The sequence below is a fragment of the Equus quagga genome, chromosome 14, assembly GCF_021613505.1.
Source record: "Equus quagga isolate Etosha38 chromosome 14, UCLA_HA_Equagga_1.0, whole genome shotgun sequence".
In the NCBI taxonomy this organism is placed as follows: domain Eukaryota; kingdom Metazoa; phylum Chordata; class Mammalia; order Perissodactyla; family Equidae; genus Equus; species Equus quagga.
Window position 1 is genome coordinate 74638005 of NC_060280.1, and position 144179 is coordinate 74782183.

General features: G+C 42.6%; 2 protein-coding genes and 1 long non-coding RNA gene across 6 annotated transcripts; 1 reads left to right on the plus strand and 2 right to left on the minus strand.

Moving 5' to 3' along the window:
- The first annotated feature begins 8127 nt into the window (after positions 1 to 8127).
- Positions 8128 to 18261, plus strand: VSIG10L2 (V-set and immunoglobulin domain containing 10 like 2). Its single transcript, XM_046638271.1, has 12 exons — positions 8128 to 8194; positions 9784 to 10134; positions 10408 to 10683; positions 12339 to 12614; positions 13182 to 13430; positions 14123 to 14383; positions 15713 to 16003; positions 16451 to 16747; positions 17437 to 17559; positions 17842 to 17866; positions 17972 to 18024; positions 18164 to 18261. The coding sequence occupies exons 1-12, from the start codon at positions 8128 to 8130 to the stop codon at positions 18259 to 18261; spliced, it is 2367 nt and encodes a 788-aa protein (XP_046494227.1).
- Positions 18262 to 19467: 1206 nt separating this feature from the next.
- Positions 19468 to 114425, minus strand: CDON (cell adhesion associated, oncogene regulated). Of its 4 annotated transcripts, none has more exons than XM_046685449.1 (20): positions 114310 to 114425; positions 78002 to 78138; positions 76173 to 76445; positions 74752 to 74898; positions 73726 to 73869; positions 72472 to 72759; positions 70906 to 71175; positions 64795 to 65148; positions 59765 to 60054; positions 58181 to 58355; positions 56024 to 56152; positions 52298 to 52501; positions 50398 to 50579; positions 49026 to 49131; positions 44363 to 44485; positions 41101 to 41322; positions 38793 to 39073; positions 36041 to 36120; positions 23800 to 24074; positions 19468 to 23199 (listed from the first exon to the last, which is right to left on the minus strand). In XM_046685449.1, the coding sequence occupies exons 2-20, from the start codon at positions 78075 to 78077 to the stop codon at positions 23036 to 23038; spliced, it is 3783 nt and encodes a 1260-aa protein (XP_046541405.1). In that variant the 5' UTR covers positions 78078 to 78138; positions 114310 to 114425; the 3' UTR covers positions 19468 to 23035. The 4 variants fall into 4 exon arrangements, with proteins under 4 accessions (XP_046541405.1, XP_046541401.1, XP_046541404.1 ...); XM_046685445.1 differs by lacking the exon at positions 114310 to 114425 and adding an exon at positions 113544 to 113810; XM_046685448.1 differs by lacking the exon at positions 114310 to 114425 and adding an exon at positions 111674 to 111899.
- LOC124252188 (uncharacterized) lies at positions 24103 to 28967 on the minus strand. The gene is made up of 3 exons (XR_006891933.1): positions 28775 to 28967; positions 25742 to 25773; positions 24103 to 25655 (listed from the first exon to the last, which is right to left on the minus strand). It is a non-coding gene; the product is annotated as an uncharacterized LOC124252188 (long non-coding RNA).
- Positions 114426 to 144179: the final 29754 nt, after the last annotated feature.

The following is a 144179-nucleotide window of genomic DNA, read 5'->3' on the forward strand; positions in this document are numbered from 1 at the left end:
GCATCTTTCCATAAACGTATTGGCCAAGCGGATTTTCTTTTCCATGAATCACCTAGTCATATGTTTTGTCCATTTTTCTACTCGGTTATTTCTCTTTCTTGTTGTGTGTAGCAGCTCTTTGTGTATTATAGATATTAACTCTTTATCATGATGTATATAAAAATATTTTCTCCCATCTATAATTTGTCTTTTGACTTTGTATATGTTGTCTTATCCTTCTAAAATCTAAACATTTGATGTCTATCTTTTCCTCTATAGCTTCTGGATTTTCTGTTTTGTTTAGAAAAATCTCCTTAGACCCTAGACGGTATAAATATTCTCCTAATTTTTTCCTCATTAACTTGTTTTAAATATTTAAATTGTTTCAAATATTGTTTAAAATTGTTTTAAATATTTCCTCATGAAATTGTTTAAATGGAAAAAACAATATTTAAATTGTTTTAAATGTTTAAATTTAAGTACATTTAAATCTTTCATCTATTTGAAATTTATTTTAATAACTTGTGAGGTAGAAAGCTTAACTTTGTCTTGTTTTTTCAAACAGATAGCCAGTTGTGCCTATACAATTTATTAAATAAACTATCCTTTTCCCCACTGGTTTGAAACACCACCTTTATCGTATACTATAATCCCCATGTACTGAGATATATTTCTGGACTTGCTTCTATTTCTGTCCCATGGATCTATTTAGCTTGTCCTTTACGTATGATTTGATCACAGTGATTTATAGTTAGTTTTCCTAAGGCCACTCTCATCTAAATACTCCTCACTGCTGTTGTTTTCATCATTACATTATACAAATTCCTTCCAGCTGTCAGAGGCTGTGAACGTCAGTAACTCTTCAAGATAAGCCAGAGTAAGTCCAGGAAGGCCTGCCCAGGCACCCTTTCAGGAATCGACCATGGTGGAACACCTACTGTGTGCTCCGCACTGGTCTCTCCACTGAAGCTGGGGCTGGAAGATGAGCACTTCCCACCCCTCAGTGACTAATACTTTAAGGTTCTTGCTTCTCAGCTCCAGACCCATCCTCTATACACTGCTTTGGGATGCTGGCCCTGTGAACCCACATTTCTGCTTTGCCAGCTCTTCCCTGTTAGGTTCTCCCAATAAGAGCCCCTGGGGGAGGCTGCAGGCTGGAGGAAGAAAAGAGGACATGCTCCTTACTGTCTGCATCTATATGGTCCCTGTGAGTGTCACCCCAACAATGGCTCTTCCCCAGCAGCAGCAGGCCCATCCTGAAGCAGCAGCTGAATCCAGTCTGCAGTTTTTCTACCACTTGCAGCTTCATCATCCACCCCCATCTCCACACCCCTGCCCCAGAGACCCCAGCACCAGCTGGCAGGTGCCCCTTCCTCAGAGGTCTGGGCACAATCCCAGGGGGACTTCCTTCTTGCTCGGAGCCTCCTCCTCAGAGGTCTAGGTCCCAGGCTCTGGGTTCCCTCTTTGAAATGTCTAAGGTTTAGTAATTCCAGCCTCTTCCTTTGGTTTTCCCAGCCCCAGGACTGGTAGCTGCTCCTACTGCTGCCACCTCCATGATACCTAACATTCTCGTTACCCTTCCATTACCTAATTAACAATTTTATACCTAGTTATCAATTCTTTATATTAAATTCTCTCCCTTCAACTAACTGGCGTGGTTTCTGTCTCTTGACCAGAGACCGACTGACATAGGTAACGAGGAATTCAAGTTTTCTGGGGGCTGAGGGCTGCTTCTCTTGGCCGTGCTGCAAAGACCCCCCCTCCCTCCTCCATTTCCAGAATTATTTGGCTGCTAGTTGCCAAGGAGACGCCTGACAATTTCCAGTTGCCAAGCCTCCCCTTGGAGCTCTATAGAAACATTCTGGAAACTCCCTACCCCTTCCTGCTCCCCAGCCAGGGAACTCAGAGAATCTAGCCAGGTTGGGGGAGAACACTGGGAGGGGGAAGGGGAAGCAGACCAGGCCCGAAGATGGAGAGAGAGACACGAGGGTTCCTTGGGCCCTGGCTTCCTCCACAGACCTCGAGTGCCTGGCCTGGCTCCCCCTCGACCCTGTCTGGACAGACAGCCACTGGGTCCAGCCAAGGCTGAGCTCTCCACCCAGGTCCTCAACCACAGAAAACTGTCCGAACACTGTCACTGGGGCAGGGTAAAAGCCCCATTGCCCGATGGAGCAGGGGAGAGCCTGGGCCCTTCACCGGGGGAGAACCTCCAGTGCTCCCGAGCACTCCTCTCAGGGGAGCAGCATTCACACTCTGAAACCGAGTCGTGGCCCCAGCTCCGGTCTATTTCATAATAATAACACGACTAATCATCAAACGGCAGTGAGGTGGGTGTGAATTCTTCTCCACAAACTTAGGTGTGCAAGAGCATCCATTCCTTTGTTTCATTAAAATCAAATAAAGCTGACTCCATTACAGGGACCCCTGCCCTCCCAGAGTCCCACCAGAATCCAGCAGGCTTATGAGGTACCAAAAACAGGGAGACGCTTCTAACCTCGGGGCCAAATTGGCTGCTGCTGGCGTTCTTGTTGTTCAAACCTTCAGAGGGCCTGTAACATCGACGCAGACGGCTTTCCACTTCTCCGCCCTGCAGGTCAGGGGCCTGGCCTCTCTGCTTCATCCTCTCCAGGGACCCAGTGACCTCTGACCTGTCCCTACACTCAGGGAAATCTCTTCTCCTCCACTCTAACTGCTGCCAAAGGCACTCTCTCTTCTCCTTCTCGCCACTTCCACTGGGAACACTTCACACAACTTTTCAATGAATTTAGGCTTTTACAAAAATAGGGAAATGCTGCTCACTTTGGTGTCGAGCAGGTTCTGCTTCCGCCCTGTAAAAATCTCTGAGGCAATGTGAAACTAAAGACCTGGCCAGAACTTATCTACTTTATTTTTGCAGAAATGTCTTAAAGTCAACTAAAGACACCATCACGTCTCATCCCTGAATATTTTACTTTTCATTAAAAAAACCAGAAACGTTGTCTTACATAGTCATAAAAAAATTATACACAGCAAAATTGACAATCATCTTCTGACATTGCCTAATAAACAATTAGTCCTTTTTTCAGGGGAAAACTGAGACTCGGAGGGGGCAGTAATTTGTCTGATGTCACTCGGCTAGTGGGCAACGGATCCAGCATCTGAACGCTGACCTGATTCCAAGATCTCTCTCTCTACACCCCCGTTTCCGTACAGCGGTTTGTGCTTTTCACAGTCTTCTCCTCCCTGTCCACCCACCCACTCCTACAACAACCCGAGAAGTGGCTGGACAGCCTTATGATCACATTCCTAACCAATCAGGAAACGGAGGCCCAGAGAAATGGGGCGTCTTGCCCATGGCGGGTGGGAAGGGCTGGCTGCGAAAGGACTCCGGGAGCGGTCAATCAGGTGGATGCACGGTTAATCACCAGGCAGAGCTGGCACGGAAACCAGGCCTCCTTCCCTGTGGCCCTGGGGGGCTCTGGCCTCCACCGTCACACCTCAGCCTCTGCCTACCCCTGCCTCCCCTTCCTTCCTCTCCTGATCTGTTGGGCTCCCTTTCTTCACCCCTCCATCTAGGGCCTCATTCATTTCCTCTCCGGTCTCCAAGGAGCAGTTTACAAAGTGACTAAGCAGTGACCCCTGCAGGGCCCTCTGTCCCTCTTGCTCTCCCCCCTCCTCCTCTCAGCCATGAACGCAGCGGGAGCCATGTCGACTGCAGAGCCTCTGGCCCATTTCCTCTCCAGCCCTTGGCTCATCTCCTGCTGGGGTCCCCGAGGGCCTATGGTTGGCCTCTGACAAGGCACACATGGACACACGTGGAAAAGCCATTTACTTCCAGGAGCATCTGCTTCCTCTGCTCCAGCCCAGCTGTCCCTGTCCTTCCACATTCTATTCTTCTAAAAGCCTGGGGTTTCAGAATCAGGATTCAAAATGGTCACAACAGGCTGGAGAGCTGGGTTAAAACTCACAGCACAAAAGAAGGGGCCTGCTGGTTGGCTCAGAGAAGCGGAGACGTGAGTGCAAGGCAGGAAGAGGCCAGGGACGAGAGTCATCTCACCCTGAGTTTAACAAGTACCACAGTCTGACACGCCGCTGCCCAGAGGAAGGCAGAAGGCTCCCAGAAAGTAAGCAGCGGCCAGAAACCTGGGAGCTTGTGGCAGCCACACCACTGCCTTGTCAACAGACCTGGGGAGCCCCATGGAGCTGCCATTTCCTCTCAGAACTCTAAGTTCTGTCCAGCCTTCCTCCTGGGCCAGGTGAGGGCCCAGGAAAGCAGTAGAGTGAACAGGCCCTGGTACACGGTGGCCAGGAAATAAACGTCAACCAGATGGACAAACGAAACTCTAACAGAGTAGTAACTGAGAACAATTTTGAATCTTTTCATCAGAGAGCAGGAAGTTAGCAGTTCCACAGGTCTCTGGCCAGCCCAGGGTGAACACAGCCTCAAGTGGATGGGACAAACTGGAGATGCCCAAAGGTGGGGAGCAACATGGTGCATGGGAAATCAAGTCATCGGGGGAAATGTGGAGAGAATTTGAGCCCACTGTAAAATGCAGGTAGCAGAACTATCTCATGGAGTGTTGGAAACGCCTAGCACACATAGCACATGCCTGGCAATCAGTGGTAACTCTAATTATTATTCAGGCAGAGAAGAGAAGGGCTGGACATGCTGTTGCAAATATTAGATGACTTTCAGTTGGAAGAGGGATTTGAATAATTTTGCAAAGCTTCAATGGAGAATTCAACCTCAAGGATAGAAGTGCCAGGGAAGAAGATTCCAGTTCAACCTAAAGAGAAAGAGGGTGAGAATGAACAATTATTGAAAGCTTACTGTGTGCTAGGTGCTTGACATGTGTGGTTGCATCTTACCTGTCCAATAACTTGAAGAGGTAGCTATTATTACGTTCTTTTAGAGGTGAGGAGGAGGAGGCTCAGAGAGGCTATGCTTCTTGTCCAAGGTCGTGCAGCTAGTGCAATGCCCACCCAATGGTGGTCAGTGGGAGAGGCTGCAGGGCCATCTCTCCCGAAGGCTGCGGAGGCGCCTCCTGTGCTGCAAGGGAGGGCCCACTGCCCCATTCAGAGCCTTCTACCTGGCTCTCCAGAATTTCAGCTCAAACTACTCAAGAGTCTGGATGCTCGAGTCTATCCTTCCAAGCACCTCTTTTCATAGTTTAGCTGAGAAACCCCTCCAGGGTTGACCCCTCATTGCTCCTGACTCCACGCTGTCTCCTCTCCCTCCCTCCAGGATCTCCCAGAGCAATGAATAGAGGTGCTGATGTGAGGCCTGGGGACCAAGGTGGGCTGTGGATGGGGTCCCCCCAGTCAGGGTGGAGTAAGCCTGAGCAGGAGGGGAAGATGAAAAGCAGGCACCCAGACCTGGGAGCCTGCAGCACCTGCCCCATGGCCTGGGCACTGAGCCTACCCAGAGCAAAGCACAGTACCAGGTTTCCCTGGCTTGGCAGACACTCCTCGAGAAAGGGGACAGGAGAAAGGAAGGTGCCCTACCATATACAGCACAGTGCCTTACCTTAGTAGATGCTCAAGAAATGTGTGTTGAATTAATTGTTTACATTCTTCAGGTCAAGGGGCATAAGTAATTTTAATAGGTGTGTGCTATATATACATAAACTCATTTATTCTTCTCAGGAAAATGATTATAGAAATGAAGAAACTTAAGCTCAGAGGGGATAAGCAACATGCTAAGATCCACAGTAATAAAGAGGCAAAGCTGTGTTCTGACCGCTGTGCTCTCTAGTCTCTCAAAAGTGAAGGTCCCCTCACCTTGTCTCCCCTGACCGCTGAGCTCCCACAGCAGCAGAGACAGCAGCCCGAGCCAGCAATCCCACTCCAGTCCTGCCTCCTGGTCCCTTCCAGACAGGGGCTGCAGCTCTGCCCTGGGGGGCCTGGTCTGGCAGAGCCAGGGCATAGGATGCAGGACACACTTCGCCTCTGTGATGGTTAACTTTATATCAACTTCTCTGGGCCACGGGGTACTCAGATATTTGGACAAACATTATTCTGGATGTGTTTGTGAGGATGTCTCTGGATGAGACTAACGTTTGAATCAGTGGACTGAGTAAAACAGATCGCTCCCTCGACTCGTGAGGGTGGGCCTCATCAATCAGTTGAAGGTCTGGATAGAACAAAAAGGTTGACCTTCCCCCAAATAAGAGGGAACCCCTCCTGCCTGACTGCTTTGAGCTAGGATATCGGTCTTTTTCTGCCTTTGGACTCGAACTGAAACATCAGCTCTTCTTGGGTCTCCAGCTTGCCAGCCTTCAGACCCGAACTTACACCATGGGCTCTCCCAGGTCTCCAGCTTGCCAACTGCAGATCTCAGGACTTGCCAGCCCCCATGATCATGTGAGCCAATTCCTTATAATGAATCTCTTTCTATATATACACACATCCTATTCGTTCTGTTTCTCTGGAGAATCCTGGGTAATACACCTTGTTCCCTGACTCCTCCTTCCAGGGTCTCCCTTACTAAGGGGACAAAGTGGGTTGAGGAGAACCTCCCAAGTCATCCATGACCTGATGGCTCTGAGTGAGAAAGAAAAAGAGGCTAATCCCACAAGCAGAATAGAGAACTTCAGGCGCACACAAGCCCTCGCTGCCGGCCAGAGCATCCTTCAAAGGCTTCCCGACTCGCCCTGTGGAGTTCTCAGATTTTCTCCAGAGCCAGGGCCTGCTGCCCACTCTGAGGCAGATGGCAGTCCCAGATCCCCATTCTTTGCTCCCAAAGGAAGGTCTAATGGAGTGCTGAAAACATTCCCAGTTTGGGGTGAGGGGATCAAAAGGAGTGTGCCGTATGGACTGGTCAGTAGGGTCAGGGGAACATGTGACATCTTCACCACATGGGAGCCCGACTCTCAGGGACCATCTACCATTCGGCTCAAAGCTGAGTTAGAAGGGAATCGGGGCTCAAGACCCAAGGAGGGCATGGAGGGACCTTGGCCATGGGTTGAATGAGAGTAGAACAGGGTCTGTCCACTGTTCTAGGGCAAGTGAGGGGCCGAGAGTGCCATGGTGAGCATCTCTGGGCCCGGGAGGAGCTTGCCTGGCACTCAGCCCTGACAGCTCCTGTCCCAGCTGAGCCGTGACGAACCTGACACCAGATATCAGATCCCCCGTCTCACTGGGGTTCAGGAATCTTACCCTGCCCCCAACCCTGCCCCCAGAGGATGGAAAACTCTGACCTTATCTCAGGCTTCACTCAAAGACAGTTAGGGCAGCAGGACATGCTGAGAGGAAGAGGGAGAGTGCCAGGATTCAGAGAGCCCTGACCAGCAGGAAAGCTGCTCTCCATTCCAGCTGCAGGGTGTAGACTTTGTAGGTCAGATCTAACCAGGAGCATGACTGATGGTGTACGCCTACATGCTGGACACTGTTCATCCATGTGCGTGCGTGCATGTGTGAATTTTAACAAGTGTATGTAAAAGTATATAAAACATGAATGTGCAGCTTGATGAACCGTGACCCAAGTCAAGAGATAGGACTGTACTCGTACCCAAGAAGACCCCTGATGCTAATATAAGTTTTTTCATTCAATATTCACAATAATCTTTACAAGAAAGAAAGTGTTATCATCCCCATTTGTCTGTGAAGAAGCCAAAGCTCAGAGAGGCTCAGAAATTTCCTAACGTTTCGCAGTTTGTCAGTTAGACCCAAACCCTGGGGGTGTTTGACTCCAGAGCTCCTTCCACCACTCCAGCAGCTTCTCCCAACAAAACACGAAGAACAGGGAGGGGCCAGAGGGCATTGAAAGGTGCGTCCGAATCTCCTGACCCCTGTGGTCTGGAGGGCTGCAGGCAGGAGGCCTGCACTGGGCAGATGGTTGGGCTGGATGAGGTTGTGGCCTTTTCCAGCCCTTTGCTCTGTGACTCTCTAATTTGATCATATCATTAAAACGAAAATGCAGGGAGCTCAGGGTCCTCCCCTTGGTCTGCCCCAGCCTGGTCTTGCCCTCCCCAACTCTGCAATGGATGGAATGAATCGTCTGGTAAATAATTCACCCCTAATCAGAGCAGAGAGGGTAACAGGAGAGCGGGGGTGGAAGTGTCAGAAGGGCTGAGGTTGGTAACCTGAGTCCTTCCAGGGCTGGTCTTTGCCCTGGGGAGAGGGAGCCTGAGAGTCAGACAGGCCTCAGACAGGAGGCCACCCAGGGAGATGGGGCCCTGGGGGGTCAGTCTCCTGCTGCTGACACCCCTCTGCCTTCTGTATCGAGGGGTCTCAGGTGAGTGATACTCAGACCACCTCTCCACGGTGGCCCATTCCCCACTCACCTCTCATTATTTCTTCCTCTTTTTTCCTCGGGATCCTCCTTTTGCACTTGAGTAGCCACTCAATGAAGTCCATTAACTTTGTTCATCTGCTAGACATTAGCCAGCATGCTCTGAGCAACCACTATATGCCAGGTGGGGGAGGCAGGGCTGGAACACAGAGGGCATCCCACATTAATCACCTGAAAAAGCTGGAAGCTATCCTGAGGGCCACTGTCAGGTTGGATGCATGGAGTGATGTGGTCAGGTCTGGGTTTCAGAAAGTTTCCTCCAAGCCAGATGGTTTTCAGAAGCTGAGAGCAGCTGAGAGAGCATCGCAACAGTCTAGGTGAGAGATGCTGGTAGTTGGGCCAAATCAGCATCCACGGGGTTGCAAAGAATCGGTGTCTGGGTAATTGAACACTGGAATTTTGCCTTTGTCCCTTCCTCCGACTCCACGCCTGTCTTCTCCTTGTCTCTCTCTGGAGAAGCTGGTAGCAGTGGGAAGCGTCTGAGACTGGAGCTTCAACGGGGCTCCAATGCCAGCTCCACCTCCTACTGTGTGGTTTTAGACAAAGGGATTTCATGTTTCAGAGTCTCAGGGGGTGTTACCGCAATTAAGGTCAGTAGGCGATGCACGTGAAGAGTCCAGGACAGGGCACCACACAAAGGAGGCACTTGGCAAGTGGAAGCCGTGTGAATTACTCCTGTAGCTCTATTGTCCTCTGAGATTTATTTTCATAAGTTTGCTGAGGCTCTTTATAGTCGCCTGGCCACAAGGGGCAGCAGACCATGGTGCTCGGGCAGACACTTGTGCTTCGTGCTAGGCCCTGAGCAGAAAAGAGCACCTCTTGCCTGCCTCACCCCATAATGACTTTCAATGTCTGACAGACTGAAAGCTCCGTGAGAGCAGGGATGGGGCGTCTCATTGTCACTGTAACCTGGGCGCCTGGCATGGAGCAGGCCCTCCATAATGAACAGTTGATGAATGAATGAGTGCTGGATGGGCTGATGGCAGGCTGGGGTCGTCCTCCCTTTGCTGCCGTGGGTCTGGAATCCCCCCGGAATCCTTACGCAGACACCTCCAGAGCCTGAAGTGCCTGAGGCCGTGTAGATCTCCTGAGTCTCAGGGGTCACCATCTGGCTGATCATCAGATTGACTTCTGGATGCATGTTAAAATTACAGATTCCTGACCCCCAGCCCCCTGCCCCGGGGATTCTGACTCAGTAGTCTGGGATGAGCCCCAGGAATCTATATTTTTCTCAAGCTTTCCACGTGGTCTGATGACCCACGAGGATGGGAACCTCTACTCCAGTCCCTTCCCTGGTCTCAGTCAAGGATTCTCCCACCCAGCCCACTCCTACAGCACATCCAAACAGGAAACTCGCAGGCTCCCTCAGAAACTCTCTTGCCCACAAGCTGCAAAAGGGCTTATGCCGTCTTCATCAAGCCCTGTCCTGTTGGCCGGGTCTGCAGAACAATAAAACAGAAGTTCTGGGTGAGGAGGAGGAGCAGGAGAACCCAGAACAGCCCAGACGTCCTGCCTTGCCACTCTGTCCCCAGGGCAGCCCCATCCGACCCTCGGAGCCAGCGCAGAGGAGGCCGCATCCATCCAAGGAGTGAGGGGCAGCTCTGTGGAGCTGGCCTGTGGCTCCCGGCCTGCCCCTCTGGTGGTCTTCTGGAGCTTCACGCCCCTAGGCTCACTGATTCCCCATCCTGTGGCTGTCACCAATGGAGCAGAGTCCAAGGTGGAGGCCGGGGCCTCGGCTTTGGGGGCCGTGAGTCTGCAGAACAGCAGCCTGGTGCTGAGGGAGCTGCGGGAGGGTGCCCGCGGCCTCTTCCTGTGCCAGGCCCCGCACGTGGCCGGCGGCCAGCTCCACGCCACCTACTCCTACCTCGCTCTGGCCGTGCTGGGTGAGGGGCCTCGCCGGGACCCCGGCTGACTGGAGCTGCTTTGCATGCTGCTTTGCTTCTATTTGCGTGTGCTTCCCAGTGTATTCTTCTGGGCCCAGGTTCTACAGGGCCCTGCCTCCAGGGAGAGAGGAAACCTGGGATCACGAGGAGGGGATATTTCGGGGCATAGGGGGCAGGCCAGCCCCCAGCCAGCAAGGGCTGGGCAGCTGCACCCAGCCCGGCACAGCCTGGGTCTGCTATAACAAACACAGGGCCTCTCCTTCCTCTGGCCAGTGCCTGTATCGAAGCCTCAGGTGCGGCTGAGTGACCCGTCCCCAGTGGAGGGGACCTCCGTGGTGGCCACGTGTGCAGTGCGGGAGGGCACCGAGCCCGTGACCTTTGCCTGGCAGCATCAGGCACCCCAAGGCTCTCGGGAAGCGCTGGTGGGGGTCACGAAGAGACTTCTCCAGCTGGACCCAGTCAACAGGACACACCTGGGCTGGTACATGTGCAGTGCCCACAACGCTGTCAACCGGCTGAACAGTGACGGAGCCTTCCCGGATGTCATCTGTGAGTCAGACTGGGGGTGGGGGTCAGGGCTGGCAACCCCCTACCCACCCACGCTCAGCTTCCTGACACACCTCAGGATCCCCAGGAGGGCCCCAGATCTCCAAGAGGCTCCAACAGGCAAGAGCCTCAGGGCACTGTACCCAGGGCACAGGGGCCCAAAAGGCTCCAGTACAAGGGGATTGAAGTTTTTCAAGGTCATGGGCTCCTCTTCTCAGGAACATGCATACATTCATAGTCACAATTTTACCCATAATTTTAGGCGTGGCCCAGAAATTCTGTCTTTGGGTTGAGCCCGAATGACTTTCAGGGACCAAGTGAACCCTGAGGAAACGGGGTGGAGGGCCCCTGGTGGGAAGAGAGGGCAGCAAGTTGGTCGCAAGTCTGAGGCTGAGAGCCTGAAGGTAGAAATCAGAAGTTTGTCTTTAGATCACATGTAGCAAAGGATTACTTTTTAGACCATGCAAAGAACCAAAACAACCAATGAGGAAGAAGCAGCAACCTCATATAAAAGGGAATGAAAGACCAGACCTGTTATTTCAGTAAAGAGGAGAACATGTAATGCTAATGAACTTCTGAAAATTAAAAAAAAAAAAATTAACTTTACAAATAAAAAGAAATCAGAAGTTTGTGTGAAAGAGGAGGCTGGGACGGTCTAGAGCCACCGTGTCCAGCGCGGTAGACACTCGCAGGGCTCCGAGCACTTGAGACGTGGCTGGTCAAACTTGAGACAGGCTCAAGTGCGAAACGCACACTGCACTTTCAAGAGCATCTAAAAAATATATAGAAAATAGTTCGTCAATAACTTTATATTGATTATACATTGAAATGACAATATTCTGGGTATTTGGTTAAATAAAATATATTATTAAAACCTACTAGTGTTTTTTGGCTTGGTTGGGTTTGCTTATTTTTCCTCTTTAAGTTTTGGCTACCGGAAAATTTAAAACCTCTGTGGCTCGTATATATCTCTTGGACAGTGTCGGTCTGGAGGATTTAAGGAGCAAGGACTAACGGCGTCCTGTCTGTCTTGTCGCAGGCGGTTTGTGGGAATTGTAAACTGAGGGCTGGGGAGCAGACAGTTGAGCAGTTCTTGGAAAGAGGTGGGAGCAGAATGGAAGCAGGCAGGGAATTCAGTCCTCTCTGGGAGTCAGGGGGAGTGGGGGCTTAGGAGAGAGGGAAAGGTCGGGACTCAAGGAGCTGCGAAGGGCTGGCTGCTGGGATCATGCTCAGGGTACCTTCCCACTCTGTTTTCTTCCCTCTCCAGTCTAGGAGCACCAACCAGCCCACTTCCAGGAAACCCCTCAATTGCGGGCAAACTGGGAGGGTTGGGCTCCCTGCCACTCCTCTGCTTAGCCAACTCTGGCCAGTCCCCCTACCTCAACCCAGCCCGCCAGTCCCTCAGGGAAGCCTCCCAGAGTCACAGCTGCCCTCCTGAGCTCCCACAGCCTATGGTGCTCACCTCCCCGGACTCTGATCACCTACTTAGACTGTGCTCTGGCCACTGGGCTCTGAGTTCCTTGGGGGCTAGCATAATGGTTGGCACAGTTGGTGCATAATACATGCTTGTTGAATGGTGGATGAATTCAGTAGTGATTATATGAGTGAATGAAGGAATGAAGATTGGAGCGGTGTGACAAGACTTCCTTGCCCTCCAGATGGTCCAGACAATCCTGTGATCACCATAGAGCCGCCGGGCTTCACTGAGGAAGGTTTTTGGGCCAGTGAGAGGGAAGAGGTGACCCTGAACTGCCTGGCTGCATCCAACCCGCCTAGTCACTATGTGTGGCTCCGTGACCACACTCAGGTCCACGCTGGGCCTACCTACATCATCGCCAGCGCTGGCCGCACCCACACAGGCCTATACACCTGCCTGGCCCACAACAGCCGCCTGGACAGCCGCACACAGACCACTGTCCGGCTCACCATCTACTGTGAGTGTGTGGGTAGGGGCCACCCATGGCTGGAGCCACCACAGGCCTGTGCTCTGGCAGACCCCAGGTGCCTTGTGGAAAGTGGTGTCAAAATTGGTGGGGGAGGGAGGTCTGGGGTACCAAACAGAGTTGCAGAGCCCCGGGGGAGAGGCTAAGAAATCCACGGGAAGGGGTAGGGAGAGGGGAAGCCCCTAACCCTATATAGCTCCCTCCCCAAGTAATTATTCCCATGGCCCTGGGGGCTGAACTGAGGCACAGAGAAGGGCAGAGTAATGACAGGGAGGCATAGTGTCCAGGGGCAATGAAGAGAACAGGAGATGGGGGCTTCCCTGGGCGGGGGCGGGGAGGGCGGGGGGGGGGGGGGGGGGGGGGGCGGCGTGTGCTCTGGGATTCTCCAGGGACTCTGAACTCCTGCCTCCCCATAATCCCCTCCCCTTGACTCAGCCTTTTCCTCACCAGTCCCTCAGAGGGATCAATCTTTCCCCACTCGCCACTTGTCCTTACCTACTTCCCTTACCCTTAACAGCCCCGGCCTCCAGCCCCATCCTCACTCACTTCCCCATGCAGATCCCCCTGAGGGGCGGCCCTCCTGTGCTGTGCTCCCCACCCTTGGGGCTGTGACTTTGGTCTGTGCCTGGCCTGGGGGGCTTCCAGCTGCCCAGCTGCAGTGGGAAGGGCCCCAGGGAACTGGCCCCACTGCCCACAGCAATGTCACCTGGAGTCGTGCAGCCACAGAGCTCCCCAACAGCAGTGTCTTCACCTGCACTGGCCAGCACCCAGCCCTGGCACTGCCCGCCCTCTGCAGGATCACGCTCTGTGAGTGGACACAGGAAGCAGCAGGTCTCTGACACTCCAGGCAGAGGGGTCGTGGGGGCCAGAGGAGACACCTAGAGGGGCCCTCAGATCTGGGGTGAAGCTCCAGACCACAAACTCTCTAAGACTTGCCATGTTAACAAGGAGGTGGGCAGCACTGAGCTCAGACCTTACCTCCCACCTTCTCTCCACTCCAGCCCTGGTCTCCATCTGCACTGTGCCCTGTCCTCCTCAATTCGGGCTTGGAGCCCTGTGATGCCCTACCTGTCTCCCAGCCTCCAGGGTCAGCAGTCTCTCCTCGACCTCGCACTGTACTTCTACGGCTCGATTGCATGTTGGTCTTGAAATGTGCCTTTAGCTTCATCTCTGCCTTGGAAACTCCCTCCCATCTACCAAGACCAAGTTCAAATGTCATCCTGTCTGCAAAGTCCTCCTCCTCTAGAGTCTGTCTTTCTACCGATACTCTAGCACTCATCAAATTATGTTGTAATTGTTTGCTTAGTGTCTGTTCCCACTGTTTCTCTGGTACGTGATCGCCCTCAATACATGATGAGTGAGTGAATGAATGAATGAATGAATGAGTACATGGATGAATGAGTTAGTGAAGCAATAAATTAAGGAGCGAGATATGCGGTAGGCCTGCCAAGCCATTCCTCCACCTGTTGGGTCATGCCGAACCATCATTTCCTATCCAGGGGAACCCCTCTTGAGCCCCACCTGCTGGACCACAGGCACAATCAGAGACCAGTTCATCATGCTGAGGTGTGAGTGGCCTGGAGGTGAGCCCCCTGCCGTGCTGAGCTGGCTTGATGGACAGCAGCAGCCCCTGGGCGGCAGCAGCTCCTCGCTGGCCGTCCACCTCCTGCAGGCCCGGGAAGATCTGACTGGCAGAGAGTTCACCTGCCGAGGCACTCACCCACTCAGGGTCCCCGACCCTCACTGCCGGCTTCAGCTGGGTGAGTGGGGGCTGGTGACTCGGTTCTGCGGCTGGTGTGGGAGGAGCAGCCCTTTGGAAGCAGGATGACGGGCTCTGGGGGGCGGCTGTGCTAGAATGCAAAGTGAGTCAAGAGACTGAGTCACCTCACCTCCCAGGGACTCAAGTTTTTTTGATCCGTAAGATCAGGGAGTTTGGACTAGGTCTGTGTTGTCCAGTAAAAATATAAGGTGAACCATATATATAATTTTAAATTTTCTAGTAGCCACATTAAAAAAAGTAAAAAGAAATAAGTGAAACATTTTATTTAACTCAATATATTCCATATATTATCATTTCAACATGTAATAAAAAACTATTCATGAGATATTTATATTCCTTTTGTTCACACTGCTTTCAAAATCTGGTGTATTTGCAATTACAGCTCATCTCAGTGTAGACTGGCCACATTTCCAGTGCTCCACAGACACATGTGGCTGGGGGCTTTCATTATTGGATGGTGCCTATCTAGACAATGACAGATTCTGACTGCCGCATTTGCATCACCTTGCTTGAGATGCCTGGTTCTATTCCTGACTTGCGTTAGTGTTTCAGGTGTCAGAGGTGTCTCTCTACCTCTCTCACTCCCTCTATTTGTTTTTGGTCTGGTTTCTTTCCCTGTCTCCATCTGGCCCTGCCAGTCCTATTTATTGCCCAGTCAAGAAAAAAAAGAGTTAAATATTGAAGGAAAAAAATGTGAGAAAAGCAAACAGAGGAGCCGTCACGTATAACAGATCTCACGAAATGATTTACATCTTGGTCTCCAAAGGCTTGGTGACCAGCATGTTTCCAGCAGCTTTAGGGAGGCCCTCAACCCGAAATATTTCCCTGCCTTATTACTCAGTCTCAGGGCTGGAAATTCCATCCCAGGAGATTCACTGATACCTGAAACTCTGGGTCTTTAGAAGTCAGTCCGTAAAAACTGAGCATCTGCTATGGGCCCACCCTGTTCCCAGGGTGGGGAGGTGAGGGCCATTAGGGAGAAGGAGGTCCTGTGCCAGGGGCTGTGTGGGAGGTGCTTAATGCAGAGGTGAATGAGGCAGGAGCCCTGTCTGTAGGAGCTGAGACTGCGGTGAGGTGGGAGAGGAGCCTGGAGGAACACTGCTATTATCAGTAAACCATGGAGCAGATTGTGACAGGACTCTGGCATAGAATGAGAGCCTGAAAGAGGAGGCTGACTGGCCCAGCCCCTCAGCTGCCCCCCACTCCCCTTCCCATCCGCTCCACCGCTGGCCAGCACCTTACCTCTAAGCCTTCCCCGGAGCCTGGGCACAGGGGACATCTTCCAGCCTCACTCTCTCTGTCCCTGCAGAAGCTCCACAGCTGGCAGTGGCTGAGCCCCAGGTGTCAGTGCTGGAGGGGAGAGAGGCCTGGCTGGGGTGTGCCCTCCTGGGGGGCATGCCACCTGCCCAGCTCCTCTGGCTGGGCCCCCAGCGACGGCAGGTGGAATCAGGCACTTCTGGATACACGCTGCACCCTGAGGGTGCCCAGCTCCACCTGAGAATCCGGGACGCAGACCCAGCATGCCACAGGGGCACCTACCAGTGCGTAGCCCTCAACGCCTTGGGCAACAGCAGTCAGAGTGTCCTGTTGGAGGTCCTGAGTGAGTGAGGGGTTGTGTGCGTGTGTGTGGTGAGGGAGAGGGGAAACCTTCAGCCACGGCCCTTTAGGCACAGAAATTCCCTGCTCCAAAATTTGGACACGTCAGCTCCCTCAGGCACAGACAGGCCCTCAAAGCAGGAACCCAGATGGTCTGTGTGAGCAGGAATGTGATGCTCTCTTGAATACAGGCAAACGTTACTCCACGCAGTCAGAATAATCTCCTTTCCTCAGTTTATAGATAAGGAAACTGAGGCCCGGAAGTGTAAGTCTAGGTCAACATAGACCGGAACTACACAGAACTGATCAAGTCTACAAAGCCCGGTCTAGAGCCTTTTCCACACTACCGGCTCTCTCTCAACAAAATTGGAACAGATGTGGGTGCACAGGCACACATCCACGCATGGTTGTAGGTACGCGTGAGCCCACGTGTGTCCCCACCCCACCCCGGGGTATCCAGCTCCTCCCAACGTCACCATCAGCCGCCTGACCTACGGGAGACACCGGAGGGAGGTGCAGCTGCAGTGGGCCATCGACGGCCCTGGGAACTGGACGGGCTTCCTGGTGCAGCGGAGGGCCAGGGTCCCAGGCCCAGGAGCTGGGGCTTGGGAGACGGCAGCTAGTGACATCGAGCCAGAGAGCAGAGGCCGGCGGCTGGGGGGCTTGGACCCAGGGGTCCTTTATGCCTTCCGCATCCTAGCTCTGAATCACCGCACAGCTGGATATCCCTCTGAGGTGAAGATACCAGGTGCTGGGGCTAGCGCCACGGAGGGACTCACCCCTTCTCCACGAAACTGAACCTGGTCATCTTCCTCTTCACAGGGCATCCCCTACCTTGTTCCTTTGCTTCCTTCCTACTGAATTCCTCCATCCCCAGTCTCTGTCCTCTCCTCCACCCTCTCCTCGGGGTCCTCAGGTAATCTCCACTGCTGTCTTTCCATCACTCCCTGGGAGGCTCCGGAGGCCCCAGGTCTAAAGGTAGGAGCCATAGTTCAGCTTTAAGAAGAAATAGGAAGAGGCAGGAACAAGGGGCTGGTGATTAAATAAGGGTAGGGGCCCAACCCTGTGCCTCAGTCTCACTTCCTGGGGCACAGGTGGGTTCTGGGCTTCCTGCTGCTCTCTCTCCATCCTGGGATTTCCTTCATTTATGGCATTCTTCCCTTCAGCCCCATGCTGCCAAGATAACTGGTCTGGGCCAGAAATATGGGACTTGGCAGGGGACTCGGAACCTCAAGAGCACCAGGCATGCAGAGAGCTCTTTCCCTGAGAGACCTGCTCCCCAGATGCTCTGGGTCAAGCCTTGCTCTTGATGGCCCACCTCAGGTGGAGGGGGAACCGGATGAGCAGGATAGCCTGCTTAGGACCTAAAAGCCGCTACTGCCAGGTTCCGGGGCGCCTCTAAACCTACCCCATGCAAGCAGCGTTCTCCCCTCCCAGCGGACCCCCCCTTCAGTGCCTATCCAGCAGTGCTGGGTGCAGCAGGCACGGGAATGGTGGTGGCAACGGTAGCCTCTCTCCTGGTGTTCCAGTATGCTGCCCGGCACCCAGAGACTTTCCCCCGTGAGCGGCAAGCTGCAGGGTGGGGTTGCTGACCCTATAAGGTGGCCAGTTCTAGATCTACCCCAAGGTGAGATGTGGCCTCCCCTAGGCAAGGAACGTAGGCTCTTCCCTCACCGTGACCTCTCCCCAGTGCTAGATGTCTGTTGGGGCTCCAACCCCCAACCAGGCATCCGGCGTCCGCCATTCTGGCTTTCTGAGTCTCTAGTTCAGAGCCTGTCAGAGAAGGGAGGGTTATTCTCCTGGGTTGCTCAAGTAATGTGCCTTTTCCTTTTCTGCTTACAGGCCTTGGTCAGCTGCTTGTTCCCACGTGAGTGTGGAACCCGTCATTTTAGGGGTCACGATCCTCCTCTAACTGGAAAGGAAGGCTGGGAAAGAATAGTTGTCACTAACTACTCTCCCACTTCACCCTCAGGGAGCAAAGTCATCAAATTAGGGCTTTAAGGGAAGGTCCCGAGGCACAGGCAGGTAAGCTGGATTTTATCCCAAAGAAATTACTCCTGTATAAGAACAGTTTTATGTGTGATCCTCAGTCTCTCTTGTCCTCTGAGAACATCTGAGACACCCCAAGGCGTCGCTCTCCTTTGCTCATGTCTGTTCTTTGCAGGCATTGAAATAGCACCCACCACCCCAAGTTCGGGTCCTGCACAAGAATCCACGGATGCTCCAGTCAACGTCACCATCACAGTGACTGCAACACCATGAGGCCCAAACACGATGGTGCAATATGCTTGAGGGAGTCAGGTAGGGGACAGAAAGGTCCCCTCTGTCACACTTGGTCTTAAAACTAAGGTAGGTAAGACACCAACTACCCCTCCCCACTTCCTACCCAGCCTTTACGACCCGGGAAGGCTCAGCTGCAGTGCCTCTAAATGACTTGGCTGCAAGAGAAGTCTCAGCCCAGCTTGTGGAAGTTAGAGGAGGAAGGATGAGGAAGACACACCACTGGAGAAAAGACTGGCCGGGTGTCTCAGGAACGATGAAAACGAGGACACTGGGAACCGCGCCTGGGGCTATGGCAGCACGAGCAAGGTAGCTGCTTCCAGACGAAGCCTGTGAATTGAGCAATTTCGAAATAAATCACACTTGATGTTCTCACTAGCAGAGAGTTATCTCAATTCCAGCTCCTACAGGGAGAGGCTGATCGCAGGTTCAGCTGGGCCCCAGGTTTTCCTACTGGGAGGAAGCTAGGAGATGGGAAGCAAGATATGTCAGCACATGTTCCCCTCATTCAACTGTAGCAAGTGATGTGCTCTTCTAGGAGTTCTTTACTTTCTAAATCTCTAATTCCTTCCCCAAGAACACACTTCTATTCTAGGACCAGGTTAATCACAGGTGGTAGCAGAGCCAGTGCAGATCGCAGGGGCTTCGTCTCTCTTCTACCTTTGGTGGGTCTGCAAGGGTCAAAGGGACGCACGGTGTGCCAGACTCCAGGAGTCTGTGCAACAAGACACGGCAGAGGTGTCCAGACGCAGCTGCTTGCCACCAGGCCTGTGGGGTCTGGCCGACAGGGGACGGGGCTGTTCCCAAGTCATACTCTGTGGGCTGCCAGCATGACTCACTGGCTCCTAGCGTGTGTCTGAAAGCTGGGTAAAACACAAACAGACGCTTGTTCAACTGACTAGAAGAGTCAGGACGCAGAGCTGCCTCTGCAGCGGACTCTGGGGAGAAGGAAAGGCAAGAGAGCCAAGGGACGGTCTTGCCAGGAACAAGGAGAGTGGCGCCTGAGAGGAGACGGAAAGCTGACAGAGACTTAAGCTGCTTCTTAGGCTCTCAGAGATTTAGACTTTATTAGGAAAGGGGCTTCAAGTTCCCTCAAAGCTCTCAGGACTGGGGCTAAGGTTTAATGAAGGCTTATTTAAATATGGGGAAGAAAATATAACAAGGCCCCACCCCATGCAAAAGACCCTGTTGGCTTTCTGGTCAAAGCAGCACGTGCACTTTGATTTTTTAGGGCAGTAAAACAAAGCTGCCTCTCGAGGAGGCTGAAGTCCTACTCTGGGGTGCACACAGGTGCTGCACCTGGTCAACAGTAAAACAGACGACATGCGAGAAGCAACCAGTCCTCCCCATTCTCCTCGTGCTTCCCTCCCATCCTCTTCCCTTCCCTCCAAAGAAATCCCGGAAGAATCCCTAAGGGGTTCTGCCTGCTTCCGCACAGCTCCTTGGCTCAGGCTTTTTCCCAGCCTCCCCATAAGACTTGTCCTAGATCCTGTTCCTTCAGGACTAGGATCTCTGGAGGCAGAACAGAAGGGACTAACTCTCTTGGCTCTTGGGCATGCATAGGGGACTTTCAGGGGACAACAGGGGTGGAGGTTCCAAAGAACTTCAGAGTGAGACACACATCCATCCCCATCTCAAGCCACGAGCAGCTTTAGACAGCCAGGGAGTATCTGAGCATCCCCATCTTCCCACCCTCACGGGCTACTCCACATGAAAGCAGCATTCTCTTTTAATATAAAATCATACAAACCAAATAAAAGCTGTCAGAGCTACATCATTTAAAATATGTACAATTTCAAAACATAATATTACAACTTTAAGGAAAACAAAACATACTTTTCAATATGATACAAAAACATGCATCTTTTCAAAGTTATTGCTTTAAAAGAGAGCAACACAGGTGAAATTCAATGACAAAACGAACTTCGTGGCAGTATTGTAGCTGCAGTGAGATCTGTGACATCAGCAGCCTAATATGGATGTATTAGTCTTCACTGACTCAATCCACAAATACAAAACCCAGAGAGAAAGGCTTTTTTAAAAGGTACAAAACACTGCAACTTCACTTACATCCTGTACGGCGCCTATCACCAGACTATCAGTGCATAAGCGAAAGGAGGACAGAAAGGAGAGAGTGACAGGATATCACAGGAGTGGGGGAAGCGCAACGCTAAAACCATCACAGAGAATTCCAAGGCGAGAAGGAACATGAAGGGGCCTGACCAACTACATGATCACTAAGCCGAGAGATCAAATTCCCAGGCGGGGGTGGTGGTGAGGACGGTCACAGGGAGAAACGAGGACTCCGGGAGGACCAGTAATAAGCACAGAGTCCTGTCCACGTAGGACAGAAGGCGGTTCCTCTAGTTGTCGAGTTAGCACGTCAGAGGAATCACGCAGCAGGGTGGACAGGAGCATGTGGAACTGGACTGGTTCCATCCAAACAGCAAACCACAGTGCTCAGGGAAAGCAGTACGGAAAAATGGAAGGAGCTCAGATTATGGCTCCCAATAAACTGGGTTCCAATTCATGCTTTGAGGCTGTGTGACTTTGACACCTACTTTGTAGATCTGCTGTGCGGGTTAATGAGATGGCAGTAACATGCACGGAGCACGGTGCCTGGTACACAGCACTGACCCCACACGTTAGTGCTATCTCCCACACTGTACTATGTCCTCTGACTTTCTGGTGAAGAGACATTAGGCAGGACTGTTTCTGGTGACTGTGCAGGAAACAAAAGTTCAGAACAACTCACGGTTAGGGAGAACTCATAACTCCTACACACAAAGGTAATTATATATATATATTTATATTTATATATCTCAATATATAAAGGCTTTTTTTATAAATAAAATACAATAAAAGGGATAACACTTAAAACAGCGTTACTAATAATATAAATAAAGCAGTCCACAATGAGATTGCCCTAAAGGTAAAATTTTTTCTCTTCCTAGTGGACAAATCCCACATTCAAACTCAGTCTTTAAAAGCAGTTTATGACCTAAGGCTCATGCTAATACACCTCTGTTTCCTGAATCAAAATGACTGCCTACGAACATTTATGCCCCAGTTTTCTAAAACTCCCTTTGTGACAGCATTGCTGTGACTTGACTGGCAAACACGGGGCATGTTTTCATATTCTGTGTCCACGGACTTTGTCCTTTGCTAGTCACAGAAGTAAGGGATGCAGCAATCCCCTCCAGAGTTAATTGCATCTAAGCCACATGAAGCATAAATCCAGTATAGCAGAGGCTTGGACATCTGGGATGTGGACCTTGATTCTACAGCATCCCTAACACCCGACTATGAAACGACATTCACTGCATCCTACTCAAGTCATTCTTGCATAGTGACCCAGAATAAACAGCGCATTTCACTAAGAGTTCTATTTATAAAATATATAGACATATGTAAGGGAATACTGATGCATTTATATAGAAAGTTGATTAACATAGTATTGCAGTCTATTTCACTGCAATTTCTGGCAAACTGTAGAATTTTTTCATTTATGCTGGAACTGCTTGACTCTACATAAGGAGAATCATTTTGTTTCTTTTCTAAAGGGGATGCACAATCCAAAAGAGAGCAGTGATCCACTAAAGCTGGACTCAAGCTATTAAACACATGGATAGCGTGGGGAAGAAAAGCCTTCCAAAGCAGCTGCAAATGTCCTTGTCACTCAGAGGCAGCAGTACCTGACTGACGAGCTCTGCTAACCAAAGCTTTAGGGGCCTGTTTACAATGAGGACATTCTCAAAAAAAGGTCAAGACATTTCAAACCATACCTCTTTCCCTCTAAATTAAGTCTTTTCTGACACTAACATCTTCCAGGTATTGCCCATGTTGGAAGTTAGAAACTGATGCTTTTTGGGTGGTGTGGCACCATGAGCACCGTCCTATACTAATGGGAGAGCTTCTGCCAACAAGGGCTCCCTGGAACCCTCTCTCTTCTTCAAATGTGGATCTTTCTTCTCAAGTCACCACTTCAGTCTTATTTTGTTCCTACTCTTAGAAACAGTCAAAAAGAGCCCCATGCTGACCATTTTATAAACCAATGCAATTTCGAAGTAGTAGGACTTGAAGGCATTCTTTTTCTCTCTGGCCTTGGCTCCCTCTCTGCATACTGCAATGACCCAACTAGACCTTAACCTCCACCTTGTCCATGACAATGTTTATGATTAGCATCTAGAAAACTGAACATAACTTGTGCCCACACAGAGACAGAGAGTGAGTCAATAGGTCAACTATCACTTTTGTGGAAGGCACTCATAAAACTCATGAGATCTGCTAATTATAAACATCAGGTTACAACTGTGGTTGGTTTCAAAATGTTCTCAGAAGGTATGATAACATGATATTGAAAGGCAGCTTTCATCTGAAAACTTCAAATGGTGTGTGCAATTCCCTCTCAGCGGAATGAGCCAATAGGCTGGATCCCTGCAGGAGGAGCTCTTACTGTCACTGAGGTTCTTGGAAAACATGGAATGATCTCACTGCTCTCAGATGGTTGAAAACTATGCAAAACTAGGTTGTTTCCTACTGAGTGGGAGGAAGGAATAGGGAGGGAAAATTTTAACGCATAAATAATATAAAAGGGCACACATTTTAAGATACATTCATATGACATTACTACTACAAAAAAATAAATAATGATTTTGTCTGACTTGAATTAATGTCCTTCACATAGTCCGTTCCCAGGCCTGTTTTGTGCAGTTACTGGCTTGAAGCGGGAACACGACTAGTGATTTGCACACCCTCAGGATTCCGGGGGCTGCTGAAGGACCCCTGAAGGGCTGTCTAAAGGAATGCCAGGAGGAGACCATGTTGTCTTTTCAGTACAGTCCTTTGATACAGGTGGCAGAATAAGAGGATTCCAACTTAAAATTCTGTTCTCTGTTTCTGAATGGACACAGCTGTCTCCTGAAAAACACAAAGGTTTTGGAGCATTATGAAATGATAAAGGCTGATTTTTACAAAGCAGTGTAAAAACATTGAGCAATAAAGAAAGAATAATAAGTAAAAGTAGAGCCCAGTTATGTCTGGTGTGGATTTGAGGGAGACAGTTAGGTTTAAAAGGCTTAAAGTAAAATGGAGCTCTCGTGAACAGTTACACAGTTCATCTGAGGGTGCAAGCAAACCCCTGAAGAGCCCCAAAACCTTCAAGCAAGGCTGCAACTCCAGAATCAACTCAAATGAACAAGAGGCCTATGACCACAAAATGCATTCTTCTAGCAAGTCTACTGTTCAGGCACAAACTCACTCAAAGCCTACTTGGACTTATTTTCCCAAAATCTAATGGGATTAACAGCCTGAGATGAAGCATATGAATAATAACAGAATTTCAAAGAATCCTTTATCTAGTCAACTTTTTGGGAAGTATCTAATACCCCTCACCCAGTGTCTAAGAAATACTTGAGTTGATCAGAGAGAGAGCACTCTGAAAGCATCACCTTCGCTTATACAGGTCTTCGGTAACTGAAGACTATCCTGAAACTTAAGATTTATAATGTCTCCCTGTACCTCGGTTGAACTCTGCTGTGTCTTCCGTGCAGCCAGAGTTGATCTCATTTCTATCGTCCTGACAGCAAGTGTGCTGAGCAGGTCTTGGTGCCACATCATCCCTGATGCTCTCCTCAGGTGACTGGCTGCAGTCGGGGAGTGTGGAAGCCAGACACACAGGTATCTTCATGTGATTGAGGGGTTTCATTTCCAAACCATCCTGAGGATAAGGTGCTACCACTGGAACCACAGGAAGGGAGCTGCTGCTGAAAGTGCTGTTGGCTTTGGTGAAACACCTACAAAGTGTAAATCAAAAGAAAAGAACTGTGTCTAGAGAGATCAATAATTAGAATGTGCTTATTTTGAAATATCATTCGGTATTTTGTATTCAGATTCTTAAGATTGGTGCTTAAAAATAACTAAATGATTCACTATGATTGGAAATATCAAGAACTCAAAAATTACAGTGAAACTGGAATACAACAGGAGAATGCATCACAAGGCAAACCACTTAAAAATGGAACTGTATATGACGACCATCCCACATGCTTCCTTTGCCTTAGTCCACTGTCAGAAGTTGTCTCCCATTCCATCATTAACTGGCGCCTGAACACAGCACACAGAAGGAAAAGGCCATTAGCCCCTGGAAGGAATGAGGGAGAAAAAGAAGAAGACTGAAAGCTAAGAGGCTTACAGCCACTTGAGAGAAACGGCCTTATGAAGACCAACAAAAATAATGCTTAGAAATCAGATAATACGTCCTGTCCCACCCTTGGAAGAAACACTACAAGGATTAGACATTCAAAATCCAGGTTTTATTTATTTTTCAATTTTTTTCTTTGAAAAATTAATTGCTAGAATTTATTAGCACTGAGCATTCACTTTAATTCTGCCCTACTTTTATTTCCTGCCTTCACCCAAGATATGTGTTTTCTTTCATTCTTTTTTTTCTGTTCTTCAGATTGGATAATTTCTATTGATCTTCCTGTTCATTGCCTCTCTTCTGTTGTCTCCAATCTGCTGTTAAGCCCATCCAGTAAATTGTCCATTCCAGTTATCATGCTTGCAGCTTTGGAATTTCCATTTGGTCTTTTTTATAGTTCCTATTTCTCAGCTGAAATTTCCCACTATGTGAATTCAATGTGTGCATATCTTCCTTTAAGTCTTTGAACATATTTATAAAAGCTGTTTTAAAGTCAACGTCTGCTAATTGTGACATCTGGGTCATCTCAGAGTCTGTTTCTATTGACTTTTTTTCCCTTAAGTATCACATTTTCCTATTTCTTCAGATGTATAGTCATTCCTTTACTAGATTTTTCCCTCTCATTTTCCAGGTGTTCTATTGGCTTCAAACTCCATCCTCTGACACCTTTGGTTTGGGTACTTGACCCAAGATTGGAGAATGCCCTCAGGCACAAATCTATAAACAAATGTCACCCAACGTCTTTCAAGGTTAGATTTATTCAGTTTCTTCCTGCTTTTGGTTATTCTCCAATACTTTCAAATTGTCCAGATTTCATCATTATTACCTGTAAATGATCAAGCTATTTATTCCACCATTAACAGAAACTGAAATCTCAGAAATATATTTTTTATTTCTAAAATTAGGAGTAAGAAAGTCTGGAGAAAACATTTCATTTGGCTTTGATTTGGGCATGTTAGGAAACACATAGGACTGACCAGCAGTATTGCTGGAGATAGGCAATGTTAGGGAATAAAGATAAGAATTCTTTGGATTTCTATCCTTCTAACATGGAATAGTATGTTTCTAGGGCATATGAAAGTTAGTAAAAGGTGTCCATGCATCTGTTACTAGCATCTCTGTTGGTTCAAGTTATTGGAAATACCAAATGCTAAGCATGAAGAAAGATCTGAACCTGAAAGAGAGTAAGATATCTGTCAGTAAATCAAATCCTTAATTAAATAAGTCCAACTTTAATTTCAAATAGAGAAATATACTCACTATACATTTAGTGGAATTCAGATACCAGTCATCTGGAATAAAAGCAAAGTATGTCAGGTATTCGTTTGTACCAAATAATTTGAGTACAGTATTATCTAACATGACTGTAATTTTAACTTTTAATAATATAGCAAAAAACATAAACCTGATTCAAATAAAACCTAAGTATTCACACGCCACTTAACGTCTTAAGCCAAAAAAAAGTGAAGGAGGCACTGGTATAGAAGGAAGTTTGTTGAAGTCAGAATCAGAGCACTGGGCTGGATGGATCATGACTCCAGGAGAGTATGGCATCCCTTATGTGTTCTGTTGTACATTTTATTCAACTCTGAACTTAAAAAACTTTTCTAGGATGCTGGCAAGGGGTAGCACTAATCTCCTGACAGCCATTTAAAAATGTCCATGTTATCAGTCTCTTCCCTTCTTATATTTTGTCATTAGTCTCTTCCACTGTCTCAATAGCCAGGGAACCTGAAAATCTGCATGTATTCAATTTATGAGAATCAGACTCTAAATGGGGTATTCATCCAAAATGTGGGGCAAGGTCAGAGGCAAAAAAAGAACTTTTCTGAATTCAAACTACTACCAATGAGAATTTAATGGATGTTATCCAGCTCTATAAATAACCTTACTCAGAAGAACCGTCTATTTTAAAAGCATTTGCTGAATATCTTCTAAATGTCAGACACTGTGGTAAGCACTGAAAATATAAAGGTAAATACAGCAGAGTTCCAGCTCCCAGTCTAGCAGAGAAGATGGACAAGTAAACAAATGGTTACAATATAATGCAGTAAGTGTTATAAAAGAAGATACAAAAGACACTGGGAGCATCCAACTTTGAGATGTATGGCCGATGAGAATAGGGTGCTTGCCACATTACCAACTACAGACCAGTGTATATTCTTCCATACTATTTCAGACTCAACTGTCTCATAATTGAGGAAATTATACTAGACAACAACTGTGGAATTAGAGAGTAAAGAGAATTCTGATTTCAACAAACCAGAAGTATCTCTGGTCAGGGGAATCTATATGGCTACCCTGACTTGTTGGAAATAATACTTAAAAATTAAATTCCTGGCTCTGGCGATGATTGATTAGTTTGTATCAGCACAACTCTCCTGCCAAGAACAACTGAAAAAGATGGAGGAGTTTTATTTTAAATCTGTTGAAGTCATCAGACAGCTATCAAAGCACTTGAGCGGCTGAGAGTCCAGAGAGAAGGTAAGTGTGAACCTGAGTTTCAGCACCACTCTCCTCTTGAGGCATCTGCCCAATTGAGAGCGGGATGAGACGTTGAGACGTCAAGCAGAAAGTGCTAAGCTAAGCAGCTCAGCAGAACTTTTGGCAGTTTTGTGGGGCTGAAAGACAGAAATTGGAGTTCACAGCCTACCAAAGAGATAGTAAACACTCCAGGCCTTTAACTTGGACCCCAGAAGGGTTACTTTGTAAAAACAATGGTGAAGCAGGAACAGACAAAGACCAAAACTCAGCACTAAATCAGCTCAATCCCCGATTGGGTTACAGTAATCTGCCTCTTGCCTAATGGTCTGCCCAAAGCAAAAGTCAATCCTTTCTGGAGGAAAAAGCAGCTTCCAGAGCTTCTACGGGGTTTTACATGCAACGTCCAGAATTCAGTTAAAAATTACCAAGCACATCAGGAGAGAGGAACAAGAGAAAAACAGTGATGGAGATATTCCGTTCGGAGACAAAGACTTTAAAAGAGTGGGATGAATATATTCAAGAAAATAGATAAGATGGAGAAATTTAGCAGAGACTTAGAATCTAATAATAATAATTATTTGGAATTTCTAAACTAAAAAGTAGAATAGCTGAAATTAAGAACCCAATACATGGGGTTAAGAGCAAATTGGGCACAGACGGGCAGAGGTTTACTGAACATGAAGCTTGTACAGGATTGCACAGGATTCAGACTGAAGCAGAGAGACAAAAGGATGGAAAATATAGGAATAAGCTTAAAAGACATATGAGGTATAGTGAAAAGTTCAAAAATAAGTACAGCTAGAGTCTCTCTGAGGGAGAGAAAAGAGGGAACGGGACAGAAGCCATATTTGGAGAGATAAAGGCTAGGAATTCCCTAAAATGGAGGAAAACTAAAGCCACGGATTCAAGAAGTTCTATGAGCCCCAAGCAGAATAAATACAAAGAAAATTACACTTTCAGATGTGAATAATTAACGTGATGGAAGCAAAACACAAAGTGAAAATCATAAAAGCATCCAGGAAAAAAAAGGCATTATTATCTTGAAAAAGCACCAATAACTGTACAGATGATTTGTCAACAGAAATGACAGAAGCAATAAAATAATGGAATGACATCTTTAAAGTACAAAAAGAAAGTAAGTGGCAAAGTAGAATTCAATAAACAGTGATAAATATCCTTCAAAAAGGAAGATGAATTGAAGACATTTTCAGATCAAAAAACTGAGAGGATCTGTCCCTCAGACCTGTACTACAAGAAATACTAAAGGGAGCTCAAGGTGAAGGAAAATGAGGAGCCACAGACAGAAGAAAGGAAATGGAAAAGAAAACTAGCAGCAACAAAAAAAGGTAATTTCAGGAATTCTGAATAATTATTGACTGCAAAACATGGTAATTGGAATGTCGTAGAGGATTTTAAATATTTGTAGAAAACATATGTAAAAATAACACAACACACTGGAGACGGAAATGGAGTTAAACCGTTCCAAAGTCTTTTGTCTAGGAAGTGGTAGAAGTACTAATGTATATTAGACCCTAATTAAAGTCATAATGCCCAGCAGCAAGTGCATAGTAAATGGCATAGAGTAGGACCTCAAAAATACTGAATAAATAAATAATAAACATTAGAACATCAGACCTTTGTTATATGTTTTCTCTTAAGCAAGTAATTATCAGGGAGCAACAGTTAAACTAATTAGTCAAAATACCTTACAAGAGACCATACCCAAAACTAAGATAAGACACGTGTATTCCAGTGAGGATGAACTGATAAACCTACTCCTTGAGATTTTTGTATCACAGTAGTTGTTACCTTTGTCCTTGTTCAATATTGGCTCTGCTGTCTGGCTCTTCTTGTATCTGTTGGCTTCCAAGTCGTCTGATGCTTCACTTTCCTGGAGGACAGGCAATGCCTGTCCCGTGGCAGAGGAAGCTCTTAGAACAGTGGGATGTATTATAGCACAGCCAGGCCCTTAATAAAAATCTAGACGTAATTCAGAGATACTGGAAACCTAAAAGACAAAAAAGCATCAGGTCAGAAAGGAAACTTTTCATTTAAAAGAACTAAAGTTAAGCTCTAGAAAAAAAAATACTTGCCAGGATTTGAAAAACCAAGGCTGTTCCCTAAAAAGAAAATATTCTAAATTAATCATTTGTTTATAAAGATCTAACGTGAGTGAAATTTCATAATGTTGACATAAAATAATGAGGACTTACCAGATAATAAGATGCCTTAAATTCTTCTGTTTCTTTCCTCTTAGTTTCTTTTTCTCTGCTCATTTCTTTAATTTAAAGCAAAGAATGAGATTTTAAAATGAAGTAAGAGGGCAGTCTAACAGTGTGGGTGTGACACACTTTTGTGAAAGTGACAGTGAAGGTGGATCATACGGCTGGGGTAGGACGGAAGGAACGGTCAAGACAGGGCCAGGGCCAACCACAGCGGACGGTAAGGAGCGGACACTGTCACCTGGTTTCATGTGCAGGGAGTCAACAAGCCGATTAAATACACACGTTTTAAAAGAAATTACAGACAACTAAGAAGAGAAAAGTACCAACTGTTATTACCTATTCTTCAGCATCTATGTTTCAGATAAGTGAGACAGAAAGCCACAGCAGTGTTTACCTTTATTCTGAAATGAGACGCGATTAGCAGAGGGGTGCTGGTAGTGAGATTACAATTTGAGTTAGACTGTTGCAGTGACGGTAACCCAAATTTCAACACAATAAACCAAACTGACTTACAAGGTTCTAGCACACTGATTCCTAAGTCATGATCATCAGGGATTAACCATGTAAATAACCGAATGTCACTAATTCAGTCATATAGTGCAGTTCCAGATGTCTATGTGTCAGCATAAAAAATGGCTTTAAGTTGGGGGTTACATGCTAAGAGATAAGCATAAAGGACACAGTCTATAAAAAAGGAAGATAACACCTGTTCTGAACGTAATTAGGTATATAGCATGTAAAAACAATTTTACTGATAAAGCTTTAATTAAAATTTCTGAAGCCATCAGATAATCACAAAAATAATATCTGCATATCACAAACGTAAGAGAGCCAAATCTACAGGTAGCAAAAGAGAACAGGACAAATGTCCACGTCTGCAAATAGATGACGTTCACTGAGACGCTCTTACAACGCATGTTTTACAGTTGATACAATACAGAGTTTGTAATTTCACTTTCTTAGGTTCTCAAACAATCTTTCAGTTGTAGTTAATACTGGCTTAAGGTGGACTGAAAGTTTTCACAGAGTTGTCTCTGGCTCAATGAAACTACTTTTCTTAATTTTAAAGACACTCAGTAAATAGAACTCCGTGCATCTTGCCACATGCAAAAATTTGTGCTGTTTTCCAAGAATTCAGGTGGTCTGGGACCTGTTAGTTTACAAAGATCTTTTAGTCAACAGGAGAGGCCTGTCTGACCAACCTGTAAGACAGGAAAATGACTGTTACAGTGCCATAAAAAAGACTAAAATAATCTTTGACCAACAATCTGAACAGCACAGACTAGGAAATAAGAGACTGGGACACTAGCAGAGGATTGTGCTGGGAAGAACACTCTATTTAACTCAACACATTTTGGACCTTCCAGTAAAACTATACAGCATCTCTGAAATATTTTCTAGAGAAGTATTCTGTTTCTGATTGCACAACTGAATATTTATTAAGCATGATTATGTAAAGATTTACTCTGATTAGATGATTATATGAATTTTGCATTAAGTTTCCTCTTTTAATTATCCCTGGAGGGCAAGGAGTAACTATTCACGAATCTCTTGCATCTGTGACACTTAAGGTCATGAATATGTTTTTGAGACTTCTGAAACAGTGACATCTTAGTGCCGGGTTGTGTTAACGTTCGGCTCACCTCTGCTGTTTCCTCTTGTCACTGTGTCTCCGTCATTTTGCTGACTTGGCCCTTATTTTTGGGAATTCATCAGTTATTATGCAACAGAACCCTGGTGACCTTCCTCTAGGGCCATGGCTGTCCTCTGTTCTCATTGCACATCTTTGTTGGATATTGCAATGACCCCAGCCTGAGAGTGGGAGCTTCCTTTTGGGAATTAGTTTATTGGTGACTGTCACATTATAGGTGATAATAAATGCTGGGTGACAATAAACAACTGAGTACATTACTGAACACGGCAAGCTAACACACACAATCTTACAAACAAAAGACCAAAAGCACTACCCTAACCGCCTGACTCCCCAGCAACAGACCCACAGTTACCATATTATAAGAAGGAGATAGACAACTTCCCCTAAAGGAAGGCACTGATCAATTTAAAAAATTAGACAGTGTTTTGAACTTTTTTCTTAGGGAATTATGCAGATCACCACAGACGGAAAGAAACCGAATCTTTGGTTTTGTGTGTTTTCTTCCTTTGGCTTTATGGCTGGTTCTGAAGTAGCTAAGTGATCAGGAACAGGAGAGGGCCTGAATCGTAACAGACTGATGGCTGGAGGAGAGTTGAGGTGTCCTAGACAAGTAGTTGTTTTCATACTTAAACCAACTGAGTAGACAGATCAAACCCTAGCCCTACAGAACTACTACTATAATGAAACGTTTTCACGTTCATCTCTACACACTATTGTTATCTCAGTATATCTGACACCAGTAGAAGGTTTCAAGTTGGTGAAAAAGCATCCCAAACCCAACAGTACACAGACTTTTAAGGTTATCATTATGCAAAAACTTAGAGATCATTTGTAATATCTGTGTTTTCTAAGGCACTATGCCCAATAGTTTTTCTTCTCTTGACTCTCAGCCATGTATATAGCCTGTGCTTTTTTCCCAGATGGATTATATACATTCTTCCAAGCTGATTTTTACTTGGCTACTTCCTGCCCATTTCCAATCTCTCTAGGACCCTTACAGTTAATTTCTTGTTCCTTCCTGATGGGATCTCCCAGTTCGTTCATCTGTGAATTTCATCAGTGTCCTCTTGACTCTTTTACAAATTATCAAGACTGATGGTAAACAGACCAGATTTAATGTCAATCCCTTCCCATTAAACTAGCCAAGCAACTGAGAAACCACATTTGATTACATATCCAGAACTGCGCCACTGCTTTCTGAATCGAGGAGATGAGAAGAGGAGGGAAAAGATTTTGATTTATTTGATTAAAATCTGTTTAACTCTTGAAATGCCTGAATTGCACAAGGATTTTTCAAATAAGTCTATAATTAGGGGACAAGCTCTCTGCAAAGCTGCGTTAAATGTGCTCCTGTCTAGCTGTTCATAGTTAGCTATTACACATTACTCTTAAACCTGAAAAGGGTTCAAATTAACTGAACACCGTGAAGCAGACAGTCATTTATAACACGCCACAAAAGCACTTAGAATCACATAAAACTCCACAGACTGCTACAGTGTGCATTCCCCCTTACCTACTCTCAAGTTTTCATATCGCTACCTCAGTTTCAACAATAAAGACAAAATTTTCTTTCCAGATAGTTATTACTAAAATAGATGGATGACAAAAGGGTCTAAGGTCGGCAATGACTCGTTTCTTAAAAGCCCACTCCAAGAAACACATTTAAGTTTAACCCTAAGAAGGCAGAGAAGAAAGAATCCGAGCAGCAGGACTCAGTGTGGGTAAGATTCCCTATGGAAGAGGTCTGAAGCAAGACCTCTTCAGTTTTCAGTCACCTGTGGAATATCCAACTGGCAATCAAAACTCTAAATGCCCCAAACCAAATTTATCACTTTTCCTCAAGGTATCACTTTACTAGGTTTCTTATTTCTGTGACAATCACCACTGCAGTTACCAAGTCATCCACATTTGAAACTTTCTATTCATTTTGAACCTTCCTTTTTTCTAGATCCCTGCCAGTCAATGGTCAAATCCTAAAGATTTCAACTCTAGAATCCCATTCATCTCTTCCTTTCTACCCCCATCCCCATGCAAGAAGGCTAAGGCCTTCACCACAGCAATCATCTAAGTGGCCTCTGTCCTCCGACCCCACCTGTGTAATGCTATCATGAACCAAACCTAAGCACATCTCTGAATCGATGCTGCCCTTCTCAAAAACCTTTGGAAGAATCATGATGCTACTAGCCCAGTGTTTCTCAACATTTAACCCATATCTCCCTCTTTTGATTATGTAAAAATCTCATATCCCTCATAACTGTACTTTATATTACACAAACAACAGGGATTTTTTTCCCATTCCTTAAACATAAAATTATATGCTTCAATGGTGTTTCTTAAAACTCTACTCACTATATTCTGAGCTCTGCCTGTGTTATTAGACTGTGGGCTCTGTGGAGGGAGTACTTGGGCCAGGACCTAGGACATGGTAGGCTCTCGATAAATCATTATTAAATACATGATTAAACCGTGACATTCAGGATCATCCATCATATAAACTCAGTCTGGTTTTCCAGTTGTATATCCTACTATTCTACCTGTATTTCACCAACCAGATTATTCCAGTGGTTCTCAAAGCAGCGTCCCAGGACCAGAAGCACCAGCATCACTGGGTACTCACTAGAAATGCACATTCTCAGGCGCCACCCCAGACCTGCTGAATCAGAAACTCTAGGAGTAAAGCCTAGTAATTTGTGTTTTCACAAGCGCTCCAAGTGATTCTAGTGAAGGCTGAAGTTTGATAACCACGAACTGTTTACCACTAGGTAAGCATTATCCTTTCTACTGCCAGGACTTCTTGCAATTCCTCCTGCCTGGAAACACCTCAGAACCTGTTCCAGGACCCGACTAGTGCTCAGCAAATGTTTTTTTGACCGAATAGTCAAAAACTCTAAAATGCTCGCCTGACAGCCCTCATGTAACTTAACTGAAATTAGGCCTCATTTTGTGTACACACTATCTCAGGTGGCATTAGGAAATGAAAATTCATTCTTAGTAATAATGTTGATATTCTAAAAGTATAAATTGACTAAAATTGTGCATGTTTTGGGGTAAATTGTATATCATCTACCTCTAAGTATTTGAAGCTTATTACAAATTTTGCCATTTTGGGGGATCTTGAAAGTAGACTATTCAATTTCAAAGTTAAAAGAGTTAGAAACTTTAAATTGAATGACTCCAATTTTCCAGAGTTGAAGTTGGTACTTATTGACATTTATCTGGCCAATTATTCAGTACCAAAATCACACAGTGGCTCCTGGGGGCAGGGAGGCAGGGCAGCAAGTAGAAACCACCCTAAACAGGTCTACTCGCATGTCGGAGGAAGGGTTGCGCCAGGGAGAAACAGAAGCTGATTTTCTTGGGCTGAAGAGAATTCACCTGTGTTCTCAGATAAAAGCAAAACCCCCAAACATAAAATGCAAGAAGTCATTGACTTTAAAATTAAGTGAAATACAATTGTCCATTGTCTTAAAGCAAAAAATTATGTATAATAGAAAACCTCAAATATTATACACACACACTCACTCACACACACATACAAATGGCCATGAATGATGATGGTAGAGGTCATTTAAATTCTTTTAAGGAAATGGGATGCGTTTTTGATTCTGGGACGATATCTCACCATGAAGACGTGATTAGCAGCAAATTTCCAAAATCTATAAACAGAGTATGTTGGAGGTGATTTTACATGACCTAGGAAAATTTTCCATTTTTCATATAAGGAAATAGCCTCAGAGAGATTATATAACTTTCCCAAGATCACAGATTTAAGCAGTGACAAAGTCTACAGCTACTTATCCTTAGACCAGCGGTTCTCTCATAACATCATTTGAATGTCTAGGTTGAGTCAAGATCCGCTGACGGCCACAAGAACCACAAAGGAAAACACATCACGTATTTAGGCAATGCCATTTGTTTAATTAAGTCCATCTGATTACTTCCCAGGTGTATGAAGCATCTTTACCAGTTATTTAGCATTTCCCAACAAATTTTGATAAAGCCTGTGACAAGCTCAGGACAGAAATGTGGCTTCAATGTTATGAAGATCTTAAAATTCAGCTAGAGTCATACAGAATTTTAAAATTTAAAATGCACATCTTAGTATACAAAACAGGCAGATGTCTCTTGCTAATACAGAAACCCTAAGATGGGTTAAGTAAACGACAATGAAAAATCTCCAGGAAGCTTTGTGGCTTTTGTTCCGCAGCTCTCAAAACACACGCGGAGAGAACGTACTTTCAACTCTACGGTTGGCCAGATCCTGCCTCCAGTTCTGGTTTTGATAACTCCCAGACACAACTCGTAATCTTATCATTCATTTTAAAAACATAAATCAAATCTCACTTCAATAATGAAATGTCCAAACTCCAGTTATTTTACGTACTAACTATAACACAATTTTGAAATTGTAGAGTTTTAGAGCTGGAAAGGACTTTTGAGACCATGTAGCCCAAAACCATCATTAAATAAAAGCAAGATCTAAGATTTCTGACAGACACAATTTTAACACAACAGAAAAATGGATAATCCTTTGGAATTGATACACAGAGGGGCAGCATGAAAGCTTTCTGAATGTTGTCAAAATTTAAACGTATATGTTAGTCCACATAGTTCTCTATTGTTTGAAATACTGTGAGTACACATTACTTTTGAAATTAAAAACAAAAAATTAAAAGAAAATGAGATTTTCCTACTTAATTATCTTAAGGTTTTAAGAATTTTCAAAAAACAAAAAAACCTGAAAAATGTGGTAAGAAAATTTCAGTAACATTACTATGGAAAAACATTACCGTATACACAGGTCTTTTTCCTAGCCTTCAAATATGCTCTCATTCACAACGCAGATTAGGAAATATCACATAACATAGAGTAGAAAATAACAGGTGAGGAAAGATAAAGTCTGTTATACAGACTGAGTCTAATTTATAGACTTTAAAAACAACAAACCTTTTAATGACATCTCAGTGAGAAACAAAGTCTTTAATATTGCCATTATATAGCTAAAGAAACCAAAGTACAGAAAGATAAAAATTGTAAAGCAGGGGCAAAAAATTAGTAATGGCCTTAAAATTAAGACTCTGTATTCTGAGATTTATATCTCAGGTAAATCCCAAGAACTTCCTTTGCTAAAGGGAAAGAATAATAGGAGTCATATACCTTACTCACAACAACCTGTGCAAATACATATCAACATACCTATTGTTGTTCCGGCAATTTCGACAGTTAATGCACTCCAACGGGTCAGTCTGAGGTACTGCTGTGTACATTCCACCACCCTTGTCAGGAAGGACATACAAGGAAAGAGAGAAGAAGAAAGAGTGCTGAAGGTGCCAGAGCAGTAACCAAAGACTTTTGAGTGTAAGAACCATGTCAGTAATCAGTGGATACACGGTACCTTTTAACCACCTCCCTGAGCAATGATATGCTTGTCATTATTTACCTGTCTTCACAAATGAGTTCTGAACAATATTAAAACTGTACTTTAAAAACTTAACTGCCATGTTTTTCCATGTATTTTTGTACTGGAAAGGGCAAATAAATGAAGAGAGAAGTTTAGTCACTTCCCTTCAGTGTTTCAAATCTAATGGACCCAAAATACACTACACATTATAACCTCCTATTCATTTTGACTTTTATAGCAGTCGTGGAAGAATTTTCTGTGATGCCAGTTGGAGAAAAAGGGTGGAAATCTGTTTCAATTATGTCACAAGATAAACCCATCTTCATTTTCCTGTAATTATTTCGATTAGGTCTGTTCACTTGACTACACTAAGTTTTAAAACATGTTATATTTTTCCAGATGGAGTCGATTCTCAGCCAGCAATGACTTGGAGGGGAGTATTAATATTTGGATGTTGCTTTTGGCGGAAACTGCCCAGCAATTAAGAAAAATGCCCAGATTAACACATACCTCATTGTAAAATGTTCACTTGACATATACAATGGCAAGAGTTCTTCAAAATTGAAGTTGGGAATTGAACTAGCCTTATGTCAGAGTCAGAATTCTGCTTTCGGATGAAAAACAGCAGAACTGAACTTGATAAGGGTGGGAGAGGCTGTCACACTATACCCAACCCAGAGCAGGCCCTCAAGGTTAGCAAAAGTTCAGGCAATTGTTTTTCCCAGAATACTTTCCATTTCCATTCATCTCATAACAACAGCCAGAATCTAAGCAAACCAAAAGTACCGAAAATTTCTCTCAACATTCTTGATCCAACCAGCGACAGGAATTTTAAAGAAAACATTGAGAGAAAGAATATTCCTGTACTATACTCAATCCATGAGAGTAAACACCAAAGCTTCAGAAAACGAAGTTAACAACCTACAGGGTGACGCACTTATTTGAATCACTAAACATATTACCGTTAATTCAATGATTTTTATGATCACCAGCATTTAAAAAATTTCCCTATTTCCTCCCACCCAGAAGAGGAAGTAAACTAATGAGCTAAAACCACAGATAACATCTAAAATTGTACACCTAACAGGCAACTAGTATTTAAATAGCAATTCATTGTTCAAAAAACCCAAGTACTATGTTCAAATAGCATGGCAAACATCAGACTTAATTTTTCCTTCTTACGTTAACAGCATGTGCTATTCAAACTTTAACGCTCTCTCCTTCAGTTTCTTGGACAATGCTGGCAGTCTAGACTAGGGATGGCGACAAAAACGTTTAGGAAGTCTGAATATAAGCCACGTCTTTCCACACAAAATAATGAAATCCTTATTCTCTTTTGGTAATGAGATGCACCAAACCAAATTAAAGATTTTTTCCTCAACATACTAAAGCTAGGTCACAAGAAAGCCATTAGGATTTCTAGCTTGAGGACACAAATATATAGTTTTCTTCTCCACGTGTAATATTTTAATAAATCTTATTAAAGTCGAAGATGAAAACAATTCTAAACTTCTTCAAAGTTTAGCACACGGTGGGTTACGGCAAATTTATTTGTAATCAGAACAGTGACAAAAACTAAATGAGTGCTCAATTTGCTCAACTAAACAAATTATCCCTTTGATTAAAAAATAATGTGGCTGCATATCCACACGATGTAATAAATCAGACTTCCCAGTGCAGGGAACCTCTCTAAGCAGCATAAATCTAAACTACGCTAGTCATTCTATTCTCGTTTCAAAAATTTAACTATATCAGCGAGCTATCCCCCAATAAAGTAGTTGTAAAGGTTTTATCACTCCTTCTGGCTGAAGAATACTAATATTGTATAATGCAAAAAAATCTTACAGGCAACAACAACACCCATTGGACAAAACAGAAAGAAACTCAGGGCAGGGCAGAAGCCACAATCTGGCAGCCTACGGATATGTTCTGCACGGCCGACGCAATGCTTTCAAAAGTCGGAATTAGTGGTCAACATGTAAAAAATCTGGCGATTTCATGTAGATTTACAGATGTTTTGAAATATCAGAAAACCTGGCCGCATGGGCCCCCAGTCCTGCATGCCACCAAGACGTGAATTCCGGCAGCTGCTCTAAGAGCACGCCGGCCCTCCAGGCTGCCCCCGCCACCTCCACTGTCTCATTGCCAACTCACTTCACTCCATTTCACGATCTGCCTGACTCCTCTAGGCATAGGGGTTTTTAGACTCTACTCTAAACACATCAAATTTAAAGTATCTGGTCTGGTCCACACCCAACGGTATTTCCATTTCATCTCAAGAATAACTTCCAGTCAGTTTGTTACTGGTGTTCTACTTTCAGTGCTAAATAATTTTTTTCTAAAAACACCAAATTGATGAATATAACTATTACCCAATAACAGAAAGCTTACAATGATTACTCTGGATTATACCGTGATATATACTATTTCCATTCCAGAGAACTTCTGAGCTTTCTAGATTGAAAAAAGCCAAGCATGGCAACCCTGTTCTTGTAGCTGGCACTGCGGGCCATGGGGAAGGCTTTTATTCATAATTAGGTCTCTTACATTCATTAGATGACGAGGATGTTCAAAATCCACACGTGTCCTGGTTAGAGAGCTCGTGTGCCCAGAGTAAAGGCCTCCATTTAAGCTCCCATTCACGATTCCATTGACTCCGTTAGGGACCTTATGGTGAAGATGGGAGCAGCCATTGCTGAGACCCCCATTGCTTATGAAACTTCCATGAACATTTCCATTTATCCGGTTGGTGCCAGGCAGAGTGGCGTATTCCACCATCTGCCCATTAATATCTGGTCCTTGGCAGAGATACCCCGGTGGGTCATATTCTGTTAAGAGAGAAGAAAAAAAAAAAAGAAAAAAAGTAAGAAACTGAAAAGGACAATCTCCTTTCTCAGGCGGTTTTATGAATGAAACCTCCACAACACACTAAAATATAACACTCTGACGGTGTTCACTTACTGCCTACTCGTGAGACGTGCTGTAACAAAGTTACTGCTGTCATTTCCCTTACAGTGTGGAGGGAGCTAGGAAATTTGAGTTAATTATGACTCTGTTAACGGGAAGAGAAATTAACCAGAGAGAAATTACTCAAAAGAGAATTAATAAACTGTGCAAGTCGAAACTATCAAAGTACTGACAACACTTAGAAAAAGTGTTCAAACTCCCACACTTCAAATTGCCAAAAGAAACCATATAAAGCAACAACAACAAAAGGCAAACTTCAGGTAGGATATTCCAAGTAGCAATACACAACACTTGAGTAAAAGGATGGAGTTGTGTATACGTTCACTGACTACTCACATAGTCCCTTGGTTATTACAGCCAATTTGGAAGTTCAGGAGTATTAAAGGCAAAAGTCTAATTATTCCATTTCCTTTTATTAAAGGCATTTAAACAGCTGCCTCAAAATTCTGATTTCCAGAGGTACATCTACCAGATATACTGAGAAAAAGTGAGATATTCCTTAGAAAGTACAGCATCTAAACTGTATGAGATTTGTTGTCAGAGTTTTGATAAATTCTTCAAAGGTATTAGCAAGGTGTATTAGAGCACGCCAAGGTGGGTGAGGTGTCCCCAGTCCGGTTACTGAACCTCTCGCACAGGTGTGTTACTGCCAGTATGTCTGCTCATCTTCTTCACTAAACTATAAACAGAGAGGGCAGAGACCCTGGCACCTTATTTCCCATTGCATCTCCACTGTCTCCCACAGTGCCTGGCACATAGAAGAGAGTCCATGAGGCCCTTTTGAATGAATCACTGAATGAGCACTACTGTGATAAATTTCCATTTTAAAATATACTATCAAGTCACAAAGGAAAATGACTTCAACCAGACTAATCTTGCTCAACCAGATTAAAACCTTTCTTTTAATGATTCAGCATACACTCACAGAATCAACTCATCAACATTGAAATGGTTTAGGAAAGAAAAGATCCAATCAAATGATTTCCAACCGCTTCAGCTGGTGGCACCACCGCACTCCCCCTGCCTATCTCCTGGAAGGCACCAAGACGACACAGTAAGTCATTGTTCCCCCCTGAGCTAATAACTAAAAAGGGGCCAAACGTGGGAACCAGCTGCCAGCTGCTGGAAGCGCCTGTCACTGCTGGTGTTTTCCTTTGCTTTCCTTTCATTCCCTTATTCTGGGGGCAAAGGGGAAAGAAAAAACTTCCTCCCACCTGAGACCACAGCCCCTGCTGGCTCTGATTATCCTACTTTATAACAGCTGGAGGAATGAGAAAGAGACGCCGCGAGGGGGAGAGAACTGAGGGAGAAGCAAAAGGAAAAGCAGTCTAGGCTCTTTGTTCCAAAGCAGCGCCATCACTGGCAGCTCAGGTGCGCCTCGTCTAGATGCGGGGGGAAGGTGACGCCGCCCCAGAGCAGTTTGGGGACATCAGGCACCGAACCAGGACCGTGTTATCTTCATTTGCGTCATTCAGGGACAGAAACTTAGAAAAGTCTTCACGACCTTCCTTCCCATCATGGCTTTTCTCTTCCCCGTGGACCAGACTGTAGAGTGGAAAGTGTTCCCACAGCAAGTCCAGAGCTCATGCTTGCAGTATCCGTCCTCTTTGGTGGTCCGACAAAGCCCGTTTCCCAGCACCAAGTCAGCTATTTATTTAGAGAGCCGCCTGGTTTTGGCTTTGTTGTTTAGTTCTACTGGGCAATTTAATTTGATGCTCCACTTACTTTGGCTGACAGCTAGAACAGTCTTAAAGTCACCTCCTCTGAATGGAGAGTATCTAATGTGTTTTATACCATGACACCAAAGGTTTGGAAATCAATATTTATTCTGACAATATTTTTCTACCCATCTTTAGAAAAAGAGAAGGAAATGTTCCGAATGACTTACTCTGTATGGTATTCTGCTGGCGGTTCTTCCACAGGCACATTGCAATGAAAACCATGAGAATGAGGACCATGACACCTAGCACACAGCCAACTATCAGATACAACATATCGCTGCTTCTGGCGGGGCTGGTTGCAGGCCCAACATTTCCCCCGTTTCCTGAAGAACTGGGAGGAGTACTCAGGTCTCTGACAGGGTACTCAGAAGCTCCAGGAACACGTTTCACTAGTTGAAATATAAAGCAAAACATGATGTCAGAGTGAACGCAGACCCTATGAAATGGTTTACTCTCTGAAGGAGGTCTGGTTAGGAATGCAAGCCAGTCTGTTTACACTTGTTACTGAGATGATCTGACCACCAATGAGTAACAAAGAGGGCTCGAAAGTTGAAAAATCTGATGTGCCAAAGTTTTAGTCCACAAATTCTAGAGAAATCCTAAGAACAGAGAAACATATAGTCTAACCCAAACTGCTGTATGATTATCTGCTCAATTGTACTTGGAGAAGACTCCCAAAGAGGTGAATTAAAAGTATGTCAGCTTATGTATGGGACAAAAACTCCTTTCTATCTGATACACTTTGAGCTGAATAAGACTTGAAATTACATATTTTATGTCTCTCCCATACGATTAGTATTAGAAGATATGACTTTGGACTAACAGAACAATTATATACAATTCCAAACACCTCACACATAATATTAAGCATTCAAAACCAAAAACTTTTGGAGTCCACATAAATGTAGCACTTTTACCTAACTCATTGGTATTTGGGGTGATAGTGATAACAAAAGCGAACAACACGGGAGACTCAAACCCCATTCTCTCTGTCCCCAAATAATATGCTCTTAACGCTCTAAATGTCATAGAAAAGCAGCAGAGCATAGTGGCTGACAGCCTGGTCTCTGGAACCACACTGCTTAGGTTTATGTCCCAGCTCCACCACCCATCCTTAGCTCTCTGACTTTAACCTCCATGAACCAGTTTCCACATGTAGAAAATGAAGATAATAACATGATGAAGAGCAAATGAGTTAATCCTTGTAGAGCACTTGGAACAGAGCCTGGCACATGGCAGTATTCAATCAATTTTGTTATTACTATTAGTGATTATACTGTATTTCCTGGTATGGTTCCTAACACCACACAGGAGCAGAGTGGTCTTTAAAAAAATCTACTTCAAGCAACACCATATTGCAGTTCAATCTTCTAGCAACTTCAACTACACAGAACAGAGCTGGGAATCAGTAAAGAAAAGGCCACCTCTCAAAGGAAAGAGCTCTCCTCACTGAAAGGTGGATGAATGCCTGGCAGAGACTAAAGGAAACTTCTCCTTCAGGTGTATGTTGGATTGTACAGTGCTAAGGTTCCTGCCAATTCTAAAGAAAACAAACAAGTTTCTGAGGCAAAGTGGATGTTACAGATCATACACTAACAATCATAATTACTCACAGGAAAGTCTTTCAGGTTTATTCTCTCTTTATTTACTCTTAATTTAGTCGTAATTCTATCAAGCTTGATGATCTGCTTGCCAACCTCCTGCTGAAGTTGAAAACTGAGGACAGATGGCTTGTGTTGGAGGGTGAGTGAAACGACCCGTTAACATCAATAAGAAGAGACAGCTAAGAACCCGAAATGAGAAAGGTGAGATGAAGAACATAAAGAGAAATCAAAGAACAAAAGGAAAATCATGACAGTCTATGATCCTGAAGGGGAGGGGTAAATGGCTGGCCTTGCCCTCCTCTGTGACTCTTGAAAACCTTACTGAATGACTAAAGATAAGACAATCATTGTTTACAAGAATTTGGGTCATTTCTTTAAAAGGTTAAATTACATATCATACGTTCTAATGAAACAGGCTGGGAATTGTGTAATCCATTTTAGGAACTCATTCAGTATGAACAGTTAACATTTTAAAGAAGTTATTTTGTTTTGCACTGATCTGAACGTACGCAGGTCAAAACTTTCATTCCCCAGCAAAGTCAATTAATGAGGAATTCTATTATAGATACTGCTATACTATTATACTGTTATAAACAAAACAGTTATCACATTGTTGTCTGTGTTGTTTTCCGTTTTGCCTGGCTAAATTCTTAAACGTCTTGGGAACAGAGATGATAAATTTCACATTTATTTAATTTGACCCCCAGTATCACAGTATTTTAGAGGCAAGTAAGAAAGACTCATTAAACACCACAGCGTGCGGTACAAAAAGACACTCAATTCAAGATAAGTCTCTCTCTATATATATATAAGTCTATATATATGTTTAAATATGGATTTAATATGTGGGTTCTACAGCAGAAAGACACGTGATTTAGAATTAAAAAGTGGAATTAAGTCTTGGCTTTATAATTCAATCTTTCTGAGCCTCAGTTTCCTCATTTTTAAACTGGGATAATGAAATCTCCTACAGCAGACAATGACGGCTGCCCGGCCCCTGTGACAGCTGTCTTCCACGCTGGCAGAGCCTCAACTTTGTTTAGGTGTCCACTCAAACCCCACAGAACTCCAGCGTAGACCCCGATCAATCACTCCACTCCAGGGAGTGGTTTGGGAGGGCCAATGACACCGGGGGGGGGGGGGGAATCTACCAGAGCAATTTGAGAAATTTTCCCATTCTTAAAAACAGACATAGGAAAGGAACAGTCAACAGACAAAGGAAAGGAACAGTCAACAGACAAAGGAAGAAACTGTCTCTTTTTCTGTCAGAGGACCTGGGACTGGACATGAGTGCTTTTGCTTTCTAAGTATCCACACTAGCTGATGTTATCACTAACGTGTGGTATCTTCTGTTTTTAAAAATGGCAATATTTTACAGTTTATGTATGTAGGCAGAGCTGAGAATTTCAAGTAGACAGTGTTATACATATCTATCATCCAAGAAACCATTTTAAACATATGTAGCACTTTTCCTTAAAATTTTTACACTTTTTTTAGCATTCTAATTCTCATGGCAATCCCAGAAGATAGTTACTCAGCAAATATTTCTATTCTCTTCATTCAGAAAAAAAGAAAGGAAGTGAGTGACTTTGAGTCACAGAGAAATTAATGAATAGGATTAACGCTTACTTAAACTATTTTTCAGACAAGTGCTCTAGCCAACATATTATACTCTCTGTTGGGACAGTCTAAACATAAGTACCTACAAAACAGGCCAAAGCAGAAATTTTCTTAGATGAATACACCAACAGTCAGAAGGGACAGTCCAGAGTTTAGAATTCCAGCACCGCCCAGGAAAAAGCACAAAGTGTCCCCCGTCTCCTACCTTTAGTTTCACAGATCATCACGTTACTAAACTCGCTTTCTCCTCCCTCATTGAAGCACTGCATCTTAATATCATAGGAAGTTTCTGGCTGCAGATGGCCAATCATGTGCCACTGCTTTGAACCTAGAAAGGAAAAAGAAAAGAGGAGCTTTACATGTCATACGACCTATGTCATGATGTCAATACAATCACGTAATAATTTCACAAGGAGGTTGGAGCAGCATCCGTCACCATATAGTACAGTTTGTTGCAACGAAAATGTACTTAATGTAAGTATTTTAGTAATTCAGCACTGGCAAATAGCATTTTTATTGCATAGCAAGAAAAAATGCTAAAGAGAAGAGATAAACTGAATTAAAGTTATACTTCGTTTCACTACAAATAATTAGTGGTGAGTCTTGCATAAAATACACGTTAATTTTATGCATAGGTTTAAAAAAACCCTCAAGTCCTTTGATGCCCAGTTTCAGCCCTGCAAGTCGATCCACTCTGTCCACCCACGAAAAAGCAATACTGTACACGAGGTCAGCAAACAGTGTCCTACCTAGAGCAAGGGACCACTTACAAGACAGGTCCTAGCGAACCCTCCTTTCCACTGTAATGAACGCGACACCAACTGACATATAAACGAAGGCCTGGATAAATGGCTAACAATAATCAAAAAGCAGAATCTACTATGGGAAACTCTCGGCTACTGCTCCCACTATTTCCTTTCTTTTGAGTCAGGGTCTCCAAACCACACCAGCATCTCTAAGAGAACGATTCTGTTATCCATGGCACACAGCCAGCAGTTCATTTAGAAACACTCCTACACCGAACACTCCAGTGCAAATCACTCTCCATTTTTACATCCACAGACCTGTGACAAACTTCAATAAACAGGGACACTTCTGCTAGATTTAATTAACTCTTCAAGCACCTTTAATCCCTCTTTGAAAATACCTCTTCAAACTGTTTCCACTGTTTCTTAGAAACTCAATTACACCACCAACTGATTTCAGAATTAATTAAAGGGGGAGAAAAAAAAACAAAACAAAACCACATATACAAGTCAAATCTACTTGGCTGACAAGACCAGTATCACCAGGCTCCTTTCTAATTCAACACAGACAAAAATATTTCAATGCAGAAGCACAACCCCCTTTCCAGGTCACCAATACAAAACCCTTCATTCATAAAGACCCATATTTCATAAGAAAGCGAATCTGCTAGTTTTAGGATCAAGAGACTCTGAAAGGCTCAAGAAGTGAGGAATTCTATGCCCCATTTATAACTGTAAAGAGGACCCTAAAAGAATCTGGACTCAAAACCCGGTTGAGACTAGCACAGATCTATTTTGAAATTCCAAAAACTTTCTAAAAGACTTCTATTTTTTTCTGTGTTCTGAGTCTTTCCTGGCCCAGCCCTTTACTCACCTAACTATAAACATTCTCTTGAATAATCACTACACTAGATTTGAAGTTTTCCTTTCACAGTACTAGTAAAAATGGAATTAAACTAAGCTTCTGATGTGTTACTAATAAGAGAAAATAGTTAAAATAACACACATCTTGTTAGATTAATATTCCACTGCTATGGTAATTATTCCAATGACTAAAATTACAGGAAAGAGCAGCAGAGAGAACGAGGTTTTACTGATCACTGATAGATGATAAGACAACTAAGTGCATTATTAGGTTTAAAGTCAACCAACCAGCATCACCCCTGCTTAACAGGCAATTTTTTTCCCCTAAAAGGATATTTTAGAAAAGGTGAGAGACTAAAGCACAGATTTAAAAATCAGGATGACTGAAACTTTGATTTATTTGGAACTGAACTAACTTTACAAGATAAAAATATTCATCACAAAACAGTAGTATGCTGGAAACATTTAGTTCATCTAAATGTGGAACTTAATGAAGCAGATAGGGTAACAATTGTTCTCTCAATGTATTCTTTAACGATTTAATTGCGTTGCAAATTTTTTTCAAAAGCTTAAACCATTTTGGGTCAATAGACATACGTAATCTAAAACTTTTAAGAAATTTTACAGAAACTTTATGTACAAAGGATAAATACTCCTGTTCCTGGGTTTAGGAGAACAGACCAATAGCTTCCAACTGCCACAAAAAGAATTTCAAATGCATAAACTTGAAAATAAGGAATAAGCAAATTACACAGCACAGTGAAGCCCACTTAAACATGTACTGCTCCGCCTGTGACGTTTATAAACAAGTTCTCCGTGAACCATAAGGAAAACCGCACATTTGCACACATGACTACTGGAGACAAAATCTCCTTGACAGTAGTTTCCCAGTTCCACACGCAATATTCACACCACACAAGCTCGCAAGAGTTCAAAGACTGCACTAGAGAAGAGGGTTCAAAAACCGTTTACCGGCGGATATTTCTTGACAGTAGAACTAGGAAGCGTGGGGGAGAGCGAGAGACAGAGGCAAAGAAGGACATTCATTTTATTTACATTTGCCTTGTTTAGAACCATTTTATAACAAATGTTTAACATCTGTCAGAAGATTTTAAATATAAAAATCTGACAGCTCCACTCTCCTAAACCAGCTGAACTAAAATGAAGACCTCGCTAGGACGAAACATGGAAGAGTCACTAACAATTCTTTCCACTTCCATTCTTCCACAACCCTCCTATGGAGTCAAATATGCACATGGACATCCTGAACAGCCCCCCGCATGTTCACAAACTGCACACACCCAGGTACCAACACCCGGGTCAGGAAAGACAACAGTACTGGCACCCCAAAGGTCCCCTTGCGCTTCTTCCAGTCCCTTCTCTCCCTCCAGACAGCTGCTCTCTTGACTTCCCGGAATAGTTTTGCCACTAGCAATTATCTTTCCACATTTCCCCAATTCTTTATGTTTAAGGCAGATTTTAGGGACCAATTTTTTCCCTACTTTTCCAGAGTAAGAAAAGAGAAACAATCATTCCTTCATTCGAAAAATGTTTACTGAGCTCCTACTATGAGCTGGTATTAAAACTCAGATGATAAACTTTTCATTATATTACAAAAGTAATTCCATTGGATAAACATTAAAAGGAATTCTACAATATTTAAAGAAACATGATACAGCACATTTAAAATAACCTATCACAAGACTATTTACAGCAAAAACTATATGCAGTGTTTGATGTCAACAAGTCATATGAAAATAACCTTGGCCCAGGGCAATTTTCTGACATGACCCATTAGGACATTTAATATTTCAAAGAATCAGAATCTTACAGTGAAAATAGACCTTGGAAGAAACTTTCCTCCCAAAGTCCCAGAAACTTTACGTACAAAGGATAAATACTCCTGTTCCTGGGTTTAGGAGAACAGACCAATAGCTTCCAACTGCCACAAAAAGAATTTCAAATGCATAAACTTGAAAATAAGGAATAAGCAAATTACACAGCACAGTGAAGCCCATCCAACATATTACTGGGAAACAGGCATCCAACTTTGATGGAACGCCTCCAAAATTATGGAGTTTATCATTTTGTGAGAGAACCCCCCGCAGAAATGCTATGTTAGATGCTTCTTCCTTACACTATTTCCTTTTAACAGCCCCTCCTTCAACCGACTGGCTTCCTCTTTCACGTAACAGTCCTTAAATCCTGGAAGACAGATATCTGGTGCTTCTCTTAGTCGTCTTTTTTCCAGCCTGGTCATCCCACACATTGCCTTTCCTTTCGGACTTCATGCTTTTAATAAATACTAAATGCCTCCCCATTGTAGGGGTTGGGGATACAGCAGTGGGCAAAAGGCCTCTTGCCCACGAGGAGGCTGATACTGAGTGGGGGAGACAAACTTTAAGCAAATAATTTCATACCCACACACACATAGATCAAAACTATGATAAATTCTGTAGAATAAACATAAACGGCACAGTTAGAAATTATAAAAGGGTACTTCATGGAAAGGGGCGGAGGTTATCTGAGGAAGTAATGTTTAAGTACATGACCACAGAAGAGCAGAGTGCCGATAAAGCCTTGGGAGAGGAGCGCAGCAGGAATTGCCACGTGCCTCAGTCCTGAGGCAGGAAAACTCCTGTTGCGCACACGGAAACTGAGAGAAGGCCAGTGTGTGACAGAAGACCCAGTGAGAAGAGCGGGTGCGTGAGCCATGGCTGAGGTGTAGAAGGGGCCGCCACATCAGTGGGGCCTTCCGGCCATGTGCACAGTTCTGGATCGTGTTTCAAATGCCATAGAAAGGTAGTTTCAACAGCCATCACTGTTTTTCTGTCTACATATATTCCAATTTCTCAGCATCTCTAAAAGTGGATAACATGCTCAAGATGTGATCTTTCTAGTACAGGCATCAATGAAACTGCTGACTGAGACATTACTTTCTAAACTACAGCTAGAAGTTGCAATTGATTTTTATATTCCTTGAAACAAAACAGAAAACAAACAGTTTTTTCAGATGAACTACTGACAAATATTATCTCCCTGATACTTTTCTGACTGACTTTTTCTATAACCAAAGTGTAAGAGACTATATATCTATACTAAATAGGAAAAATTGTCTTTTTTGGGAAAAATTCAAAGTAATAGTGCATATACCATTTTTTACTCTATCTTATCCTGGGAAGATGTTTTTTTGAATATTTACAAACCCTCTCGCTTCAAAGCTCCTTTACTGGGGCTCCAGCTGCCAATGGGACTCACCTTCTACAATATCCCTCTTGTAATCACTGTCATTGTCACTGTCTGTTGGCCGGTAGTAGATATAAAATCCTTGAATGGGAGTGTTATTGTTACTTGATGGAATGTACTGAAAAATAGAAGCAAAGATTTGTCAAAGATAAAAATAAATGTAACTTTCACATCCATTAAGATTTATTTATCTGGTAATATATTTCTAGCTTCATTTTGCAAACATCCTTGCTGGCCATTTTTAATTTAATTCAAAAATATTCAAAGGTATTAAGAGTATTTAGGGGCTGGTCCCATGGCCGAGCAGTTAAGTTCATGCGCTCTGCTTTGGCAGCCCAGGGTTTCACCGGTTTGGATCCTGGGCTCCAACATGGCACCGCTCATCAGGCCATGCTGAAGTGGCATCCCACATGCCACAACTAGAAGGACCCACAACTAAAAATATACAACTATGGGGGCTGGCCCCGTGGCCGAGTGGTTAAGTTCGCGCGCTCCGCTGCAGGCAGTCCAGTGTTTCATTGGTTCGAATCCTGGGCACGGGCATGGCACTGCTCATCAAACCATGCTGAGGCAGTGTCCCACATGCCACAACTAGAAGGACCCACAACAAAGAATATATAACTATGTGCTGGGGGGCTTTGGGGAGAAAAAGGAAAAAATTTAAAAAAAAATCTTTAAAAAAAAAATAAATAAAATAAAATTTAAAAAAATATATACAACTATGTACCGGGAGGCTTTGGGGAGAAAAAGGAAAAATAAAAAAATCTTTAAAAAAAAAAAGCACTTAGCTTACTGCTGGGCTAAACAAAAATAAAGCAATATGCTCACTTCATGAGGTTCAAAGACATAAAAGTACATTTGGGGCTGGCCCCATGGCCACGTGGTTAAGTTCCTGTGCTCTGTTTCGGCGGCCCAGGGTTTCGCCGGTTCAGATCCTGGGCACGGACCTAGCACCGCTCATCAGGCCATGCTGAGGTGGTGTCTCACATAGAAGAGCTGGAATGGCCTGCAATTAGAATATACAACTAGGTGCTGGGGCTTTGGGGAGGAGAAAAAAAAGAAAAAGAAGGAAGATTGGCAATAGATGTTAGCTCAGGGCCAAAAATCATAAAAAAAAAAAATGTACATTTGGTTCAATATAAAAACATTATGAAATGGCAATTAAGTTAGGACTTATATGAGAGTTGAGGAGACAGTAATTTTATTTTTAACCCTGCCCCATTTATAATATATGCTTTTAGACAAATATCTGTGCCCTTCAATTTCTCCTCACTTAAAAGTTCAAAAATTTGCTGTTCACAGTATCGTGTCAGGAGAACATGAAACTGCTTGTCAACATGGCCAAACCAGAAAGTCTTCTCCTTAGAGCAGAGGTTCTACTCACCGTCCACTTGAGCATGATCTGAGTGTCACTGACGGCTTCTGTATAGGCAATGTGAGGTCCAGTTATGGGGCGGTTAGAAAACCGATTGGGGAACCCAGCCACCTGGTAAGGACGGGACGCCGAACTCCGGAAACTCTCACCATAATGGTTGATGGCAATGACCCTAAATTTGTATGTTGAACCTTTTGAGAGGGAGAAAATAAACAGAATTTTTAAAGAGCTGTAATAAGACAACTGAAGGCACAACATTCAAAATACGACAATTGTGCTTAAGTATCTCTCTACGATAGCAACAACAGACTCTAAAGCCTGTATGGTAAAGAGAGTGCAAGCCACATGCAGACCTTCTTAGGAGTCACCGAGAGAGACTGTCATGAAAGATCAATCACATCTGTCTTGGAGGCGGGCAAGTGGAGAACAGGAAAGAGCACCTTTACTCTTTTTACCATCCTGTTCTGAAGTCATTCGCGTCAATACAGTATTAGTTGAAGTATGTGTGCTCTTTTCCCTTTGAAAGGAACGACTGAAGCGAAGTGTAATATGTGAATTCATTTCTGAGGAGGCCCTGTGTGGGTGACAGCAGATGTCATTCTGATTCCACTAAGAATAGGACAAGAGGGAGCAGATTTAAACTACAACAGAAGATATTTATTTGGATTAGATATTAAGAACTTAAAAAAAAAAACTCTAAGGATTGTGAGTTTCTGAAAATCTGTATCTAAAGAATAAATTAGAAGCCTAAAGTAATAGGATAGATTAAAAATAACCATCGGGCTTCTGAAGACAATGTTTCCATCTGTAAAAGGTTACTTAGCTTCACCCACATTTCAAACTGCCAGCTTCTCCGAGCTCTCCCTCCACGTTCCTTTGCTCATTTTACCTACTCAGACAAACACAGGCATCTGCTACTAAAGTACGTTTAGAGGTCCACAAACAAAAACAGTCATGAAACCTAAACAAATAAAGTAGAGAAAGTTTATCTGTGAGTACTGCTTTGCTCTTTTACGGTTTAATTTCTCTCATACAGTCTCAAGATAGTGAGGGGGAAGAGAGTTCCTCTGCTGAAACAAAACTTACAGAAAAGAGAAGAGGTATGCATTGTCTCATTTCCATTAGACTAAGCAGAGTACAACTGCGCTGAGTCATCATCAAACAGTTGTAGTCAAATAAGCAACCTGCCTCTTGAAATATCCATTCATAGCAAAACACACACACACAAAGATGTCACCACAACATTATTTCTAACTGCAAATAAGTAGAAACAATCTAAAACCCAGAAATTTAAAAAAATGGGTTAAGGAAATTATGGTATACTTAAATATACAGCTACACAGTTTAGATATAAGTTGAGTTTTTAAAGAATTTTTAATGATATTGGAAAACATATAATGATATAATACGGGGAAGATGGGGTCACAAAACAATATTTATGACATGATTCCAGTTTGTATTAAAAAGAGAAAAATGGGGGCTGGCCCCATGGCCCAGTGGTTAAGTTCAGCACAGTCCACTTTGGTGGCCTGGATTTGGTTCCCAGGCACAGACCCTCACCACTCATCAGCAGGCCTGCTGTGGCATTAACCCACATACAGAATAGAGGAAGACTGGCGACAGATGTTAGCTTAGGGCAAATCTTCCTCAGCCAAAAGAAAAAAAAAAAGAGAGAGACACACACACACACACACACACACAGAAAAAAGGCTAGAAAGAAATATACCAAAATGTAAACAACAGTTATCTCCGGATGGACGGGTTTCAGTTGACTTATTCTCTTCTTTAGATTTTCTTTATTTTCAAATTTTTATCCACTAAACTCATATTACTTAAACAATCAGAAGAACACTAGATGATTACAAATATGCACTGACGGTTAAAAAAGGAAGTGTCTGAATATTACTACCTGGCTCTAAACTACGAACTTCCACAGAAAGTTTGGAAGGAGGGATATCTTCCGCAGCCACCAGCCAATCGCTAGTCCTCATCCGTTTATATTCCACCTTGAAGGCGGTGATTGGAGAACCCCCGTTTGCCCGAGGAATCCAAGTGACGTAGACGGACGTCTCCGAGGCGGTGGAGATGGTGGGCCGATCAGGTGCTTCCGGAACTGAAGATGGAAACATTCATTTCAATACCCCACGGAGTCAGAGACAAGAACAATGCAAATCCACTCAGAAGGATGAGTCCCAAAGCCCATTTATTACAGGTTCTTCACTTGACTTGCTGCCAGTTAATAACACTAAGGCTATCTTCCTGTCCTCCGATAAAAGCTAATGGACAAGGAAATGGCCAAATACAGAAATAAAAGAAAGGAAAATTAAAATAATCTATAAACTTGATAATTAGCTCTGAAAAACTGAGAGGTAATGAGTGTGATCACTGTGACCATGCTATTTTGGATTGACAACTAAAACAGTGTAGAAGGAATGATTATTTGGTGCTCGTCTGATTGCAGCTATAATTTATAATAAATTTTCATAATTAGAATGTGTGATCTTATTTAGATGTTTTTCTTCATCCACCCAAGCTACATAAAACACATTCAGCAAACAATCTACAGATTATTACATTAGCTATTACTACCACATGCTATCTTAACACCCCTCAAGGCCACAGGAATGCTACTCCAAAAAAACAGACTGAAGGTGGTAAAAGAGAGAAAATTTGACCAATAAAATCAACACTGATAATAACAGGAAGGGAGCATGCTACTCAGGGTGAAAGCTGGAAGACACAAGTATTAGGAAGGACATGTCGTTAAACAGAGAAAAGCGCTCCTGGAAAATAGCTGATCTACAGGAACATGTAGAAAAAGGGGGTCAGAGAGCTAACGTTCAGCAGTTTTCAGTCGGCCCTGCCAAGCGGCGGGGACACCCTAACCCACAGATCAGACGGTCTGGCTTCTGTGGCAGGTTCAAAGGATCAGGAGCAAGTTCACCAGCCATTTAAACCAGGGACCAAGCAATCTTGTTATAACGCTGACTTCCCACTGCGTTCCTACATGGAAAGAATGCTGATGGCAACGGGCTGGTCTGTATGACAGCCACATCACAAGTTAGTACACTGCCATTCGGGGTGACACCTATGAATGTGGTAGAGGTGAGCTGGTTCTCAAGAGACCAACCATCTTCCGGCATACTGGCAGTCGAGTCTCTAGACCTGGAACAAGGAGGACCAGCTCTGGGCCGTGGTTACACGACTGTGGTGAAGTCACTGAGGGAGCCTTTCTCTGTTGAGACTGTGCCATGCTCCACAATCAACACCCCTTCAACCCGCAAAACACATACAGAAGAACAAACAAAATGATGTTGCATGTGGTACTTGCGTGGAGAAAACTGCGGCATTTTAAAGACAAACTGCTTAATGGATAAAAAGAGGAATATATTCAAAGCAGGTGACTTTGATACTTACTGTATTCCTTTCAAGATAGACAGCAATGGAAACAGAATGAATACAACTGTTAGTGAAACTCTCAATGCCAGACAACCAATCAACTTCCTTATGTAGATTCACGTGAGGCTAAAACTCCTCAAAGAACCGCACAGACCAAACAGGGAAGAAAGTTATTAGGGAAAAAAATCTCTACAGAAGGGTATCTTCAATATCCAAAGAAACAGCATATGACAGTTAAGAGATAAAAGAAAGAACATGCCCCTGGGCTTAAGAAATCTGCATTTGCATAGCAGTTCCACCCCTTTCTGGATGACCTTTGGCAACCGCATAACCTCCTTGAGTCTCAGTTTCCTAATCTGTAAGAGAGAGACACGACCTTCCTCGCAGGGCTGTTGCGAAGATGAGAGAAATCACTTCTCATGGTTCTCTCCGCTTGGATAACTCCAAACTCACATCTCCAGAACTGAATCCAGGATCTTCACCTAAAGATTCTGCGACCCATCTCAGCAAGCGGACCCTAGCTGCCCAAGTCACCATGTTTCTCTGTCTCATTCGATGTATATTCAGCTCCCTTGATCCGTCACCTAGGTCCCTTTCTCCATTCACGCTGTCACCACCCTCATTAGTTCTCTAACCTTGTCTTCTGCCATTCCTCTTGTCCCCTCTTTAAATTCTTTAGGGTTCTCTACTGCTTTCAGGGAACGACTACATTTTTAAGTACATCACACAAGGCAGCCACTCTAGCGTCATTCCCCACAGCAAGCAGTCACACTAAGTAAAATATCTAATCTCCTAAATCTCTAAAGGAAATAAAACATCATCCATCTGTCTCTTTGCACAAGGAGCTGTCTTTGCCTAGATCCTCTTCTGTTCCTTCTTCCGGCGATAGCCTTCTTGTCTTTGAGGCTCAACCCAGGGTGCCTCTCTTCCCACCCCGTGGCCTCCTCTATATCAAATGGGTGATTTAGATATTTCTCTTGTGATCCCACAATACCAAGAGTAGAATCTCAGGCATAATGAATCAAAATCACTGTTCTGCGTTAATTTGTCTACATTATCCACTATGTTGTGATTGGTTCAGTTGTTTATATCACCCACTACACTGTAAACTTCTTGAAGGCAAGGTTTACTTTCTCCCTGCTGCTCCAGCATTTGGTACAGTGTCTACCACAGTGTGCTAAATAAGCCATAAGGTTTCTGTTTTACAAATGTCAGTTTTATTCATATAATGTTGACACTCATATAAGTAATCTGCTTAAGGTAGCTGAAACGTTCCGCAGAGGTGAAAGCACTCAAGCAAAAGAGGCTCATGATAAGGAAGGCACAGAGGCACACCGGAGGGGCGTTCAAAATGGTACCACGTGCTTTTGTCTGAGACCAATTCATGGAAGACTACAAAAACAGGGAAGAGAAGCTTGAAAATTCTTAGGGCTCAGCAACGAAATTTTAAGCCTTCCCTCAATGTCCTGCTGACACATACACATTAGCACAATCAGAAAAAGCGCATTATGTTGGAACTGTAGAATTAAGTGTGAAATTTAAATACCAAAAAGGAAGTCTTAAAAATTTTACTGCCACATCTGAAAACCGTAAGATTGATAAGATATAGCAATAAAACTGAGTATGACATGTGAATGTTCAATAGAAAAAAAGAAACTAGATCTTACTAAAGGTACCACCATACATTCTGATAAGTCACCAAAAATACCCTCAGACTTTCAGACTTCAAAATATAAATTTGGGGGCCAGCCCCAGTGGCCTAGGGGTGAAGTTCGACACACTCCACTTCGGCGGCCCGGGTTTGGTTCCCGGGTGCAGACCTACACCAGTTGTCAGCAGCCGTGCTGTGGTGGCAGCGCATATACAAAATAGAGGAAGATCGGCAAGTGATGTTAGCTCAGGGCGAATCTTCCTCAAGCAAAAGAAATATACACATATAGATACATAAATTTGGTTTCCTTGCCAGAGAGGAGATTGAAAAACCCTCTTTTTGAGTTATAACAACTCAGTACCAGAACATTTTGAATCTGAGTTTATTAACTTAAATACCAATCATGATGCTAGCTTACCAAGATTTGAATATAGGACACGAAAAATTGGTTGAAATAGGACCTAAAAGAGTTATGTGGTAGGAAATAATCCAAATCCCTTCTACTCCCCTCCTCAAATAATCTGAAAGAGGTCAGTTACGTTTGTAAACAAACAAAATGAATAAAACGCAGGCTCTTCTCTTTACCTCCACTATGCCTGGAGGGATCTGGAAGCACCACCCCGAAGCTGTCTGCAGCCTCTGGAACAACAGGGCGTTTAGGGACGCCCATGGGCGGAGAGGATGCCTGGGTGTTTTTTGATGATGCTATTTTCTCTAGGAAGGTTAAAAAACATACATTGTAACAGAAGCTTCAGTGCATATGTAAAGTAAGAAAAGATACTATGAAACTCAACTGGCATATACATGTAAATATATGAACGTATCTGTTACAGTGTCTAAATTTAAGACCTACATTGCAAATACTTAGATAAACAGAGGAACTGATTTAAAAAATTACTTTGTCTTTTTCTTGTACCTTTAAGGGGAAACTAAAATGTGTCTTTATCAGGCTAACATTAATTTGCACAGAGAAAAAACAACACAAGGGAAAAAGCCAAACGACTACAGTAAAGGTTTGAAACTGTCCTTTTTTTTCTTTATACTGTACATATTTCTTAATTCTAAAACATAAAATTCACTACTAAAGAACTTTTCTTAAGTTTCTTCATGGGAAAATTGTCAGGTTAAGTTTTAAAATTTCAACAGAGAGAGTGAAATTGGGTGATTATTTTAAAACTGAAATACATGCTTATTATTCAGTATTTATAGGTCAGACTCTATAAACAACTAAGGACTAATTATGAAAACTAATTCAAAATATATTTCAAATAAGAGATACTTGTTATTTTTCTGGCTAGACTCAGTAATGAGACGAAAGGGTCTTTTTCAAGAGCCAAGAGACAATTTCTTCTCACTCAACATACCTCTCTTTTATTACCATGCCATACTCACTCTTCCACTCAATTCCCCATCTCCACTCACTGAAGGCTTTTTGTTCATTTATGGCCAAGCTATGATGGCATCTTTTCAATCAAGCCCACCCTCACACACTACCCCACAGAGAGAATATCCTTTCTTTGTACTCCTCTGGTATTTTCTCTGTAAGTCTTTCTCAGTACTTGTCATATTCTGGTCTCTGCCTACTCTTGCCCTCCTCTAGTATATCCTTACCCTAGAGCCAGAATGGTCCTGTTGAAACATACAGCAGATCATGTCACTCCTCCGCTCCAACCCTCTAATGCTACCAGATCACTCAGAGTCAAAGTCAATGTCCTTGCAGGGTCAACAAGGTGCTGTCTGATTTGGCTACTCTGTCATCTCCGTGATCACTCTCCCCCACAGCCCCCTCATTTACTTTGCTCCAGTCCCAGTGGCCCCCGCAGTGTTCCTAGGGTGCACCAGCACACCCCACCCCAGGGCCTTTGCACTTGCTATTCTCTCTGCAGTCATGTTCTTTCCCCAGATATCCACATGGCTTTCCACTTCTAAGTTCTGCTCTGCTGTCAACTGCTCATTGAGGACTTCTCTGGCCACCTGCTTAAACTGTGACACCTACTACCCCATACACTTCCTATTATCCATCCCCTAATTTATTTCTCTTTTAATGTTCATCACCTTCTAATGTACTTATAATTTAGGTGTAAGTCTCTCCCAACTAGAATGTAAGCTTCATGAGGGCAAAGAGTTTTGTCTATTTTGCTTACTGCTCAGCACATAGAAATCATTCAGTAGGGTCGGCCCCGTGGCTGAGTGGTTGAGTTCGTGCGCCCTGCTTCGGCGGCCTGGGGTTTTGCCAGTTCGGATCCTGGGTGCAGACATGGCACCGCTCATCAAGCCATGCTGAGGCGGCATCCCACATGCCACAATTAGAAGGACCCACAACTGAAAATATACAACTATGTACCAAAGGGCTTTGGGGAGAAAAACAAAAATATAAAATCTTTAGAAAGGATTCAGTAAATATTAGCTGAACTGAAATGTTGCCTTGTAGTTGGTGTTTAGGTATATGTCTTACCTTTCTTAGCAAAGTAGAAGCTCCATTAGGATGGATCTCGGCTTGATCATCTTTGTTTTCCCTGTATCACTTACCCTAATGCCTTAAGTATCAAAAGCTTTCAAAAATATTTGTGGGATATTGGATGGAATGGAATAATACAACCATCCAAATGTGGCCAAAAAAGGTACTATAATAGGCTTACTTAATGAATTTATCCATAAGAATCTCTACTACCCACAAGGATGCTTACTAACCAAATGACACCGAGACGGCCAGCTCATTCCTCTCGGGAAGATCCCACTCACCTTTGCTGGTCCGGAAGGTGAGCATGGCAGGCTGCCCTTCGCCAGCTGCGCTGCGTGCCACCATGAGAACTTCATAGAGACTGGACGGCTCCAGTTCCGTTAAATGCAGCTCATTCTCACTTCCTGGGACTCGAACTGTGTGCCAGCTTCCCACCAGGCCAACACCGTCATCTAGCTACTCAAGAGAAAATAAGCCTTTTTATTAAAAAAAAAAAAAAAGGAGATAAAGGGTAGAAAAAACTTCTACTGAAATTTGATAAAAACTAGAAGTCATTCAATTCCAGATGAATTTTGGGAAGTGATATACTACTGTAACTAAGAGACAATATTTCTTCACGTTAAGAAATATAAGGAGACCTGTAGCAAGAACTTAGGAATTCTCACTGAAACAGTCCTGGTTTCACTACTTACCACTAACTTATGGCCTCACGCAAGTCACTGGATCTCTCAGAGTTTGTTCCCTGTACTTGTAATGGAAACAATACTCCTTTCTTAATGGGCTAATGCAAGAATAAAGTAAGTATATAATAATATGTATTAATGATAACATATAGTAAACATAAAAAATGTGATAAATTAGAATATATATTATATATGTTTATGTGTAGATGAATTATCTAATTGTGCATTATATATTTCTAGACTTCTTGCTTCATGTCTTGACACTGTTCAACATGTGTTGGAGGAAATAAATTAAAAAGAGATCTAATCAGTTGTGTCTTGGTTAACGGAACCAAGAGACAACAAAGTTGTCATGTGGATAAAAATACCAGTGAAACTTTCTTCATCTAGAATCATCAGGTTAGAAAAAGTGTATAAACTTTCAAATATCACCATGTTAACTCTTCCAGACATTAAAAAATATTATTATTAAATGATGAATACCAAAACGTCTTCGACAAAAAAAATTATTTAAAAAAATTTTTTTAATCCCCAAATCCCCCCAGCACATAGTTGTGTATAAAAAAATGTTATTTTAAATATGAGTGCATCTCTTTCCATTTCATTCATTTCTTAGTCTCATTAAACAAAGAGAGGAGATTTTCTTCATTTTGCTTTAATATGAGCCTCTAGAGGGAAAACATTATTGGAAAAATCCTGAGAGGACGAGGTTCACCAAGGAGCAAACCATGTAAGATTCTGACACAATTAAGACAACTGCAAATGAAAACAATTGTCAGAGATCATGCCAGAGGCTTTGTTCAAACAGTTGTTTCTAATAAGAAACTGCTTTCTTTGCTAAATAAACTGTATTCTACTATCTTAGAGAGGGAAGCAATCACTTTTTAAAAAGTGGTTTATAGAGCTTTACACCCAAGAGGTTAAATCGTTTGCTACAAAATGTCAAGACGTCACTGGGTCTCAGAGTCCCTATTCTGGGGAAATTATTTATACTTCACTCCTACTGCTTTTATGAGACTGGTACAGCCAGCACGATTGCTGGGATCTCTCCTCCAAACTCATCTTCCTGAAACACTCTTGCTCTGTTCCTGCCACTCCGCAAACGTCAAAGATAGTAAGCACGTGCGAGGCACACACGGTTAAGGTGCGAGAAGAGAAAGATGATGAACGAGAAGGCATTACCTTTCGATACTTCACAAAGTAGGCATTGATGGGCAGGCCGCCATCCTTGCCTGCCCTCCACACCAGGCTGTACGTGTCTGGTGTGCGGGTCTGCGGAGGGCTCAGAATGATGGGGGCATCCGGGACAGAGGCACCACTAGCATTTTTCTCTGAAGTTGACTCCACTGCACTGGAATGTTCCTTCACTGGAAATGAGCTCGGTAATCCAGTTTCTGAATCGTCTCTTTCATCATTTTGAGTGGGCTCAGAAGGTACGACTATTTCTGCTTTTGTATTTGTTTCAAAAGGAACTGTAGAGAAAGAGAGAAAGGGAAAGAGAGGAGACAGCTTGAAGAAATTCATCATTCCAGTGTCTTCCATACAGTGACCTAATTGCCCACACTGATATTATTACCACAATGTGAGCCCTAGAAGTTAAAACAGGTAACATTTCACTTTATAATTCATGGAAACCTCTCACCTCCAGTAGCAATCTCTTATTCATGAAGGAGAAATTAATTGTTCAAAAAGTCAGTTACATGACCCAGTCGTTTATCGGTTTAAGCAATGTTGTTTTTACCTTGCTCTACACTAGTATTCCCTCTTTTCCAACAACGATTTGCTAGTTTAACCTCAGAAGATTTTATGTTGGAAAACAGGGAGCTTTAACTCTAGTTGGTAAACGAAACACATGAGCAATGCATTCCCTCGGAAACAGGTGAAATAAACAGTAAGGCAATGGCAAGAGTCAGGCGCCGACCCCCTGGGTGGCTAGCCTCCTGAGATCCCTTCCAGTATCCACACCCCTGTGCAGCCCCGCCCCCGCTGGATCCCTGGCTGGCCCTGTGACTGGCTCTAACCAATGGAAGGCAGAAGTGAGTGGTGCTCTTCCAGGCTGAAGCCTTAAGAAGGCTTGGCCCTTCTACATCTGTGCTGCCACATACAGACGTCCAAGCGAGCCATGTGGAGGGACCACACGGGGGGGTGGGAAGGGGGGAGAGAGAGAGAGAAGTGGGGGGTAGTTCCAGCCCTCACAAAGGCGCCACAAATGTGAGTGAAGCCACTGTAGAGGTCCCAGCCCCAGGTGCCATCTGATTACAAAGGCACAAGAGACCCCAAGCAAGGCCAGGAGAGCTGCCCAGCTGCATCTAGTTGACCCAGGGACTTGTAAGACATGCCGGACGGACTTCTGTTTTAAGTCATTAATCTTTGGAGGTAGTTATGCAGCAAAAGATAACTAAAATACCTACTCTCTACATGGACAACAATCTACATTCAACAAGAGGGAAAAAATGAAACAAGACAAGCAAAGGTAAAGGAGGAATTATTTTCAAAAAAGCCCTTTCTGGATAAAACTGAAGGTTGGCTTAAGAAATGCCAACCTAAAGAAAGATAAAACAAGCAGATAGCCTTAATATTTACTACTGAAAACATACAGAGTCTATGGAGACAGGTAAAAATAATTGTGTGGAAACAATAGACAGGTTGCATATTTCCAAAACAATTACTAAGCACATATTATGTGGCAAACATTGTGCTAGACAGTTAATAAACAATCTCATTTAATGCTCCAAACAACATTCTTAGGTAGATAGTAATACTTCCACTTTACAGATGAAGAAGTTAGGGTTCTGAGAGATTAAGCGACAACAGCTGGCAGAAGAATTAGTGGTATCATGTGAAAAAATGAGAGCAATTTATGAAGACAAATATATGCCACTACGATAAAACCTAAATATTGACAGCTTGGTTTCTCTAAAGTGCTATTAATACTGGCAACAAAAAAAGTCTCCTATTTTTGACTACTTTTGTGGCGGAAGGGAGCAGAGGAAACAACATTCACTGTTTCTTTTCCACAATGAAGTCAGATTCCTGGTAAAAGGTGGGTGTGTTTTCAGAACTATTGCAGTTGAGTTGAAAATAAAGAAAAAATAGGACTAACAGTAAGGTCAGTTCTCCGTTTGTTTAAAATAGAGAAAAGGTGTCCCAGAAGCATCCTCCATCAAAGAAAACAAGAAGCTAGTGAGAAAATAATATGGAAGAAAACCAATTAAGTTCACTGAGACAACTTCAAAATATTGCTCCTGGAACAGCCATGTTTACCTAGTGAGTCAGAATGTGGGCGAACGTTAAGGGTGGGATGTGGAGCCGGCCCATGCAGAGAGATGGACTCTAGCAAGTGGAGGTAATTAGCTGTGGCTTCGGGGAGTGGAGAAGGACCTTTTATCATTAGCAGTTTCATGGGTCCTCTGGGCAGGTCACCACTGGGAAGTGGTATTTGGCTGGAGAAGAGTTTAAACACCACAAGCGTCCGTTTATACGGAGGCATGATAAAAATGTCATGCTACAGCCTGTGTCCACTGTACTAGCATCAAAATTCTGCTTCTGTTACTCAGGATGCAAGGAGACTTTTCCATAACTTTCATTAAAAAGCGGATTCAATTAACTTTCCTTTACTATTCCTAATAATATAATCTGAGCACAAACAAGATACTAGGTACAATTTATAAGGCCTTAACAGTATTTTCAGAAGTTTGTTTCACATACATTATCTCAATTTATCTTCACAATAACTCTGTGAAATGGTCAGAATAGACATCCAGCATCATTTGAGGTGGAATGTTTTTTGAAGTGGAAAAGAGACTGATAAAACTCCGGTTTCCTAAGTACTGTAACTATGGCCATAAATTTAATGACTCTGAGTTGAAACTAACTAAACAGGGACTATAACCAGATCTGTTAAAGTTGTTCCCACTGTGACCACTCATACCAGCAACCTCTACCCCAAACTATTTAGGAAGCCCAGGCCAACTCCTATTATAGTTTTGGAGAGTTACAACTCACTCTACAAATATTGGTACATCCAGGACCTCAAAACCCAAGCTCTCTGGCATGAAAAAAATGGGTGGGGAGGCAGTCATCCTCTCTTTGACTTTGCTTCCTCTCCTCTTCGCAATAAACAAAGTAAACAGCTGTCAGTATGCTAGAACTTAATAAGGCTCAGATTCCCGGGGAAAGACGTGGGTTGTTATGTACTATTCTGAGCTTTAATAAACTCCGCTGGATCTTAATAATTACCATAGAGCATGCAAAAGAGGTGATGCAGGACCACTGCTGCAAGATGTAGGTGATGGGGTTAGTATACATAAAAATGCTACTTATCAAGACATAAAGCCCTGGAGTGGGGGGATCTTAAAGGTCTAAGAAGATCTACTCTAAACAACTTAGCTTACATATCTTCTAAGGGCTTCAGATCTCTCATCTTCAAAGTGAGGCAATTAGACAAAATATCTACTTCCATCAGCTACGACTATGACGTCGACGGCTCCCTCTACCCAATGTTTACATAAAATAATCACTTCAGCTAAATGCTACCCAAGCAGTACCTGCATTACACCTGTCTTACAGCTAACAATTTTGAGCAGAGCCACTCCTATTTTTGCTCGGCAGAATAGGTATATAAATACACATACACACATATACACACACATTCATCTCTATGTATAAATTTATACAACACTCAACTACCTTCTTTATTTGAGGATTCCTAAGGTTACCAAAATCAGTGACTATTTCTTCCTTCCCTAACTACCACATGGGATAATTATAATGTAATAATAATCAGATAGTAACAGTTACAACCAAACGCCTCAGTATTTATTGAAGGCGGTCTATGGCCAGAGCCCATTCTAAGCAGTCTACATGTATGACCTCCTTGAATTCTCACAGCAACCCTAGGAGTGGGGCACCTTCACTGCTCCTGTTACACAGATGAGGAAACAAGCACAGACGAGTTCAGTAACTTGCCCCACGTTACAAAGCTCATCAGTGGCAGAGGCAGGATTCTATACAGCCTACATGCTTAACCTCCACATCATTTACTCCTCTGGCATTCATGGAGCAGCACAAGAGTATAAAAGGAAGTCCCCGGCCTCCCCGATTTCTCTTCCCACCTCCAGCTTCATGCAAAGCTAGAGGGTCCTTGAGTGGATGTGAATGGACACACCAGTGCACACATCCAACTTCTGTTTATTTCACCATTCCTCCTGTGCAAAAGATCACCCCTGGGCCACTCCTCTGGCTTAAGGGCACCTGCACACTCGTGGTGTGGCCCACACTCTAGAGGATGGACCAGGGAAAAGGACCTATGTGGAACCAGACTGTGACCTAATTAAAGCAGGGACTTCCGGAGCCCCAGCCCTGTTGTATAGAAGGAGGAACATGCGCTCCAGGCTCCGGTTAAACACAGCCCCTTGAGGCCCCCAAAGACTCTGACCTGTGGGAGCTGAGGACCCAGGCAGAAGAGGGCCACACAAAGCCCTCGAAAGCAGAGGCCCAGGGCAGGGACCTCAGTTGCCAAGACTAAGGGCAGCACTGCTGTGTGATACTCTGCTTTCACACGACAAATATGGTGACAACATCCACGCAACTGACTACTCGCTGGGAACGCTGCTCTAAATGCCCGCTGATGTAAGGTTTGAATTTGACTTAAGTCAAATTTGAATTAATTTTAATAATATGGATATTCTATATACCAATACTTCAAATTAAGTCATCATCACCAAAAATCAGTTTAATTTAAAGAATTAATATTATACATCTCATTCGAAAAATAACTTTGAATAAGGGCAAATATACATACAGGTGTCATTTGACAGTACCACGACTCTACATTCTCTGTGAAAGCAAACACTTTAGAGTTTGAAAATTGTACTTATCAAGGGCTCACCTGAAAAATGTCTGCAATGAGATTTTCAGTAGCTCAGAAAACCAAAAACATTAATCACAAAGAGAGGTCATACCTTGGGCTTGCCCCCAAATGAGAGCTTTCTGTGTGACAACCACAAGCTCAACAAACACATCACGTGTGGAGGCCATGGCTCACCTGGTTCACATAACCAAAAGCAATAGTTCTACATTTCACTGTTAGTGGGAAAAATACATACATTTAGAGACTGCTGGATTCATTGAAACAACATACTTCAAAGCACTTTATCCCCTACTACGACAGGAAACTGTTCACCTGGGAAAAAATCCTAACAGCAACTCACCAACTGTGAGGACTGCTTCCGACTGGGTGGTGCCATGGTCATTCGTAGCTTCGCAGGTGTACTTCCCAGCATGCTCCTGAGTAACAGCCTGAATATACAGAGAGCTCGAGCCAGCTCGGGACATGACGAAGGAGACGGGCTCCAGGTCAAAGCCCGCAGGTCTTAATAAGTGTGATTTTCGGGATTTAGATCTAAGGACTTGAGACGGATGGCTGGTTATCAATCCATGCCTGTCATACCAGCGAACCACTGGAACCGGCACTCCAGTGGCATTGCAGGACAAAGTAACAAAGTCTCCATCTACCACCTTGGCACTTGCTGGCGCTGTAATTATAACTGGCTTGAGTCCACGGTCTATGAAAAAAGTAATTCACATGCAGAAAATTAAGAATATTATAGTACCTACAATGCAAAATAATTTCATCCTATTGCATCAATGTTCTCAACATCATGCACAAGTAGCAGTCTTAGAAACATCTTTTGTATGTGTGTTTCTAAACAGTGTTTTACACGCAGAACACGGCGGAGAACACATTCATTCACTGATACATCAATGATAGTAATGATCAGAACAAAGATAACTCCCTCCTTATTAGTTCCCTTCTCAACTTTCACCAAATAAAACTGTCAATAAAAAGCAGAACTTCTCATGGTTGTGGGCTCCCAGACATTTCCCACCTAGATTTCCTGTGCTTCAGAAAGCAAGGAATGCACATAAAGGAATCTGCTGAGAGCTTCCCAGTAGGTTCCTATACACATTTATCTATACTGTAAATAGAGAACATGTGCAGCCAAAGCCTCAGACTTTAACACGAAAAAGGTGTAAAGTAGCATAAAACAAAATGATATTCCTTTACAAAATCAGTCAATTCCAGGGGGAAAAGTCTGACTATAAAAAGCCTGGAAGAAGACCTGTTCTGGGTAAAAGTTGATAAACATATTTCTTACCACACACATAAACAACACTTTTGTTTCTCTTTTGTGTGTGTGCGGGGAAGATTGGCCCTGAGCTAAGATCTGTGCCAGTCTTCCTCTACTTCGTATGTGGGTGACCACCACAGCATGGCATGATGCGGTGCATAGGCCTACACCCAGGATCTGAACCAGCAAACCCTGGGTCACGGAAACAGGGCACGCAAACTTAACCACTACACCATGGGGCCAGCCCCAACATTTTTGTTTCTAAACTAAAGTGGCACCAACTGTTTCCTTCTGGTCCCAGGTATTCCCTGGGGCTATTTTTAAGTGTGCCTACAATGGAACATTGATAACAAACGACATTTTCTCCAGCACGTCTTTCTCCTTCTGCAGTCCTACTTCCTATCTTTGACAAAACCAACCAATAGTTGGTATTATCAGATTTCTGAATTTTTGCCACTCTACTAAGTCTAAAATGCTGTCTCACTGGTCATAACCTGCACTTCCCTGTGTACTAATGAGGTCAAACGTCTGTTCACGGGTCTACCGGTCACTCATATTTTTCCTTCTCTGGGAAAAGCCTCTTGTCCATTTTTCTATTGGGTCATTTATCTTTTCTGTATGGTTCAGAGTTCTCTGTACATACTAGATGCTGTTCTTTTGTTAGTTATATATGTTACTAGTATCATCTTGCAGTTTATTGCTTATTTGGAATGATATCTTTTAATAATGAGCGTACTTTAATTTCAATGTAGTCACATCAGATTTTTTTAATTAGCCTAAAATGTCTTGTTAAAAAGTTTTACCCAGATTATATAGATATTCTCATATATTTCCCTCAAAAACTTTGTCATTTTGACTTTCATATATAGGTCTTTAATCCACTGGGAATTTGTCTTTATATACAATATGAGTTAGAGACAATTTCTTCTTTTGCTCCATTTTGATAAGCAATTATCCCACATGAAAACTTGAAATGGATGTCCTCCCCTTGGTGATCCGCAATGCCACCTAAGTCAGGTCCTTAAGTGCACGTGTCTTTTTCACAGTCTGTCTTGTTCCAAGAGTCCATTTGTCTGTTCCTGCACCAATACAATACCATCTTAATTACTATAGATTTTTGCATATGTTCTAATATCTGGTAAAGCAAGTCCCCCATGCTCCTTTTCTTCTTCTTTTAGAGTGTCTTAGCTATTCTTGGGCCTTTGATCATCCCTATAAATTTTAGAATCAGTTTGTCAAGGTCCTCAAAATATTCCAATAGGATTTTAATTAGAATTGCATGAATCTACAGAAAGTTTTTGGAAAGACCTGACAACTTTATATTTATATACTGAATTTTGGTATCCACGAACTGGTATATCTTTCTATGTACTTGGGTCTTTTTAATGTTGCTAACATAAAAAGGTGACCTATAAATTATATTTTCTGTTTGTTGCTGGTTGTAATGGTTTACTTTATGTGTCAAATTGACTGGGCTAAGAGATACCCAGATAACTGGGTGTGTCTGTGAGGGTGTTTCTGGAAGAGATTAGCATTTGAATTGGTGAACAGAGTGTAGCAGATGGCCCTCCCCAATGTGGGTGGGCACCATCCAATCTGTTTAGGGCCCCAGGAGAACAAAAATGTGAAGGAAAGGCGAATTCTCTCTCTCTCTCTGCTTGAGCTGAGCCATTCATCTTCTTCTGCCCTCAGACACTGGACATCAGCCTCCTGGTTCTCCAGCTTTTGAACTTAGGTCAAGGCTTACACCATCAGCCCCTCCCCCAGCTGCATGACACCATCCGCTTTCCTCCTCCAGCTTGCACACTTGCAGACAGGACTACGGGACTTCTCGACCTCCATGCCATGTGATACAACTCCCATCATAAATCTCATCTTATGTATATCTTACATATCACATTGGTTTTGTTTCTCTGGAGAAACTTGGCCAATACACTGTTATATAGAAAGACAACTGATTCTTGTTTATTGGTCTTCATGCAGCCACCTTGCTAAATGCTCTTATTATTTCTAATAATTTGCCAGCAAACTATGGAGGATTCTCTATTGTTGACAATCATACAGCTGTAAATTAATAACAATTTGGTTTCTTTCTTTCTTATCCTTACACTTTTATTTCTTTTTCTTGTCATTCTGTGCTTGTTAGAATCTCCAGTATGATGATAAATAAAAGAGATTTTAAAGGGAATGCTTCTAACATTTCACTATCAAAAGTGATGTTTCCTGTAGTTTTTGTTAGATACTCTTTATCAAGTTAGGAAAGTTCCCTTCTGTTTCTATTTTTTCTAAGAGTGTCTAACATGGATACTGAAATATGTCAAATGTTTGTTCTGCTTCTACAGAGATAATCACACTGTTTTTCTCCTTTATTCAATGAATAGGATGAATGACACTTCAAATTTTCTGATTGATTCCTGGGGTAACTCCTCAGTCAAGATGTATTCCCTTTTTTATATATTGATGACTTGCTATTATATAGGATTCTTGCATCTATGTTCACAAATGCCATGGCCTTTGATTTTCCTTTCTTATACCATTCTTTTGTGATTTTGGAATGAAAATTATAGTAACTGGAGAGTTCTCACTTTTTCCTTTTCTTTGAAGAGTCTGTAATATTTGGAATGGTCTGTTACTTGAAAGTTTGGTGGCGCTCTTCATAAAACCATCTGGCCTAGTGTTTTCTCTGAGGAAAGATAGTTTTAACTCCTAATCAGTTTCCTGAATAGCCACAGGACTACTCAGGCTTTTTCTTTCTTTTGTCAGCCTAAGTTATATATTTCCTAAGAATTTGTCCATTTCTGTCTATACTTGTAAATTATTGGCATTAAGTTTATCATAGTCTTATCTTATTATTTTATTTTTTTTGAGGAAGATTAGCCCTGAGCTAACATCTGCTACCAATCCTCCTCTTTTTGCTGAGGAAGACTGGCCTTGAGCTAATATCCGTGTCCATCCTCCTCTACTTTATATGTGGGATGCCTACCACAGCATGGCGTGCCAAGCGGTGCCATGTCCGCAACCGGGATCCGAACCGGCGAACCCCGGGCCGCTGAAGGGGAATGTGCGCACTTAACCACTGCAACAACAGGCCGGCCCCTTAACTTATTATTTTTAATCTCTACAAGATTTGTACTTTTATTCCTAATATCGTTTATTTGTATTTTGCCAAAGATTTGTCCATTTTATTAGACTTCATGAAGAACCAACTTCTATCTTTACTAACCTCTCTAGCTTATCTTCATTTTCTATTTAATTGATCTCTGCCCTTATTTTATTATCTCCTTTCTTCCGCTTTCTCTAATTCTATTCTGTTATTTCATGTAGCTCATTAACTTTCAGTCTTACTAGTTTTCTTTTATAAGCATTTAAGGCTATAAATTTCCTTCTAAGTTCCATTTTTGCTATATCCCACACAACTTGATCTAGGCATTTTCATTATTATTCAAAGTATTTTAAATTTCCATCACAATTTTTTTGACCCAGATACTAAGAAGTATAATTTTAAATTTCCAAATACACGCTGATCAAAAATTTTTTTTTATTATTAACCTCTAAATCTCTGGCACCAAGGCCAGAGAATTGGTCTGTATTATACCGATTTTTTGAAATTTGAAATATTTATAACTCATAGACTAAAGATTAATTTCCTTTATAAACAGCTCTTATCAATCAATACGAAAAAAGACTAACAACCTAATTTTTGAAATGTGCAAAGACAATGAAAGGTCAATACACAGGAAAAGGACTTTCTTTCTTTTTGAGGAAGATTAGCCCTGAGCTAACATCTGCCACCAATCCTCCTCTTTTTGCTGAGGATGACTGGCCCTGAGCTAATGTCCATGCCCAACTTCCTTTATTTTATATGTGGGATGCCGCCAGCCCAGTGGCACAGCGGTTAAGTGCGCACATTCCACTTTGGCGGCCCAGGGTTCGCCAGTTCAGATCCCAGGTGTGGACATGGCACCGCTTAGCAAGCCATGCTGTGGTAGGCGTCCCACATATAAAGTAGAGGAAGATGGGCATGGATGTTAGCTCAGGGCCAGTCTTCCTCAGCAAAAAGAGGGGGATTGGCAGCAGCTGTTAGCTCAGGGCTGATCTTCCTCAAAAAAACCACACTATATGTGGGATGCCTGCCACAGCACGGCTTGATAAGCGGTGGATAGGTCCACACCCAGGACCTGAACCAGAACACCCCTGCCCAAAGTGGAACATGCGAACTTAACCACTGCACCCCTGGGCTGGCCCCAGGAAAACTAATTCAAATGGCTCATAAACATATGAAAAGATACCCAATATCACCCATAATAAAATAAATATAAATCAAAAGGTAGGTTTTTTCAACTTATCAGATTGGCAAAGATTTTTTAAAAAATTGACAACACCTTGCCTCCTTGGTGAGGACATGAAGAAACAGGCAGTTACATGTTGCTGGTGGCAGTGTAAACTGGTAACAATTTTGGAGAGCAACTCAGTGTTATCTATCAAAATTTCCAACGTATATATGCTTTTATTCAGCAAGTTCATTTCTAGGATTTATTTTTACAGACATTCACACATGTGCAAAATAATCTATATAAAAGGATATTCATTGTAGAACTCTTTGAAATAGCAAAAGATTAGAAACAGCCATCAATAAGGTACTAGTCAACTCAGTACAACTATATAATGAATACTAATTGGCAAACATTTTTAAAAAGGAATGAAAATACTGTTTAGTGTATCATGTGGGAAGATACCCAAGATATATGTTAAGTGAAAAATTCAAGGTAAAGAATGTTACCACCATTTATGAAAAAAACCCAGATACTGTTATTAAATGCACACACACATTATGTATAACTGACTGTCTATGTACATACAAGGATATTCAAGAAACTGCTAAGACTAGTTTTAAAGAGAAATCTGACTGGCTGGGGAACAGGAGTGACAGAGTTTTACCATATACCTTTTAAACTATGTCGTGTTTATTGAAGAAATATTTTTTTAAATGTTTTTAATGAGCTTGATTAAATAAGGTTGCTTCTTCATGGAAATGCCTACCTGCAACCAGAAAGGAAGATGGAAAATGAACACAGTTCTGTTATGGTGATAGCATTATTTCCTTTTAGTAAAAATTATTTAAATTCTAACCACAACAAAAACCTACCTAAAAAGTAAAATTTCCTATGATTACCTGACCCAGAAGCCTACCTTTTTCAATTTCAAGTCTCCCAGTAGACTGCATAAATCCAACCCCGTTGTCAGCTGCACACTGATACAGCCCCGAATCTTCCACGGTCACACCAACGATTTTCAACCCATTTCCTGCAGTGAGACGTCGTGGGGAAGGGTGAATGGGCTGTGCGTTATGAAACCAGGAACGGTTGGGAGCTGGGTTCCCATGAACCTCACAAGTAAATTCTACTGTGGCACCCAGAGACACGGTCTGGTCCTGCAGTCCTTGAGAAATTGAAGCATGTTCTGAAAATAAAACACATAAATTAAACTCTAGCCTTCAAGATCTACTTTTTAAATTATCATATAAGTCATAAAATCTTCTCTCTACTAATAACTAGTTGAAACCAAACTGTATTGTTTACTCACATTCTCCCATCTGCTGTGGTCATCAAGAAAAACTTAGAAACGTATTTTAACTTTCCTCTAACAGCATAACCATATGTTACTAATATGTTATCGTCTCTTTTCATAGATCTCTCCACAGACTTAACTTCCCCCATCACACGCAAATACACACACACACACACACAGTTTCTCATTCTGGGCTTCTCTTAGCATTGGTTTCCGGTGATTTGTTTGAAATAAAGTAATAGTTTCCCTGGATTTCACACTAAACAAGAGCCAAAACAGCAGCATCCCTATTCAGAAGTTAAATTCTTTTTATGGTCAATTCTACTTTGAGGTTAGGTGTATGCTGGGCAAAAAAACCTTCCTTTAGTATGTCACTTTTTACCCAGACAAAGAAAACCATTCATCGACATTTGTAACATATGCCCAAATTAAATGATTATGCATATTAATCTAGCCTTAATTATCATTAAACTTTAAAGCCCACTTACCATACAATTACATTAATTCCAATGTAACCTACATCAGGCCACTGTTGCAAATCAACATGTGCAGGAGGTTTACAAAAACTATGTTTACTATGAAGCCACTTACTAGCTATTTTTTTCTGGTTTTCATGAAAATCTGTTTTGTCAAAGGAAAACGTTTACTGCTGCTACAAATGATAATGAAATAGGCAGCTGGAAGAAAAGAAAGGAACAGCTTTGAGATAAAGAGTCTATATAGAAACGTGGGTAAAAATAATGCAGATGTTATGAGCCAGATAGAGTGAAAGCATTCCAAAAGAGAAAATAAAATGAAATAGATTTCATTTTGAGATGACATTTTCTAGTCAGTACTCTCTTAGTTACTATGACTGGATACTACAGACTGACACAGCCCAGAATGTTCCATCCTACTGAATTCCAGTCTCTTTCCTCCATGACATTAAGAAGGAAGAACAAGATGTGCGTTACGTAACCAGGTTAGGCGTGAAGTTTCCAAGAACGTCCCAGGAGAAATGTCCTGTGCCACCCAGAAATACTGCCTAATTCAGCAGTCCTTTAGGAAAATGAAGTTTGTCTATTGGGGTAGATATTTCAAGATAGTCCCTATTTTACTTACAGTTCACAAATAAATCTTCCATTCAAATATCAGTTAGACCAGAAAAACAGACTGACTTGAAAAAAAATTTAATCAGTAACATCTTACCAAGTACATTAACCACGTAAGTCACATGTTTTACATCTCCAGACTTGTTTCCCACCACACAGGAATAGTTCCCAGAGTCCCCTGGGTCAATGCTATCCGTGGCAAGATGAGAGTACAGCCTTCTCCAGCGGCTTCCCAGCACAGCATCCTGACCGTCCTTCAGCCAGTGCACTTGAGAAGCTGGGACCCCGCTCACCACACACTCCAGGGTTACGGGGCTGTGAGAAAGAACAGCTAACGCCTGTGAAAGGGTGGGGTGAAGAATGTGAAAATCATCTGAAGAAGGGCCTGGAAAAAGAAGGAAAAACAGAAAATTATTAAGTATTGATTGTCAATCTTTTCTTTAGAGAATCTGTGAGCTTTTCCATCTTCTCATTTATTCTTTTTTACACTACAAGGCCCTATTTAGTAAGTAAATCTTTTTTTTTTTTGAGAATTTTTGTTTTTAAAGATTGGCACCTGAGCTAACAACTGTTACCAATCTTTTTTTTTTTTTTTTTTTTGCTTTTTCTCTCCAAAGCCCCCCAGTACACAGTTGTATATTTTAGTTGTGGGTCCTTCTAGTTGTGGCATGTGGGATGCCTCCTCAATGTGGCCTGACAAGCGGTGCCATGTCGGCGCCCAGGATCCGAACCAGTGAAACCCTGGGCCGCTGCAGCGGAGCGCGTGAACTTAACCACTCGGCCATGGGGCTGGGCCCAGTAGCTAAATCATTTTTAGTTGATAATCAAAATTAAAAGATTTTGGGATCCTTTAGGGTTACTTCTGAACTAGCAGTTTGGAAATGCAGAATTCTCAACAAGTACAGAAAGCACTACTTCAGCGAGCTTTGACTCTTGGAGCTAACTCAATTCAACTACCATAACCTAAAAATCAGCTATGACTTATCATACGTGAAAGAAACAGACACATTTCTTCATAATTTACAGTAAGCCACCAATGTGATTACCAGTGATATAAAGTTATATTTTCTCTATAATTTCTTTTTATTTGGACAACGGGCAAAGTTCTCCAGACGTATTCCACTCTGTCATCTTGACCAAAATTTTCTTCAAGGACGTCATTATATTTTTAAAACATGTACAGTACTATTCAATAATGCATTTATGGATTTAATTTTTATAAGATTTTCTTATAATAAATCAATAGGATCTGAAAGAAAAATGAATTCTCATTTCCCAACTTTTCAGGAAGGCTTATGAGGAATGCTTCCAAGGATTCTTCCATGTTACCATTCTTCTCCCAAATACTTACGATTCACAAGGAGCTTTCGGCCGATGGGTTCAACTTTTAACTCATGTGTGACAGGATTAAAAGCTGCACATTTATACGACCCCTTGTCCTCTAAGGATACATTCAAAATCTGAAGATTTCCTGATGGAAGGATTAAGTAATTCTCTGAGGAAGGAAGGGAACGCAGTTAGGGCCTCTCTTGATGATTGACACCAATTAAAACTAACAAAGGTTGATAACGATGCTTTAAATTTAGACATAAGACTGGCAGCAAATAAGCAATTGGGGAAAATTCATTAAATGAAGGAAAGGGAAAGTCAAGGCAGAAAAGGAAAAACAAGTCAATAGGACTAAAGTAACAAAATCAAACCCATCAGAAACATTTGACAACATTTGACAAGAGATCTTGTTGCCAGCCACTGAGAACAGCCAGAGCAGGAGAAGCATATTTACGATACGAGGACTACAGCTACCACCTTGGGGAAACCTCTACCCACAGCAGCAACCACCAGTTTTCATTCTCATGTATTCATTCATTCTTTCTCAACAAATACGTACTGACTCCTATTTTATGTCAGCGATGGCCCAGGCATAAGTGGAACAGCCCTGTGGAAAGCAGGCAGGCCCTGCACTCATGCAGCCAACCATCCAGCGCAGGGAGCGGGGTGGCGGAGAAAGGGGTGAATAACGAACAAGCAAATACACATGTATAACACGATACTGCGAGAAAAGATGAAGCTGAATGAAGGGGACTGAGAGTGACGGGGCATATTATTAAGACAGGCCGTGAGGGTGTTCATCTCAGAGGAAGTACTATCTGAGCAGAGACCTGAATGAACTGAAGGAGTGAGCCCTGGGAGGTGGGACTGCAATCATTTCTATACTGTAACCACTTGTTCTGGTCCCCTCCACTTGACTTCTGAGAGTAGAGACAATATATCTTATGTATTTTTGTATCCACAGTCCCTACCACACAGAGCTTAATAGAAGGTTGTTTAATGGCATTTGTTCTGTGGGTGCCACTGGCTTTTTGTAACAAGGTCTCACCTGTGGAATGTTTCAGCCACTTTCCCCGGATTTTATAGCGCACCTCAGCTTTGGGGTTACTATCTGGTACCTCGCAGCCAATGAAACCAGTACTTTTTTCTTCTGCTGTAATAACATGCTTTGTTGATGAGCCAAAATCACCAAGAACTAAAATAAATAGGTAAATAAGTAGACAGATAAATAAATAAACGCACATTTGAACTCTCTTTCCCAAAAGAAATCTAAAATCTAGAAATGACATCTGCAACATGGCCGTTTGTGGCAGCTAATCCCATTTCACAGGGTAGCTGATCTTATCTCAGAAAACAGTTGGGGTAGAGGAGCGTGGCTGAGGACTGGAGCCAAGTCATGGCCCCCTTTTCCAGAAGTCAATGCTTCCAGGAGACTACAAGAAAAGCAAACTGCTCTTAAAACATTCAGGAGAACTATAAAGCATAATCATTCCCATTCTGTTGAGATAAATCCTTTTCAATCCAGTTCCTCATCAAAACTCACTTTCCCTATGCATCTTTATTCTGTTTGTAGCCACTCACAATGCTTACAATGGTTTACAGGAAGAAACCTAGGACATCGAAAAACAAAGCAGCATATCATCTGCATCATCTGAATAGACTGACTAGGTCTCAATTGCTCTCCGTTTTGGTTTGCTACAGATGGAGCCTGCATGGAAGGGCGCTTTATGATCTCTGACGCTGAAAGCACTCAGCAGCCCGCCACCAGGAATCCAGCCCTCCAGTGTGGGTCTCGGAGCCGTCCATGGGTCACAGCTCTACAAAAACATTTACTCTTCTCAGTTATGACAAACTCACTACTCCTGGGGAATCCAGATTTGTTCTGTAAATAGGGGTGCCCTTACAAAGACGTTTTCCATTACTGGAAGACATCACCATTTGAAAGGCAGATGGCTCAAAGTTACTAAGAAAAACACGCCTTCCAGATTTTCCATAAGTTCAATACTCAACATTCCTTTCTTTACAGTCATTCTTTTCCTGCTTCTTTAGCCTGCTTTCAATTAGATAAATTAAAATCACTCAGTAATCAAGGCAAATAAAAGAATTAGATGTGAAAGAAAGATAAAGGACTGCATGAAACAACTGAGTGTCAGAGCAGACAACAGCTTTTTGTTGTTGTTGATATTAAGGACTTTTAAATACTCACAAAGAAATTCCGAATTCACATTAGAAACCTGTCCTGACTGTGTAAAAAGTCATTTCCACAACCTCGCTACAGATGAAGACACAAGCGAGGCTCACTGAGTCGCCCGTACATTTCCCCAAGTTAAACACACAGTAGGAGTCAGGGCCGGGCTGAGAACTCCTATGTGTCTTATTCCAAAGCCCATGCTCTTCCCATTGTTCAAAAATACAAGTACTACAGGAATTCCAGGAAAAGCACGTGTGAAAGGGACAAATTAAACTCACCTGCAGTGGATACCATGGCAGGGCCACTCACAATGGCACCGATGCTGTTGTTGGCAATGCACTGGTAGTAACCCGTGAGGGAGTGGTTAAGAGAAAGAATAGTCAAAGTCCCCTGATGAATCTTAATCTGTTCCACGTTTCTGTCCAACCTTTTTCCATTATGCAGCCATGAGATATGAGCGGTCACCGGTTTAGCAGAACAATGCAGTACTACAGGTCCACCAAGTTTCTGGACAGCAGACAATGGCTCAGAAATAAAATAAGGTGCCAAGTCTAAAACGGAACATTCCCCGTGTGCAAAGGGGTGGTGGGAGAGGGAGAGAAGGGAAGAGAGAAGGAAGAGTACGTGAAATGCATTTCGTCTGAATCTGTATAACTAAAGGCAATCCCTTATTTTATCTATATATATAAAACGGTTCTTAGTGCTTATCAAAGTTCTAGGAACATTCTTATAAGCCCATTTTTGGAAGAAAAAAGGCAACAAGGTAACCTAGGACTTAATAATTAGGGCAGAATAGATGAGACTCCTTATGATATAAATCAGACAAAATACCGATTCTATAAAAGAGAAATGGCAAACTGCTCTTTTAACAGAGCTTGCAAGAAATGGAAGAACCTGAAAAAGAGAAGATGACTTTCAAGACCAAAAGATTCTCACATGCCACCAACAGGATTTGACTTTAAGAGTAAATTATTTTATAAATAAAGGCTATGGCACCTTCTTTACTACTTTCCTTTAATATAAAATAAAGTGCAACTTTTAAGAAAGCAGAGGGGGAAAGTTAGGAAGCCACACTGAAATACCACGTTTATCCTCGTTTGGATATAAGGATAAATAGGGTGCCAATCTTAATATTTCTAATTGATGTTTGAAAGAGTTTCTCATTTATTATGTCTGTTCCTCCAGAACTTGTGGGGAGGGGGGTTCTTGCTCCAAGAACTTAATACTTGAAAGTACCGAAACAGTTCCCTCTCTTCCACCCAAAAAAGGGGGCGGGGCGGGAATGCTGCTGATCTGCTGGAAGGAAATACTCAACAGAAAACCAACAAATTGCCAAAACTACTTTTACAGGATATTTTATCATTAATGAGATTAAGGGAAGTACCTCTCTTGACGGAATCTGAGGTAGTTGTTTAGCAAAACAAAAACAGAAATACAACCTCTAAATCAATTTTTTCCTTACTAAATCTAGTATAGTTACATAGTATTTTTAACAGAGATAATAAAAAAAATGTTAACAACTAAATATCACTGTATTTGTATATACTTATATAGAAATCTTTACACGAATATAAAACAAGAAGAACTGCAAGTGGCCATGTATCGGGCTTGGGCTTCTAGACACAGCTAACAGTGAACACACTGAAGCTTTTCAGTAACCAAAAAGTTAGATAGTAAGTTAGGCAAGGGCACGAGAGACCTGAGATCTGAGCCGAGTTCTCTCACTCCAAGCTGAGTACTTTTACATGCTAATTCTAAGATTTCTCTTTGGTAGCATGTAGTCAGCATTTTATTCCTGTTATAATTTCAAATTCAGAAATTTGTAACATATCCTCTTATTAAAGCATGATTGGAAAATATTTATTTTTAAGGCAAGAAAATGAATAAATTACAAGGACAATGACGGGAAGGCCTGCCAATGCCCAGAAGCACTACTAAGAAATCCTTAATTAATCAATGTTTTTAAATCATTCAGTTGGTCAAACAAATGTTAGAAATGTCTTCAGAAACCATTACGATTGGCAAAGTATTAAAGTCGAAGTTTATTTTTCATGGGATTCGATGAGGAAAAGCTTCAGCCAAAACACTACCATTCTTCCACTCTTACCTGAACTCACAGAAGAGCACAGAATCAGAAGGGTAACAAACAGCAGTGTCTGTAAGGGTCCAGGATCAGGATGCATAGCGCCAGATTACGGAAGTGGGCAGGACAGACTTCCAGAGGAAAATCCAGGCCTTGGCTCACTAAAAGACATCCAAAGAAGCAGAGAAAATCTAAAGCACAAAAACAGTTGAAACCTTTTATCGGAATAGCCAGTGTTGTGAGCATGACGGCTGCCATCTATTTTGAAAGCTCAGTGCTTATAGACAGCACCCAATAAAAGGTACTCGATCCGTATCTTCCCAATTCACAAACTGATCTCTACTCATTAAAGTTAGAAGTTTTGCCCATTCTTCCAAGGTGCTAAGATACCTCTTATCACATAGAACCAGTCTACCTTTAGTGCATTTCTGTTTGCACATCTCAAAAGTATCAAACTCAACAGAACCAAAAAGCATTCCTCCTCTACATTCCTTAAAATAGAAGTAACAAAAACAACAAAATAACAGCTAACATTTGCTTAGTATGTGCCAGACACCATTTTGGTGTTTTGAATATATTAACTTGATCTTCACAACCACCCTATGAAATAGGTACAGCTGAGTTTCTTCCGTTTTTCAGACAGGGGACTCAGACTCATGAATTGTCCAAACAGGCCTGTGTGGGGACTGAGCTTGGCATGTCTGCAGAGCATCCAAAGACCAGTGCGGTGGGAGTGGGATGAGCCAGGAAAAGAGCACAGAAGATGGCTGGGCCAGATCCTATCCGGCTTCAAAAGATAAGGTAAAGGTAAAGATTTTGGAATTTATTCCAAATGTGACGGCCAGCACTTAGAGGACTTAGAGAAGAGCAGTGATGTGATCTCATTCGTGCTCTAAAAAGATCCCGGAATGAACTGACATTTTTCCAAAGAAGATACATAGATGGCTAACAGGCACATGAAAAGATGCTCAACATCACTAAGCACCAGGGAAACACAAATTAAAACTATGCTGAGATAGCACCTTATACCTGTTAAAATGGCTATAATCACCAAGAGGAAAAACAACAAATGTTGGAGAGGGTGTGGAGAAAAGGGAACTCTCACCCACTGCTGGTGGGAATGCAAACTGGTGCAGCCACTATGGAAAACAGCATGGAGATTTCTCAAAAAATTAAAAATAGAAATACCATACGACCCAGCTATCCCACTACTGGCTATTTATCCACTTGAAATCAACAGTTCAAAGAGATTTATGCACCCCTATGTTCACTGCACCATTATTCACAATAGCCATGAAGTGGAAGCAACCCAAGTGCCCATTGACTGAAGAATGGATAAAGAGAATGTGGTATATATATACAATGGAATGCTACTCAGCCATAAAAAAAGACAAGATCATCCTATTCACAACAACATGAATGGACCTTGAGGATATTATGTTAAGCAAAATAAGCCAGACAGAGAAAAACAAACACTGTATGATTTCACTCACATGTGGAAGATAAACTAACGCATAGACAAAGAGAGCAGTTTAGTGGTTATCAGAGGGGAATGGGGTTGGGGGTAGGCATAAGGGGTAAATGGGCACATTTATACGGTGACTGACAAATAATAATGTACAACAGAAATTTCACAATGCTATAAACTATTATGACCTCAATAAAAAGAAAGAAAGAAAAAAAGAATGACGAGAGAAAAAATTTAAAAAGATCCCTGGAGACTACACTGAAGTGGGGCAGGAAAGGAAGAGGGAGATGAAGTAGGAGGTAATGGAATCACTCGGGAGAGAGCAGAGCATGTGGTGGGTTAGACCAGGAGGTGGTGAAAAGTAACTGGATTCAGAATATACTCTAAAGGTGGAACCAACAGAATTTGCTGAAGGCTTGGATACAGAGTGTGAGATAAAGATGTGTCAAGGATAACTCTTAGCTTTTGGTGTAACAGAATAAATAATAGCCCTGTTGACCGAAATGGGGAAGACTGGAGAGGAGGAGGCAGACTGAAGAGGGGCTTAGTCTGAGCTCTGTTTTGACCAAGGTGAGTCTGAGGTATCTATCAGGCATCCGAGGACTACTGTCAGGTCAACAGCCATCTAGGAGTCTGGAGCTGTGGGGAGAAGTCAGAGCTGGAGATGCAGATGTTAGACCTACTAACACCTAGGCGCCTAGATGCACTCTAAGGAACATAGGTAGAAAGAGGAGAGGAGAGACCAGCTAGGAGCCGTGGGTTACCCTAACCTTCAGACTGAACAGAGGAGAAGGAAGCAGCAATGAAGACTAAGAAAAAGTAGTCAATGAAATAGTAAGAAATCTAGGAGAATGTTATATCCAGGTAGAAAAATAAAAAATATTTCTAGAAGAATAGAGTGATCAACTGTCCCAAACACTGCTGAGTAGAATAAGATGAGACACTGTGGGAGAGGCATGACGGAGATGGCTGATGACATTGACAAGAGCGGTTTCAATGGAGAAGGGACAAGTCTGATGCTCAGTTCATGGTAGAATGGGAAAGGAGGAGATGAGAGAGCAGGCACAGAAAACCCCTTCAAGGATTTTGTATAAAAGGAAAATAGGGAGGAGTGCTGGAGATGGATGGCAATCAAGTGAAGGTTTGTTTTTGTGGGGTTTTTTAATATAGAGATAGGATACCACATTTAGCAAAACTAAACGTTTCACAAGGGGCCAGCCTGGTAGTAGTTAAGTTCATGCACTCTGCTTAGATGGCCCGTGCCATCCCCCAGATAAGGCTCATTCTCCCTCCTCTATGCCACCTCTACACCTGGGACACCCACCGACCACTGCACTCTCCACTCTGTTCTGCAGTTTATCTGGTTACATAACTATGTCCTCTTTGAAGGCAAGAATGGCTTCATATTCAACTTTGTAAATTCTAACGCCTAGCAGAAAACAGGCACTTAACAGACGGTTCCTAAAATGAAAGAAATACCTTAACATGATGCAATTCCCAGAATTACCTTAAAGAGTGGTATTTAAAGAGAACTGTCATCTCATCTGAATTCAGCATATTCTAGATATATTGTTTACTCCTTCATTCATATATATGATTTTAAAAATCAGCAAAAATATAGTAAGTGCCTACTCCATGCCAGGCACGATGCTAGGCGAGGGATCCAGAGGGGTGGTTATGTCTGCACATTCTCCCTCACGTTCCTGTTTGGCCAGGGCTGGACATAAAGTCCATGACTATTGAATACAACAAAATGTAATGACAGAGTTACGTTACTGACAGTTTAGAAATGAGAATTTTACATGCAAATTCTTTTATGCAAAGCAAGGTGAATTCTAACCATTGATAAAATTGAGTAATACAAAGCAGGCACCTTAGGTATGCTTTTAATAAAACCAATAATATCTCCCAAGGTCTGCTCACATCTCTATGCCGGGTACTCCAAAATCTACAAGCTGCAAACTCAAGTTTATCTAGATCACAGACTATCAGTTCACGGACTGCCTTTTAAATTTTTTCTTGCTGACCTCTTTGAAAAAGTGGGAGAGGATATTTTGGTACCACTCATTGGCAGAATAGGCCAGCTGTGTGAAAACTCTTTTTGGTTTATTTGAATTCTCACTTGGTTCAAGGGTAAGAACTGACACACCACCGGTAGGCAGTCAGGGCAAAGTCAACATTCAAATAACTTGTTAACAGGAGACGTTTTCCTGAGAGAATGAGGACAAGGAGGAGTAGTTCTTTTTTTCACCAAATCTTTCCTCAGCTATTTATTTATTACAAAGCAGTGAAACAAATTCCAGAGTCAACTTTAACCCTAGCACATGCTGTACCGAGTTCCTTTACAGCTGTCCTTTAAAACTTCACAGCTCATTATTGCTACCTAAATACTAGCACACAGGACTATCCTTTATTAACTCTATCTTTCTATTAGGCTAACATGCTGTCAGTTGATTTTGGAGGTTGGAAAGAACTTATGACCATAACAGGCAACAAATATTTGTTGACTTGGTTTATATTTAACCACAGCAAGCTTGTTGGGCTTGTTTGAGAACTGGGATAATGAGGACAAGGACCTGGGTTCTGTTGCCACATGGGTCAGGTAGCTTGAAGTTCCGTTCAACAGCCACCAATAGCAACCTAGTCCAACCTACAAATAAACATCACAGACCACAAGGAGGGTGAGATGATGGATGGGTCAGAGTACATCCATTAGCACTACAGGAAAATTTGTCCCATGCTATGTCATTTTTAAAAGGACTATCTTTGTTAAAAAAGGACACTCTCTTTTTTTTTTAAAGATTGGCACCTGAGCTAACAACTGTTGCCAATCTTTTTTTTTTTTATTCTTCTCCCGAAAGCCCTCCAGTACACAGTTGTAGATTCTAGTTGTGAGTGCCTCTGGTGATGCTATGTGGGACGCCACCTCAGTGTGGCCTGATGAGCGGTGCTATGTCAACGCCCAGGATCCAAACTGACAAAACCCTGGGCCGCCAAAGTGGAGCACGCTAACTTAACCACTCGGCCACAGGGCCGGCCCCAAAAGGACACTCTTAATGATATCAGTGTTATTGCTATTTGACTAGTAAGTTACCAGAAAAAATTAAATATATACATATATATATATATATATATAAATTTCCCCTGCATTGCTCTAGCAAATGAACAATTTTGTTTGGCCAAGTTTACCACAACTGACCAAGATTCCTGCCATCTTCTTATACACAGGTCAGAGGCCTTAATATCTATGTTATTAAGCCTACACACATATAGGCTAGGTGTGTAGTAGGCTCTGTCATCTAGGTTTGTGTAAGTGTACTCTATGAGGTTCACACAATGATTAAACGGCCTAAAGATGCATTTCTCAGAACGTAGCCCATCAAGTGACACATAACTGCACTCTCACACAAAAACCAAAAACAGAATTCTGATTTAAATCATATCAGATGGAATAGAATTCTCTCTTAAATCACACTGTCATTTTTCAGACTTCAGTGTTTTTCTTACTTAGAATTTTTTTTAAAGTACCCAGTGTTGTTAACATAATGCTAGGTGATATTTTAAACAAAATATTCAAGTTTTTTTTCACATATTCTACAATGAATATGTTATTTTACAAGTAGAAATTGTTAACAGAAAGTTTCTACAAATACTCATTGACAAAAAATACACACTCAGCATAGAAAATGTGGAAAATACCTAAATGTACAAAAAAGAACATGACAATTCCACCATTTACAACACATCGATATATATATATATTTTTTAAAGATTTTATTTTTTCCTTTTTCTCCCCAAAGTCCCCTGGTACATAGTTGTGTACTCTTCGTTGTGGGTTCTTCTAGTTGTGGCATGTGGGATGCTTCCTCAGCGTGGTCTGATGAGCAGTGCCATGTCCGCGCCCAGGATTCGAACTAACGAAACACTGGGCCGCCTGCAGCGGAGCGCGCGAACTTTACCACTCGGCCACGGGGCCAGCCCCAACACATCGATATTTTAATGCATTTCTTTTTAATCCTTTTCATATATGTGTATACTTATATAACCGAGATCATAACATATATGCAATATAGTTTAAAATCCTGTTTTATTCATTTAATATCTAATGATCATTTTTACTCATTAAAATTATGCATAAACATAATTTGTAACAGCTATGGATACTTTATTGAACAGATGTACTTTAATTGACTTACCTTCCCTCTCAGATAGTTAGGCTACCTTTTTTTATATGTGTGTATACACGTATTTTTTTTGCTATTACAGATAACACTGCTATGAATATCTCTTCTAATTATGTCCTTAGGATAGATTTTTTACAGTGGAATTATTGGGTCAAGAAGTACAAACATTTTTAAGACTTTTAATATATATACATTGTCAAGTTGTTTTCCGAAAAGACGACAACAACATATAGCCCTCTCCCCAACAACCACCATCAAGATATGATGCACAGAGGGGTAAACCCTGTACACCAGCAAGTGATTGAGACCCTGTGGGGGACTGGAATTGGCTACCCCAACATACATCTCTTTGGCATGAGGATTATCTTGGGCTGGTTACTTTTAAAAACTGCAGACATGAGAGAAACTCTGAAAAGTAGAAGTTACCCTTTCTTAAGAGACAGTTACATTTGTCAAGGAAATCTCCATCTGTAAAGGTATCTCCCTCTCTGTACCAGGAAGAAGCGGGGATGACCTTATCTCTAGAAACTCTTAATCAATGTGGAAGGCAAGGACTTAAATCTGCATGATAACCTTACTCTTGTTTACTGTACTTTTCTGATGATCTCCCATAACTGACTCCCCCCGCCAACATCTTCCTTTGTCTTTAGTTGAGGATAGTATTTAAGGTGAGAGCTTCTACCACTTTGGTGAGTTACTCAGTCTTTCTGGGTCTCTCCCACGTATACATATTATAAAGCTTTGTTTAATTTTCTCCTGTTATTCTGTCTCACATGAATTTAATTTGTAGTCCAGCCAGAAGGACCTAGAGTGGGTAGAGGAAATGTCTTCCTCCCCTACAATCCTTACACCGAGGGAAGCAAAGGGTGGATATAAACATGAATTTGTACAATTAATTAAAATATTTGATAGGGCATAAAGCAACATGTTCTGTCTAATCTATTACGGATTTTTCTAACTATATTCCTACTTTGCGTAAAAGTAACTGCAAAAGGAATGAAAGGAATGGACAATGCAGGTCACATTTCTCAAACTTTGTCAAACTGAACTTTCAGTTACAAAAAACACCATGAACATAAAATCTCTGCTTTTTACCCAAAATTCATTTTAAAGTAGGAATAAGAGGTCACTGTTATACTGTGTGGTTTTGATTTATAATATGTATTTCCCTAAAAATAAATTTGTATGCAAAACTGCTGATACCTTATGGGAATATTTGGTGGCACTGAAAATAGTAAATTACCACTCATTTCAAAACTTTGTTCTCCCTTCTTTCCTGCTTTTCTTGTCCACAAAGCATATATACATACACTTCTACTTCCCTAAACTACTAGAGGTAGTAAAATAACTCAATGGGTTGGATTTTAAATTGGGTTCAATCTTGCCTTAATATTGGATTCTGGCAAAGGCCCAATCAATTCCCTCCGTGAAAAACAGAGTGTTAAGGCTTATCCAAGTCACGGTCTCAGAAGGAATTAACATGACCATGAGGAAGTCCTTCTACCTCCTTCATATCTTCAGAGGAAGTTAATGGCCAACATAAACTCCATTTTTTTCAGTGCAGTTCTGAATGGCTGATTTAAACATCTGAGAAGATGCTTAGTGGTCCCTTTGCTCCCAGGAAAGTAGCTGGTAGTACAGTCACTCCAGGAAAAAGACTGCAGGGTACAAAATAAATAAAAACAAAACAGAACAGTTCAGTGTAGTACCCATTAAACCTACAAATCAGGGGACAACTCTTTCCTCCATGCAGTAAAGACCTTCGGAGGGCTCCCCCACTTTCACATGGCACATGCTCCTTGAGTCCTGGTCTGCTGCTCCTAAAGAACGCTGGTCTCTCCTAAGTTACGGGGCTTTCTTTTGCTCTCCTTCACATCTACACAGCAGGCAATCTGTCTTGTATAACAAACTGTACTCTCCTGCCATCCCAGCCAGAGGAGCAGTTCTGTTGGCAAAGAGAAGCCGAAGGTATGTATGCTTCGTCTTAGAATAAGAAAGGAAATACTTCTCTAACATTTACTTAACTTATTGTTCAGGTTGTGAACCTAATGCTTTTATAACCCCTTCTCAACATGCTGCCAGAATAATCCTTTGGGAAAAGTCTTTCCTGAATTTCGAGATTTGATTCCTTTGTTTTCGAAGCAACGCCTCTGCTTTCCTAAGGATAATCAAAGCTGTCTCTCTGGACCATCCTCCTCCCTAGGCTCCCATATCAAACTTCCTTATAGTTTTCTTTCAGCCTAGGAAATAACTTTGATTAATCTGTGAACCAAAACTTGGCTTTGGGATCAGTACAGTTCTTTAAAGTAGAAAATTCTTTAAGTTAGTTTCCTTTTTTAAATGAATCTGCATGAAACAGTAATCACTTGCTTTTAAAAAAAAGATTGACCCTTATTTTTAAGGAGTCTATTTCAAAACACACTGTCAACTGTTAATTAAAAAAAAAAGTTTTCTGCAGTAACTAAGCAAAAGAAAAAAATAAAACTTACTTAAAACTTTTAAGTACTGATTAATTCAGCACAATTTCAGTTAGGGAAGTCAAACACACCATACGCTTTTTTTAACCCGTTGAATGACCTTGACCTTAATCACATCCAATTTCAAACCTCCTGTCAAAGTTTTCTTCATTCTGAAGATTTGAATAATTTAGCTAAGAAGCTAACATCATTTCTGGCACAGACTTAGCAAACAACTCTACTTTTTCCAGGAAATATTCCATCAATTAATTCTGTACATAGGGCTTCCACTTGGGGCAAGATCCTGTGAAGTGTATGAAGAAAAGGAAGAGGAGGAAGGCAAAGTTCCTGAACTAAAGGTTACTCAGCCTGAGAAAAGAGGGCATGAGCACAATCAACCGTGGACGAAAGAAAAGTGCATTGAGAGGGTAAAAAGCATGAAGAGAGGTCAAAGCAGAGGAAGTCATCTTCTAGTCCACAAATACTTAGTGCATGCCTACTATGCGTCAGGAAGGACGTCTGCCTTTACGAGGCTTACAGTCAGGCGAGGGAAGGCCACAACTAAAGAAGCTACACAAACACCTACTTATCTAACAGAATGACTGGACTTTTTGCCTTAAGGGCTCCTGCAAAGTTATTCCGCTTTTTGGATGTCTTCTTTTTATTCAGCATAGCAACTTTTTCTATCAGAAACTAAGTGGTACTTTGACATTACAGCTTTGGGCAAAGACATCCCCACCAATTTACATGACACCACGGATTTTAGTCAGAAAATATCATATCGAAGAATTTGAACGGCCTGCTATATTTGGATGAACCCAAAACATTGTGCTTTGTGCACGGATGCCAAGTGAGAGGGAGACAGTGAGCGTTTTCTCTCATCTTCTGTCTGCAGTGTGTGTGCACCATTTCCACGCATTGTGGAGCACTGCTGCGTTTAGCCTTTATTTTGCCATAAAGTGTTTTTTTGTGCTGTAACTTTGTCTTTAAGTGCAATGTGAATGCAAGATAACTATGAGCCTTAAAAAGACTTCCTGTCTGGAAGTCGATTTCCTGCCTCTCCACCACCTTCCAAGGACTTCCTCACCAGCCCTCCTTCAGCAGCCACGCCCCCTGGTCTTCCCTTCCTCCTTTGCTGAGCACAATAAACTCACTGCATCACATTTAAGAACACAATGTATTTATTTACTTTCAAAATATTGTTTGTCATCTATGTGAATTTGTTCTTATTGCCCGGCTGATTGATTTTCCTCTCTGTGAAAACTGTTCAGCTATCTTGGATTGGGATGGAACATATAATTTTTTCCATCAAAACTGATGGAAACAGCTTTTGCTGAGAGACAAGGCTTTTAGGAAATAAAACTTTTCAGGAATTAAAGTAGTTCCGTTAGGAAGGGATAGGTGAGCCACAGAATAAAGCAAGTAGAGATGCTACAGGAAAAACAGGAGGGTCACTTAACCTAGACTTAGTGGGCTGAAGACTCGTCAGAGGAAACAAGGGTCAGTCAGGTGAACCAGATGGATAAGCTTGTGGGGGGGGGGGGGAGGGGCGCGAGGGGGGGGAGGGAGGAAATTCCCAGCAGAAGGAATGGCGTGTGTGCAGAATAGTGTGTGCTGAGGCAGAGAGAGCAAGGAAGCAGGGCTGGAGAGTAAGAAGAGGAGGATAATGAGCAGTGAGAGGTGAGGCCACGTAAGTGAGCAGAAGTCGGAGTGTAAAGAACCACATAAATCAGGGCAGGGTGACTGGCTTTCAGCCTGAGAGGGGAGTATTCATGGCTGGAAGCAAGCAAGGGACAAGATCAGACTCGTACCTTTGAAAAGTCCTTTGCGCTGCAATGTGGAGAATGATGAAGAGAGGAAGAGAGGTTAGAGGACTGTGGGGAAAGAAGATGGGGACCTGTACTAGAGAAATAGCAAGGGATGCATTTAAAAGATTTTCAAAAACTTTTTAAGACATGGACGTATTCAGAAGATACTTAAGAGGCAGTACTGATAGGACGTGGACAGTGAATGCTCTGGGCTGGGGAGGAAGACATCTCTCAGACATCTTTGTGATCCATTATCTGACCGCTTCTCTGTTTCCCACTGCTTTGGCCATAAATAAAGGAATGAAGGCTGCTATCCAGATTTCCGCCTTGGACAAGGGAGTGAGTGGATGACGTGCCTTTACTAAGACAGGAAATACATGAGAAGCAGCAGGGTCTTCCCCGGTTTGTTGTTGCTGTTTCGAGGGTGGCGGGGAACGGAGAGAGTGCATCTTAAAGTGTGGACATAATGAGTTAAGTTGGACATAAGTGGAAGTCTAAGAAAGATCTAGCAGGCAAGCAGGAAGAACCCTGAAGCGCTTAAAAGGAATTTGGGAGGCAACAGCAGACAGAAAGAACTGCTGCTCCCTATCGAGGAGCAGGTATCAGGCTGAATCCTAAAAAACCCCACTTTGGAAGGGGGAGCAAGTCCTCAATTCAAAATAACCTAGGTTATCAACAATACTAATAAAAAAAATTTAAAAACAAAAAAGGAAAAGACAGAAAATGATATTCCAGGGATAGAATCAAACACTCAAGACTTTTTAAAAATGAGTTTCAAAATGTCATTGAATTTCACACTCATATACCTTTCAAAGGTATGAGAGTTTAGGGTAATCAGACACATTCCTTAACTATTGACTCGCTCATGCTCACTGAAGCCTTTGATCAGTGACAGCCTTCAGGCTGTGCACATGGGGGTCTTGAAAAATGAGAGCAACAGCTGGCATACATCCTTCAGTGATTTTGCTGGAGGAGTGGGTAGGGGCAGGAGCAGGGTGAGAAAAGGAGAGGCAAAGAAAGTGCTATCCTGAATCCAGTTGCAACAAGTACACCATCTAATAGCTGGCACGTTCATCTCTGGGGTTATTCTCGGTTTCTTTAGAAACTAAAGAACCCCTTAAAGCAGTCACATGCAATGGACAATGATGCATTCTCTGACCTACCAGGTAGCTCGGAGGCAGTAGGAGGAACATATAAATCTTATAAAGTAGAGCTCCAGGATATCAAATACGGTGTATGTAAATAACTTGCGGTACTCCCTTCTTCCCAGAACCCAGCCCCTCGGGATGAAACGCAGCTCTTCACAATACCCATTTTATGGGCACTTAATGATGGTGCAATCGTTCAGATGAATTTTTAAAAAAATGTTGACATCTACAGATTTCACAACCCTTCCCCCCCTTCTCCAGAGCCTCAATCGAGTCGGCCAAGCATACAAACTGATCCCGTTGCCTGCAAAAGCATTTCCTTTCACTGTGTACCATCAAAAGTAGAGGAAGAAAATGGAAGTGACTGGGAGTTATGGCACCAAAAGGGCTAAATGAGCAAAGAAATAATCAACTCCACATGAGCCACTTCAGCTCCAACACAATGCAAAGGGCCTAGGACTAACCCCAGGAAAGGTCATTGAGATCAAAGGTCACAAGCAGAAAAAGGCAACAGTGAGGGGCTGCCAGCTGCAATAGGAGTCAATGTGGTCCTAATTACACACCGAAAGAGAAGGGGTCTCAGCGAGAGCGGAGTTAGGCTCCAGTCACAATATTTGTGTGTTTTAAAAAAAAGTCAAGTGTTCCTGTTCCACTCTCTTTCAAAGAGACTATTTCTTCCTGCTTCTAGAGCACAGGAAACCAAGAATTGTGGAGATAAGATAATTCTGGCATCTACAGTGAGTTGTACAGGAATATTATGAATATTTAAAAGCACAGCTGCATACAAACAGTGAAATTCTAAAAAAGTGATTTGGGACAGATTATTAAAAAGACAAAATACAGAAGTTTCAAGGGAATTACTCTGCAAGCATCACAGAGTCAACATTTACCACAAATCTGACACTCAGTAGATTTTCCAGTTAGTCACTGGAGTTGGCTTTATGGGAAAAAATAAGAGTTATGGTGACCATAAAGCATGCTAAAAGCAAAATTTTTAAGTTTGCTAAGAACTAGCTAAACTCAAACAGACTGATATTGTAAAGATCCAAACAGACATGTGGCTAACCCTCCTTGATGGAGGAGGAGGAGGAGGAATATGAAAACATGTGAAAAAGAGCTCTAGATAAGTGTTAGGTAATAAAGTGAACGCAGTTGTTAGTAAGGCCAGTGCTTTGCTCAGACATTACCAATTGAAACAAATTCTCTCTGGCAGTTACTAAAGACTCACGCTCACCGGCTTTGGTTCAGATTTCACTTTAATAACAAGGAAATAAACCTCAAGAAGAGTCTCATTTCCATGAAATATATTCTAATGTATACAGTCAAACATTTAGGAAAAAGCAAAATAAAAAAAATTAGAAATGTAAGAAAAATATCTTTGCTACAAATAAACTTGAACCAATGCTGGTTGAGGACTGCTCCTCCCTCACACTGACTTTATATTACGTTACCTGCTGAGTTATAAGTTTCCTAGAGACCTGGAAGGAACATAGTGATACCAGTTTCCAAGTACCTTATTCTAATTTTAAATTTGGCTGCATAAAATAATTGAAGGAGTCTAGATTTCTTAGAGGCCCCTGCTTTGTTCAAACTGGTGACAGGAATTAGGTCGGACGTGGCTTCATCAAAGGTGTCATCTTACCATGGAAGAGTGGCTGTGCATTGATAATGCGACTCTTCAAGCATGTTCACAAGCGGACACACAAGTCAATCACAGATTACTATGCAGTCAGTGCATAATCACCACAAACGGATTGAGAAGTCTAAAGATAAGTAAAAATTTATATTGGCCTGTGTGAAGAAAGTCTGCACCCCAGAAAACTTTGGTATGCAGTTAAAATAAAAAAGATGATCAACATACAATGTCCTGATGAACCAGAAAATAGAAAAACATATCAAGTAAGATCATGATATCTTTCTAAATGCAGCACAACATAGCATGAAGTTTCAGTCCAACTGGGAGAGCCTGAGACGCAGTTTTAGCAGTAGGTCCAGCCTGTCTACTGCTTCTAGAAATAAAGCAAAGCTTGCTGGAACAACTCTGCTAGGCTGCATATGCACAAAACAAGAGCTGCTGCATGGTGACATTCCACTGGGCAACAGTAAACAGGATGGTCGAAAGAAACAATTCAAGGACACACTGATACAGGAGATACAGATATATAGATAGAGACACAGACATAGATAAAGACACACACAATACGTACATATACTACTGGAAAACCACAAAAGCAGACAGACTCAACCTTGGAAGACGGAAAAACTCATTCCAAGGACACTTCTCTGTGCAAAACTTTTCAGAAAATCCTTTGTTAATTATTTTCAGTGTCGATGTATAAACCACGCATAAAAATCATTCTCATTATGTTATGATTACACTTGATTTTTAACCCCATAGAGTCTTAACTCCAACATTATCACCCAATTTATTTATTAATGGCTATTTTTTTAAAAATCAAAGAATATCAAAATTAAAAAAAGTGCCATAACGAGTAAAGATAATTCCAGAAGAACTCCAAATATCCTGGCACAGTAACAGCAATGTGAGATTAAATATGCAGCTTCCCAAGGTGATAGACTTCTTTAAAGACAGAATCCTGATGTAGATATATGAGTTCTGGTACAGTTCTGAAGTTTTTTACATTACACTATACTCACATTTCCTCTGTATAGAACACTAGTCGTGCCTTACATCTGCAGAGCACATTTTATATGTTGACACGTCTATACACCCTCATAGCCCGATTCTTCTTTAAGGACTTGTCACCACGGCTTTTATGCACAATACGAAGGGTTTTTGTTTTGTTTTGATTTTTGATGAGATTTAGAAGAGAGTTATAACTTTATTCTTTACATAATGTGATATGATTAACTTGGGTCTTAGAATTACAAGAATGCTGTGGGTTGGATCCTTAGCTTAATTCTCTAAAATCTCTTCATTCAACCCATTTTGTAAGATAGACTATGAGTGGAGTTGGAATCTGCAGCCTAAAAACATAAAAAGCAGTTTCTAATTCATTTATACAATAAAAATGTGTTGAGTACCTATATTCAAGGTAGTTGGGGAAAAAAAGATGGGTGGGGCAGATAAAGTAGAATAAAACAATAGAGACCTTGATCTCACTTCCTAACTCTCTAACATCTCTAACTTTTGGATTACATAAAAACAATGGCATTGAAGACTTTTGAGGTACAAAAAAGTGTCAAAAAGTGACAGGGGCCCGAAGTTTTAAATATTTTAAAAATATTATAAAATATTTAAATATATTTTAATAATTAAATATATTTTAGATATATTTTTTAAAGTTAATAGTTGGTGGTCTAAATTGACGTATTTCTTTTTCCTAGAGAATGTTAGTCAAGTCTAACATTTACTAATTTAGTGTGGCTTAGGTTCTGTCTACAAGCGGAAAAAAACTTCACAATTTTTTTCCAGCTCTAGAACTCTATGACAAACATTTTACAAGTGCTATGTTTAAATGAAAAAACACTTAAAAGCTTTTCTATGCACCTCTTACACTAGTTTGCCTCATCTTTGGCAGACTCCAAAAATGACTATACTAATGAAAGAGGAAAGGGGGAGAAAAAAAAACAGCAAAGGTATCCAAAATCAACAAAATTTCAGCTCTAAAAATTAAGTCAAAAGCATATAGTTCAGCACTTCAGTTTGCAAGCAAAAAGAGAGTGTGTTCATTCATTAAAAAAAAAAAAGTTGAAACGAAAACTAAGTAGGAGACTAGTTTGCGATGTCATTGTAAGGACCTGAGAGGGAGCCCCTTCACTTTACATTCAGGCAAAGAAATGGGAGAAATTTCCCAAGCAAACTTTCTTGCTTTGAGAAAGCGTCATCCACCATTTTACAGGCAAATTACTGTGAGGTAGTCACAGAATTTTGGAAACACCGTTAGAAACACATATACAATGGAAAAGGTAGGTCTTCTCATGAAAACTCAGTATTTATCTTAAAAAAAGAACCACTGCTTAGGCAGAACACAGCATTGCCAATTTGAAAACTACTTAGTTATGAAGCTTTCCAAGAATTTCCATTTAAAACATTCTGTAACGACACATAATCATCGCCTCTTTGCCCTCCCAGCTCCCCCCCAGCCTTGAGAGCAAAGGCCCAGATGGCAGGTGTGGGTGTTCCAAACATCAGATACTATTTTGTTTATTTGAATTACATTCTTTGCTTGAACAGCCTCAGGGTGCAAATAAAACATACTACTAATTAAAATAACCAAGAGCAGTACTAATAAAACATCTGAAAAACAGCTTTTATATAGAGAGACACTTTTTGGGTGTTTGCCTCCTGCCCTCAGTATATGGAACAATGAAGCTGCACTTAAAATGAAGTGAGGCGTTTCCAGCCCTGCTGGAGAAGGATAAACGCCAGCCAAGTCTGCGGCCTGAGAGAGAATCCTACCTGATCCCGACGCATCAGAACACTTGGGCAGAAATCTCACAGACGGGGAAGCATGTGGCGTGAGAAGGAGCCAAGAAGGCATACCCCAATATGAATCACTGTGTGCTGAAAATTTACGAAATTCAATCTACAGCAATGTGGAAAGTTCCAGACTTCTGAACCTCAATAACCAGTAGTATTTAAAAATAAAACAAAACACCTGTATGTCCCATGTAAGACTGCCAACAATTTGCCAAGAATATTAAAAAAAAAAAAATTCAGAACCGCCCTCTATTATCATTGTTTCATTAGAACAGAATAAAAAGTAGGCAAAAAAATAATCTCAGAATAAATTTAGCTTTAGGAAGCAATCACTACATGTCTTTGGTTGGCGGTTTCTCACTTTACTCCAGACAAACATAAAATCTTTCTAAAGCGTGCTGGTTTGAAGACCAATGTTGAGAAACTAATCTAAAGGCTTAAGTTGTCCCTGTCTTAAATCGGTAAATTACAACAGCACAATACCAACACCGGTTATAAAACAGGCCAAATCCCGCGTCCCCTAGCAGAGCACTGGACACAGAGACCGTGGCTTTTCATCCTGAACGTCAACAACGAACCCCCTGGACGCGGCGTTTTCACTCTTAGTATTGACAGGTTCCTGCCACTCAAAAGGACCCAGCCTTGTCCCAGAGCGCCATCCCCACCCTTACTAACATTCTTCTCCAAAACAGGCCAAACTTTTAGGCCTTGCTGGAAAACCGGTGTTTCAGAGGCAGGCACCTTGTCATATATGTCCCTCATTCAACCCCCAAAATTCGTCTCGCCCCTTGTTCTCTCTGCACACTGCTCTAAAACTTCACTTTTTAAACTTCTCTCCTCCTTCAGTAATGGCCTGGATTTTCATTTCCATCTGATTTCCCCTGGGTAAAAACTATAGCCAAGGAGGAGAAATGAAGGGAAAATGCAGAATTGGATTTTACCTGACTCATTACACAGCAAAAAAAGAACTGGGCTCGATATTTACAGGTCACATAAATGTGAAACATTTCTACCAGACCCGGATTAACCGCTAGTCTGTCAGTTCCATTTGTTCATCACTGGATAGCCAACACCTAGGAAGTGTCTTGCACAAAATGAGTGCTTAATAAATGCTGACGAATGAATAATCATACACTGAGAGAAACTCAGCAATGTTTCCTGGGAATTATAAAGTCACTTAAACTACTAACTTAATAGGTTTAAAAACACTCTAGTAAGCTAAAAAAGAAATGCTAAGAATGGTCTAACATTATTAAACAACTGTTTATTTATTTACTTATTTATTTTTTAAGATTTTATTTTTCCTTTTTCTCCCCAAAGCTCCCCAGTACATAGTTGTGTATTTTTAGTTGTGGGTCCTTCCAGTTTTGGCCTGTGGGATGCCACCTCAACATGGCCTGATGATCAGTGCCACGTCCGCGCCCAGGATATGAACTGGCGAAACCCTGGGCTGCCAAGCAGAGCATGTTAACTTAACCACTCGGCCACGGCGCCAGCCCCTAAACAACTGTTTAATAATCAGCACAAATGCTTTACGACCAGTTCACCCAGTTTATTTGGTCTTCTGTGGAAGTGAACATCCATATTTACTTATTTTTTATTAAGTCAACTTTTAAAAATCAATAGCTAATAGTTATATGATACCTAATTTGATAGGTAGTGAAGTCAAATGACTATCAAAAGGCATGACACAGCATCACAGAAAAACCATAGGCTAAAGTGAAAAAAATTTAAATAATGGATATTATCAAAAGGTCCTTTTAAACCTAAGGGAAAAAAGATACCACAGACAACACTAGAAACACTAGCACTTTGCTCACAAACAGAAGTGACTCAGTAGGCTGCAGAACATTCATTCTGATCTTAAACGTTCTACAGGCAGAGGACCAAATGCAGATAAACAGAAATCTCCACTTCAGGATCGTTATCAGGATTTGTAGCTAAAACAAATAAAATAGACTCTCTTCGTACACTTACAACAGAGATCAGCATCACAGGCTAAAACATCAGCGATTTTACTGAACATGGTCATGTTCCCTGAAACGTGATATGAACTTCTGCACGGTCAAAATCATGGGACAGTAAGCTATATTAAAACAAAACTCTACCACACAATGCTATTTATTACTAAATAGGAAGATAACTCTAGGAGGAATTTCAAATGTGCTTGAAGAGTTTTGGCCAAATTAACTGGTAAATAGTTACATAAATTTCCTTAAAACCATCAAATGAATCTGCCTCACCTCTTGCCAACACCCCGGATTAGGATTTTTAAGTTCTGAATTTGGCAAATAAACTTCTAAGAAAAATCAAGTACATTTTCTAAGCAATCTGCCACAATGCTAATTTATACATACACATGAGGTGGATTAATTACTCCCTGTCACTATTAGGCAATAGCAATTTGCTAATTATTTACACAAATAAATAAGCTTGTCTTTATGACATGTAATTATGAACTTAGCATTTTAAAATACCATACAAGTATTTAAATCAGAGCTATCAGAGGAAGACGCACATGTTTTAGTCAGTGGATCTCAGTCATCTTTCTGCTCCGGCACAAGAGAGTAGTGACACATCCCCAGTGGAATCATGGGTCACCTGGAAATGACTGGAGAAGGTGGGGCTCCACATGCAGCATGAAAAACCTTGCCAGATAATTCTGACATTCTCCTCCAACCTTGCCTCTTGCACCTTTCCTCTCGCTTCTACTAGGCACAGAATAATTGTTTGGTTTGGAAATATCTATGTGTTTATGCATCTTACCAAACATCTATTTTATAAGATTAATTATTCCAAAGAGTAACAGTAGCCACCACTTATTAAGTTTCTGAGTGAAAGATTTTACATATATTATTACCAATCTTCACAAAAATTAAAAATAGTTATTATTTCCATTTTACAAATGAAGAAATGGAAATGTAGAAAGCTCAGATCGTGTCCCCAAGATTCCACAGCTAATAAACGACAGGGGTGAGATTTGAACTCACGACAATCCCAGGCCTGTGCTTTCTTCACTCTACACACAGCTTCCAAGATAAAAGAAAGGCCTTGAGTACAGGTCTGTTCTTCTGTGCATTAACTTCAGGGTGAATCCACAGCCACTTCTCATTCTGGAAGGATTCTCAAACATGCCAGGTTTTAGTTCTTTCTATTTTAATCTGCATAGAGATTTTTGGAGGTATGAAAATCATTTTTTATAAATTTCATTGTGTTTCTGCAGTGCTGAAACTCAAATTATTATAAAAGCCCACTCTGGACCATCAGTGAGACAACGAAGATACGACACAAGACTTCAGTGCCCATATTGCATTTGTGCTTTTGGATCATATCTATGACATGTACTGGTCAAACAATGTTACAGAATACTGTACAAAGAAAGTTCTGAAACAGGTAAAAAGAAAAAAAAGACAAGTGAATTATCTTGTAGCTCATGGCAACATAAGCACGCCAAACTTGAAAAGCATGTGACATAGGAGATGGCGTTAATACATTAGGAACACATGTATTGCAAAGATCCCACATTATTATGGTTCATCAACAAGTAAATATTATTGCATACATACATTTTATGAATGGGTTTTTTAATTTTTCAGTACTATATATTAGGGTACACTTTTAAAATGACTGGCTCACAGAATATTGGACCAGTAGTTAAAAACAACCTCATTATTAAAAAGGAAAAATAATGCTAATCATGCTTAAAATCAAAAGAATCAAATCAAATAAACAAATGAAATACAAAATAAGCAAAAATATCTTCCTACTATTAAACTCAACACTGACAATCTAAAATTTTAAAAAAGGATTATTTAAAATTTTTGAATTATATCTGTTTTGTAGTTTTGCTAGTATTTACTTTGTAAATTTCTTTGTTTTATAAGAAGTTTGCATCTAGTTTATTTTATACATACTTAAATGAGATTAATAATAAAAATTATTTAATAAACACCAGGAGTTTATAAGAATTTTTCCCTTTGAAAAAGTCATACATTATTCAAGTTTGAATGTTAACTCCTTTTTAGCAAAACACAAGACACTATAATCTCCTTAATGTTAGTAATCTACATAGGGCCAGCCCTGTGGCATAGTGGTTAAGTCTGGCGCACTCCACTTTGGCAGCCTGGGTTTGCGGGTTGGGATCCCAGGCAGGGACGCACACCACTCATCAGCCGTGCTGTGGCAGGGTCCCACATACAAAACAGAGGAAGACTGGCACAGATGTTAGCTCAGGGCTAATCTTCCTCAAGCAAAAAAAAGAGGGGGACTGGCAACAGATGTTGGCTCAGAGCAAATCTTCCTCACCAAAAAAATAAAATAAAAGTAAAAAATAATCTCCATAATGTTAAGATGTTATGTTAACTAATCAAACACACAGTGATTTCCCCGATCACACACATCTTTGCAAATCTGAGCTGGGAATGAGGTTGGGGTAAGAGGACAAGAATTACAGTTTCAAATACAAAATTCACGTTCCCCAAAATCAAAAAAGTTAAAAGAATCTTATAAATGCTACCCAACTCCATAGCCACCAAGACCACTACCCTACGAAAACTCTATAAACACAATACAACCAAGCTTTACCCTCTATTTTATAGGCCCCAGATGGAATATCTTAAAGTCTGGGCATTTGCAGAGTTGTGATACGATGTTTCCTCCTGCAAACATGGTCAGTATCACTACGAAAATTATTGTGCTTCCCTGAAAACCTGGATTCCAATGACAAAAATACAATAATTAGGCCAATCTGTGAGGGAGAAGAAACAGATGGAATTCTCAACACTTACCTAAAAAAATAACAAAAAAATGTAAGACAAGCATCTCCTTCCTGAAATATCATTACTGTTACTGCTGACAACAGAAAGAAAGCAGAGGATAAAGAGGCAACGGTCTGCAGAGAAGCAGGGACTGCAGCCCCCCACTTGGCATGTTCCAATTCCACAAGTGCTGGCTCAAGTCCTCTGGATCTCCCTCCACTGCCAAATTGCAATCTTCAACAGTGACTTGAGGGCGATTTATACCTACCCTGGCCAGCCAGAAACAAAACAGGGGAGTTGCTGGGGTGGGGCTGACCATTACATAACCGGCCTACCTCCAAGTCAAATATTTGCATCTGATGATCCCACATCTACTCAATTTCTTTTTTTGAAACAACTTGGGAATGGCACTTCATTGGTGGTCTTTAACGCTACCAAGGCCCGTTAATTGTTTATCTGCTCTGACCATACGCAAACCCCCCAAAAAAGTACGAAATTTGAAAGAAGAGACGTAAGAGCCAAGCTCATTACTGAGGTATACATATAAAAATTCTAGAAAGCACTGGGCTTTCCCATAGATGACAACACTTGTAGCCTTGGTGGGAAAATTATCAACAGAAAAGTTAGGACAGGGTTCTGACAAGTTATCCCTTACTGTTAGGAACATGTCAATAAGGCTAGGTAGGAAGCACATCTCTTATCAAGTAAGTTTTATTTTCCTGATATTAAACTAAAGTGTGTTCATATTGAGTTTGGGAGGATGAGAAGGAAAAAGAGGAGATCTCAGAGGAACAGAGCTGAAATGTGGGGCAAGAAAATCAAGATGGTTTTCAGCTGTGTGGGGATACGGGCATTTATCCAAAAGCTCACCATTACCTATTACAACACTCACCTAACTGCGCTCTTTGCTAGGAGCCCCGTCCTAACCAACCCAAGAGCAAAATCCATATCATCAATTCTAGCTTAGTCCCACATTTACAGCTTCCCAAAGTTTAATCCCTACTCATTTTCCTTTGATTCGACACTGTCTAATTCAGCTATATCACAATAACATCACATTTTGTCAATACAAGCCCCTATCTCCTAGGTAACAGTAACAATGTGAGCAGCAACAGCAACTGCCCACATTCTAGAAGCATCTACCAGACCCAATCACACCATCTGTGAGGACTACATGAGATGAGCCAACAGCCCATGAGCTACCAATCCCATTACACAGATGAGGGAAATAAAGCACAAAGAGGCTGTGTCACTAGAATGTGGCGGAGGCTGGCTCTGTCCCCAGGCACTCTGACTCAGGGCTTACCCTAGTCTAAGCCCGTAGGATACACAGCCTGAAAATTTCCAGGTTAAGGCTTCCATTTACAGAAAACTAATTCATTCCCAATTCAAGTGTTTCATTAATCTGGAAATTCCATATGCTAAATTTACTTAAAATAGGAAATAAGAGTTTGTGTGTTGACGGGGGCGGGGGGACTTCCAGCCCTAGATACATTTTTACTAAGCAGCACGTGGATGATAAAAAACAAGAACGGGTCTTCTTTGGTTGGACTCAGCATTATATGTAGACTGATGATTTAAAGTGTTGCCAACAACGCTGGCACATTCCGGTCACACACGGTATCAATCTGTTGGTAATGAGAATGAGATAAGGAACAAATATGTAGCAGAGGTCAGCAGCAACACTCAATGGTCCAGACATGCCTTTACAATTGTCTAAATCATTTTCATATAGTTAGAAAGCAAGGGGTTGAAAATGCCTTAAATGAGAGCCAAAGACTTTGAAATAACTCAATTTCATTTGAGAATGAAGAGGAAAATTCTTTAAAGGTTAAAAATTCCACTATACTAAAGAATACATAACATCAAAGAAAAGCACGTTTAAAAAGATATTAAGATATGAGGCAGAATCTCTAAAATTTCAAGAATTTAATCATATAAAAGCCAAATTAACCTGCTGACATAAAAATATTATTTTAAAGCCATTTAATTATAACCTAAAAATAACACACAAATTAATACATATTAATCGTCACAGATAAAACTACAGTATAGACTTGGCTTATACTTGGCAATTAGAGAGCTGAACAAGTATTCATTCTTGTTCAGTTTTTCTCCTTTCAAATAAAAAAAAAAAACTTACAGACAAGCCTCATCAGTCATTAAGAGGGCCTGGTTCTGATATTATACGAGCCCTGTCAACCTTAATCAAATTGCTTGCCAGATCGTAGATAAGTAATGACTTGCTTAGGTTAGGCAAGGCCAGAGTTCTCCTTCTGTAGTATATACATCTCCGGAGTGAAAATAAACAGCCTCACACCTCTTATGGGAGCTGGACTCTGTTGCTATTACAACTCAGTCTTCACTCCAACGAAGGGAGGGGCCAGATCTGCCTTCAAGAATATCTACTTTTCCTTTCTTTCCTTCTCAATCTGGTCGTCAAGACCATTTTTAAACTATTTCATTAAACAGTTAACAGTTGCTTTGATTTATACCAAAATAATACAAATTAGCTATTGTTAAATGTTTCAGCATTAATATTTGTTCCAGCCAACATTATAGTGATGTAAAACAAAAGAGAAGTAGATAACAATTGATGAAAGCAATATGAGAAGAATCACGTAAAACTGCAAAGCTTGAATTCATTTTCTAACATATGCAAGAATGAAACACCCAATTATGTTTCCACATCATCTGTCATGTTTTGGATACAGGGCTAACAGGGAACAACTGTTAAGAGAAAGAGCATACCAATTCATATTTTATATTCATTCCACAACCAAAGAAACAAATGTAAAGTGAGATTCATTTCTAAAAAGCTCCCTTTGATATTTTCCTTACTTTACATGTAACTGGAAAGGGCTCTGAAACTTCATTTTCAGCTGGGATGTACTTGAAAGAACTTCAAAGCATCCAAGTATTCTACCTGCTCTCAAGAAATGTGTTAGAAAGCAAGGGTCCTTGGGGCTAGAAAAAAATGAAACGACCTCTTTAGAAGAAAGAGTTTAAAAATACAAGACACCAGGGAGTCAATTTTATCTTAGGTGAAATTCACTTCAATATCTTCCATGAGGTGAATAGAACCTAGAATGCAGAATCTGTGGTTTAGAAATGTCAAAGACAAAAAAAAGGAAAAAAAATCTTAGAAGTTAACTATTTCAATCTATTCCTAAGTACAGACAAATGTGCGACTATAACCTAAATTAAGCTTAAAAAGACTATAGTTTCAAATACCCTCCTTTTCCAACATAAGACAGAGAGATTTTACAGATCACCTAACTTTGAACTATATCGACTCTTGTATCTGATACCAGTGCTTGATCATTTGTCTTCATGACTTCCATTCTCATGAAAATTTTTCCGTTTCATACATTTATTGTAAATAGCAAAAAAAAAAAAAAACCCCAACTGTAAAAAACTCTGCAAAGTACAAAGGCTCTATGAAAGTTATTTAAGAAATGATCACCATCAGAAATAGAGGGAAGGAGAAAATTATTCTGTATATGGAAAAAAAGAACCACAAGACAGGAGCTGTCACTGTTAACCAGCAACTCCTCAGCAAGGAACTAAGTGAGCACAGGGAGGGTGGCGTTCCTCCGACGCCTGTCTGTGCGTGCAACCCCAGACAAGAGGGCCTCTCCCAATCCTCCAGAGGCCCATCTATTCTAAGTCTGCAGGGCACCCAAACAGACGAGGGCCCTGCTCTGCAAAAGCAAACTTTAGTCCTTTGTCACCATATTATCTATTGTTAAATTGCCCGAGTAGACCCGCAGTCCATTCACTCTAGGTGAATCAGACACAAAAGATGCCAGTCTTTCTCAGAGCATTAGAAAGAACTTTTACAAGCAAATGAGGGCTTTACTTGCCTACTAAATGTCAAATGAAAGCATTTTTTTCCAGAGAATTCACATTTCAACATGAAGGAAAAAAATCCTTAATTGCACAAATGAAAACCTCAAAACCCAGTTTCTCACTCTTGGTTGTTGAAGGCCTCAGGAGTCTGACCTCCGGGCTCAGGAGTGGTGCCTGTTAATCTGAATCCAAGACCAGCTGACGTCCATAATCACAACTGATTAAGTATTCGGTACATACGTACAACTAGCTAAGAAAACGTGACTCTGATCAAGCATTCAAGTCTTTGTTCTACAGGGCAGATACTTTCCTTCTCTTTTCCCTAATAATCTACCTATCTGGAAGAGAGACCCCACAACCAGTAAAACATGGACAGTTTTCCTTTAACACAATTTCTATGGTTATTTTCATGTGGGGTGGGATACAGTCTGGACTTACAAGGTTCACATTTAGAGACCCACTTGAGGAGCTGGCAGCAAGACTCCTATCAACATTACTAAGATGCATGAAGCCAAACTCCGAGCTAAAGTTTATTTGATGTCACAAAACATTGATATGGAATCTCTGCACAAGCTGTATTGATTAAAATGATTAAAAACCCCATTGTGGCTGCTGTCACAGTAACAAATGTGAAATTATTTTAAGACCTAACCCCTATGACAATAGCTCTTTTAAAATGCATCTTCAAACACAAAAGAAATAACAAATAATGACAACTGTGTTTGCTAGCCTAATAGGAAACCACAGTTAACAACCCATCTTATAATGACTCAAAATTGGCTTTCGTTGGCCATGGAATAAAAAAACTTTAGCTCTAAAATGTATGATGAAAATTATACGAAAGCCCTATATAGGTCTACAGTCAAAGCGTGAGTATTGTAATTTCTTTTAAAAGAGAAATCCAACTAAAGTACAAAATAATTGAAAACATAATGACTAGAGCTTGGAATCAGGAACTCAGGGTCGAAGTTTGATCCGTTTGTTTTTGTTTTAATCACAAAAAAGGACTTCATCGTAAAAAAGAAAGTATGCCTAATTTTCAATAAATAGGAACAAAAGCACCGATTTAGAGATTGGAACAATTCTAGTCAGATTTAATATGACTTGAAAATACGTTCTTAAGTAGAAATATATATTTATAATTAGGTTTAAAATGTACTTTAGCGCTCCTTACTGTAGGAAAAAACCTGCAATTTCATTTTGAAGGAACCTCCAAGATTTAATGGAGGAAAAAATAAAACGACCTTGTTTAGAAAGGTGATCACAGTAAGAGGAACCCACGAGGTAAATCATGGACACAACATAATAATATGACTTTCGTGGGGCCTGCTCAGTTTGATAATCTATTAAGAACTAGGAAAATATCTTTTCAGTATTTAGTAGTCCCAAGATCTAGTGGAACTACTGCTCAGATGCGTGGACACTGAAATCCTGGCATATGAGCTGTCATTAAATCATGATAACATCTAAAAATCTAATTTCAGAGGCCTGCCCCATGGCCGAGTGGTTAAGTTCGCGCACTCCGCGGCGGTGGCCCAGGGTTTCACCGGTTCAGATCCTGGGCATGGACATGGCACTGCTCATCACGCTGAGGCGGCGTCCCACACAGCAGAACCAGAAGCACCTACAATATACAACTATGTACTGGGGGGCTTTGGGTAGAAGGAGGTGGAAAAAAAAGAAGATTGGCAACAGACGTTAGCTCAGGTGCCAATTTTTAAAAAAATTAAAAATCTAATTTCACAGCAAAAGGGAACATGGTAAAATGGGCAGGAGGAAACACCATATTCAATCCAGCCAAATTGATTGGTAACATGATGTTATTTTACTGGTATTTATAAAGAGGAATACATAGCACCTTTTCTATAAAACTGTACTGTCACATTCATAATTACATTCAGATATTCACCCTCACATGACCATTTTATAAGCCAATGATCAAACATTTTCAATATATCGCAAGGTATGTAATATCAAGGTACGTAAGCTGCAAATAATGAAGTTTAACTCCATTTTACAGATGAGGATTCCCCACGCCCACTCTCATCCTCTCAGTCACCAATCTGAGAGGGACAGTTCACACTGCTGACATAGAGGTGAGCCATAAACGGCGCCTCTGCTCCAGCTGAAACTACGTTCATTCTCTAACTCTTGTTGCCTGTTATTCACTCTTATTTTGTTACACACACACCCTGAGGCCAAACGATGAAAATAAGCCAAAATAAATGAGCAAGAAAAATGTCTTATCCCTAGCTTATGATAGTATTTTTCTTTTTATTGGAATAAAAGACGCTGCCAAGTTCTGATGTCACTACAGTAATTTCATGGGCTGATAAAAGTAGTATTTTATCCATTAAACACTCGTCCCCCTTGCCAATTTTACCTCCAACCAGGCAGTGTGTACAACTACTCACCGGATAGATCTCAAATTATAGTAAAATAGAGAATACTAATTACTTTTATTCTGATACCATATAAAGCCAATAACAGTCAGAAATTCCCCTGCCAAGAAACAGAAGCCAGAATGCACTTTTTAGTACCTTTATATCCAGGAGAATTCCTGTAATACTGAGTATTTAAAAAACAGACAAAACATGACATCAGGTCTGGAGATACCAAATAATGTTGCACAGAAAATACGCGTATTAAATATACAATCATGCCTCACTTAACTATGGGGATACACCCCGAGAAGTGCGTCGTTAGGCGATTTCGCTGTTGTGCACACATCACAGAGTGCACTTACATATACCTAGATGGCATAGCCTACCACACACCCAGGCTGTATGGTACTAATCTCATGGGACCACCATCATATATGCGGTCCATCATTGACCAAAACATTGTTATCAGTGCATGACTGCATAAAACTGTTAAAATATTAGGCAAGCGTTCCAGTAATAACGTGACAATAGATGTCCTAGTATCTTCAACTTTTAACTATTTTTTTCTTTATCTAAAGCTTTCTTTTATCTTCATTATCTGAAGCTGTGGTATACCTAAACTTGACATAGAAAGTCACTGCTTTCACTGGATTTTTAAGAACAGACTTGTTTACTGAAATCGTCCATGGATCTAGAGAAGACAGTTTAGCATCTTGCTACTCAGTGTGGTCCAGTGTCATCAATACCATTTGGAAACTTGTTAGAAAGAAAGACTCTTGGGATTCACCAGATCTAACAAATCAGAATCTACATGGTAACATCCTCCAAGAAATCCAAACGCATACAAAAGTCTGGGGCACTGCATTAGCACTGACAGATTCAGGACATTCGGGTATTTCTACTCCTTAGGCACAGTCCAAGGAAAGGGGCCAGAGGGATGGGGCATATAGGGGAACATCACATCCTCTGTCCTTAAGGAGTAAGACCAGGACGAGACAGACACGCAAACACCAATGATACAGCATCAGTGCCATGAGAGAGGTGTTCCCAGCCTGCAGGAGAGAAAGGGAGGCACAGTCAAGGAATGCAAAGTCGCTGAGGATGGTGAAGCACCAGGAAGGTAAAGGACCCTGCACCCTGCTGACACCTGGGCTTTAATAAGTGAGAACAGTTTTGGAGAAATCAGTTTTAAGGAGAGTGGTTACATGATAAGATTTATGTTTTAGGAAAATCACTACTCTGGCAAAATGTAGAAAAATGGATGATTTTGAAGGGGGAAACTGAGCCTGGAGACAGGGAGATGAGGTAGCAGCATAAGCAGGAGGCACAAGGATATTTTTTGTCTCACATTCTGAACCTGCTCTCATCCCTCTCCCACATGTTGGAAAAGAGGCAGGAACAGTGAGGTGACCGTAACAGAGAAGTGCTAAAACAGCCCTGCTTATAGGTTAGAGAGAGGGTACAGAGGGTTCTATACACACGGTATGTGTAGACACAAACACAAAACAGTAAAAACTCAGGATACTCTTCTGCTTTATAAAGAAAATATTGTTTTGATGATTCAGGATTCCACACTCCCTTCAATCATTCTAAACATCAATTATTAACATACAGACAATATGTTTACACCGTTAAATAACCAAGAACCCCAGAAAATACCCTGAATACAGTTTTGGTGCTTGGCTAAGTCACTGACATTGGCCTTTCTCCCCCACGTGAGTTATTTCTCTCTTTTGAAATTCAAGCATAGAAAAGTTTAGGCGGAGGAAAGAAGGTAGAGAGACAAGAGGTACATTTATTAATTCTTACTTTACATATAATTTGTTATAGGAGTGAATAAGTAACTAAGCCAACAGATGGCTTCAAGTAAATTCTCAGATGTGTGCCTTTATAAAAAGGTAGCAAATACTATACTTGTAAAGTATTATCATTTCTGATACGGATACACTTAGAATATTGGAAAAGTCCCTATTTTCTATTTAAGTCCCTATTTAAGAAAGAAAGAATACTTGACATTTACTTGTTAGTGATAAACTAAGAATTACACTTCAAGTGAAAAGAGCCAGCAAGTAGAGGCAGTCCTCAACTTTAAACTGGGCTGGGTTGAGAAAATTTATTTATCCAATGGCTGTTTGGAACTTTTTTTGTTTTAAAGATTTTATTTTTTTCCTTTTTCTCCCCAAAGCCCCCCGGTACATAGTTGTATATTCTTAGTTGTGAGTCCTTCTAGTTGTGGCATGTGGGACACCGCCTCAGCGTGGCTTAATGAGTGGTACCATGTACTATGTCCACGCCTGGGATTCGAACCGATGAAACACTGGGCCGCCTGCAGCGGAACACACGAACTTAACCACTCAGCCACGGGGCCGGCCCCTGTTTGGAACTTTTTAATACATTTTCTCCCTCCAAAATTATGTATGCGTAGTTGTGTAGCTTAGCTATTATTTCACGGAGTCTTGGTACTACAAAGGCCCTGAGAGGTCATGTGGTCTAGTCTCTCACCCAAGGAACAGAGTCTTTCCACGTTAAGTTTTCCAAACGCCACTAGAGCACATCAAGTAATAAGGAGCTCACGCCTCTTCAAAAAGAGCATTTTCTATCATGGGGCAGCTCTATTTGTCAGACAGTTCTTGCTTCTTTTCAAACAAAATTTGCATCTTTTGAAAGCTCCAATGGAACAAAAGATGAACCATATATCACTACTTCAACTCTCCCCACCCCAGTGAAATCTTGGCACTGGTGGTCTGATTTAAGAAGAAATGGGGACAAGCTGCCCCTCTGGAGTCCAGGGGAACCCATCCCTACACACGGCTGTGTGTGAAGAATGCCCTTGTGTCAAGGAGCTATGAATAATAAGATTCAATAAAATTACAAATGCTGAAAAATACAATGTCTCCTGTGAGAGAAGTGGCTTGTGTTCAAGCAGAACATCCAGAAAATCCTTCATCAACATTTCCAGGAACAGAAATGTAAGCTATGAACCTAAAGCACAGCCCCCTCCAAAATTAAAACAACACACACACAAACTTCTGATTCATCAGCATCATCTTGTATTCTTGTTTCACTATTTGATGAAATAAATTTTATTTAGCATATTAGCGAATTCCAACAACACAAACAGAAACTCTAAACCCACAGGCATAGCCTAAGAGCAATTGCTAAGGTTAGGAGCCAAAACTTCTTCCGGATATGTGTTAGGTCCCGTTCTTCAAAAATTTCCTGCAGTATAACAACATCCTAGTTTCATTTTCTTCCATTTTGGTGGATATTTTTTTTTTGTCAAAAAAACATTGCATTGTTTCATTTTCTTCTAAGAATATTACACTAATGCTGGGCTAGTGGTTTCTTCTGTACAATTCTAAGTATTGATTATGGCATTAAATCCTAAGCACGAAGGATATAAGCTGCCTTAGATGGTCCTTCTCTATTTTGAGGCTCTCTTCCTTCTCTTCTAAAAACACACAAAAAATAAAAGCAGTTATCAAAGGATGCAGTTAATAGAATTGTGACAACACAATTATATTACCTTCAACCCAATTTTATGTATAAAAATAAGGTGACGGTTATTTTTCTAAGCTAGCCACTGGGATCTGATTTTCTAATAACTTAGGAAGAAGTGTTGTGATTTTCTTTTGTTCTCAATCACCACAAACCCAATATACCAATAAAATGAACTGCTACGAATCTCAAAACACACAAAAGATGCTACAACAATTTAAAAAGCATGAATTACTACTGTACACAATATCACAGATGAACCTCAAAGACACGAAGAGCAGTGCAAGAAAGCAGATATGAAAGAGCACATACTGTATGAGTCCATTTTCATAAAGGTCAAGAACAGGCAAAACTAATCTATGCTGAGACTAGGCAGAAGAGCTGCCTGCTGGGGGTGGCCAAGCTGTCTGGAAAGGGGCCCCGGACAGCCTTCGAAGGTAAAAGAAATGTGCGAGATCTTGATCTGGTCACGGTTACCATGTATATGTGCGTATATAAAACTTTCTCTAGCTACTCCCTTAGTATACGCTAACTGGACGCTTGTATACATTTTTATATTAGATCTCAATTAGAAAAAAAGCCACACTTTGTTTGCAAGTGCCGTTTATGCTTCAACTGCAAAATTAAGAAAACTATGCCATACTGAAACCATAGCAGTTACATGTGCCCACACTACTAGTCACTTCTGAGAATTCCTCCTTATTTAGCACTTCAAAGAAATCATTTCTGGATCAAAGTAGTGGACTAACACGTACAGGAGGAATTACTAAAAATAAGAGCAGCTAACATTTATAGAAGTTTTACCATATGCCAAGTGCTTTTCTTTCATTACCTGGTGTAATCCCCACAACTGTGGTAAGAGATACTTGGTCATCATCTCCATTTTACAGATGAGGGAACCAAGGCTTAGGGCGAGGCCACTGCCCAGCTCACACAAACAAAAAGGGGTGAGCTGGTCTGCAAGAACAGTTGAAAAGCAAGCTACATGTCAACTTCTTAATTCTCTGTATTAGGGTAACATAAAAATAAAATCAACCACACAGTTCTAAGCAATAAAATATAAGCAGAATATATCTAAGTTCAGTAATATAACCTGTACATTTTTCCCCTCTCAAGTAAGATGTAAGGAACTTCACGGTTCCTTAATTCTATGATTAAAAGGCACATCACTGGCTCTCAAGAACTGAAGCCCCTAGTCACATTCCAATTGATATGTAGCAGAACAAAATGTTCTTTGGGGTATTTTTTATCATCTCTGGCCATCAAAATACATCGCACAGCAAAGCGACTGAACAACGGTGAACCAAGACTCGCACAATGCTAACTTTAGTGTTTACTAGAGTTCATTTAAGAGTCCTTTCAATTTGCCCAGACTAGAAGAAGGCATACCCAGGATTAAGGTGGAAGGGAATCAAATATATTCTCTAAAAGGCTTCTTTATTTTCTAAACACTCTGTATTGTGAAGAGAATTTGGTAGACGACTACAAGATGACAGGATGCAAAGAACTGTGATACACAACATGATTTTAATCGGGAACAAAGTATATCAAACGAACCATCAAACAGGCTACTGCATTCTGCATTAATTGCAAACCAGAAGCACTGGAATTCACATTCATTTTTAACTATTCTTGGAAGATGAAAATCAATTATACCATCCAAGATTCAGAAGTGTTCTTCCTTGAAAAGTACACAAGAAACAAACTAGGCTAATATTCTGAAAAATGTTTGTATCCAAAACTTAGACAGGGTAGGGGGCGGGGTATGGGTAGGAAGACACACTAACGTTTCTCAAAAATTTTGCTCCAAAGATTTCACAGAAGATTTTTGGTAGATATATTTTCATTTACTTGTGGCTGTTAGCAAGTCTGCAAAGCAATGCCTTAAAACATACTAGAAATCAGAAAGAATTCTTAAAAATACAAGAGAAAAGACAGACATACCCTAAATGAATTTAAGTTCTATAATAATAATGTAACAAAAACACAGTAAAATCATATAAAAACAAATGAGCAAACTAAAATATACCTATTCAAACAAGCATTTCATCTCTGCAAAACAATTTGCTTCACATAAAAGTCTGATTTGGCTCTCAGTTTAAAAAGTTATTAAAACAATACATCAGCCCTCACAGGCAAGACCAAACTGTAACACAGTTTTACATCTTTATCAAAAGATCATTCAGAGAAAACTTACCAAGTCTGCAACGTGTAGACGCTTGTGCTTCGGAGGGAAAGCAGAGAAGTGACTTTCTGTACTTACAGTGGCGTCACTACAGTGCTAAAAACACATCCCCACAGCCCTGCCTGGAAGAAAGTCCTGACTAGCAATCTCTCTTTGGGTTGGGCTTTTCTCTTACAAGATAAGCTGTTAAGTCACGCCTTGATTTTAGATCTGCTAACATATGGAGTCTTCTAACCTAGCCCCTCTCCGCGTGCCCCCCCCCCGCCCGCGCTGCACCCCCCCATCACTACTCTGCTCCACTCCCTCTCCACACACACACACACACATACAAAAAAGGCACTGCAGGGCAGAAATTCTTCAGGTGCTCGCTAATGGAATTCCCAGGGTCTTGGAGCCGCTTCGGGGATCAAGAGATCTCGTAGCCCCCGCTGGGGTAAGGAGCAGTGAGTCTGTTCCATTTAATCAAATACAGAATGAATTTTCAGCTCTATTCACTAGCTTGTCTCCAGGGCTCTCAAAAGGCACCAGGCAGCTAGAATCACACACATGTGGCTCTTTTAGGCAAGTATAATTAGTTTGATTTTAAAAAGCCACATTAATAATATCACCTCAGGACCATTATTCAGGGGACAGATGACAATGATACTGTATGTTTTAAGACTAACAATGGGGGAAAGAGGACAAACAATGAGGGAAAACTTGAAGGATTAAAAAAAAACAAAACCAACAAACCAGTTTTTCATTTAATTGTAATCCAATATTTTTAAAGTGACATTGAGTATATTCCACATACCGTCTCTTAATTTTAACTGAAAAGAATGAAGTGAAGCCGTCCTCCTCACTCTCTTGAAAGTGAATTAGCACCACACACACAACAAAAATTTATAAGTGGAATGTTTACAAATAAATGTAATGTTTACATACAATATAAAATTTTAAATAAAAACAATCAAACATACTCTAACTCAATCCAACTTAAAATTTCCTGGGCAAAAAAAAAGCACCAATGAAAAAACACTGTAAAATCAAGTCCTTTAAAGCAATCTATTTAGCAACCAAACTCCAAATTCCCTTTCTAATCTAATTGGTTCCTATTAAGTAATAAGATCATATGTCTAAGGAAAGACTCCTTGGTAGACAACCCCTCGAGTCTTCCGATGTGTTGTCTTATCTAGGCTTCTACCTGGTGCACACGCTAATAACACTGCGAGAGCTAATGTAATTACATGTTTACAAATAACAAATTTTTCAATTAGTTATTTTTCATTTCCTATCCCCAGCCTGAGTTCACTAAGATAATGTTTAATTCCTGAAATCATTTCCCAGGATTTTACTCAGGAACAATCACCCATTTTCAGTCTAAACTCTGCAAAAGAACCATTTCTAGAGAGGAAAAATTTTACAACTTATATTTTGACAAAACCATACATGAAATTGTCTAGAAAGTCATGAAAGCATAAGAGCAAAGTGGAAAATAACAGGCAAGCAGGAGGACTAGTCAGCAAACTTTACCTGATCTCGAGAGCAAAGCGCTGTGACAGAAGTTCCTATAGCCACACAAAGCTCTCGTCTATATACACCTTGCGGCTCTGGGTTGGGGGGAGTCCTATCTTAAAGTGAACTTAATTCCTTTCATGCAAAGTCAAACCACCTGCAAAGAAGGCAAGGAGTAAGACTGATTTAGAAGCCAACCTACACAAGCTAGATCAGTGCGCTCCAAGTCCTAAGGGTTCTTTGTACTTCGAGGCTGGAGAGTCAGAGCTGTTTAAGTACTTTCCACAGAAGAGGAGGTTGATGAGAACCAAAGCAATCAATCAAAGCATCCCAAGTGAGTAACCACACAAACAATAGCACAGTACTTCTAGTAACTGATTTCCTGGTTGACTAAACTATTCAAACAAAGACCGGTTTCCCAAATACTATATCCGAGTTTTTGCATGAAAGTTAAACAATATACACTTGTGTGTTTTTTATGGAAATATAAATGTTTCTGCTCTATACACTGCCAAACACACACCCAGGGCACGTCTTTACAAAATGAAACAGGTTTTCTCCATCCTTCTCATATAACTTAAAGTATGAGGCAGTTTATTTCAACATGTGCATAACAGAAACTACAGTATTTGGTGCCTCTCTGGGTTCCTAAGAATGCTTTCTTAGTTAAGCACTAATTTAAAATTTCCAGAAATTTACTGAAATTTTCTTTCATCTTGTCCTAAAAGTTGAACCACCTCCCACATTTTCAGCTAAAATAAACTACCCCCCAAAAATGAGCTATAAAATGCAACAGAAGTTCAGAATTATGCCAAGAATAAACCCATTTCATCCTCCAGCCCTCTCCCCACCACCTCCTCCCAGACACTGTCCATTAGGTATGCCAAGTGTCAGTTGGGAGTCTGGGGCTTATGGTATCAGTGAGGCATGGAATCAGAATTAGCCTCTTTCATCTTCACTGGCCATTGCCCTGAGAATAAATCTCATGTTACCTTTTAGTCCAACCTTCTGTTTCTCAAGGTGTCTGATTTAGGACACAGAGGCTGACTTTCTGTTAATGAGGTTCCCTAAATTCTAGATCTCAATTGGAAAGCAGCCTGCCCTTAAAGCACCTGCCACCCTCTGTAGTCCAGACCAGGAAAAGCAGGCATTCTGGAGAAGAGCTTTTTTGGAGAGCTTTCCACCTGATTTGGTGGGGTTAGGGAAAACAATGAAGCGAAGGGCGAGAGAGTCTATCTATCCCTCTCAGTGATTTATTACTGAAATTCCTAAATGTGGAGAGAAAGCAACAAAGGTCTGGAAGCTGCAGACCGAAATAAATAGCAAGTCGTAATGTATTTAGCAAATGATAATGCAATCCACAGAAAGCTTTACAGAGGAGAAGGAAAAATACACTCCCTGGGGCTGGGAAGTCACTGAGTCTGTGAAGGCAGAGAAAGATACATTGTGCAGGAAATTTCTCTTGCTTCTCCCTACACATAAATCACTGTCTCTCGCGGGCGCTCTGCGGGGATGGAGGTTGAGAGAGGCGAGGGACCCCGCTCCCTTGGGAAAACGCGCTGGCGTCCCTTGCTCCCTGCTATGCTGCATCTCACCTGCCCCAGTGGATCATTGTCAAAGAGATTTAATCGTGTCACTGACACCTCTTCCCCGCCTCCTCCCACGAAGTGGCTCAGAGTCTCAGAGGACGCGGAACGTCGGAGCTCCCCGCTGGGCATCCATCAGCTGTTCTTCCCAGACCCCGCACGGAGCCCTGGACCCCCACGCCCCCCGGGCATGCTGGCCTGCCCGCTACCCGACCTCCCAATCCCAAGCCGCGTGGCCCCAAAGCGCGGTGTCCCTGGGCCACCCCTCCCTCCGACCTTGCCGTGGGACCCCAGCCCCGCACCTCTCAGCGGGGCAGGCTAAGCCCCCAGACCTCCTGCGCGGCAGCGGGCTGCGACAGCCACCCCCAGGTCATCCCCCGCGCGCTGGCGGCGGCTACGGCGGCGTCGGCGGCTGCGATCCGAACGGGCCCCTCCATGCACCAGGCAGGGCAGCGGGAGGGCGCGGCGCCTCGCACGCCGGGGCGGGGGCGCAGGGGCGGGCGGGTGGGCGACTGGCGCGGGGTCCCGGGTCTCCTCGCACCAAGCCGCGCGAGCCGGGCACCAGGGACTCAGGGGAGGGAAGCTGGGGGGGCGGGGCCACCGGGGCGCGGCCCCGCGGCCGCGCTCCTCCCCGCCAAGGCGCGCGCGCGCGCGCGCAGCCCGGCGGGCGCGGGGCCAGCGAGGAGCACGCGAGGAGCGGGTGGGGGGAGCCGGCCGCCGAGGCCGCAGCGCCCGACGCCCCGCGCCCGCGGAGGGTGCGCGCGCAGCCTGCCAAATCAGCGGCGGGGGGATGGGCCGTACCAATCTGCGGAGGGGGGACGCTCTGGGCAGGCCCTTCTCCCGGTTCCCTTCCTGCTCGCTCTACGAGAAAGCCACCCAGGGAAGTAGAGCAGAGTCCCTGCTCTGGTTTAGGACAGGTGAGGATGAGCTGCCCTAGCAGCTCACAGAGATTCCCATCATGCCTGCACTCACTCTCCCTCCCTTCACTTCCCCGGGAGAGGCGGCATTTCTGGCCTGTCTACACGTTCCCCCGTTTCCCCGCCCCGGCCCCGCCCCTCACCCCTCTACCTAAGTTCTTTGCGAAGACGCAGAGTTCTTCCCCTCGCTTGGGTCTCGCCTGGGATCTGCCTTAGGCGTTCAGCGTCCCGTCGCTTAGGGTTCTTTGGCCTTTTCACCACTTCCAGTGTTTAGTTCCTTGGGCGGCTCACCTGGTTCCCCAACCCGCCCTGCGCTCAGATACTCGCACGCGCCTAACAAAGCTGCCCAGGGACGAGGAGAGGCTCCGTGTGCTGGTGAAACCAGCGTGGCCTTTGGCCCGAGAGTCTTCCCAGCTCGTCCCTTGGGCCTGCCCCAAGTTATCTGATCCCTCTGAACTCCTGTTGTTCAAACAGAAAAAAGGAAAAATAATTTCTATTTAAATGGTTGTTGTGCAGCATAGATAGGATACTTAGTGAAAAGCACCTGCCACTCTGGGCGTTTGAGGACTCTGACTTCTGTATAATAACTATTATTAGCAGTTAGTTCATTTTGTTTTAACATCATCATCGTTACTTACTATTTAACTACAAAAAGAGCCTTACTAATATTTGAAGTTCCCAAGCACTCAGTACCGAACTTCAGGAGAAATATGCCAGTCCCCTCACCTTCTCACCTGAATTTCACAAAGAAATGCTTTGAAAGTGTGGTCGTGTTCAGACAATTTAGCTTTCTGCGTTAGCTACATACAGGGTCTTTGTGAAAGCATTAGGTCATAAGAAGGTCAGAACAGGGAAAAAAAGAACTCTAATTCTAGTTCGTTCTCCATTGTTCATATTTTACCTATTCAGACCAAGAATCTGTATGTTATTAACTTAAGGTATGGTAAATGATTTTTCATTCGGCAAACAAGAGGTCCTATAAACATTTGAAGGTTTAACTGAAATGAGATTTGTATGTGAATGGGATGGAAGTCTGGCAGGTTTCTCGTGGCCGTTTGTAAGACTCCCAGCCGTCAGAGTAGAGCAGCTCGGCTACAGACACCTCCAGGCTCCTGTCTTGGGGCCCCATTGACTCTGGACACCCCCAAATCTCTCCGTGCCATATGAATATCACTGTGCCTCGTGTTACTCATAATCAGGCCTGAGCAATAATCAAGACGTTTGTTGATACTGATTACTCCCTTTCTGCCTTGTTTGTAAAGTGGAGAAATCATTTCAAGTGCAAAATAGTTTTTCATTAATTAATCATTCTGTATTTGTTCGACATTTACTTTTTTTTTCTTTTTTTTTTTTTAAAGATTTTATTTTTTCCTTTTTCTCCCCAAAGCCCCCTGGTACATAGTTGTATATTCTTCGTTGTGGGTTCTTCTAGTTGTGGTATGTGGGACGCTGCCTCAGCATGGTCTGATGAGCAGTGCCATGTCCACGTCCAGGATTCGAACCAACGAAACATTGGACCGCCTGCAGCGGAGCACATGAACTTAACCACTCGGCCACGGGGCAAGCCCCTCGACATTTACTTTAAAAGTATTTATTAAGCACCCACTCTATATCGCTGCTAGACAAAGAGGGACGTGGAGAAATCTGACACAGTCCGAAGCTTCAAAGAGGTCACAGTCTAATTGTGATACAGACACATAAATGGGTAAGTACACTGAGCATCTTTAGTGCTGTGGGAGCACAAGGGCAGTGTTGTTAACCCTGTCTGGAGTTTGAGGGGAGGGAGGGCGGCTTATCAAGAAAGACTTTCCGAAAGAAGTGACCTGTGAACCAAGCCTTAGAGGATAGTAGGAGTTGGCCAGGTAAAGGTGAAGGGGTGGGAGAAGCTGTAGGCAGAGGAGACATGAATAAAGGCATATAGGCAAGAAACGACAAGGCAGCTCTAAGGAACTGCAAGCTTTTCTTTGCAGTTGAAGTGTAAAGGGCCAGTAGGGGATTGGGAAGTGAAGGCGCTGCAGAAAGAATCTGAAGCCTGATCACTGATGGCCGTCCATGTCATGCCAAGAAGCTGGGACTTTATCCTGTAGGCAATGGGGAGTCAATGCCGGGTTTTAAGTGGGAGTATGATATGATCAGCTTTGTGTCTAGAAAGATCACCTAGCAGCAATGATGAGGATAGATTTGAGGGAGCCAAGCCTGAGGTCAAAAAATTTGGAAGCTTCTGAAGCAGTACAAACGGTCCAGTGGGATCAAGAGACTGAACGAGGACAATACAGTCATGCACCACATAGCGACAGTGCGGTCACGGATGGACTGTGTGTACGGTGGTGGTCCCATAAGGTTAGTACATATGGCCTAGCTGCGTAGTAGGCTCTACCATATAGGTTTGTGTATGCACTGTATGGTGTTCATACAACGATGAAATCGCCTCACAATGCTTTACTGAGGACATATTCCTGCTGTTAAGCGACGTGTGACTAGTAGTAAGGACAGAGAAAAAAGGGGAAGTTCCAGAAACAACGAAAATTTGGCAGGACTTGGAAACTGATTGGATGTGGAAAGTAAAGAAGAGAGGGGACTCAAAGATGACATCAGCCTTCTAGTCTGAGTGGATGGTGGTCACGCCCCCCCATTCCCCATGGTACCTGGGAAGAGAGTAATGCCCTGCAGGAGATACAGGTTTTAGGGGAACAATGATGTGTTCAATTTTCACCTATTATTTTATTTATTTATTTATTTATTTATTTTGGTTTTTTTGAAGAAGATTAGCCCTGAGCTAACATCTGCCGCCAGTCCTCCTCTTTTTTGGCTGAGGAAGACTGGCCCTGAGCTAACATCTGTGCCCATCTTCCTCTACTTTATATGTGGGATGCCTGCCACAGCATGGCTCAACAAGCGGTGTGTAGGTCCGCACCCGGGATCTGAACCAGCGAACCCTGGGCCACCAAAGTGGCACGTGTGAACTTAAATGCTGGGTCACCAGACCAGCCCCAATTTTGAACCTTTTAAATTTGAAGTGCCTGTGGAATCTCCAAGTACAGGTGTCCACTAGATCAATAAGTCCAAGCTGGAGATATAGATTTGAAAGTTATCAGCATAGAGTATATTTATACCATGAAAATAGAAGTGATCCCTCTGAAAGAACATGGAACTCTAGAAAGTTGTGGCCAAGGATGGATCTCTAAAACCCCAATGACTAAAGCCCTCAATTATCCTGATGAATTTGGAGGGAAGGTTGTTTACTCAGCTTAAGGTGTGGGACTTGAGAAGGATGCTTGAGGAATGTGGTGGGCATTTGGAATAGTCATTAGGAAAAATGAGAGTTGAAAATTGAAAGTTGAAAATCAATCACAGGATTGATGAGTGATGCTGAGGGTCTGGCTGAGGTTGGAGATCATGAATTTGTAGTGATGAAGTCTGCTCGATTGGGTGATTTTCTCTATCAATATGTAACCACTCAGGTGTAAGGGGAAAAGCATAACACTGAGCCAAATTTGGAGTTTTTCTGGGGGATAAGCAAGTAAGGAAAATAATATATGATATTGGTAAGAAAATAATTTAAATCATCAATCAATCACAGAATCCAGGCTGTAGCTGGAAAAGAGTGATAGACTGGAATAAAATGACTGATTTTCAAAAAGGAGATTTCTGTGTGGTTAAAGAGCAATTGTTACAGGATTGAGGAGTGAACAAGCCAAAAGTTCTTTGGTTACGATCACCATTTCCGATGTGCAACAGCTCCAGAAATGATTGGGTCTAGAATGGTAATGGATAGTGGTGGTTGACGTGGTGTAGAGATTTAAGGTCATCAGAATTTATACCATCAGGGGACACTGGGGCTTGAGAGATGGGCAGACCTTGACGGGACCGAGAGGATGTTAACAGAAATACCATGAACAAGTGCCCAGGTCCACAGTGACTAAGTGGGAAGGTTGACAGATGCTGAGTGACACAGATATACATTCAGTGAATTTTAGGCCTGAATTGGGTGCTTTTATAATACCAAATAAATGTTAAAATGAGTTCTTCAAGAATAACATCATGAGCTGAGTAAAGACAAGCAGACCGGCGTCAAATTGGGACTCCACCTCATTTGACTTAGTCAAGTTAAACTCTTAAAGCCTCGATTTTACTATTTGTAAAATAGGCATGAGACTCATACAGGGTGATAATCCAGCCTACCTCCATAGGGTGGCAGGGGGATTAACTGAGATGACACAAATTAAGTACTTGGTCCTTGGCACATGGCAAGCACTGAATAAAAGTTAGATCCAATAACAGTGATAGTTAACGCTTATGCAGCACTTGCTATATGCCAAGATTATTGTAAGCATTATTCCCATATTACAAGTGAGGAAACAGGCCCAGCAACGTGAGGTCCCAACTAGGGTCACACAGCTAGTTAGCGTCAGAGCTGCTGTTCAAACCCAGGGAGCCTGGCTCCAGAGGCTCCTTTTTTTTTTTTAAAGGTACAAACTTCCAGTTATTTATTTATTTATTTATTTGAGGAAGATTAGCCATGAGCTAACATCTGCTGCCAATCCTCCTCTTTTTGCTGAGGAACATTGGCAGAGGCTAGACTCTTGAGCAGTACACATTAATGTCTCTCCACAACAAGCATGTTTATTTTTATTAATATCACTTCAAGTGAATTTATCCCTAAAAACTTTTCTGGAGCACCTTTTAGGTGTAAAGCACTAAAATAGAGCGGTATGAGAAAATACCAGGATTAAATCCATCGAGGGGCCTCCTCGGGATCCTTTGACCTCCCCTGTCTCTAGGAGCCTCGGCTACCGCAGCGACCACTCGATGCTCCTCCCACCATTCCTGGACACTGCAAAGCTTGGGATCCGGGTCTCCCAGAATCTGCTGAGAGGGCCCAGTGACCCAACGCAAAAGTGCCTTGGTTTCCTCATATATAAAATGGAGATAGTGACACCTGTGTTGCACTTTCATGCATTGGTGGTGAGAACAAAAAATGATACAACCTCCAGGGAAGAAAATTCAACAATATTTATCAAAATTTAACATGCTTTTTACCCTTTGATCCAGCAGTGCCAGTCGTGAAATTCATCCTACAGGCACTCTTACACTCGTGTAAAATGCTGCGCATAGAAGCCCACATGCTGCAGCATCATTTATAACGGATCAGAACCAACCCAGGTGTCCATCCATAGGAACTGTAGCCACACAGTGGAATACTGTGCAGCTGAAAAAAGGACACTCTTAGCTGCCATGGAAAGTACGCTAGATTCTGCCGTTTGTGACAACATGGATGGACCTTGAGGGCATTAGGCTAAGTGAAATAAGTCAGACAGAGAAAGACAATACCGTATGTTCTCACTTATACGTGGGATCTAAAAAACAGAACTAAGAAAACAGATTGGTGGTTGCCAGAAGCGGGGATGGGGTGTGGACAAAATGGGTGAAGGTGGTCAAAGGATACAAACTTCCAGTTATAAGATGACTTACAAGTTCTGGGGATGTAATGTACAGTGTGATGGCTATAGGTAGCAATACTGCATTATCTATTTGAAAGCTGCTGAGAGTCAATCTTAAAAGTTCTCATCACAAGAAAAAAATTGGTTACTTTGTATATTAACTGAACTTATTGTGGTAATCTTTTCTCAATGTCTACATATAGCAAATAATTATGTTGTATGCTTTAAACTTATACAGTGTTATGTGTCGATTACATCTCACTAAAACTGGGGGAAAAAAGAAAGTACTTTAGGGTACTTTGTCAACTGGAAAAAAGAGGGAGAGAGAGGACGATGGAGATGTAGAAACATGTCCATAGTATTACGTCCTATTTTCTAAGAAGGAGAAACTAGGAAGATATATTTCTATTTGCTAATGTTTTGCATGAAGAACCACTGGAAGGATCCAAAGAATAACTTTAAAAATGATTACCTCTGATGGAAAGTGGATACTAGAGTTAACAGGAACAGGGATAAGATTGAGACTTTTTAATTTGCTGGCTTTTATAATACTTGATGTTTGAACTGTTTAAACAGGTTGCTTATCCAAAACAAAATAAGACAAAAATTTAGGGGCCAGCCTGGTGGCACAGTTGTTAAGTACTCATGTTCCGGTTCGTCAGCCCGTGGTTCGTTGGTTCACATCCCAGGTGTGGACCTACACACCACTTGTCAAGCCATGCTCTGTCAGGCATCCCACATATAAAGTAGAGGAAGGTGGGCACAGATGTTAGCTCAGGGCTAATCTTCCTCAAGAAAAAAAAGAAAAGAAAAGAAAACCAAAAATTTAATATGAAAATAATGCCTGTTTTTCAAGGCTTAAATGAGGTAACATGTCAAACGCCTGGCACAGTACCTGACACACAGTAGGATCTCAGCAAGTGGTAACTACAAAAATAACTTCCAGTTCAAGTGGAAGAAGAAAGGCTTTAAGAAGGAAGGAGAACTTAACCTCAGCCTGAAGACCGAGGAAATCTCAGAGAGAAGTAGAGATACAGGGACCATTCCCAACGAGGGAGTAGGTGGAACAAGGGGAGCAAAGTTGTGAAGGGAGGATTGCAGGTGGAAGGCTCTGGACAGTGAATGGCCCATGGGATTCCAGCAGAGTTCAGTGCAGAGGAGCAGTGGGAGATGAAGTTAGTGGGATAAGCTGGGGCCAGGTAGTGGGAGGTTTGAATTGTTCTTAAGAACTTGGGACTTTATTCTTTGGATCACAGTAATAGTAACTAGTCTTTGTATTTGAATTGCATTTTATGGTAGAAACTCAAATCTTATTACCTAGATTTGATACCAACCCAAGCTAGTGTTATGAGCCTCTAACATATTCTTGAGCTAGAAATGATCTAATAGACGTGACAAATGTCAAGAAGTGTCTCTTTTAGCAACAGCAGGATTGGTGAGAGTGGATCCTCACGAAGCTGGCTCAGTCTGTTGAAGGTTTTCAAACAAAACAGGGATTTCACATGTTTTGGTCTTGGTCATGGTTTAGGATTTTATTTGATCTTATTTACATAAGAAAAAACATTACTCAATTTAAAACTGAAAAAAAGGAAGGGAAAAATGACTCTCTAAAAGTCATTTTAGACCAGGGCCTTTCTTTTTACTCTTTGCTAAAGGTTTCAAAGTTCAAAACAACAACCAAACCCCCACAGTAAGTTGGACCCAGAGGGCTACACGATCACAGAAGTCGCTTGTCTCCGTTTGGATGATTTCCAAATTTATGCAACAAAGTCCCCGTCAAATATGCAGGAAGTCCTGATTATTTATGATGTAATTCAATATTGACATGTTATTAAATGACCTGACCCTCCCCCAAGCCTTTGGAATTTCGCATCTAATGCCTGCAGGATAACTCCCTGCCAAGGAGAGAAGATTGGTAATCAACAGTTTTCCTCTGCGAGATATTTTTCTTCTTCAAAAAGAAATTCCAATAGGTTGACTGTATTCTCACTGTCTTGTACATTTCCTGAATTGTGTGCAAGAGGATTTCACGGAGACAGAGATTTCTCTGGCTTTTTTATGTTGAGCAGGCTAAGCTCCAGAGACTCACCGCCTAAACCCATGACACATAGATCACCTAACTCTGTGACTGTGTTTGTGATGCTGGGTGAATTTACCCGCACACCAGGTCAGGACAAAAGGATTTTACACATCTCCGCACTAGCAAAGAGTGTGGAGATCATTTTACAGGAAAGAGAAAGAAAGGTCTGTAATGGAGGCTGACACTGAACAGACACGGGTGCCACCTTCCATGTCATACAGTTACGTGCAGCAAAGAGGCCCCTGTTTGAGGTATGAAAGAAAGAGAAGGGCCTGAAAGAAAATGACAAGGAACTGGGGATATTTGCAAAGGGTGGCAGCTAACGAATGAGTTATTTGAGGCTGGATGGCCTCATAGAAAAAGAACTGAACTGAGGATTGGGAAGCCTCTCCAGGATAATTTATTCCCAGCTCCCTCATTATCCTCCTGTCTCTGTGTGATCTTGGGCCAATCAGTCTCGATGGCAGAATTTCCCTTCCTCCTCTCAGAGGGGAAAAATGAACTATAGCATTTCAAGGTCTCTAAGTGGCTGGCATTGTTAGAGCAAATTCTGGCAACTTTAATGGCTCTAGCATAGGTTGGAACAGAAAGGTTTTGACATAATGTCTTAGCTGCTGCTTGAAGGATTTCGTTTTAAGTCCCTCAGGACATCTAACACCTGAGGCCGCTCTGACTAGGCTAGTCTCTGGAGGTGCTGGGGTTCTTCTGTTTGGTCCTGTTGACCATCAGCTGTATGAACTTGGGTAAGTTTCCCCATCAGCAAAACAGGTGCAAATATACCATAGGTTGGCAGGTTGTTTTAAGGATTTTAGGTGTATAACGCACCTTGTACGGCAGCCAACACAGAATAGGCGTGCCATACGTGATTGTGCTTACTATTCATCAGCTTGCTTTAGACAACCACCGTTCCTCGTCACTTGTGAATGTTTCTTACATCAGCAGGAAAGAATGTTTTGAAAACTAACTTGCATCTTGGACAAATTACTTACCATGCTTTGTGCATCAGTTTTCCTATCAAAATAGGTACTATTACTGTTTCTCAATGTGAAAATAATACCTATTCTCTGTGACTGTTATGAGGATTAAGTGAAATAATGCATATAAAGAACTTGGCCCAGAAATAGACATAATAATAAAAATTAACTACTGTTAGTATTTTTATCATCATCATTGTCGTCATCATCATGGTAAAAATCATTGTGAATTCTCCTCCTATAGAACAAAGTTTTCTCTAATTGTTTTAGTTGTGAGCAATTATCATGCTACATGAGCAATGAAAGATTGACACACATGAATTATTGGTTTGTGTTATAATCTTTCACATGTTAGTAATAAGGATAATGCTTGCTCTACATATTGATGTTTATCCATAAATGACATAAATTTAAAAGACTGTTATGAGGATTCGATAAACTTGGCACATAGTAAGCATTATATTGTGCTTGTTAACAAAATAAACACAAATATATATATTAAAAAAAGGAATCTCATGAGTCATCATCCTTAGTCTTGGATTTACATTACATAATCAAGTGTTCTCTCTCCTCTTGGCCAGTTAAAAGTACTTATAAAGAGCATCAGTGCTGACGCCCCCTAAAACAACAGCTCTGAAACTGAGCCCTCTAAAAGTCCCTGTGTCGACCTCCTCTCATGCCCTGTGCTAGCCACCATGCTTCCCAGTTTTCGCTCTTCTGGGCCCCAGCCTCTCCCCTTGACCACATCCTTGACCAGCTCATTTACTACCTGCCTCTTCCCCAGTTACTGTCTGTCCAGTCCTGGGGGTTCTGGGTACCAAGTTTCCTGGGAGAAATGGAAACTCTTTCTTACTGACTCTGCATCACCGTCTCAGCCTTATCATGTCCTTTGGGGCTAGAGAGACCCTGGCCCTGGGCCTGGGCAGGAAGATGATACCGTGAGACGAGACCCTGGAACTCTGGCATCTTGGGGCAGAAGTGGGAGCCTAGAGAAGCTGGTGGCTCACGCCCTGGGCTGCTCTCCTCACAGCAGGCTTGGAGATAGCCTTGATGTTCACATTTATGCCAGAAAAGGAGGGGAAGCAAGTGGGGAGAGAGTACCTGCAAGCTAGATACCTGAATGAGGGAGGCTTAGGAAAGGCTGGCAGGGATTGAGAATGATTGATTGATTGGTTGATTGATCGATTGATTGATTTTAATTTCAGGTGCACATCATTAAATTTTGACTCCTGTATAGACTACATCATGTTCACTACCAAAGGTCCAGTTGCCATCCGTCACCGTACACTTGTGCCCCTTTACCCCTTTCATCCTCCCCCCACCTCCTTCCCCTCTTTACCCACCAATCTGGAGAGCAGTTTAAATTGAGGGCCATTTCCCTTCCCCATCCAATCCATTCCTCACAGATGAGCCACTGGACTGTCACAAAAGTGTTACTCACTGTCCCTTGCCTCCTTGCATTAGGGACTGCCTTAGTTAATGAAGGGAGTGCCATGGAGAAAGAGACAGAGATTTTCTCCAGCTTTCTCCAGGTTGGAGATGTAAACTGGCCGTGGGCTTTTCCACGTGTTTTCAGACTGAAAAGGCGTGGGTGAACTAATTCAGTCTAAGGTGTCAGTAACTGAGAACAGCTTTATGTTTAGTTCTCCTGGGACCTAGGGAGATCATTCTCGGGAGCAGACTTTCGGATACTGTAGCAGCCCCTAGGGAGATACTCAGGGTTTGGGAGACCTTCTGTCTCCTCCATGTTCCCATCACAGTACAGGTGTGGCTCTTTGTGTTGCCTACATTTAAGGCCCAATGCACTTTCTCTGCTGCCCCATGGCCAGTAATCTCCCTGGTGACAAGCAAGGCTCTGGGGCTGAGATTAGCACCCCGAACACCTGGCCCCAGCCTGGGAGGAGGCATGAGAAGGCGGTAAAGAGTCCCTTCACATGCCCCCTCCCATCCTTCTCAGACCCCCAGCTCCAGGCAGGAACATCTCTTCTCCCAATCGTCTGTTGTATTCACTTCACAGATTCATCAAAAGCTCAGCACTGAGCCAATTAGCCCCTCTTGCAGCCCACTTTCTCTTGGGCCCCTTCACAAAGGGCTTCCACCTTGATTAAAGGACTGTGCCTGAGGAGACACTGAGCTTAACATTCTTCACAAACGCCCGAGGAGGAGGGCAGTGGGGCTTTCCATGGAAGGAAGGAACGGAGGTGGGAGTGTGAAACTTAAGCCCAAAATAAGCCAAACCAACACAAAATTATGGGACCCCTGGACTTTTTTCCAGAGTGAGATAATTTCCTTTCTTACCAGCCATCAGGAGCCATGAGTTTGAGGACAATATGTGCCTCTTAAGCTCATCAGGTCCAGAGTCTTGCCTCCGTGCGTGAGGATGGCTCAGAGAAGTCTTGGTCCTCTCTGCAAGGCCCTAATTTACCTGCCTCTCAATCTCTCTGTCTCTCTGTCTCTCTGTCTCTCTCTCTCGTACGTCAGTATCTCATACTCCTGATCATGAGGCATGTAATCTGAAGGTCACCACCAGCTTGAGAAGGCTGGCCTTATTGTCCTCTAACACAGGAAAACTTCAGGAACTCTTTGGGATGTTCAACCTGAGATGTTCGGTCCCATCTGGATTACTGTCCCTGAGCCCAGTGATCTGTCTGCACCAGAAGTCCCCAGGAAGGTGTCACTCTCTGGCTTCTCTTTCAACCAACATTAGCAACCGCAGTTTGGAGATTTAGCCCTGTAGTCTTCTCTGGACCTGACCTACTTCTACCCTAAGGCTGCCCTAGAGATGGCTCAGAAGGTGCTGAACTCAACAGGCACTCGGAAACAACGAGCCAAAGGCGCAAAGGAGCTGGAACAGGTCACCCTCCTCTTCTTCCCCGGTCCTTTGTTTCTCTCTTTGCTTTTAAACACTGAAATTGCCATAGTTCTCAATTTCAATCAGTTTGCTGGTTTCTAAGTATAATTAATGTATTCAATGACATTTACTAAGCACCTATAAGATGTTATCAAGTTTGATGTAATGTTTCCTCACTTCTTTGTGTTTGCCTTCTATTTTGCTGATTTCCTGGGAGGGGTCAGTATATCTTCCAACCATTTTTTTTTGAGAATCCAAAGATCCAGGCAAGTCAACAAATGCTTATCAAGCGTTTTCTGTTTATCACATGCTATTAGAAGGACGCAATAGCATCTCTGCCCTTGAGACACTTAGTCTTCTTTGGTGAAATAAAATATGCACTTACGTAGTACCTATTAAGTGCCAGGCACAGAGTTCTAAGACCTTCCTATAAGCACTCATTTAACAATACTGTGAAATAGGCATTGTTATTCCTACTTTATAGAAGAGAAAACCAAGGCTCAGAGAGGTTGAGTAACTTGTCCAAGGTGACACAGCTAGAGAGGATAGAACTGAATTCAGTGCAAAGCCGCTGATCTTCAGAATCCACACACTTAACCCCTACGCTATGCGGCCTTTCAAATGTGTCTCCATGACAATGAGAAAGCGATGCAAAGTGGCATACAAACAAACACTCATTTGTTATGGAGTAGACTGAGGTTATGGGTTTGAAGAGCCAGAAAGAAATGGTTCTTGGGCAAAAGAACCACAGAAAGAGCTGGGTTGAACTGTTTGAAGGCTAATAGAAGACATTGTGCACATGCACAATGAGGGGGACAACATGGAGATCCAAAGAGAAACTAAGGGATAGGGTGGGAGACTTGCCTGATTTAAGAATAAAGAAAATAGGGAAGTTCCTCTCTGCAAAATGACGGTAACGATAGTACCTTCCTCCTGGCTTTTTGAGGATTAGAACAATGCCTTACACGTACTGAGCTCAGTGTAAGCGTTGACTGCACTATTACTGTTACTGTTCTTGGAAGAGCTTATACTTTGGGACTGGCTAGAGTTGGGGAGAGGGAAGCCTGGCTTATATTATGGTGTCTTAGGTTAGTGACTGAAACACACTGAAAACCTTTGTTCCTGGCAAAGCAACATTATGCTCTCATTTCAAACCCACTTATAAATTCTGCAATGGAAAAAGAGGGGCCGCCCCTCAGGGAACTCACTGTAATGGCCTGAGACTTGGGCCACACTCTCACTAAATCCACCGGCAGAAGACCTTCAGGCCACCCAGCCCCACCTGGAGGTGGAAGGTGATTAAATGGGTGATCTCACCTGGTCCCTTTTGACCAAGGAGAGGACCTGAGTCTGTGATCCTGTACACAGACTCCTATGCATCACAAACCATGGGCGTTTTTGTGGATTGTTCTTTGTTCAGAAAAAGCCAGAGCAGTTGCAAGAAGTCTGCAGAATGTTAGAGCTGTCACTTCTAAAGTAACGTAACTCTGTCTGTTACCCAGCCCATCAGCAAAGCAAAGCAAGGTATACGTCTCCGTGAGTCAGGGTTTATTTAATATTCACAACCCTGGCAGGTTTTTGACTGATGAAAATGTTTTGCAAACAGAACCTGGTCCTGTTTTTCTCCGTGCTCCTTCCCCCTGCCAAATGGAGAGTGAGAGGTTGGCAGAGCCAGTGCTGAACTAGTAGGGCTGACGAGATACTATCTCCATCTCCTTGTAACACGAAACATTTATTTTGCAGCGAGCTAACACAGAATTGAAAGTGGGCCAAGATTTCTGGGAGCAAGAGGCTTGATTTGTCCCTGGCTGGACTGCCTAGTTTGCAGACTTTCTGCCTTTTGTCTCCCCCACAGTGGAGCATGAGCTCCACCTGAGATGTAGGCCAGTCTAGAAGCAAGGCAGTTACTGTAAGGCAGTTCTAGAAGCACCAAACCATTCCCCACCTCAGGCCCAGAAGTTAGGGAAACTGCCTACATGGCCATGAGGATGAGCCAAACGGGATGGGCTGTGATGGGCAAACCAGGTTTGTGACTGCCTCCTCTCCATGCCTGTGCCCTCTGCTGTCTGTCTGGGGACCCGAAGCCCCAGATGCAGACACAGCTAGGGGCCCACACAGCAGCCTCAGCAGAGGCACGTGGGGCACTTTGACGAGGGCCTAACTCCCCTGCAGCAAGACGAGCGTCCCTCAAGACCTGAGGACACCAAGGAGGGCTCACAGCACCTAGTTCCCCGGGGCTAGTAGCCTCAGACAGCTTCAACTGAAATCCTGGCTCTTACTAGGTATGTGGCCCTGGGCAAGTTATTTAATTTCTGTATCTGTAAAATGTGGATAATAATAGTACCTACCCCCTAGGCTGTTGTGAGAATTAGAACAGTAAGCTTAATATGAATGTTGGCTATGCTGTTACTATTATCGTCAGAGTTAAGGTGTGAGTGGAGTTCCCTCTTCACAATCCAAGAGTCCTTGACACCTGTTCTCCACTGCCCCGCAGGGCCCACAGGCCGGGCCCTCTGCCTCTGCCAGGTCTCTCTTCTCAGGAAGCCTCCCCTTCCTCTTACATCAGAGCTGGCTTTTTAAGGTGCTTGGATTCATAACCAGTTTCTTTGGTCCTGCTTCTTGCATGGGGCTCCCAGCACCAGCCTGTACCACTCAGCTTTGGTCTGTTTGTTCAGTTACTTGAAACACGGTTATTGTCCAAACTCTTCCTTTCAAGAAAGGAGAAATCCTTAAAGAGTTGGTTCCGAAGTTGATTTACAAACATACTGCTGTGGTCCTGTTCCAGAAAATGTCCCAGCTCCTCACTTACTTTTTCGTCTAACTCAGGTTTATTGAGTGCTTTTTACCTCAGAGTTTCTCAGCCTGAGCACTATTGATATTTTGGGTCAGATAATTCTTTGTTGTGGGGCTGCCCTGTGCATTGTAGGACACTTAGCAGCATCCCTGGCCTCTACCCACCAGATGCCAGTAGCACTCACTCCTCCAGTTGTGACAACCCAAATGTGTCTAGACATTGCCCATGTCCCCAGGGGTAAGGTTGTCAGATTTTGCAAATAAAAATATAAAGATATATTTTATCTGGTGGCCTTACCGTTGGGGCAGATCACCCCAGAGTGAGAACCACTGGGTTAGGTGCCAGGCCCTGGGCCTAGTGCATTCGCATCCATTTACCCGTGGGGCAGTTATTAGCAACCCATTCTAAAGATGAGGAAAATGGCTTGCCCACCGTCCCAGATAGATAACTAACTTCAGTGCTCTTTGTACTATATTGCAGCAGCTGAACGGAGCACATCCTCTTGGAGCATCTTCCATGGTTATCAACGTGGAGGGGCCCCATTCCTCCCCATTCCAACCCTTCTAAGCCTCCGATAATTGGGACATGGGTTGTAGGAAGGGCCAGACTAGACATTGTCCTACAAACCTCTTCACCCCACCCAGCTCTGAAAGAGTCTCCGGTAGAGAAGGCGCAGGCAGGAGAGGAGGGGACAGGGGCCCAGCGGGCTCAGGGTCCCGCCTCCCACGGCTCTGCAGCCGCAGCCTGCAGAGACAAAAGGCGGCGGTGTGGTCGTATTTCCCTTGCTCTATCACCCAGCTCAATGGGGGCATTCTGGATCCCTGCCCTCCAGTGCTCAGGGACCTTATTAACAGACCTCAGCTGTGGCCCGGAGCACTTAACCTCACCCAAGCGGGCTCTATTTGCATGATAATGCCCTCTTTGGGGGAATTATTGCTTAATTAAAGAACAGCAATCACTTTAATTAGCATGTCTCCCCGCTCCCTGGTACTTCATGGATTCAAATGAGCTCCTCATTAGGTATTGGCACTTGGACAAATCTGGGGCCTCCGGCTGCAAAGGGAGGCTCCCAGGGCAGGCGGCCACAGCCAGGACCTCAGCGATGGGGAGGCCCAGCTCTGCCAAGAGCACAACCCAGCCTTTGTGAGGAGAACAGCAGACAGGGCCCAGCCAGCACCCTTCCGGGCCCATGACCCGGCACGCAGGGGAGGGCCAGGCCCTGGGTGGTGGCCTTCGCAGGCTTTCTCCTTGCCTCTGCTTGTCTCCTTGAGCTGTACTTTTCTTTTCAGCTCTTTTGCCCTTAACGTTCAGCTGCCTTATACCATCCTCCTCCCATGAATGTTTTGAGCTACTTTTATCACCCCAACCCATCGCTCTTCTTGCTCTTCTTCTCCCCTGCCCCTCACTGTCCCCAACATGAATCTGCTTTAATCTCAGTGCCCCTCAAGTTCTTCCCTCCCAGCTTCGGAGTACGATTTTCTCTTTTAACTGGTAGGGTGCAGGGGGATAGCACATAAAACAAATCAAAAACAAACAGGCAAGAAAAACACCTGTCCTGATCCAGGGACAGTCTCTTTCCCTGGACAAGATCACCACCTCCTTTTAACTTCCCTTCCTTGAGATCTAGAAAACTATCCAGGAACTGCTCTGTGTGCTCAGGCCTGAGAAGGATTTCTAGAAATATGGGCCACTGCGGATCTTACCACAGCTCACCGTTCCCAATTATTAATAAAACATAAGTTATTTTGTAGGCTGCTGGACAACCACTTCCTATATAATAATACAAGTAGTGTCATCCTAACTGTACTTTGATATTTCTCTTGATCTTTTCTGGAAAAATCTTTTCTAGAGTACAATAGCCTTCCTTCCAGGAAAAATCTTCTTTCTTTGCCTGGATGTCAATGTACCCAAAATCAGTTGACCTTCATCCTTCCTGCTTCGAATGTGTGCACACACGCATACACACACACTCACTCTACCCCCAAGGCCTGTATCTATAATATTCTGTCTATTGCAAATAAAGGTGAAAGTACACATTTAAAAAGTGGGAAGGTAGAAATAGCCCCAGGTCTGCATTCAGGAGATCTGGCTTCCAGTGTCACTTGAGCGTCCAGGGCAGAAACATCCCTTTCATCCATTTTCTGGGGCTCTTGGGAAGAGAGTGAGAATAGTGCAGGGCTGTAGCTCCTGAGAGAGACCACCCTCAGCCTCCCACTCAATTCAGGGCTCCCTTCCGCCACCACCCTGCCAGCACACATCCAGCCTTCCGCCCTCTCCATCTGGCTCAGCTTTGTGCCCCCCAGAGGGAGCAGGCATGGGGCTCCCCTACCTTCAGAGTCCCCGACTTTGCCTGTGTGGGAGGAGATTTCAGGGGGATGAGGAGGTAGCAGGGAGCTACTTTGGGGACCCAGGCTGGAGAGAGATGGGGGAGGGAAGAGGAGGGCGAGGTGGGGGTGTCTGGGGAGAAAGGACCTCACTCCCCCTGGGCATCATCCTGTGGAGAAAGTAACAACAAATCAGAGGTAAATCCACTTCCTGGCAGGAAGCTGAGCCTGAAACTAGATGAAGCCACAGTGGTTCAAAGGGAGAGTGACACCCAAACAAGAGAGCAGCTCTTAATCCCCCATAGAAAGATGAGAATGGAGAGCTCAGGCCCAGGAGGGAGAGCGCTGGGCTTTGTTTAACCAGGATTGAAAACACAGCCCTATTGAGAGCTGGGGCTTTGAGGCACAGACCCCGAGGCGCAGTTGCCAAGTTGAAGGCAGCCTAAGGCTGCCAGCTTTCACCTCTTTAGTTCTGGGCTTGGCAGTAATGAGGCGAAGGACCAGGACTTTTAACTGGCTGGGTCAAAAAGGTTTCCTTATTAGACAAACAGTGGGAGGGGGTGGGGGATGCATTTGAGTCTCAGCTTAGAACGCGGAACTTCCAGAAAAGAGGCAGAACTGGAGGCCTGTTCTACAGTCTGCTTCACACCCAGCCCACCACTGAGCCCCTGGGCCCTTGACCTCTGTCGCCTCCCCACTCCTGCCATCTTCAGCACAGCTTGAAGGGGAACTTGAAGAAGTGTCAAGTGGGCCAGAAGAGGGCCCAGAGAGACATGAAGTAACAAACAGGTGGCCAGGGGAGGGGCCTGTCTTGAGGCTAGTTCTTGACCTGTAGGTCAAGGCGTGGGATAGGTCAACTTGAAGAGGGCAGCCCTCAGCCAGTGGGCAGACGGGTCCGTGGGAGGGAGGGGTCCCTTTCTCCTGGGTGGTGGCAGAAGGCTCAGTGGGCAGCTGCTGTGTCCCAGCCCTGGCCCCAGGGGTCTGAGGCCCCACACCTTGCTGAGTGTTCTCCAAAGCTGTCTGTCAACCTGCGCTCTGCAGCGACCTCAGGCTTACGAAGTGGTGCACCAGGGCCAATGGAGGTGGGGAAAGGGATGGCCCAAGCTGAGTGAGGGGTCCCCATACTCTCACCCACACATCTCAACCAGAGCAGCTTCTTTTTATCTTCTTGATACGTCTCCCATGTAAGATTTTAGCTGAAGAACCAATCACAGGGCCTAGAAAGTTTGAAAAGCCCTGGCCTGAGGAATAAGAAGATGCCCTGGAAGGGAGATTCATGCATCTCTTTTTTCATGACAATATTTCTGCATAGTTGGCATCCAAATAGAATTCATTAAATGGATGCTTACTAAACACCTTATTTATATGCCCACTAGTTCCACGGGAGACTTGAGGCAGCTCACCAAGGGATACATATAATGAAGTAGAGGTAAATACCGATGGGAATAGATTACCAGGACCAGAGAAAACATATATAAAGCGAAGTCAAGACTGAGGAAGAGAAGCACACATACGCAGGGGATAAAGTTCTATATATTCGCTGTCACTGGACTCCAATTGGCTTCTGAGCCTCCTGTGAGGCAGGGAAGGGGCGGGGAGAGAGCTGGTATCTAATTCTCTTCTTCAGAATGGAAGAAGTACACCAACTTCCCAGGTTAGGCAAAGTTTTTTCCCCTCTGAAAAAATTCTCAGAAGAAGTTTCTCGCGATGAACTTCATATAGGAACTGCTGAGTAATGCTATTGGTGTTTTTAGCTGGCTTCCTAAAGTAATTGACTCCTGTGGCTGAATCTGGGGTTAGTCAACAAAAACTAAAGGCATTAACATTAAAATGCAACTCAGTAAAAACAGGGTGGTGAAGATACAGGGTAAAACAGCCCAAAGGAATGGTCTGGTGTTGCTTTAATTTTTTCCGAGTGTAGCCTATCTGTCTTAGTTTAGGTTCCCCCAGAGATAAACCTTAAGAAAAGGATCCAAAAGCAAGTCGCTTGTTTGAAATCTGATTTCAGTAAACACCGATAGGGGAGTGGGCAAGTGAGACAGGGAAGGAAAAGAAGCCCCCCAAAAAGGTGTCTTATCAGGCTAGTTACTAATAAGGGAATTAGAGCTGACCCCATTGGGTAGTGGAGTATGAAACAGCCTGAGTTACTCTACCTGAGGAGGTGGGAGCTGGGGCATTTATATACCTACTGCCATCAGTCATTGGTTGAAGGCTGCGCCTGGGGAGCGTTCATTCCCTGGTACTTCTAGCCTGCCAGGCACGTGGGCAGAGCAGGCCCCAGCTGGCAGAAAAATCCTCAGGCAAAGAGATGCAGGTGCTGGCATCAGAATGTGGGCCGGTGGGCCCTGAAATGGTACTGGCCAAGGAGGTGTGGGCAGGGTGCTGACAGCATCTGCTACACCATCCAGTCTGGGGAACATAGAGTGACACCCTAGCAGTAACAGTCCATATTCTCCTGGCTCTTGCTCAGACTTGCTGATGCGGGACTTCCAGTCCTCTAAAAATCTTCTCATAATTATTCCTAGGAGAACCCAAGGAGTGTCTCGCAAGCACTCACAAATCAGTTCAGTCAACTGGGCATCCACTGGGCACTACCAGCTCTGCTGGGAACAGCTCATACCAAGTCCAGGTCCACTGCCTTTTCTGCTGGACCCCGGCAACACCACAGGTAGTACCGGGGCTGTCCAGTATCATGGCCTATGCTGGACTTCACACTCTTTTCCTTAGGGTTCAGAGTGAGATGGAGCTCTCAGAAGTCCTCAGAATATCACACTGTGTTCTCGACTGAAGAAGAGAAGATGCCTTTCTCTCCACTTAGATTCTTTTCTGTCAGAGGTCCACTAAGGCAATGCAGTCTTGTGTCCTGATATCAACCTAGAGTTGAATGAAGACAACTCTTTTGATTTTTACATGAAGCTACCCCTTTTCCTTCTGTATGCCCAGACAACGCAGGGACAAGCCCAAAGAATATCGTACACGGGATTATTCCTCCCCTCCGACAAGCTGTATTCAGAAATACAAATACAAAGAAACCCTCTCTTCCTCTTCAACACCAAGCTTTGTTACTGGATCAAACCTGTCTTCCTCTCTTTTCCCTTGGGATTATTTCCTGGGCAGCTCCTTGGTCCTTCATGCAAATAGACTTCTGGAGGACTTGCCCCACCAGTTTGCCAGATTTGCTTAGACATGCCTCAAACTGCAATGGTAGATACACCTTAGACCAGAACTGGGACCTGCTTCAAAATTTAGAAATTTTAAAATTCAGAGAAATGAATATTTGTATTCTTCAGATAATTTTTCATAAAATTGTCACCTTTGATAGGGGCCAGATGGCAGATAGTTCAATATTATATTCCATAAAGAGACCCTGGGATGCTGACATTCTTTGTTGACAAATGAAAATAGACCCATATGTCTGGAAACCAGTTGAGCAGGTAATAATTTTGATACTGTTTTTCAGGTGTCTAACCAGGACTCTCACCTCTGTGGAGGGTTGTTCCACCTCAGCCCAGAGGAAGGCTGGAGGGGTACCCACAAGTAAAGACAGAAGTTTTCCTAAGGAACTCATCTCAGTTTGTGATAGTCCGTGAACAAGTGGTCAATTAGTTTCCCAAAGTTCTATATTATAGAGTGCTTTTCTATTTTTCCCACCAAAGCATCCTTCGTGGCAAAAGCACGTGTGCTGCGATCTTCACTATTTAAGTGCTGTTGTCTGAGTCCTTGCAGTGTCTGAGGCTCTGTAGGGAAGAGAAATGTCATCATAATGTGAAAATATTTTTTAATGAATGGACCACTTATGTAATTAGCCTCCATCTTAACCCTAGCATTCATCTCTACATTCTCCTCCTTGCATCAGCATCATTGTCTGTTAGTCTTCGCCTGGTGGTCTAAGTGGTAGATGTGGTGAATATTTGACAAAACAATACAAAGATGATGGCAAATTTTGCATGCAATGCAGGATTTCATGAAGTCAATGAAAGTGGTGTTAGATTAACTCCTGAAATTCGCGCAAAGCCCTTAGAAAATGACAGATCGCTAACAATTGCAGAGAAAATTGAGAAAGCTGTTAACTCGATAGGTGCTCTGAAAGAGAAGTTTTGAATAAAGAAGGTTTGACTCCCTTGAGGACACTGACAGGCCTTGTGAACATTTTTGCAAAGGTGCCCTTCTTTAAATCACACTGAGAGCAACAAAAGGGAAAGCAAAGGGATGTATCCTGCCTCAGGTTTGGCATATTGCAGCATGCCAGAATCTTCCCCAAACATTTGTTTGTTAAAGAAATACTGCATGGTTGCAATTATAACTTACATTTTGTTAAACCTAGGGTAATTGGACTTATTTTTCGTATTTTTTTGGTATAATTTTCAATAAAAATTCTAATCTACACTTTTTCCCCCTACTATTTACTGTGAAATATTTGGTCCCCATTTTAAGTGGGTTCCCTTTAAGTGACCATTTTCCAGGATCAATCGCTCTCCAATAATGAGAAATTTCTGTGTCGGCTGAGGAGTCTGAGACAGGTACCTGAAGTAGCCTGTCACTAGCATGAAATCCTCTAAAGTTTCACATTTTACCTTGAAATTTCATAAAAATGCTCTTTATGCTCTATAATATATTTCTCATACATTACTTATCATTTAAATTACTCACATTTCACTATAAGTCTTTAATAAGAAGGATACTCTTAGAAAATGAGCCATATTTAGCCTGTGGCTTTATGCACCCCTGAGGCCTGTTGCATATTTCCCTCAGGATATCTGAACTCCATTTGGAAAGCCTGGCATAAAGAACAATCAAAATTACTTGGCCCTTGACAGCGTCCAGAGGGGAGTGTTGCCTGCCAGTCAACTACTATACCCAGTCAGAGAAAAGTCTCAAAAATATCCCCTTAGATTATGTAGCTTGGAGCAATGGTCTGATCACTCTACGAGGAAAATTAATTGTGAATGTATTCTTAAATTCCTACACTGATTAACCTGATTTATGGGGTTATCCCATGTGAGGAAATTCAGTTTTGGGGACTGTATCTGCCACAGAGGATAACTGTGTTTTAGAAGGACAGTCACTCTTTTAGCATGGTGAGATGCCAGGCCCTTGGTCCCCTCAGTATCCTCCTGGATCATGTCAAACAGAAGGCTTGGCGCATCTCCATTTAGAGGACTCCTTCTCTTCCTATTTCTAAAGTGAGAATATCCATCTAGAGATAATCCTAGAGCAGATTATTAGCGTACATGTTTTTTTAATTTAAAAGGTCGGGAGGACAAAAGAGAAAAAAAGAAACAGAAAAGGAATCAGAATGGTGTTCTGGTTTAGAATGTCCTAAATTGTTCTTTGCTTCGATTCCTGTGGACTTTGATTCTCATGGTAGTACCAAAACCCAGGATTTATATGAACATCCACAACTGGAGATCTCTACTGTTCTCACGGGGTCCGTTTCTTGTCCACTGAGTCAAGGCCGATGAAAGGCTAGTGAAAACCTCGAACGATCTGACGTCGGTTTTGACGGATCCCTTCACCACCACAGAGAGTACATCAGGGGTCAGTGTGGAGGCAGCGGCTGTGCTTGAAAACCCCGATTGTTCCCTATGTAAAATCTCAGCCTAGGAAACACAAAACTACAATTTGCTAAGAAAATGCGCACAATTGTATTAAATACGGTTTATTTCATTTTATTTCTGTAACAGAAAGGATATTCCATACCATCAAATGCAGGGTGTAAAAAGCTGAGGATGACGAAAGCTGAAAAAAACCTGTAGGGTCTCCCTTCAGTCAGAGGAGACTGTCAGAGCCCTGGGTACCCACGTGGGAGCTAAACCTTGGGCTGCGCTCCAGTTTCTCTCCAGAGCCTGCCCGAGAACGCTGGTATTTGAAGAAGACAGGCTAAAGGGCATGCTGGCCGCTCATACTGTAAACCCAATCCAGGGTTCATGTTTAAGGGGGTCTGGTTTAATGGAAAGGGAATGAGCTTTATGGTGATTCCACCACGTTCTGGCTGTGTGGCCTTGGTAAAATCCTTTACCCTTTCTGTTTTCTCACTTGTAAAAAGAGAATAATAGCACTTACCTTACAGGCTGTCATAAGGATTAGAAAAAATGCCTTTAAATGCCAGCCTTGTTTTTGATAAGAGCCTGGTAAAAGAAACTACCATTTTGATTACCAGAAGATTACATTTCTAGACTTCAGTTCCCAGCGAAATGCCTTCATTAAATAATGAGAGCAATTTTTGTCGAGGATTGTCGTAAGACGTTAGCATAAGAATTCTACAGCTCTGGAAAAACTCTAGTTGAAGATATTGTTCGTTGTGTTCATTCAGAATCCCTGGTGATACTTTGCTTGGATATGACAAATTGCTTTGAATTTAGCATCAGAAAAAGTTTTTCTATTTTTGTTTGCTTTTTATCAATAAGAATCGCAGTGTTTTCAATTTTGTTTAGTTGCCAGGAAGCCCAGAAGTAAAGTAAATGCAATATAAGCCTTTGTTTTCCTCTTCCTCCCTCTATGGTGTTTCGTCTATTTTTATTTTAAGCCTTATCTTATATGTGTATTTTACCATTACTATTACTTTCATCCTACTGCTACTTCTACAAAGCATTTGGACAGTGACAGTGTCGCATTTTACCTGAGCCCTGTCATCCCAGAAAATAGTGAAGGTTAAGAAAGCCCCCATCCTTTGTGTTCCAGAAAAAAGCTTGCTGCAAAGAACCACCTTCCCCATAGACTGAGGTGAGACTCCACGATGCACCCTTGTTTACCCGTGACAAGGCCAGACACAGGCCCTCAGGACATCCTTTCTTTGCTTCATAATTTATTCTCTGGACTGCTTGTCCCCACTGATCAATCAGAACAAAATGCCTGTTAATCAGACTTTGGTGAAGCTTCTCTCCTGCCTCCAGGGCCCTGAACTTTGGACCACCCTTCAACCAGCGAACGCTGTCCTGAGACTGGGCTGGCCTCGGGGTAAAACATTCTCTGATCTATTGTGCCTTTATGCTGCCCTTTCATCCATCCCACTTTCCCTACGTGGTTCTTTCCAGCCTTGTTTACTCCTCTCTGTAAGAGAAAGTCCCTTTTTGCTGAACTCTGAAGATGCTTGCTGATCTCACGGTCAAAGATGTTCTGCCTATTGCAGTAGTCCCTTCCCATGCCCCTAACTTTGCAATAATCCTTTCTGAATAAAAGTCTATCCTTACTAAGCCTGGATTTGTTTTTTATCTGAAAATAGTAATTTTCCATATACATACATATGTATGTATACATATATAAAATCTCATTTAAATTTCATAATAACCATATAATAAGGTCAATATTCTTACTATCAGCTTCAATTTACTTGTGAGAAAACAGAATCTCAAGAAATAACTTGCATTGGAACAAGTGAATCAGAGATCTGAAGCCAGATTTTCTGTCTTTAAATCCTGTGACCCTTGCTACTGCATCACTACCCTTTTCTGGAAATGGACCAGGTACAAACAGATGGTGTGCACAGAATGAGGGAGCATGTTTTCCTCTGGTCTTCCTGGGTGCTTGTGCTGCCCAGGTGTGATTACTCACATGCATTGGAAGGGTTGCTGTCTGTGTGTTTGTTTCCCCAGGAACATGCACCTGTTCCGGTAATTAAGAACATTCTGCCTGTCAAGACGGGGCACAATCCCACGTGAAGCATTTAGCGCAGAGACCTGACTGGAGTTCAATTTATACACATGAGCGTCGTCACTGGGCGCTATGTTGGATGTGTTACTGAAGTCATATTTGCCTAGTTCCAAATGAGTTTGAGGTCCAATTTAGTCATTTCATTTAATCTTTCAACAACTTAATGAGGCAGCTGATTATCACCATTGTCCAGATGAGAAAACCAGGGGCAAGCCTTTGCTGGACTGTCTGTGGTTCCAATAAGAATAGTTACTATATATCAGAGACAAAGAACACTGTGAGTTATGCTCTGTTATTGCAATTTTTGGAGGAAGAAATCAGAGAAATTAAATAATTTAGATAATTTATCCAAAAGACAGCAGAGCCCAGTCTTTTCTGGACCCTTCTGAACTCTTCTTCTTCTTCTTTTCCTCCTCTTCCTGCTCTCCTTTATCTTGTTTTTCATCTAAATCAAAATTTTTCTTGCACATAGTTTAAAGATAGGCTTGATGAGACGTACGACAGGCCCCTGCCGCTGCCAAGTCCTGCTCCTCAGGGGTAACCTCTGCAACTCTTTCTAACTGATTCTTTACCTTCATATTGTAAATAGCAAGCTTATGTTACTACTTCAAATTTTTCAGTGTTAGGCATTTCTTAAATTTCCCTAACGTAGGCGTTGCTTTATTCCCCATTGTGGAAGAGGAGGATTTCTCTCTTCCCCCAAACTTCCCTGCCATCGCCACGCGTCCACACACGTATTTCCCACCCCACTCAGCCTGCCCTTTCCCCAGTATAGTTAGATCACAATTTTCGTTAGATCAATATTCAGCATTTACCTTATCATGAGTATATAAGCACCTTTCACAGCCAAGTCATAAGTATATAATGATTATTTTCCTTTTTCTGCTAAATTTTCCTCCTGGAATTAAAAATCCTTTTGGTTTTGTTTATTTATTTGTTTAGTTTTCTACATATTTGTGACTAATTGAGTCCCAAACTCTCCCCAAATTGAGTGAACGCCTCTCAATCGTCTCAAATGCTGAAACCACTTAGGTGTTTTATCCATCTCATCCTCCTGAAGAGGTGGGTCCTGGAGCTTCTGTCTGGGCCCGTCTGGACTGGGTGCTCCCTAGGCCTGCTGCGAGCTGCTGACTAGGGATCTCCCGGCACTATGGAATCGGGACTTCCCTCTTCTCTCATACAGGGTCCTCTTTTTCCAGGCTGCCATGTCTTCTTTCTTGATTTACTTGCCTATTTTTGGTGGAGCATATTTTCATGGTAGCTTCCTGAGACAGAGTGCATGGAGACACAATGTGGAGACTGCATATCTGAGAACGTCTTCATTCTACCCACACGGCATTGGGGGTGTAGGTGAGTAGAGAATGTGGGTTGGAAGCAGTTGCCTTTCTCCACTGTCTTCTGGCTTCCAGTGCAGTTGGGAGGTTTACTGCCATTCTGATTCCTTTGTATGAAAAATGTTTATTCTCTCCGGAAACTTGTGGGATCCTCTCTTTGTCCCTACTATGCTGAAATTTCATGATGATGTACCTTTCTCTCTTTTTTTTGTTTTTTCCACTGCTTTTTCTGGGCATTCAGTGGGCTCTCCCAATCTAGAAATTCCTGTCTTTAAGACGGGGGAATTCTTCCTGAATTCTCCTTTTGATTACTTTTAACCTTCATTTTCTGCTTTTAGAATTCCTATAATTTAGGTATCAGCTCTCTTGAATACATCATCTAATCTTCTCCTTAACTTTGTTCTCTACTTTCTGAATAATTTCCTCAACTTGTTTTTCAATCATGTATTGATTTTTCTTTTTTGAGGAAGATTAGCGCTGAGCTAACATCTGCTGCCAATCCTCCTCTTTTTGCTGAGGAAGACTGGCCCTGAGCTAACATCCATGCCCATCTTCCTCTACTTTATATGTGGGACTCCTGCCACAGCATGGCTTGCCAAGCGGTGCGTAGGTCCACATCCGGGATCCGAACCAGCGAACCCCAGGCCACCGAAACAGAGTGTGCAAACTTAACCGCTGTACCACGGGGCCAGCCCCACGTATTGATTTTTTTAAAATTTCCCCTATCACCTTTAATTTCCAGTAGCTCTTTTTTGTTCCCTGAGGATTCCTTTTTTTTACAGCATCTCATTCTTGTCTTTTAGATGCAATATCACATCTAAGTATATGAGTTTTCTTCTTCCTGAATGTTCTCTGTTTTCTCCAAGATTTTTTGTCTTGTATTTGTTTGTTTGTCTGGGCCCTTGCTTTTCCTGTTAGAAGCTTTCTTCAAACGTCCAGTGCTTCTTGGCTGGCTGCTCACGACAGAGAACTAAAAAGCTGCACAGCCACGCTTATCAGTGCATGGGAGGGCTCAGCAACTGTAGGTGTCACTGTAGGGTGATGCGGCCGGGCCATTCCCTTGGGAAACTCCTGGTGTCATTTGATCAAGTTCCCTGGGAAATGTTGTCTGATCACTTGTCTGGAGGGTGTAAGCCTGGCTTCCACCCCTCGGGGAGGAAGGCCGGCGCTCTCAACATTCGGTGCGTAAACTTGCACTCAAGTCCCATCTTTTCGTGTACCTCGTGCATGACAACCCCCTGGGCTAGAAACTATCTGTTTTACCTCCTCTGGAGAGAGAGGCCTCTGCTCTAGAAAGGTCTAGTTGTTGCTGGAAATAGGAGCATGCGGTAGGGGAAAGGATCTGGGTCTACCTGCTCTCTGAGCAAACTTTCAACCAATCTTGTCAGTGCTAACTTTGCGCCTTCCTTTTCTAGAAGTATCTTATATCACTGATTCCTGAGTCTTTTGGGGTTCTGAGATATAACTTGGGGCATTCATGTCTAAGCTGGGATTTAACTTTCACAGGCCTGCTTAGACAGTTTCCACTTATTAATATGGTATTTATTAAATGTGCTTTCAGGCCTCCAGAATTTCGCTGCTGTTGTCTCATTTTGTATTTGTGGGTTTACACATTTTCTTTTTAAAATTACTTTTGTTTTAGTGGGGTTTCAGGAAGAGTAAAGTTAAAGAATGTGGGGGTTTTTGTTTTTTGTTTTTCGTGAGGAAGATTAGCCCTGTTGCCAATCTTTCTCTTTTTGCTTGAGGAAGCTTGTTGCTGAGCTAACAACTGTGCCAATCCTCCTCCATTTTATGTGGGACGCCACCACAGCATGGCTTGATGAGCGGTGCTAGGATCTAAACCAGCGAACCCCGGGCCACCTCAGTGGAGCATGCAAACTTAACCACTACGCCACTGGGCCAGCCCCTAAAGAATGTGTTTAATCTGCCATCTTTATCCAGAAGTTCAAGCCTGTGCTTGAACGTGAACTCCACTGTTCTATACTGCCTGTCAAAAACAGCCATAGTAATAATAATAATAATAATAATAAACAATTGTTAAGCTTCTATGATCTGTCACCTACTATTTTAAGCACATACACACCAACTGTCCACAAGCCGGGGTCACTGTGGAAGCTTGGTGGCCACCTTTGGGGCCTTCCCTCCCCCCACCCCAGGGAAGCCTGAGTGAGGACTTGTACAACAGTTCAGGGGTAAGGATACTGCGTTCTGGAATGACTTGGGTTCAAATTTTGGCTTCACTTCTACTAGCTATGGAACGAACTTCTCTCTGCCTCAGTGTCCACATCTGTAAAACGGAGCTGCTAAACAGTCCCCATCTGCCTTCAGTGCTGCTGTGCAGGTTATATAATACAATGCACATCCAGCTCCCAGCACAGTGTCTAGCAAACGGTAAGCATTTAGAAAAACAAAAAACTCACCAGGATAGAGAGAACAGAAGGACCTCCCCACAGGAAGGCGTGTGTGTGTGCGTGTGTGTGTGTGCGCGTGCGTGCACAGGGGTAAGTGTGATTTTGGCAACACTGTCCTGGAGGCAGACCTGGGGTGTGGGAGGAAGCTGATGTTGTGAGGCCCCAGGAACCACCCTGGAACGTCCAAGTCTACACAAGTGTCCCCCTGCCCTATGATTTGACATTTCTCTGTGTCTCTCCCTGGCTCTGCCTTTCTTTTTCTTCTTCTTCTTTTCTTTTTTTTTTTTTTTTGAGGAAGATTAGCCCTGAGCTAACATCTGCTGCCAATCCTCCTCTTTTTGTTGAGGAAGACTGGCCCTGAGCCAACATCCGTGCCCATCTTCCTCTGCTTTATATGTGGTACGCCTGCCACAGCATGGCTTACTAACAGGTGCCATGTCCGCACCCAGGATGTGAACCAGCGAACTCCAGGCTGCCAAAGCAGAGCACGTGAACTTAACTGCTGCGCCACCAGGCTGGCCCCTCTGCCTCTCTTCTTGACTATACAGCTCTCCATGTCCCAATCCCTCTATTAATATCTTACTGTCTCTAAGCATATTTGCTGATTTAACCCACATGGAAACCCTATAAGGAAAGCATTTTTATCTCCCTTTGCAAATAAGGAAACTGAGGCACAGAGAGGAGCCATGCCCGAAGTCACATGGTTGTAACCAGGACTCAAAAGAGGAGATGAGACGTGGGACCTGTGCTCTTCACCCACTCTGGCCTCGTTCTTCCCCAGGGTCTCACTTGTCTGTCTTTAGGATCATGCCCTCTTCCACCACCAAACATACTGACTCTTTTGTTTTCATTCTCGTTAGATTTTTTTCCTTCTAGTGAACCCTTCTCACGCACAAACCTCTTTTCTCATCCCTTTGCCTTGTTCCTTGCTCCCAATGGGGTTTTCAAACATGTCTTGGACTAGAGCCCGGTATGTAGGCATGGAGCCCTGATGGGGCTGCAGGAAGTCCTCCTCAGAGTACAGTTCAGAAACTGCCATCCTGGAGCAACCACCTCACCCACCTTACGGGGGAGACAACCAAAGAAGCTCCAGGTCACACAGGGCACACACGGCAGAGCCCTGGCCCCTGCTGCTTCCTCCAGCCCGTTTCCACCATGAGTGGGAACCTCAAAATTTTCCCTTCATTTATGACCTGAGGTGGTCTGACTGCAGAGCTCGCGCCTCTGCCATGTCAGCCTTTATCAGGTTCAGTGTATGCCTGTCTAGCCCCATCTTACATGCTTGCACCTGCTTTAAGACCACTGCATATTCTTTTTTTTTTTTTTCTGGAAGATTGGCCCTGAGCTAACATCTGTTGCCAATCTTCTCTTTTTTTTTTCTCCCCAAAGCCTCAGTACATAGTTGTATATCCTAGTTGTAGGTCATCCTTGTCCTTCTATGTGGGATGCCACCACAGCGTGGCCTGACGGGCAGTGCCAGGTCCAGCACCCAGGATCAGAACCAGTGAACCCCGGGCCTCTGAAGTGGAGTGTGTGCACTTAACCACTCAGCCATGGGGCAGGCCCCAGACCACTGCATATTCTCTGGTGATCGTGTATCCACCACCTGGAGACTGAGAAAAGAGCTCTTTGCAGGGAGAGCTCTTGCACAGACACTCTGCCCTCCTCTTCTTTGGGAATAACTGGTCTGTGCTGGAAGCCAGAACTGCTGCCTCCTCTCTCAGTAAATGCCTTCTCCTATTTAAGCTCCCCAGCGGTGTCCTCTCCCCAGCCACTTCCTGTTCTTTGGTGGGTTCTGTTGCTTCCCCTCCTTGCCTGTAGGAATGAGGCACAGAGGAGCAGGAAAGGGACCCCTTACCTCTACTGTGGCCTGAGCTTCACCTGCACCACGTCATTCATTCCTCACTCTAATCCTCATTTTATATTATGAGAAACTGAAACCCAGAAAGTTTGGCAAGACACTTGTCATAAGTGCTATAAGGTCACCCAGCCAGAAAATGCTGGAAGGGGAATTACCTTCACATCTGATTTCAGAGCAAGTGATTCTGGATAAAGTGACAGGATCCCAGGAGTGATCAGAAGGGAAGCTTCTGGTGAGGAGCCAGACCCAGAGGGTACCCAGAAAAAGCGGAATGCTGAAAACGGTAATGGAATCAAAACTC

Bases quoted from the DNA above. Each gene is read 5' to 3' on its own strand.
- VSIG10L2 (XM_046638271.1), top strand. From the start codon at position 8,128: ATGGGGCCCTGGGGGGTCAGTCTCCTGCTGCTGACACCCCTCTGCCTT. The intron at 10,135-10,407 runs GTGAGGGGCCTC...TCCTCTGGCCAG, and splicing joins CCTCGCTCTGGCCGTGCTGG to TGCCTGTATCGAAGCCTCAG. The intron at 17,560-17,841 runs GTGAGCGGCAAG...TTCTGCTTACAG, and splicing joins GCACCCAGAGACTTTCCCCC to GCCTTGGTCAGCTGCTTGTT.
- CDON (XM_046685449.1), bottom strand. From the start codon at position 78,077: ATGCATCCTGATCCTGGACCCTTACAGACACTGCTGTTTGTTACCCTT. The intron at 41,323-44,362 runs GTAGGAGACGGG...TATTTCAACTAG, and splicing joins GATGATCTGTGAAACTAAAG to TGAAACGTGTTCCTGGAGCT. The intron at 36,121-38,792 runs GTAAGAGACCTA...CTTCCTGACAAG, and splicing joins ATCCTCGTCATCTAATGAAT to GGTGGTGGAATGTACACAGC.